This window comes from Carcharhinus amblyrhynchos, chromosome 1, assembly GCF_965287045.1.
Source record: "Carcharhinus amblyrhynchos chromosome 1, sCarAmb.v2.hapA, whole genome shotgun sequence".
NCBI classification, from domain to species: Eukaryota; Metazoa; Chordata; class Chondrichthyes; order Carcharhiniformes; family Carcharhinidae; genus Carcharhinus; species Carcharhinus amblyrhynchos.
The window spans coordinates 153,546,133-153,675,997 of record NC_137324.1 but is presented as its reverse complement, the minus strand read 5'-3'; the positions used below and the strand labels follow the sequence as shown (position 1 = coordinate 153,675,997).

The 129,865-nt window shown below is 41.9% G+C and overlaps 1 protein-coding gene across 1 annotated transcript; it reads left to right on the top strand.

Annotated features, from left to right (window-relative positions):
* Positions 1-32,093: 32,093 nt before the first annotated feature.
* On the top strand, positions 32,094-126,880 carry LOC145341971 (cilia- and flagella-associated protein 337-like). Its single transcript, XM_080187120.1, has 27 exons — positions 32,094-32,189; positions 37,088-37,318; positions 38,050-38,132; positions 43,999-44,091; positions 44,970-45,015; positions 49,802-49,848; positions 51,078-51,195; positions 51,283-51,352; positions 52,571-52,811; positions 62,422-62,530; positions 64,722-64,889; positions 66,492-66,643; positions 68,233-68,329; positions 70,886-70,992; positions 72,751-72,830; positions 72,917-72,974; positions 73,075-73,120; positions 73,378-73,437; positions 77,597-77,759; positions 84,756-84,848; positions 95,133-95,191; positions 100,869-101,010; positions 101,113-101,152; positions 106,572-106,660; positions 115,353-115,489; positions 125,120-125,217; positions 125,325-126,880. The coding sequence occupies exons 1-27, from the start codon at positions 32,094-32,096 to the stop codon at positions 125,482-125,484; spliced, it is 2,883 nt and encodes a 960-aa protein (XP_080043246.1). The 3' UTR covers positions 125,485-126,880.
* The last annotated feature ends 2,985 nt before the right edge of the window (positions 126,881-129,865 follow it).

Sequence of the window (129,865 nt, the reverse complement as noted above, 5' to 3'; positions counted from 1 at the left end):
ATTTCCCTGGCATCAATGGTAAATTTTTTTTGACTAGTTTGATTTTACGCACGGGCGATTAACAGATTAATGTCCTAGATTCACTATCTCATTTCTTTAACTACCTGAAAAGCTTCAGAATCACCTCTCAAACTTCGCCTTTCCAAGCTAAAAATCCTAAATTTCGTCAGTTTTTTTTATTGCGCCACCCTCTGAACGAAGAAGTTTCTCATCATCTCAGTGCTAAATGGTCTTCTCCATATCCTGAGACTATGACTCCTTCTTCTAGACCTCCCCAATCAGAGGAAACATTAGCCCTGCATCCTGTCTGCTCATCCTGCCAGAAATGCATTCTGTTTCTTCTAATACAGACTTAGTTACCCAATCTCTCCTCATACTACAGTTTTGCCAACCCAGGAATCAGTCTGGTGAACTCTGTTGCACACCCTCCGTGGCAAGTAATGAGGTGGTGCTAAATCAATTTTCTCCTTTACACTGAGGAAAGTCTCTGACCCACTCTTGGGCAAAGTTAAAAGTCAAATTGAGAAGATGTAATTATACAGGATTATCTCACCATGCCAAAATAATGTTCAAGAATGGATACAGTCGCCAAATGGCTCTGTAAGAATCTATGTGGACTTGACAACCAAACAAATCAGTGAATCCACCTCAATGGATGAGAGTTTTGCCAAACAAATCATGGGTATTTTATTTAGCAAACCAAAAATAACAGTTAATTTTGACAGTTGCCTCAGGATAAAGAATCAGTTTTGTGGATCACATTTATAATATCAGTCATTATTGTTTCAATGGATTATTACAATTTGGAATAGTGTTCACTCCTGAAATTTTCCAGGAACAATGTCTCAAACCAAAGAAGGAGTAATCTGCCATATGGATAATATACTTATATATAGCCCCATGAAAGAAGAGCATGACTGCTAAATTAGAACAGTCCTAAGAATCTTAGGGGATGCAAACCTAATATTAATGAAAAATGTGATTCACCAAACCTCTGATCAAGATTCTAGGTTACATAGAAAGAACAAGCCACTGGAATCACAGTTGATCTACAAAAAAAACCAGAGAATTTCCTAACGCAGGAACATAACTGAGCTTCAGATTCCTCACTTGGTCAACCAAGTAGACAAATTCCTACATTATTTAGCAAAAGTCAATGAGCTTTTGAGACAGCTATTGTGACAGAGTCAGTAGTGATTCTGGAACATAGACCAGCAAAACAATTTTGAAAAAAAAAAATTTGAATCTCCATTGTAGCAATAGGTGCTTCATCAACAGGGGAAAACAAATCCAGGAGTGGTCTCACCATGGCCCTGTATAGCTGCAATAAAAAATCCTTGCCCCCGAATTCAAAACTTTTCTTGCTATGAAAGCCAACATATCATTTCCCTTCTGAACTGCTTGCCATTGCTGCCTACTTGCTTTCAGACACTGATGAAAAAGGATACACAGGTACTTTTATATGTCAACATTTCCCAATCTATTACTATTTAAATAATACTCTGCCATTCTGTTTTCCTGTCAAAATGGACAACTTCACATTTGTCTACATTACACTGCATCTGCAATGTATTTGTGCACTCATTCAACTTGTTTAAAATCACCTTGAAGCCTCTTTAACATACTCTGCACCATTCACATTCCCACTAAGTTTTGTATCATCAGCAACATGGAAATATTACATTTGATTCCCTCATCCAAATCATTGATATATACTGTGAATAGCTGGGGCCCAGGCACAGTTCCCTGCAGTACCATATTAGCCACAGCTTGCCACTCTGAAAAAGGCCCACTTGTTCCTGTTTTGCTTCCTGTCTGCTAACTAATTTTCCAATCTATGCCAATATATTACCCTAATCCCATTTTTTTAAATTTTGCACACTAACCACTTATGTTAGACCTTACAAAAACTTGCTGAAAATCTAAATACACTACATCTACTGGCTCTCCCTTATATATTCTGCTAGTTATGTCCTCATAAAAATTATGTTACACTTGTTAAACTAGATTTCCCTTTCATAAATCCATATTGACTTTGCCCTGCTCATAGTTTGTAAGTGTCCCATTATCACATCCTTTGTAACAAATTCCAGTATTTTCCTGACTACTGATGTTAGGCTAATCAGTCTGTAATTCCATTTTCTCCCTCCTTCCTTTTTTAAACAGTGGAGTTGTATTTGCTACTCTTCAATCTGCTAAAATGTTCCAGAATCTGCAGAACTTTGGGAGATGACAAACAAATCATCCACTATTTCCAAGGCCTTCTCCTTCAGTACCTTGGGGTGTAAATTATCAGGCCTTGAGTTTTAATCAGCTTTCAGTACCACTACTTTTTCCAGTGATACTAATTTCCTTTAATTCCTACTTCTTATTAAACACTTTGCTCTCTAGCATTTCTGGGAAATTTGCATCAAGTAGCTGTTTAACTGTGCAGCCATTTCGTTGTTCTCTATTATAAATTCTCCCTTTTTGGATTGTGAAAACATTTGTCTTCATTAATCTTTTTTCTTTTACATACTTATAGACATTTTTACAGTCTGTTTTTATATTCCTTACAAGTTTACCCTCAGGCTCTACTATTCCTCTCTTAATCGATGTCTTTGTCCTTCTTTGCTCAATGCAAAACTGCTTCCAATCTCCATGGTTTTTCTACCAACTTTAGATCTAATACTATTTATTTTGTTTTTTTGTTTATTTATTTTGATAGCCATGGTTGGGCTGCTTTTCCAGTTGTGTTTTTGTGCTAGAAAGGAATGGATAAGTGTTGCAATGCGTGCATTCATTCATGCTTCAAGTATTAGCCATTGTCGATCCACCACCATGCCTTTTAATGAAGTCCCCCAACCTATCGTAGCCAATTCATGTCTCATACCTTTGCAGTTTTCTTTACTTAGATTTAAGGCCGTAGTTATGGATTAGACTACTTCACTTTCAATCATGTTATGGTCACTGTTTTCTAAAGGACCCCACACAACAGGATTATTTATCAATCCCTTCTCATTGCACAATACTAAACCTAACATAGTGTGATCTTCCATTGGTTCCTTGGCTTACTGGTCTAAAAAAAGTCTTCTTGTCTATCATTTTAGTAATAGAGTCATCGAGGTTTGCAGCATGGAAACAGGCCCTTCAGCCCAATATGTCCATGCCGCCCTTTTTTTTTATAAAGCCCCAAAGCTAGTCAATTGCCCGCACTTGGCCCATATCCCTTTATGACCAACTTACCCATGTAACTGTCTAAATGCTTTTTAAAAGACAAAACTGTACCCGCCTCTACTGGCAGTTTGTTCCAGACACTCACCACCCTGTGTGAGATAAATTGCCCCTCTGGACACTCTTGTATCTCTCCCCTCTTAAACTTATGCCCTCTAGTTTAAGAGTCCCCTACCTATGGGAAAAGATATTGACTATCTAGCTGATCTATGCCCCTCATTATTTTATAGACCTCGATAAGATCACCCCTCAGCCTTCTACGCTCCAGAGAAAAAATCCTAGTCCATTCAGCCTCTCCTTATAACTCAAACCATCAATCATTATAAATCTTTTCTACACTCTTTCTTGTTTAATAATACCCTTTCTATAATAGTGTGACCAGAACTGTACACAGTATTCCAAGTGTGGCCTTACTAACGTCTTGTACAACTTCAACAAAACATACAACTTGTGTATTCAATGTTCTGACCAATGAAACCAAGCATGTCAAATGCCTTCTTCACCACTCTGTACCCCTGTGACTCCACTTTCATGGAGCTATGAACCCGTAACTCTAGATCTCTTTGCTCTAACTCTCCCCAATGCCTTACCATTAACTGAGTAAGCTCTGCCCTGGTTCAATCTACCAAAATGCATCACCTCAGATTTGACTAATTTAAATTCCATCTGCTATTCATCAGCCCACTGGTCCAATTGATCAAGATCCCGTTGCAATCCAAGATAACTTACTTCACTGTTCACCATGCCACCAATCTTGGTGTCATCTGCAAACTTGTTAATCATGCCCCTATATTCTCATCCAAATCATTGATATAAATGACAAATAACAGAATATCCAGTACTGATCTCTGAAGCACACTGCTGGTCAGAGGCCTCCAGTTTGAAAAACAATTCTCTACAACTACCCTCTGGCTTCTGTCATCAAGCCAATTTTGTATCCATTTAGCTACTTCACTTTGATCCCATGAGATTTAACCTCATGCAACAAGCTACCATGCAGTACCTTGTTAAAGGCCTTGCTAAAGTCCATGTAGGCAACATCAACCGCACTGCCCTCATCTACCTTCTTGGGTACCCCTTCAAAAAATTCAATCAGATTTGAGAGACACGATTGTCCACTCACAGAGCCATGTTGACTGTCCCTAATCAGTCCTTGTGTCTCTAAATGCCTGTAGATCCTGTTTCTCAAAATTCCTTCCAGCAACTTACCCACCAGATGTGAGGCTAATAGACAAAATGCTGGAAAATCACAGCAGGTCTGGCAGCATCTGTAGGGAAGGAGGGCTGATGTTGAGTCTAGATGACCCTTTGTCAAAGCTCTGGACTCGAAACGTCACCATTTTTCTCTCCTTACAGATGCTGCCAGTACTGCTGAGATTTTCTAGCATTTTCTCTTTTGGTTTCAGATTCCAGCATCCGCAGTAATTTGCTTTTATACAGATGAGAGGCTCACTAGCCTGTAATTCCCAGGCTTTTTCCTGCAGTTCTCCTTAAACAAAGGCACAACATTTGTCACTCTCCAATCTTTAGACACCTCACCTCTGACTATTGATGATTCAAATATCTCTGCTAGGGGACAAGCAATTTCTTCCCTAGCCTCCAACAATGTCCTGGGATACACTTCATCAGATTCTGGGGATTTATCTATCTTGATGCACTTTAAGACTTCCAGCACCTCCTTCTCTGTAATATGTACACTGCTCAAGACATCACTGTTTATTTCTCCAAGCTCTCTAACATTCATACTTTTCTCAACAGTAAATACCAAAGAGAAATATTCATTTAGGATCTCATCCATCTCCTGTGGATCCTTACATAGATTACCTTGTTGATCCTTCAGAGGCCCTATTCTCTCCCTAGTTATTCCTTTCGGCCTTTACGTAATTATGGAAGCTTTCTGGATTCTCCTTTGCCTTATCTGCCAAAACATTCTCATGTCCCCGTTTTGCCCTCCTAATTTCTCTCAACTCTACTCCTATACCCCCATACTCTTCAAGGGATTCACTTGATCCCAGCTACCTATGCATGTCATGTGCCTCCTTCTTCTTCTTGACCAGGGCTTCAACATCCCGAGTCATCCAGGGTTCCCAAATTCTACCAGCCTTGCCCTTCACTTTAAGGGGAACGTGCTTACTCTGAACAGTGGTTAACACACTTTTGAAAGCCCTCCCACTTAGCAGATGTTCCTTTGCCTTCCCAGAGACTCCCCCAATTAACTGTTGAAAGTTCCTGCCTGATACCATCAAAATTGGCCTTGCCCCAATTTAGAATTTTAACTTTTGGGCCAGACCTATCATTCTCCATAGCTATCTTAAAACTAGTAGAATTAAGGTCACTGGTCCCAAAGTGATCTCTCACTAACACTTCTGTCACCAGCCCTTCATTATTTTCCACGAGGAGGTCAAGCTTTGCTCTATATTCTCATCCAAATCATTAATATAAATGACAAATAACAGAATACCCAGCACCTGCATATTCTGTTATTTGTCATTTTCTCTAGTCAGGCCATCCACATACTGAATGAGAAATTCCTCCCAAATACAATAAATTTCTCTCCGTCCACCCCTCTAATATTATGGCTGTCCCAGTCAATGTTGGGAAAGTTAAAATCCCCTATGATTACCACCCTATTTTTCTTGGAGCTATCTGTCAGCTCCTTACATAGTTGCTTCTCAATTTCCCGCTGACTATTTGAGGGCCTATAGTACAACCCTATCAAAAAGTGATTTCCCCCTTTTTATTTCTCAGTTCCATTCATATAGACTTAGTGGCCGAACCCTTGGATATATCCCGTCTCAGTGCTGCTGTGATGATTTCCCTAATCAAAAGTGCAATCCCCCCTCCTCTCTTACCTCCTTGTTCTATCTTTCCTATAGCATATGTACGTTGGAACATTGAGCTGCCAATCCTGTCTCTCCCTTAGCTATATTTCAGTAATTGCTATAATATCCCAGTCCCATGTACCCATCCATGCCCTGAGTTCATCTGCCTTGCCCATCAGGTCTCTTGCATTGACATAAATGCAACTTAATCTGGAATTCCCTTGTTGTCTGTCTTGCTTTAGCCTAATCTGTCTAGTACTAGGATTACTAACACTGCCCTTACTACTTACTGTGCTCTCTCTAACTTCTGTGCTATCCTCAACCTTCTGGTCTGTCTCCCTACTGCTTTGGGTCCCACTCACCTACCAAACTAGTTTACACCTTTCCAAGTGGGTCTACCAAATCTTCATAAGAACATAAGAAATAGGAGCAGGAGTAGGCCATCTAGCCCTTCGAGCCTGCCCCGCCATTCAATAAGATCATGGCTGATCTGTCGCTGCTCAGTTCCACTTTCCCGCCCTCTCCCCATAACCCTTAATCCCCTCTCTCATCAAAAACCCATCAATCCGCGTCTTAAAAATATTTAGCGAGGCAGCCTCCACCACTTCAACGGGCAGAGAATTCCAGAGATTCACCACCCTTTGAGTGAAGAAGTTCCTCCTCAACTCCGTTCTAAACCGCCCCCCCTTTATCTTGAGGCTGTGCTCCCTAGTCCTACTGTCTTTTTTGAGCGGGAAGAGTCTCTCCACCTCTATCCTATCCATCCCATTCATCATCTTATATGTCTCAATGAGATCTCCCCTCATTCTTCTAAACTCTAACGAGTACAAGCCTAGTTTATTCAGCCTCTCCTCATAGCTCAACCCCCTCAACTCCGGTATCAGCCTAGTAAACCTCCTCTGCACTCCCTCCAAGGCCAAAATATCTTTGCGCAGGTGCAGCGCCCAAAACTGCACACAGTACTCCAGCTGCGGCCTCACCTATGCCCTATACAGCCGCAGCAAGACATCCCTACTTTTATATTCAATCCCCCTCGCTATGAAGGCCAGCATCCCATTTGCCTTCCAGACCACCTGCTGCACCTGCAAGCTGGGTTTTTGCGACTCATGCACAAGGACCCCGAGGTCCCTCTGCACCGTCGCCTGCTGCAGTTTTTCGCCCCGTAAGTAATAGTCCTTCCTACCATTCTTCCTACCAAAGTGGACCACCTCACACTTGCCAACATTAAATTCCATTTGCCATTTCCTGGCCCATTCGCCCAGTCTATCTAGATCCTTCTGCAGACTCTCCACACCCTCCGCACAATTTGCCGTTCCCCCAATCTTGGTGTCATCAGCAAATTTTGACACCCTACACTCGTTCCCTCCTCCAGATCATCTATATAAAAAGCTGAGGCCCCAGCACCGACCCCTGGGGCACTCCACTAGTCACCATCCGCCAATCCGAATAGCACCCGTTGACCCCCACTCTCTGCCTCCTATTTGACAACCAATCTTCTATCCACGCTAACACCCTACCCCCAACTCCATGTCCCTCGACCTTCTGCAATAACCTCTTGTGAGGTACTTCGTCAAACGCCCTCTGAAAATCTAGAAAGACCACATCCACCGGCTCTCCTCTATCCACCGCCCTAGACACATCCTCATAGAACTCCAGTAAATTTGTCAGACACGACTTCCCTTTAATGAAACCGTGCTGCGTCTGCTCTATCAAGCAGTTCCCTTCAAGATGCCTCGCAATTTCCTCCTTAATGACAGATTCTAACATTTTACCTACCACAGACGTTAAACTAACCGGCCTATAATTCCCCGCCTTTTGCCTGGCACCCTTCTTAAACAACGGCATAACATTAGCCGTTTTCCAATCCTCCGGCACTTCCCCGGAATCCAGCGACGTCTGGAAAATAACCACCAAGGCATCCACTATCACCTCCGCCATTTCTTTCAGAACCCTCGGATGCATTCCATCCGGTCCTGGGGACTTGTGCACAATCAGCCCCTCCAGTCTGTCGAGCACCGCCTCTCTAGTAACAGTAATGTCATTAAGACCCTCCAGTCCTACCACCTTTCCATCGCTAACACCCGGCAAATTATTCACGTCCTCCTCCGTGAAGACAGAAACAAAAAAGTTATTCAATACCTTAGCCATATCCCCATCCCCTACCACTAGGTCCCCTTTCTCATCCTCTAAAGGACCAACATTCACCCTAGCCAGCCTCTTCCTTTTTATATATTTATAAAAACTCTTGCTATCCTTTTTTATATTAAGCGCTAGCCCAGCTTCATAGTTTCTCCTACCCTTCTTTATCAACTTCTTTGTCAATCTTTGTTGACATTTAAACCTCTTCCAATCCTCTTCTCGCCCACTACTCTTAGCTACTCGAAATTCCTCCGCTTTTAATTTAACACTTTCCTTCACCTCCTTCGTTATCCACGGCTTATTACCTCTCCTCCTACTATCCTTTTTGACCATCGGAATAAATTTCTGCTGAGCACCAAGAAAGATCTCCTTAAAGATCCTCCACTGCTCCTCAACAGACCCTCCCTCCAACGCGCTCCCCCAGTCCACATTCGCCAATTCTTCTCTCATCCTACCGTACTCCCCTCTATTCAAACAAAGGACGCATGTCTGGGAACCCACTTTCTCCTCCTCCATCTGCACCAGAAACTCCACCATACAATGATCACTCTCCCCAAGAGGATCCTTCACCACAAGGTCCCTAATTCTACCCGCCTCATTACATAGCACCAGATCCAAGATAGCTCGCTCCCTCGTCGGCTCCAACACACACTGTTCGAGGAAACTATCCCGGCAGCATTCCAAGAACTCTTCCTCGAGCCCCCCGCGTCCAACATAGGTCGACCAATCAATATGCAGATTGAAATCCCCCATAACTACAGCCGTCCCATTCCTGCACGCCGCACTTATTTGCGCGTTAACAGCCCGCCCCACCTCCAGATCATTATTCGGGGGCCTATAGACGACACCCACCAGCGTCTTCCTCCCTTTGCTGTTCCTAATCTCCACCCACAACGATTCCACCCTCTGCTCCTTGGCTCCAATATCATCCCTACCACGATGTTTAGCTCCCCCTCCAGTTCAGATGTAACTCTTCCCTCTTGAACAGATAATTATCTGTCCCTCATAATAGATTTGGTCATTTTTTTCTTCAGACTTGCATTCCTCTCTGTTATTAGTTAAACATTTTAATTGGCTTCTAATTCAGTGATGTCTGCATTGGTTGGGCACTCTGAACATTGGATTCATCAAAATTCCTTGATATTATTCAGCTCCACCTAATTCAATACTCTCAAAGTATGTGTGTCACTTGCGTTTATGTGCATATGTTACATTTGTCCAGATTAAATTTCACCTATTACTCTGTGAATATTTGTTATCCAATTCATTCATTTCCAGTTATTTCTTCCCATTCTTCTGCCCTTCTTAACTTAATCACACTCAATCCTCAAAGATACATATATCTTAGACATATTCTTGTACCTGACCTCCATGCCCCAAACCCAGAGACCCTACTACTCTGACCTCAACAATACTCATCTAACGAAGGATCATCCAGACTTGAAACATTAGCTCTAATCTCCCTCCATAGATGCTGTCAGACCTGCTAAGATTTTCCAGCATTTTCTGTTTTTGCATCTGATACGTATTTGTTTTCAACCCTCCCATCAATTTCTAATTCATTCCTATTTTAAGAGCTTTTGTGTCAAACATTGGAATTTTGAATCTGTACTATAGAACAGAACGTCAAATTAGATTCAAACTATTAATGGAGTCTGACCTCATATCTCATAACAGATGTAACAGTCTCAACGTTGCATTAATTAGGTCAGTGATCTAGAAGGAAACACCAATGATTAAGTAGACCAAATAATCTGAATCGGAAAGCTAGTACACAAAATATTTTCTGTAGCCTGAGTCTACCATCATTTATATATTTTCCTGAGACTTACTATATATCTTTCTTTGAATGAACTTGAAACTTTGAGTAGTAATGGCTCGAGATCAATTCAGTTTTGTCCTTACAACTCAATTTATACAATGTGTTAAACATAAGACAATTAAAATACAGCAAGTCAGCCAACTGTAAACAGGGAAGCAGAAGGAAAAGTATCTTTGAGTTCAGAAGAATAGGCAGTGCCAGAAGAAGTCAGAATGCTGGACTCCAACAGTGGAGATGAAAAGTATGGTCAGAGAGTGGGTTACTTGATGTTACCAAGAGTTGAAAAATTCACTATCCACAGTAGTGAAGCCAGTCGGTGACAGGATAATATGAGAGTACTTACTAAGCCCAAACCTATTATGATCACGCAGGTTTATCTCCAACAACTGAGGCAGATGACTACACAATTTTGGCAGTGTATCAAAGGATCCAAGAGACTATTGATGAATGTCCAAATAGAGTGGGTCTGGTAGTTATGGGAAATGCTACTGCAAAGTTTGGAGCAAATATACAGCATATAGATTGTGGCAAGTATGGAATTGGTACAACCAATGAAGAGTGCCCCTTAATTGGTGCAAAGTTAACAGGTTACTTGCCCTAAATACATATTTCTGTCATAGACATAGATATATGTCGACTTCACCTGGTAAATGATACAGGAATCAAATTGATATTGTAGTCAATAGAAGAGCAGGGCTAGATTCCAGAACCTTTTCTAGTGCTGATAATGGGTTTGAACCATCAACTGGTATGGAGAAAGATCAAAAGAAAGAAATTAACATCTACTATCATCAGGTAAAGAACAGGAAAGGGCCCACGAGAAAACTAGAATTCACACCAAAAAACTCAATGGAATTTGAAAAAAGAGAGGCAGAGCAAAAAAACGTATCCTGAAACAACGAAATGTAAAACAGTCAAGTACAGTCTAAAATGTTTAGATCCGATAGAGAAAAGATATGACGCAAAGACGAATGTTGTACAAAGCAGAAAATACTTTAAAATTGTGTACTGTAAGAAAGTCTGTTAAAAATTTTAAAAACTGGCTGATCAAAAAGCTAAAGAGGCAGAGAAAGCTTTCAGGAATATTAATGCTAAGAAAGCATATTCATTAATCAAGCTCATAGCTGGAAAGTATGTAAACCTAGGAATAAGAGTCAAAGATGAAAACAAATACTTTTTGTATGACAAGGACAAGATCAGACAGAGGGGAAAAATATTGCAGGATGCTATTTGAAGAACCAGAAAAGCAGTAAAGAATTAGAACCTGCAGTACTGCATGAACAAACAGGAAAAGATAAAAAGAATATCAAGAGTGGAAAGGCAGAAGGATAAGATCAGATACCAACAGAAGCACTGAAATCAGAAGGCGAAACCATAGCTGATGAAATGAAAGAGAATATTGATGAGATATGGACAATTGATGAATCTCTACAATGTTGAAAGAGGCTATTTGGCCCATTGATTCTGCACTGACTCTCCAAAAGAGTATTCTACTCAAGGTTCACTCTCCCACCCTATCCCTGCAACCCCATGCATTTACCAGGGCTAATCTACCTAATCTACACATCTTTGGACATTAAGGGGCAATTTAGTATGGCTAATTTACCTAACCTGCACATCTCTGGGAGGAAACCGGAGCACCAGGAGGAAACCTATGCAGACATGGGAATAACATCTAAATGGTACACAGTCACCCAACTTGGAATTGAACCTGGGTCCCTGGCAATGTGATGCAATAGTGCTAACTACTGTGCCACCTGCAAGTGGACCATATAGGAGATGGTCACCACATAGATGGTCACAATACCCACAACAGTAGATACTCTGGGCTGTCCAAAACATCAGATGCAAAGTCTCGTCAGTCATGCATCTAAAGTATTACTTGATATCATTAGGCAAAGTGTCAATCCCTATGGGAACACAAAATGGCAGAGAAACAGTTTGACTTCATTCCTGGAAAGGGCACAACTGACATTATGCACGTGTTCTGAAATCTCATGAAGAAATCTGAAATTAAGCAGGAAGCCCAGTTCTAGCTCATGTGTATAGAGAATGCCAAAGCTCTCCAGCTCTGGAAGTGACTTGTAGACTTTAGTGCACCCAAACAATTTGTGCAGTTACAGAAATACTTTAGGGGACCTCAGAGTTTGTGATGGGCACAAACCAAATCCAGTTTAAGAAGGGAGTCAGTCTTCTGTCACCTTGGGTCTTGAATGTTGTGGGAGGGAAGATAATGAGGATGGTGCAAGATCCAAGATGGCACCAGAGCATGGCAACTTCTTGCAGGCTGTGCCCAGTATGCCCTCTAATTCTATCTTTTGCTCTCGTTCTATGTTCCTAAAACTTTTGATTTGATTTACTATTTTGATTTGATATTTTATTCTAACTCATTTAAACTCTCTAACAATGCTTTCCATCAGACTTTTGAATGGACCTGCCTCGTATTAAGTTGGTCTTTCTCTACACGCTAGCTCTGACTGTAATGCTACATTCTGCACTCTTTCCTTTCTTTCTTTCTTTATGTACAGTATGCTTTGTCTGTGTAGCTCACAAGAAACAATACTTGTCACTGTACACTCATACATGTAATAATAATAATAATAAAATTTAAAAAAAGTTACCAGGGAGAAGTGGCTGCATCATATGGAATCTCAGATGTACAGGTGATACCACACTCAGCCAGAACAAAGGAAGACCTAAGGGTCTACAGCAGGCCTAGTCAAACAACACTGTCTCGTTTGTTTACAGTACAAAAGACTCAAAGACCAATATTATATCTCTAAATGGCAATGGAATATTCAAGTTTGGAAGCACCAACATTGAGCAGATGACAATTACTTGGCTAAATAAGCATAAAAGTTACATTCAAAATGTAAATCCAAGTCAAATTAGCTACATCAAGAGAAGTGACCGGTGACTTAAACAGCATCTCAAAGTCCAAAAGCATCAGCATGAAGCTGAAAAAAATCTTGTCGTCATTAGTGTGGAGTGTTGCACTCACTAAATGCAAGAGGTGAACTCTGACTGAGGGGCAGATAACAGCTATTGAAATGTGGTGTGGCAGAGAATTATCAAAATCAATTGGATGGATAGAAAGACAAATAAGTGGGCTAGATGAAGAGTAGAAGTTCAGAAACAAAAGGGGTCATCAAGTACAGGTAGAGAGAGAAAAAGAGAGCCTAGTATAGACATTGGAAACAAACACTCAAAAGCCTTGTCATAGGAAGAACTGAAAAAGAGAATTTGAGGGTTAAAAACTAAGAAAGGAGAAAAATCAGATAGTGGATAACACTGAAAGTAGACTGTTATAAATTGCGGGAAAACAATGTTTACAAAGATGAGAGGGGAACTAGCAAGAGTGGAATTGATACAGCTATTAAAAAGGATAAATTGTCAAATCAGTGGGAGACAAAGGCAAAATTCTGTGGGCATAGTGTAGACATGTTCCCACAATGAAAAAGGGTGCTACTGGCAAGCCTAAAGTCCCTGGTCATCCAGATGCATACAGCCAAGATAAAGCAGAAAAAGAAAGCTTATGAAAGTAACAAAAGACTTAGGACTGTAGAAAGCCTAGAGGAGTATAGAAAGTACAAGGGTGAAGAAAAAATGAACACTAGGCAAGCAAAGAGAGGATATGAAAAAAAATTGGCAGGTAAAAATCAAAGAAAATCCTAATTTGTTTTACCAATACACTAAGAACAAGCAAATAATTAAGGAAAAGATAGGGCCTATCAGAGATATACACAGTTACTTCTGAACAAGGGGTGGTTTAGAAGATGTGGATAGGGTTTCATCCGTGTTCTTTAAGGAGAGGGGCGATTCAGACATTCTAGTTAAGAGAAGTGTACAATATTAGACACAATAAGTATAGTAAGAGAGAGAGAGAGGAGTGGAGGGGCAGGCATCCTTGTAGGTAGATTAATCACCAGGGCTAGATGGATTGTGTCCCAAGCTGGAGGAAGCTGGGGAAGAAATATTGGATGCTCTGAGGATTATTTTCCAAACCTCACTAGATACAGACAAGGGTCCAGAGATTGGAGTCTGCAAACGTTCTACTATTATTTTAAAATGTTGCAAAGGGTAGGCCAGAAAACTATAGGCCATTCAGTCTGACTTCAGTGAAGAGCAAATTATTGGAAACAATTTTGAGAGACAGGGTAAACTGTCACTGAAAAATACAAATTGATTAGGGACAGTCAATATGGTTTTGTTAGGAGAAGGTCACGTCTTACCAACTTGATAGCATATTTTGAGGAAGTAACATGATGAGGGTAATGCAATGGATATTGTAAACATGGATTTCAGTAAGGCATTTGGCAAGATCCCATATGGTAGAATGGTCAGAAAAGTGAGATCTCAGGGGATATGGGACAGACTGGATTCATAATTGGCTCACTGACAGGAAACAAAGGGTAATGTTTGATGAATGTTTTTACGAATGGAAAATCATTTCCAGTAATGTTTCACTGGGCTCAATCTCATGATCCTTGCTGTTTGTTGCATATTTTAATTATAAATATTTAAATATGTTTGGCATAATTAGTAAATTTGCAAAATATACAAAAATTGGCTATGTGGTTGATAGTGAAGAGGATAGCTGTGGACTCCAGAATATCATCAAAGGTTTGGTTGAGTAGGCAGAGCAGTGGCAAATAGAATTCAATCAAGAAAAGTGAGAGGTAATGCATCTGGAGAGGACAAACAAAGCAAGGGAATGCTGAATAAGTAGAAGATACTGAAAGGGATTCAGAAGTGAGATCTTGGGAGTGCATAGCCACAAGTCCTTGATCAAGGCAGTATGGGTGGACAACGTGGTCAAGAAAGCACATAGGAGGGAAAATCTAAGTGTCAAATTCACACTGGTTTTTCAGTGAGAGTTCAGCGAAGAATCTCCCACACTGCACTGCTGAGTGCACTAGCACAAATTACATTTAAAAAACTGTGGGCAGAGCCTATTCCCACCCAGGAGGCTGGCAGCATAATGCTGAGTGGGCCACTGCGCATGCGCCAATCTGTCAGCATGGAGATCAGTGCATGCACAGTGGCACTGCATTGCTGGCCTCCTGATCATTGGCCAGCCCCGCTTCCCCTGCACTGCCAGTTCTCTCACCCCAACCCCTAGGCAGTGCCAAGGTGCCCCTGAGCATTGGCACTTTGCCCCTTGGCAATGCAAGGGGTCCAGGCTGGCACTGCCAAAGTGTCAATGCCCAGATGGCACTGCCCCCCTCCCTGTCCGAGCTTCTATGGGGCTGGGGGAGGGAGATGGGTGGATAAAGCTAGTGGACCTAGAGATTTCTGTCTCAGGCCCACTATCATATTTAAGTATTAAAATGAATTTTTGCATGCCTATTAAAACTCTGCATCTATTTCCGGTGCAGAGCTGACGAACTGGAAATCCATCATGGGAGACACACTCAAGGCCAGATACCCAGCGTAGATCCAGCTTATCAGCCAGCGAGAGTTTCCCATCTTGCTGCACTAAGGAACCAAATAGGAGAATCACTCCCTTTGGAATGCTTTCCTTTAACGGGCAAGTTATTGAATACAAGAGTAGGGGCGTAATGATAGAATGGCACAAAACGTTGGTTAGGCCACAGCCGGAATTGTGTGCAGATTTCCATCACCGCTATACAAGGAGGACATAATTGCTCTGGAGAGAGTGCAGAGGAGATTTACAAGAATGTGTGAATGTTTGAAGAGTGTAGCCAAGAGGAGGCTAATTGAGATGTACAAAATTATGGGGGGGGGGGTGCTAGATGGGAAAAATGGGTTTTCCCGAGCTGAAGGGTCAATTAACAGGGTGCATAGATTTAAGACAATTGGTAGGAGGATTTGAGGGGACATGAGGAAAAACTTTTTCACCCAGAGGATAGTGGGTGTTTGCAATTCACTGCTTAAGTGGATGGTTGAGGGTGAACTGCTCAACGCATTTAAAAGGTACCTGGATTTGTGCAATTAACTGCAAGGCTATGGACCAAGTGTTAGAAAATGGGACTAAAATGAGTAGCTAGTTTCTTTTTTTACTGTCACAGACACAATGGGCTGAATGCCTCTTTCTGCACCTTAACACTTATATGGACTGAGGGAGGGTTGAAAGGCAGGGAAGTAAGAAAATGCCAGTGGCCCTATTAAGGTTATGGTGAAAACACAAACAAGAGTGGGCCCGGGGACTCCATAAGTTGAGCAATTTGTTGTATTAATGCTTCAGGCTGGCAGACAATGAAAGGTTTAATCACAATATAGTAGTGTATTTGTTTTGATACTGCATCAATAAGCAAGAGGTTCAAGTCACATTGTTAATTAATCAGAGTACGGGAATGAGAGAGAATCTGGTAAACTAGTGCGGCAATAATAATCGCTCCGTCAATGTCGACAAAAAGAAGATTGTCATCGACTTCAGTAAGTGGAATGGAGAACACGCCCCTGTCTACATCAATGGGGACGAGGTAGAAAGGGTCGAGAGCTTCACGTTTTTGGGTGTCCAGATCACCAACCTGTCCTGATCCCTCCATGCCGATACTATAGTTAAGAAAGCCCACCCACGCCTCTACTTTCTCAGAAGACCAAGGAAATTTGGCATGTCAGCTACGACTCTCACCAACTTTTACAGATGCACAAAAGAAGGCATTCCTTCTGGTTGTACCACAGCTTGGTGTGGCTACCGCTCTGCCCAAGATTGCAAGGAACTACAAAACGTCATGAATGTAGCCCAATCCATCATGCAAACCAGCCTCCCATCCATTGACTCTGTCTACACTTCCCGCTGCCTTGGCAAAGCATTCAGCATAATTAAAGATCCCACACACCCTGAACATTCTCTCTTCCACCTTCTTCATTCAGGAAAAAGGTACAAAAGTCTAAGGTCACATGCCAACCGACTCAACAACAGTTTCTTCCCTGCTGCATTTGAATGGACTTACCTTGCATTAAGTTAATCTTTCTCTACAACTTAGCTATGATTATAACACTACATTCTGCACTCTCTTGTTTCCTTCTCTACGAGTGGTATGTTTTGTCTGTATGGCACTCAAGAAACAATACTTTTCACTGATTTATTGTCACATGTATAACATACAAAGTTAAACACAGTGAATAATTTCTGGGCTGGCAGTCAAAGAAAAAAATTCAGAAACTGCTGTCATAAAAAATTAGCGTTCATAAATATCCTTTAAGAATGTATGTCAATGGCCTACACTAACTGGTTGACTACGTCCTTGAATTAAACTCTATAAAAGCATCACAAAGTGCAGTTTGACCAATGTACATAGTTTCATAAAGAACTTTGAACATGCATTGAACTATATGTAACGTTCTTAGACTAAACACAGGATAAATTTTGATCTCAGGGAAACGCAAATAGAATCACACAGTGGCACAGCAGTTGGCACTGCAACCTCACAGCGCCAGGGACCAGGTTCAATTCTCAACTTGGGTCACTATCTGTGCGGAGCCTGCACGTTCTCCCCATATCTGAGAGGATTTCCTCCAGGTGTTATGGTTTCTTCCCACAATCCGAAAGACATACTGATTAGGTGTGCTAGCCATGTTAATTCTGCCTCAGTGGACCCAAATAGGCACTGCAGGGTAGCAACCAGGGGATTTTTCACAGTAACTTCATTACAGTGTTAACGTAAGCCTACTTCCGACATTAATAAATAAACCTTAAAATAATCGCATTTTACTGTTGTAGGGATCAAAAATAATCTAGTTTTTTTTCAGATTATATATGAATAAAGTATAATTTTTGAAATAAAAAAATCGCCTGGAATTGAAGTTACATAAACAAGGCATTCAGATGCGAAAGAAATATCGCATTACGATTTCAAGGGCGACTACGAATGTTGTCAATTCTTCAGACAAGTTCTCTGGAGTTAACTGAGGGAGTGGTTCTCTCCCAGACAGACTGAATGAGCAACTTGTTTGGATTTCTCTTTTGATTTGTTTTGGGGGGGTGGGGGCCTGGCTTCTGGGAGCATCTGTGTTCATAAAAACTGGCCACGTTGGGGTCTTGTCAGAGTCAGTATCACCGGTAGTTTGTTATTGGGACAACGTCGGTAAAAGAAAACACGCGCACACAGATAGACACACAAGCGAGTTCGGGACACCGAAGACAAATGATGAGAGGAATAGGGACGGAAGGCCAACGCGAATTTAACCGCCCCAGATCCGGGCAGATGCTCGTCTGCAACAATCCCAAACAGTTACGACTCCGATCGTTAACCGAAATCTGCAGTGAACAAAGGAGTCTACCTTTATCTTGTCACCGATGCAGACAGCCGCCATACCGTTAAGTCGCCCGCAGGGCGCGGGCTCACTGACCCACCGCGCCCTGCCTCACTCGCTCCGCGCGACTCAACCTCCCCATTTTCAAAAAAAACCGCCGTTTACACCCATAGCGAGGCTCCACTGACGTCATCGAGGGGCGGAGAAGCTAAAAAGGACAACAAACAACACAATAATCATCATTTTTACATTTCTACCATTATAAGCGACGGCAATCACTGTTAGAATGCATTTGTTGAAAAAGGCACGCTTAAACTCAGGGCTTTCAAAAATATTTGCTTGACTGTATATTATCACGTGACGTACTCCACCGACTACGGTGCATGTTAGACGTCTGCTTGCATAGCCGTAGTGGAAGAGGAGGCTATTTGGCTCTTGGAATCTGTATCGGGCTCTCCAAACGAGAGTAGTGGAGCCTTTGTGGTTTAAGTGGCGTTTATGTAACTGGTAATGTTTCGAAACGATATGTGTAGTCTGGCTGTACTCTCGTTGACCTTAGGGTTAATCGTTGTATGAGGAGAGTAAGATAATTTTTGTTTAATATTTAAAAGCTTTGTAAAGCAGAAATGTTTGTAATGAAGGTTCAATTTGTTTTTTTTATTGCTTATAAGTAGCCTGAAACTGAGGTGGAATTGTCTTTACACTTTCGTGGACTAATTCCATCCCCTTGCCGTTAATTGTGTTGAAAAAATGGAAAGACTAATTTCCAGTAAAAGTCTTGATAAATTTTCATTTACGCACTGGGTTCCAACATTAGACATTACCAACTAGAAGCTGGGTTTTAAATTGGTAACCATACATTGTATGGGAGATTTTGTTTGCACCCAGAACTGTAAGCAATTTGAATGTGTTCAGTTGAATCACCTGCCATCTCCTGTGCTGGATGGTGGTTTACCAATAGACTCTGTCCAACGACCTCTTCAAAACCGGCTTGTGGTTGGCAAACTTAGCTGTCAATCTTCTGTCGCCACTGAGGGCGATTTCCTCCCAACTCCCAGGTGAATTGCCCCGTGGCCTAACAATTGACCCAAATGACTCCTAAATTCAGTACCTGCCCTGCTGTTGTCCTATTCACCTGGGCATCAGTACACTTATAATTGAATTTGGCATATCCCACCAGCATGAGATTGAAAGAGCACTGCAGTTGCACCAATTGGTTGGCTCTTCCATGGTCCAATTGGCTGGAGATGGAACTTGTAACCATCAATTCTAGTTCATTCAACTACCTGAATAGAAAAAGGCTACCGTTCAGAAAAGGCTAAACACAGAATATGAATGTCAAGTATGCTTGCACCTGCCACACCTTTTAATCTACGTGGTAAAATAAAAACCTGGACACTCAAAATAAAAATATAATCTGGCTTAGGTACAACCAAATTATCTACAGTGGGATTTTCCCCAGGAGTTCTCTTGGTACCATAAATTAATTAATTTAAATATATCCTACTTTATCATGGGGCAAAAGAAAAATTAAAGATTAATTTGCAACATACTGCTACCATGCCTCATTGTGCTTTAAACTCCAATGCACATCAAGGAAAGGTGTTAGTCAAAAAAAAAATTTGTATGCATATAACCTTTTTATTTGGTCAAAATCTCCTCTGTTTCACAATGATTTATTTCTGATGTACACTAACTGAACTGTAAGCAAAGATGAGGTACAATAAGGGTTAAATAAAGGACAAGTTGCATTCTATTATGATCCATCAATATATTCTACCCGTTGAAGGCACCAATGCTACGTCAGTGTGACATTTTCACTTCCACCAAAGCCATACTTTTGGGTAGTGAGTAAGCTTGTCAATTAACACTAACTTTTGAGAAATTTTATATTATAAAATTGCACCTAGTTAGCTCACCTTTGCTGGCCTCCAACTTGCCTCTTCTGCATGCCAGCTTCTTTTGCAGGCTTGGCTTATCCATGCTGGCTGCCTCCATGGAATTCCTGATTGGCTATTGTCAGAATGCTAATTGACCAGAGTACTGAAAAACAAACCATGTGTACATAAATGTTATGTGATAGGGCATGGTAAAGGGGAGGAGACTTAACAGAGCTGAAAAGTTGAGTATTTGAGAAATTTGGAGAAAAACTTTGACACACCGAGAGGCTTAGTGAAAAAGCCAGACCGTCTTGTCAAAATGAGATACTTGGTCATCCTCATGAGGTCCACAGTTAATATCTTAAGTTTTTTAAAAAATCTTGATTACTGCGACAAAGAATTCAGTTTGGGGGGGGGGAATGAACAGTGGTGTAGGGAGACGTAAAACTGAAATCACTGGGGAACCACGGGTTTAATGTAAAACTGAAATCTCCAGGGAATTGTGGGTTGACGATAAGGAAATTCTGCAGTAACTGGAGTCTCTGACGCAAAAGCAAGATGGCCTCTATAGGAAGAAGCACAGTTATTGCAGCCCAAAACATCACTGCGAGATATTTGCAATGAGTAACTAACCTGATGTATCAAAGTCTCTTAATAGTCAAGATATGAGTCAAAAGTGGCATATAATGTTCTCCATTGGCCCGGATGGATGCAGCTGGAGCAACAAGAAGCTTGACACCTCCAAGACTTGATTGGTATCTCATCCACTAACTTAAACACTCATTTGCTCTACCGACAATAGCTACTGTTTACAGAATGTACTGCAACCACTCACCAAGGTTTATGTTGCAGTATCTCACAAACTGTCAATCTTCACATTTAGAAGGATAAAAGTAGTAGTTGCATGGAAATAACATGACCTTCAATGTCTTGTCTTTATCGTAAACTATTCTTATTCATCATTCTTTGGCCTGGAATTCCCAATGAATGGCATTGTGGGAACATCATCTTACTCGGTTAACTCTGCAAAGTCTTTCTCACTAACGGGGTCTTGTGCTAAAATTGGCAGAGCTGTCTCAAAAAAAACAGTCAAGCAACACCCTGTCATAGTCATATTCACAACGTATAATCATACCTTTCAACTAATGAACTGAACTGAACTCCACCACCACCATTCCTATTTGTGTATTACTGGCAGAACAGATTGTCAAAAGAGTGGCATACCATGGTATACCTTAGGGAGGGAGTGGCCAAGGAAGTACTTAATAGTGACTCTGGATTCCATGAAGTCTTATGGCATCAAATTAAAAATGGGCAAGAAATCTTCTGGTGATTACCACCCACTGTTACCTACAACATTTTGAACACTACTTGGAAGAATTAAGCACTGAAGGAAGCAAGGAAACTGTGCTCTGAATGACACGAAGAAAAGCATGGTAACACCACTAATGATCTAGCTTATGAAATACGTAACTGCCAGATTGGATCTGTGGTAGGTCTATATATACTTGACCTCACCTTTATGCTACCTGTGACAGAATTATCTGTTCATAAAAGTATTGGAATGAGTGACAACCGTACAGTCTTTGTGGAGACAAAATCCTTTCTTCACATAGAATGACATCCATCACATTGTGCGACGTTACGACAATCACAAAGGCCACAGGATCATCAATAGATCTACCCATGGGCTTTGTGTAGTACAAACTGCCTTATTGAGTGAGCGAAGGCTCATCCAATGAGAAGTAGTGGGGTTTTCAAACCTGGAACTTTGTCTATATCGGAGTTGTAGACCCAAAGGTGAAGACTACCTGACTGTAAGCCGAGGGAGCAGCCTTTTCCTTTGTGCACAATAAAGGGTGTTGGTGACAGGAAACTGGCATTTGGCTGAATTAGTACATAGGCAACAATTTCCCTCCACTGTTCCCTCTAGATATCCTCCAAATTTCTCTGGTAAGATAAAGTCATTATGCCTCTTTTCTGGAAACTTGAGCCCTATGATACCAGTGGGGAAGACTGGGCCCAATACACTGAGCGCATGCATAACTGCTTCTGTGCTAATAACATTGGGAGGAGACAAGAAGTAAAAAGTGAGATTGCTATTAGGAATTGAACTGGCTTTTAATGAAATGTTGCATGATAGATTAGTATGTGGCACAAATAACATAACCATCCAAAAGAAGTTGTTGGCAGAACCCAATATTGATTTTAAAAAAGATGTTGAGATAGCCTTGTCACTTTAGAAAGCAGATAAAGGGGCTCAGGACGTACAGTATCAATGCCTTCCAACTAGGGGGAGGGACGTCATGCAACCGGTTCTTAATGGGGAATGTTTGTATCAATCAGATATTAAAGTGATCCATTCAATATGGGGACCTCCTTGTCGCCACCAGACAATCAATTCCAAGAACGTGCCAGATGATGAATTATTGCAAGCACTATCAAAGGACACAGCTATAGCAATATTTCTGGAACAGGCAAAATGTCTGCTATCTAGAAAGAAAATCAAGGCTGGTATCTGAGCATACATTTACGTATCCCCTCTTTCAGAGACTACAATCCCACCCAGGCCCTATCCCTGTCACCCCATGTATTTACTCTGCTAATTTCCTGACACTAGGGCTAATTTTGCATGGCAAATCAACTGAACTGCACATCTTTAAACCGTGGGCACCCAGCGAAAACTCTCACAGACACTGGGAGAATGTGCAAACTCCACACAGATAGTGATCTGAGACCGGAATTGAACCCAGGTTTCTGGCTCTGTGAGGGAGCAGTGCTAATTACTGTGCCACCATACTGCTCATAGGCAAAAGACTTTGAGTGAGTTTGAAGTCAGCAGACTTTACAAACTGGAGTAATTTCCTGGGATTTGTGCTGAATTTCTCTGGTCCAAGGTCCAATTGTCTTTCCTTATCCTGTTGCTGCTTAGTTAGATGATGGCTTTGGTGTTTATTTATCAGAACTCCTGAAGTCTTTTTCCTGTGTCAAATCCTATATTATTATTAAATCCATTGTTTACAAACACTGCGCCGATTCAATATTATTGAATGATTTTGTTTTTGTAAACTAAACTGATGGTTTTACGTAGGTTTGTTGATTTTCTGGCATTTTCTGCCATTCCCAAGAGTGGGACCAAACATGGTGGGAATCTCACTTGAACTCTATTGACTGCATTTCCTATCAGCCTAGCCATAGAGGGTGCACTCACTGAAACAGCCCTCCTCACAACAGAGAAAAAGCATGTTCGTTTTCAGTCAGTCTCATGCAGGATAAGTAGATTGGAAGATCTCCAGGCGATTATGATCCTAGACTTGGACTAATGCCATTACCAATTCCAGGATAAATAGCTGTACAGGCTCCCACTGGTCACAAGGGCTTCAGAACAGGAACGCGTGGCCAATCTAGAAGAAGTTTTGCAGAGATTTTCCAGAGTGAGAGTTCTCTTGAAGAGAAATGCGTTTTCCATGTGGCCAAAGTAACCTATTTAGGCTACCGAGTAGATGGCAAAGGGTTATATATAGTAGAGGATAAAGTAAAGGCCATCAAGGAGGCACCAAGCCCACGGAGTCAATTATTATGGAAAATTTATCCCAGATTTGGCTCCCATGCTGGCCCTCTTGCACACCTTATTACAGAAATACCACAGATGGTCTTGGGAAGCTGCGCAGGCAGTGGTTTTTTTTCTAAGGTTAAAAGTCAATTACTGTTACCTAAACTACTGGCCCATTTTACCTTAAGAAAGAATTATTTTAACCTGTGACGCTTCCCCATATGCAGTGCTGTCACATCACTGGAAAGACAGGATGGAGAAGCCCATCACGTATGCCTCCAAGACCCATTGGATGTAGAGCAAAGGTATTTTCGAATTGAGTAGGAAGGGTTAGCACCTAAATCTGGTATGAAGAAGTTCCATTAATACGTCTCTTTTTTATATAGATAGTCAAACAGAATCTGTAACCTCATGGCCTGGCATACCTCTCTCACTATCATCAAGCCAAGGGACTAACCCTGGTTCAATGAGATGAGTGAAAATGCATGCCAGAGCAGCGTAAGGTAATGTAAAAACATTTTACAAAGCTTATGATACTAAAAGCAAGACCAAATAATGCTAAGCATAGAAACAGCATGTGATAGACAAAGTGTAACGATTTCACAACCAATGGATCAGTTCATAGTAACGTGAAGATAAGGTTCCATAAACGTTTCCATCCTGAGAAATAGGGGAGCCCAACACATTGATTCTAAAGGCTGAACCATTTGTAATTATCTGCCAGAAGGCAGAATGGATGATCCATCTCAGTCTCTTCCTCAGCAGCACAGCCAGCAGTCTCTAGCCAATTTGATTCACTCCAATTGATATCAAAATAGCTGAAAGCACTGGATTGAGCAAAGCCAATGGGGCTGGCCTGACAATATCCTGGCTGTAGCAGTGAAGACTTATACTCCAGAACTGGCTGAACCCCTAATTGAGCTATCCCTGTTCAGCTACAATATTTGACATCTACCTGACAATGTGGAAAATTACTCGGGTATATATTCTGTTTGAAAAAAAAAACAGAATGAATTGAATCCAGCCAGTCACCAATCCATCATTCTCCTTTCAATCAACACCAATAGAAGGTGTCATTGATAAGTGGCACTTACTCATCAATAACCTGCACAGTTTAAGTTACACTGAGGCCGCTCAGCTGCAGACCTCGTTGCAGCCTTAGTCCAAACATGTCCAAACATGCTTAATTATAGATATCAGATGAGTGTGACTGCCCTTGACAAGAGGTCAGCAAATGCGTCATTAAGGAGCCTTAAAAAAGTTGAAGTCAGTGGAAATCAGCTCTTCATGGTTAGAGCTATACCAAATACAAAGGAAGGTTGTTATGGTTGTTGGAGGCCAATCATCTTAGTCCTGGGACGTTGCTACAGAAGTTCCTTAGGGCAGTGTTCTCAGCCCAGCCGTCTTTAGTTAATTCGCCAATGATCTCCCCTCCATCATTAGTACAGAAGTGGAAGTGTTTACTGATGATTTTACAATGTTCATTACCATTTCCAACTCCTCTGAGATGGGAGCAGTTCATGTCCATGTATAGCAAGGCCTGCACAATATTCAGTCTTGGGCAAAATAATGGAAACTAACATTCAAGCACATAAGTCCCAAACAATGACCATCACCAGCAAGAGAGAATCTAACTATCTCCCCTTTAACATTCAGTGACATTACCATTGGTGAGTACCCCACATTCATCATCCTGGGGGTTACCATTTGATCAGAAACTGACCTGAATCAACCATATGAATACTGTGACTACAAGAACTGGTCAAAGGGTAGAATTCTGTGGCAGGTAAGTCACCACCTGTCCCTCCAAAGCTTGAAAACCATTTACAAGGCACAGATCAGGAATGTGATGGAATACTGTAACTTTTCCTGGAGGAGTGCAACTCCAACAACACTAAGGAATTTTAACATTATTCAGGCCAAAGCAACCCATGTGATTGGCAATCGTCAGATTTAAATTCACCTCTTACAGCACCGATGCACAGTGGCAGCAGTATGTGCCATCCAAGAGATGCACTGCAGCAACTTGCTAACATTCTCTTGAAGATGCTATTTCTTCAAAACCCACAACCTCTATTACCTAGAAGAACAAGGGCAGCAGACCACCACCTATTATACCCCTCCAGGTCATACACCATCTTGAACTATATTACAGCTCATTTGCTGTTGCTGGGTCAAATCCTGGAACATCCCCCCCGACATTGCAGTGGGTGTACCCGCATCCCCCGGACTGCTGCAGCTCAAGAAGTCAGTTCACCACCACTTCTCCAAGTGCAGTTAGGGATGGGCAATAAATGCTGGCCTTGTCAGCGACTGTCACACCACATGAATGAGTTTTTTTAAAAAAACCTTTGCCTTTTTTCTTCACAGCTTGAAATTTGAATCCCTCCACAGGTTTTTGCTGCTGCTTACAATATTGAAGTAGTTGTTGGTAGAATCACAAATCATCCTTAGTGACTGTGACCTGCCTTCATCCTTTGGCATGGTTGACCATACCCTCATCCTCTACCATCAGTCATTCAGCTGGTTTGTATGCCTTCACATGGCCCCTATTCCTATTTATGCAGTCCTAGCCAGAGAGTCAACTGCTGTTATTTTTCTCCTGCTCTTGCAACATTCCCTTTGGACATCCCCAAAAATCTTTTCTTGGCTTCATCTTTTACCTCATCCAGAAACGTTTCCTCGGCCAAAAATGTCGGACTCCACATAAGATCAAAAGAACTAGGAGCGTGAGTAGGTAATTCGGTCCCTTGAGCCTTTTCCGCTATTCAGTAAGATCATGGCTGACCTGATCTTTGCTGTACCTCCACTTTCATGCCTTCCCACCATAGTCCTTGATTCATTGTAGATCAAAAATGTAACATCTTTAAATATATTTAATGTCCCAGCCTCCACTGCTCTCTGGGGAAAAAGAATCCAAAACCCCAATTCCTCTGATTTCATTTGCTGATTACTGCCTGTAGCTGATACAGACTGTTTGAAATCTCGACATTCTTTTTGACCCTGAGTTGACCATATATTCTCTTTGTCTCCAAGACCAACTGTCTCAAGGCAAACAACATCAAAGTGGTCTGTAAAAACAATATAAGGATATCGTAAACAGAGCCTCATGAACATTTGCGTTGTGGACTAAGTCATGAGAAAACACTGTAGCTGACTGGTGCACTGGAGGTAGGCATTGACGTTTGGTTTGGTATGCATCAAGGATCATCTACAGTAAACTCACAACATCCAATGCACCTAAAGGAAGGCCAGAAGTACGCAACTACAGAAGCTGTCCCAAGCGCTGACAGCAACAACATGAACTACCAATCCTGTGGACATCCACGTTGATCTCACATTAGAGGACCCACAGAAAAGGATGAAATCACTTGCAGCCGCACACATATATAATGAGGAGTCTACATCCAATTTAGGAGATGTTAAAGAACTGAATCTATTGGTTTAGGGTATAGAAGGGAACTTGTGGAGTTTCTTATAAGCTAAATAATAAAAAGGAGATGGAAGAGTAGTCCACTCTGGAAGAGTCCAAGTTATGGAGGAGCCTTTCAGCAGCCAATCAATTGGTACACAGTGTATAATATTATGTAATATGATGTTCTTGATGTTTTATTTTGTTTAACTTCGTATTTTAGACGACAAATAATTTAGAAATTGAAGAACTAAAGCGGTTATTTGTGATTTGATTGGTCCTTTCTTTTCCTTTATTGGTGGAATTTCCCGATTGGTTCTTCAGGATTGGCATTCTTTTGTGCAAATTTAATAGCTTCTAATTTTCCAGCTGCTTTCTTAGCTTTCAAGTTTCACATTATGTCTTTAATTTCCTGCTATTGTATTTTAAAGCAATAAAATATGTTATAAGTGTGACAATAAAGAGACAATAAAGACGAGTGTACCATATGTAAGATTTCTAATACATTATTGATTATTCATTTTCTTTAAAAATATATGATGATTTGATCACATACCCTTTGTGAATTAATTGGCTGTCCATACTGACTTAATTGCAGTGCGTGCATCAACAAAAATTCAAACATCCGTTGGCACATGAGAGACATTGAAGAAGCTGTAAAAATGTGATGCATTTCAGAGTGGTTCAGTATGAAGCTTACTTTTATACTAAAAAAGTAAATAAGTACACTGTGGAAAAATACTTTTTGCAAATTTAGCTGAGGGAGTTTAAAACTCATAATTGGGTCAAAGAACAAAATAGGATCATATTTCAGAGTAACTCTATATAGGTCTTAGCTTCACATAACAAAGTTGTTATCCACACGTGGTAAAACATGATTTTAGTTTTGTGTTTAACCTGAAAGGGAACTTAAAACTCATGATTGAGCTCAGCAGGATTTTTCTCAGTTCAGTTGTTGCTGAGTTACGTTGCCATAGTTGCATGTAAATTATCAAGAAGGCTTATTATAAGTGATGTTTTAAGTGCCAGCAACTCTGCACTTGAAATGGACGTGTTTCTTTACACTCCTAACCACTAAAATTGGTTAAATCTGCAATGGATGAAATGTCAGATGGAGCTTCTTGCATAAATGAATCATACCAAGATAAACTGGTAAGTACTGGAAATCCTATCTCTCAAATAATTATTACATGTATGTATTTCCTGTGATCGTTTTTTTTATAGATTTCTATTATCATTGACAGTGCTATATAACAATAATATACTACAATAATCTGTTCAGAAAATGCGAGGATATTACAAATATTTGTGAATGCTGTTAGATTTATAATGATGATATCAGAATTGAGAAGTTATTTTTATCAGGGAAGATTGAATAGGTTTGGGCTCTTTGGAAAAGGGAGGGCGAAATGAAAAAATGATAGTGGATTTGAAACTAAGGTAGACGTAGTGAAAATGTTTTCACTTGAAATGAGGAAGGCAAGAGCAGGGACTATAAACATAAAATAATAACTAATAAATCCAATCAAGGATTCATGTGGAATGCCTTTATGCAAAGTGTAGTTAGAATGTGGAACATGCTTCTGCAAGCAATAGTTGCGGTTACTGGGGAAATCTATATAAGCACATTAGGGAGAATGGAATAGAGAATTATGCTGCAAGTGAAGAATGTTGTTAGGAAGCTTGAAGGAGGTGGGTCAATGTCTTATTAATTACATTGTTAAGATTTAATTGCAATTACATTGTTTAAAGGGGGGAGGCGAGGTTGGGGAGGTGGGGGGGTGGGTAGGGTGGTGGGTGTGGGGGGGTGGGGTGGGTAGGGGAGTAGGGGTGGGGTGGGTAGGGGAGTAGGGGTGTGGGGGGTGGGGTGGGTAGGGGAGTAGGGGAGGGGGGGTGGGGGGGAGGCGAGGTTGAGGGGTGGTGGGGGGGAGGTGGGTTGGGGGGGGGGAGGCGAGTTTGGGGGGGTGGGGGGGAGGCGAGTTTGGGGGGGTGGGGGGAGGCGAGTTTGGGGGGGGAGGCGAGTTTGGGGGGTGGGGGAGGCGAGTTTGGGGGGGGAGGCGAGTTTGGGGGGGTGGGGGGAGGCGAGTTTGGGGGGGGAGGCGAGTTTGGGGGGGGAGGCGAGTTTGGGGGGGTGGGGGGAGGCGAGTTTGGGGGGGGAGGCGAGTTTGGGGGGGTGGGGGGAGGCGAGTTTGGGGGGGTGGGGGGAGGCGAGGTTGGGGGGTTGGGGGGAGGCGAGGGTGGGGGGAGGCGAGGTTGGGGGGGTGGGGGGAGGCGAGGTTGGGGGAGGAGGGAGGGCGGAGGCAGGGTGGGGGCGAGGTAAGGGGTGGGGGTGTGGGGGGGCGGGGGAGGTGGGGTGGGGGTGGGGGTGTGGGGGGGCGGGGGGAGGTGGGGTGGGGGTGGGGGAGGTGGGGTGGGGGAGGTGGGGGAGGTGGGGTGGGGGAGGTGGGGGGGGTGGGGGGGGAGGTGGGGGGGGTGGGGGGGGGAGGTGGGGTGGGGGGGGTGGGGGAGGTGGGGTGGGGGGTAGAGGAGTGGGGGGGTGGGGTGGGGGGGGTGGGGGAGGTGGGGTGGGGGGTAGAGGAGTGGGGAGGTGGGGTGGGGGGGGTGGGGGAGGTGGGGTGGGGGGGGTGGGGGAGGTGGGGAGGGCTGGGGTAGGGGAGTGGGGGAGGTTGGGTGGGGTGGGGGGGAGGTGGGGCGGGGTGGGGGCAGGTGGGAGGTGGGGGGGGCGGGGTGGGGGCAGGTGGGAGGTGGGGGGGCGGGGTGGGGGGCAGGTGGGAGGTGGGGGGGTGGGGGGTGGGTGGAGGGGGTAGGGGGTGTGGGAGTGGGGGAGGTAGGGGGTGGGGGGAGGTGGGGGGGTAGGAGGGTGTGGGAGGTAGGGGATGGGGGGGGCGGTGTGGGGGGAGGTTGGGGGGGCGGTGTGGGGGGGCGGGGTGGGGGGAGGTTGGGGGGGCGGTGTGGGGGGAGGTGGGGGTGCGGGAGGTGGGGGTGGGTGGGTAGGGGAGGTAGGGGGTGGGGAGGTAGGGGGAGGTAGGGGGTGGGGGAGTAGGGGGAGGTAGGGGGTGGGGAGTAGGGGGAGGTAGGAGGGGGGGAGTAGGAGGTGGGGGAGTAGGGGGTGGGGAGTAGGGGGTGGGGGGGGTGGGGGAGTAGGGGGTGGGGGGGGTGGGGGAGTAGGGGGTGGGGGGTAAGGGGAGGTAGGGGGTGGGAGGATGGAGGCGTGGAGGGGGCGAGGTGGGGGGGTGGGTGGGTGAGGTGGGGGGGTGAGGTAGGGTGTGGGGGGGCAAGGTGGGGGTAGGTGGTGGGGGTAGGAGTGGGGGCTGGGCGAGGGAATGTGGGGGATAAGGGGCAAGGGGGCTGGGAGGCAGGCGGCTGGTGTTGGGGAAGGCAGGGGGCGGTGGGGTGCGGGAGGTAGTGGGTGGGCAGGGGGCAATGGGGGAGATGGGGCAGGGATGGGGGGAGGCAAGGGGTGGGGGGCAGGGGGATGGGGGAGGCAGTGGGCAGGGGGAATGGGGGGAGGCGGGGTGGGGGAGGCGGGGTGGGGGAGGTTGGGGGGGGTGAGGGGGCAGAGGGAGAGTTTGCAGTTGTGTTGACTGTGAACTAAATTAATAAACTCTCACCAAAGGAAACAGCTGTATCTTCGGTTTAACTTCACCAACTGCTGTAGATCCAATTACAGTGACAGCAGAAGATGATTAGCCTACAGGTGAAGATTGGAAACCAAGTTACTGGCTGGAATTTTCCAGTTTCGTATGGTCCACCACCACTGCCAACAAGAACAGAGAATTTGACGCTTAACCAAAACTCCATTCACTGCAACAGGACCAGAGAATCGCAGCCACAGGCAAGGCTGGAGAATTCCAGCCATCTTTTCAGTCAGAAGAATTTCAGCCATCTTTTCAGTCAGAAGAATTTTTCCATTCCGCTGGCCACGAGAATTGTCGCAAGTGGGGGGTGGAACTTGGAAAGGTCTGTTGACCTCAGATTTTATGGTTTTGGGGCAAGTGCAGCTGGAAAATTCTGCCCAAGACCATAATTGGAAATATTTTGAGGAAGAATGGCTAAAACCAAGTGTAAAATATTGGGGTATGATTTCCCCCCCATTGTCCTGTGAAGCTGAACTTTATTATCAGTGGAAAAATCCAGTGGCTATATCGACACAGGCTATATCCTTACCAAAGAAAGAGCATTTTGCTTAGGCGCTTTTGGTTCCCACCACAAGCAGGATAAGGTGCAAAGTATTTTCAGAGTTAGAGGCTAATCATTTAAACACTGAGGAAGGTTTAGGTAATCTCGTAAAATGTATGGACCAAATTTTTGAGAAGGATGATCTGTTAAATGCATATGAGTCAAGGTCAAGTTTTAATAAACTTTGAAGAATGGATGGTTATTCCATAGAAAGATATCATAGGACTTAATAGGTGGTGTTACAGATTGCAGAGGTTTTGTGGTACAGTTAGTGACATCTCTACCTCTGAGACAGAAGCTCTGGGTTCAGATCCCACCCCAAGATTTGATGGCCAAGGAAGGTTATCATAACATGGACAAATAGGTTGTGTGTCAATCTGCAAATGGTGCTAAGAGCAGGAGAAACTTTCTGGTCATTCATTCTTGATGCAGAGTGGCTTCCCTCACTCTATTAGCCCCTGGTGACAGACTATGAATTACTAGCTATGGAAACAAACAAAAGTCTGCTTTAGTGCACCACTAGGTGTGGGAAGAGAATTGAAATTACAGATTGCAGAAATTGTTTTGGAGATTCCTAATTCAGTGCTGACCTTCAGATTGTTGGATTTTGCTAAAGTATTGAAATTGGATTCTTGGTCTTCATTGAAGTTAAATTCTTAGAAAGAGATGTACTATTGGAACAGATGGTTGAAGCTTTAAAACACTTTTTGGGAAACATTTTCTGCCACTTTCCTGGCAACAGTGGAACATTCTGCAGTAACAAAAGACAGAGAATTCAATGCTGGCAGCATTTCTAGACCTTTTAGAAAAGGGGAGCAAGCATCAATATAAAAGATAAATTACAAACAAAATGGATGAAGATGGAGATCTGTTTGGTGGCTGTAACAGACAGCAGGCATTGGGTAATTATGGCAGGAGAATGAATCCCAGGGATAACAGAGGAATGGTAAACAGGTTCTTTAGATGTGACTCAAAGATGAATTGTCCAAAACAGAAGAACAAGGTTTTTAAAATGACACTTGACAAGGAAGGATCAGAAGTGGCAGATGATGATATTGATCAGTCAGAGGAATGACCAAAAGTTCTCGTCTGATGATCGGTGTCCTGGTGATGGGCTTAATCTAGTGTGCTAGACAGTGTGTGTAAATGCACAGTATATGGATTGGATTAGTTAAAATGCTAACTGGATTCTCTAAATAATAAAGACTGAAGTAAGGTTAAGGAATATGAAAGTTCTATTTATTTCAGATTTGGGAGTGATAACACATTAAAATCACTAAAGAGGACGGTGATTCCATTGCCAGAGTAAACCGTTTATCAGCACAGATGTAGAAACTAGTGAATTACCTTTTCAATGAGTAAACCATCTTTGGAAAAGGCTCAAATTAAATTAGATATTGTTAAGAACATTTTTGATGAGATTTTACAGCCCCTGATGGATTAAGAAGGAGTTAGAGGTTTGGTGGTTTTGGGAAAAAAACACAAAGTAGAAAAAGACTTGGCTGTTGTCTAGCAACAATGGTCATGAGAAAGAGACAGGGGAGAGAGTTCAGTGTGTATCAGAGAGTGAAGACACTTATTTTTAGCTCTCTGGGATATATGTACTACAAGGAGACTCACTGGACCGTATGTTTGTTCTGCAGTTGAAACAATAGTGAGTTCAGAGTATGGTTTAGGATGCCTCAGGAGTGGGGTTTTAGTTTTCACAAGTCGGATGAGAAGTATCAAGTAAACGCTCAAGAGTTTGCCAGAAGAAAACCATTTGCACGTGTGCCAGTCATGAGCAAGGAGCCTTTGTATCATGCTAATGGTAACTCCTGACTGGTTAATATGTCTGTAACAATATTGCTGGGTAAAAGAATATTGGGAAATTGAATCATCTTGCTGCATTTGTACTGAGAACTTCCCAATCTTTTTGTCTGGCGGAATATAATTTTTTTCTTCTTTAATAAATGTTTTATTAGCTGTGTTAGAAGTTTATCATGTGACTTTGAGTCCTGTGATTTTGATCAGTATCTCTCCTCCATGGTTTTCTAAAAACAAGGTTAGGATCTATCAAGCCATTTTTCACTCTAGATCTGACTTAACCAGTAGTAACATCAGCCAGGACTGTAAAATATGACAGTTTTTGTGAAATCTGTAGATTTAGAGTTTATGTAATAAGGATATTATTATATTCCCTTAACAAGACCTAACATTTCAAATTGTGATATTAAAGCAGTGTTGATGACATCAGGGTGGGGTGGGGATAGGAGCTGAAAGGAAAAAAAGGCAAATTGTTTGCAAATTATATCGGCAATTTACCCATCCATCTTGTCATAGGGATTAGGGAGTTAGGAGCTAAATTGAAAAGCAGGACTTCAAACGTAGTGGCCTCAGGATTACTATCAGTGCTACGAGCTAGTCAGAGTAGAAATAGCAAGATATATCAGATGAATATGTGGCTGAAAAGGTGTTGTGAAGGGAAGAGTTTCAGATTCCTGGGACATAAGGACCAATTCTGGGGGAGGTGGGACCAGTACAAACTGGGCAGGTTACACCTGAGTAGGACTGGGACTGATGTCCTAGGGGGAGTATTTGCTAGAGTGGTTGGGGAGGGTTGAAACTAAAATGGCAAGGCAATGGGAACCTATTCAAGGAATCAGAGCAGGGGGAATCGAGGACAAGAGCAAAAGACAGGGGATTAAAAAAATGAAAGTAGAGAAATTAAGGGCAGAAGACTGATTCAGTATCTGCCATTCTGTGTTCCTCACTATTAACTCCCCCAATCCCATCCTTCAAGGGTCCAACATTCACTTTAATTACTCTCATCCCTTTTATATACTTACAGAAGCTTTTGCTATCCTTCTTTATATTTTGTGCTAGTTTTCTTTGATAATGTATCTTTGCTCTTTTTATTACTTTTTTTTTAGTAGTGCTTTAGTGATCTTTTAAACGTTCCCCATCTTCCAGCCTGCTCTTCCAGCCTTAGTGATATGGCATACTTGCATACAATCCCACAGTACAAGAGGGGCCATTGGCCCATTGAGTCTGCACCTTTCCGCCAATAGAGCATTCCACCCGAACCCTAGTCTCTGTCCTACAGTATAGTTACTGTTAGGGGGCCTATAGACTTCTCCCACCTGTGTGGTCTTCCCCTTTATTATACCTTACCTCCACCCATATGGATGCTACATCTTCTGATCCAAGATCATTTCTTGCTATCGTATTTATTCCATCTCATACTATTCTGTACGCCCTGGCCAATATTTATCCCTTATTCAACATCACAAAAATAGATTATTTGGCCATTATTACATTGCTGTTTGTGGGACTTATTGCAGAAGGTAAGGGGGCATGGAGTTGGGGGTAGGGTGTTAGCGTGGATAGAGGATTGGTTGTCAAATAGGAGGCAGAGAGTGGGGGTTAATGGGTACTATTCGGATTGGCGAGTGGTGACTAGTGGAGTGCCCCAGGGGTCGGTGCTGGGGCCTCAGCTATTTACCATTTATATAGATGATCTGGAGGAGGGAACTGAGTGTATGGTGTTGAAATTTGCTGATGACACCAAGATTGGTGGAACGGCAAATTGCGCGGAGGGTGTGGAGAGTCTGCAGAAGGATCTAGATAGGCTGGGCGAATGGGCCAGGAAATGGCAAATGGAATTTAATGTTGGCAAGTGTGAGGTGGTCCACTTTGGTAGGAATAATGGTAGGAAGGACTATTACTTACGTGGCGAAAAACTGCAACAGGCGACGGTGCAGAGGGACCTCGGGGTCCTTGTGCATGAGTCGCAGAAACCCAGCCTGCAGGTGCAGCAGGTGGTCAGGAAGGCAAATGGGATGCTGGCCTTCATAGCGAGGGGGATTGAATATAAAAGTAGGGAGGTCTTGCTGCGGCTGTATAGGGCATTGGTGAAGCCGCAGCTGGAGTACTGTGTGCAGTTTTGGTTGACATACTTACGCAAGGATATTTTGGCCTTGGAGAGAGTGCAGAGGAGGTTTACTAGGCTGATACCAGAGTTGAGGGGGTTGAGCTATGAGGAGAGGCTGAATAAACTAGGCTTGTACTCATTCGAGTTTAGAAGAATGAGGGGAGATCTCATTGAGACGTATAAAATGATGAATGGGATGGATAGGATAGAGGTGGAGAGACTCTTCCCGCTCAGAAAGGACAGTAGGACTAGGGGGCACAGCCTCAAGATAAAGTGGGGGGGCGGTTTAGAACGGAGTTGAAGAGGAACTTCTTCACTCAAAGGGTGGTGAATCTCTGGAATTCTCTGCCCGTTGAGGTGGTGGAGGCTGCCTCACTGAATATTTTTAAGACGCGGGTTGATGGGTTTTTGATAAGCGAGGGGATTAAGGGTTATGGGGAGAGGGCGGGAATATGGAACTGAGCCACGACAGATCAGCCATGATCTTATTGAATGGCGGAGCAGGCTCGAAGGGCTAGATGGCCTACTCCTGCTCCTATTTCTTATGTTCTTATGACCTTGCTGCATGAATTGGCTGCCACAATTCCAGCATTACAACTGTTGCTAAGGGCTGAATTTTGCGAATGACATGGTCCCAGACTCTGACTAAAAAGTTAAGGGGGTGCAGGGAGAGCCCACCCATGATCCCTACAACTGCCTGCAGCAAGTTAATGCTGGGAGTGGTGTTAAATTGCTTAAAGGTGAGATTTCCACCCCAATGCAGGAATAAGTCCTGCCTTAGAGAGAGAGCTGCTTTACTTCACTGTCTGTAAAGTTCTTTGAGGCATCCACGGTTCATGAAAGTTACTGTAAAATGCAAGTTTTTTTGTGGGAATGTCTCATTGACAGCAGATTCTGTGAGATGCTGTGGTTGGGATAATGTTGTTTGATTTCTGAAATTTTTGATAAGATAGCTTAAACAAATGTTGTGGTTAGAATCAAAACATATGGGATAAGGGAGGAAATTTAAACCAGATGATTGAATAAGCAACATGAAAGAGAATAGTTATCATTGGCAGTTTTATTTCGGCAAGTGAGATTAATAGAATCACGAATGGATTGATTCTATGATCATGATTTTTCCAATGGTCTAAATGAATCTATAGTAACTTTGCTGTTGATGTCAAATACTTTGAGAAAACAGCATGTTTTCAGGAGGAGCAGCATGTTCAAAAAGCACAAGAGCACAATAATTGGGAAGATAACTGTACTCCCTTTCTCTGTATATTCTTTCACATTTACAGTTCCCCAGCTTGAGATCTCGACACCGCGTTAATTCTGGCCTCTTACACATTCTCTCTTTTTATTGCTGCACCATTGGTAACTGGGCTTTCAGTTCCTCAAGCTCAAAGCTTTGGAATTCAATCCCTATGTATCTACCTCTCTACCTTTTTTTAAGTCCCTGCTTAAAAGTTCCCATTTTGATCTAGCTTTTGGTCATTTGCTGTATTATTTCTTGATGTGTCTCAATGTCAAATTTTCTTTAAAAATGTTCATGGGATATTTTAATTATGTTAAAGGTACCATACATGCCATTATTGCTTAATATGAATCATTGATAATATTTAATATTGAAATGACCAGGTGATGTGCTATAATGGTTTCTGAAGTACAGGAGTTGTAGTGAGCACTGGAAACAATCTCGCTTGACTTGATATATGCAAAAAAGGAGACATGAGCCAGTAAAATATTGCCGATATTGGCTAATATTTTGATGGACAGACATGAAGCTTGTAGGGAAAAGTATAAGGATAGATGGTCAAATATCATATGGAGTATTGTCTATCATTCCAAGTCTGTTAACAATAGGTGAGATTGAATAATATTGGATACTTACGTTCATTAATCAGTAAAGAATCATTTTTCTTTAAGTTTTTCTATGTTCTGCACAGGGTGATTACGACAATGGCACAAAACTGGAATTTTCAATGGACAGTGAGCCAAACCAGCAATCCAAAGATGTCATTTTCCATCTTCCGGCCATTGTCAAAGAAATCCCTCACAGAGAATCAATCCTCCGCATTTGCCCCACTGCAGACAATAACTTCATGCTCATGGGACAGGATGGTCTGATTTCCTTCTGGTCATCAGACCTGGTGCTTGTGAAAAACAGACCTCTCTTTGTGAGTAATTACAGAAAAACATTTCATGGGAGCAGGGGATGGAGGAGCTTGTTAGAGGTGGATAAATGCAATATAGTTTTGTTATATTGTACTAGCTAATATGTTAACTTTTCTTTGGATAAAATCACATTACTGATGATTTTGTTTCACAGTTGCACAGGATATACAACAAACAAGAAGCACCATGAGTTCCCTTTTAGACAGAACAAACCTATGCATAAAGATTTCAATAATGCATGCTGACCTGCCACCTGGAGATATTACTTGAACAGAAGTAGTACCCTTCTATACTACACATGATTTTCATGCATATTGTTTTCATTTAATATTCTGCTAAGATCGAAAAACTTACCTTTATAAAGCAGCTTTATGTATTGCCTAGCTGCAAAATCACAAATTCACCTTGAACTGAGACATTAGTTTAAATATGCTAGATCATTTTTGAGTTATGAGTTTGAACTTTGGTCAATTTGTTTAGAGACCAGGCAAGTCTCCCTGAAGAAATTAAATAAATTGATTAGAAATGCTGTCAGGGAAAATTAAACACAGTCAGAGAGATAGGGAGAGGAGGAGATTATTGTAGCTTTCTTCCCTGTGTTTCTCTTGTCTTGTCTTACGAGACAGTGAATCCAATGAATTAATAAACAGCCAAATAATACATCTAATGTAATAAATAAATATTGTGAGAAACAAGCAGATTTACTAATGACAAAACTATTATGATATTTCAGGTACAGGAAGAAAACAGAAAGTTCAAATGGATTGCTGATTTCATCCTAATTGATCAGTACAACAAATTCGTGATTGGAACATGGTATAAACATCTGAAACAATTACACATAATATAAATGACATTTCAGAATTATCTTTGTGTTCATATGATATCTCTTGTGACCCTCTCCCAACTTTCCTACACCACAAATCTTTGGTCTTGCTCACTTATTAATGAAGTAAGGGAGTGGTTTCCTCTTTGCTCCTCAATATAGAGGAGGAAAAATAAATAAAAAATGTCTTCAGTGGATTGTTGTTTGTACCTCTGTGTTGTCAATCAGGCGTTCCATTAGGTTTTGCCAGGTGCAAAGCCTCTTAGATGTCTCTATAAGGATGAAAATGAGTTGCAACAAGATAATGTGCCCCCCCCCCCCCCCCCCCCCCCGTTAGTTGGTATATAACCGGTCTTTACCCCAGCCAGAAATAAAAAACAGTTATACAATAACATGGCAACACTAGAATAATGATCATTTTGAGAACTCCCTGAGAAATGCTGTCAGTTTGTTGACATAACTGAAACCTTTGTGTTAAATCATTGAAAATATGCATGGTGAATATATCCAATAGAGATCACTTATTTGCCACTGAACAAAGAACAAAGAACATCCCAGCACGGGAAACAGGCCCTTCGGCCCAACGAGCCCGTGCCGCCGCATCTTCCCACACCTACCCCGTCCTGTGTGTATGTGCATGGAACCCCTAATGTAGCCAGATTCAGGGGAGATTTTGGTACACCAATCAGCCTAAGAGCACATCTTTGGGGTGTGGGAGGAAACCGGAGCGCCCGGAGGAAACCCACGCAACCACAGGGAGAATGCGCAAACTCCCACAGACACAGGCCCAAATCCATGTATCTGCACAGCTAACAGTGATAGTCACTGAGCTGTTGCGGTGCCCATCCGCTGGTCCAGGATTAAGCACACACAACGACACGAAGTACTAGGCCACTCCCAGAACCTCCAAGAGCAGCCCACGCACGACCCACCGTGTGCATGCCCCTCGTTTGACAACAAGGTGGACCGACCCTGTGGAATAAAAAGACAATACATTAACATAAAAAACTACATTTCCGGTGTCGTCCCGAGGCTCTGACCCTATTTAATACCCTCTACTATAACCCTCCATCCTTGCTTCGCTCATGTGTCTGTCTAAGTAAACCTTAAACAAGTCCAACGTGCCTGCCTCCACCACCCTACTCGGTAGCGCGTTCCATACCCCCACGACCCTCTGCGTGAAAAACCTTCCTCTCATATCCAAATTATACTTCTCCCCCCTCACCCTTAGATCGTGACCTCTCGTAATTGTCCCCAATCTAGGGAAAAGCCTACCACTGTTTACTCTATCTACTCCCTTCAGTATTTTATATACCTCTATCATATCACCCCTTAATCTCCGTCTTTCTAAGGAGAAGAGCCCCAGTTTCTCCAACCTTTCCCCGCAACTCAGTCCCTCCATGCCAGGCAACATCCTGGTGCTACCAGCATACATCTTCAGTGGATTGGAGTGCAACCCTTTCTTTAACTGATAATTCCATTATGTGAGGATTTCTGTCAGGAGCAGAATGTAAATGTGTGCTTTATATGTGTACATTCATTGCTGATTGTTATGTATAAATTAATTACCAGTTAGCTTGTGTACTAGCTTGTTTATTAAAAGATTGCTTGAAAATATTGTGCAAAAATAGGAATATTGACCCTGTGATACATTCACAGACTGATGATATACTCAGTTAGAACAAGCCCATGCTAAAAACAAATTGGTCTGGACATTTGGTCACAACTATTTAAGGGTGCACCTGAATGGTAAAACCCACGGTTATCTAGATTTTGGATCTCAAGCCTCACTTGGCATGAAGCATGAAATGCCTGCCAATGAAGAGGTAATTAAAATGTCACGGGCACATCTCCCACATCGTGATTCCTCCATGGCATTGTCACTATGTTCATACTGACCCTCAGCAGCCTCTTGAGGTTGCTGGGTCTCCGGCTCTCATCCTCCTCCATTTCACCTTCTGACAAGGGATAATCTCTTTACATTTCCAGACTGTGAAGGGTGATGATTAGTCAAACAGGAGTGTATTGTAGTGAGTCACCTATAAGGGAACATGTGAAACTGTGAGCAGCATAATACCTTGCTCCTTGGAATGACTCTGGTGACAACGCACTGGTGGGTATTCGGGGATATCACAGGTGGGCATTTCAGTGGGTACCCCTTATCTCTAAGCAGTCATTATGCAGATGTATCCTTTGAAAATTTCAGGCACCTTTTAATGATTCAGGAAGTAGGAGTTATGAAAACTCCCAAAGTATCTTGTACAAATATGCATTATGTGCTTCTAGTGATTACACACCAGTTGTACATTTATGAATGGTAGTCTTTGCGGTTGATACACATTAGGGGCTTTTGTCATGGAGACGATAAAGCTTCATGATGCAATTTATCGTAGCCTGATCTCTTGGGAAGCTTGAGATGGTGACAAAGCCTGAATCTCACTGCCTGGCTATCTTCATGCAGAGAAAATCTAACATTTGAGGGGTGATAGATATAGGACAGATGTCAGCGGTAGGTTCTTTACTCAGAGTAGTAAGGGCATGTAATGCCCTGCCTGTAACAGTAGTGGACTCGCCAACATTAAGGGCATTTAAGTGGTCTTTGGATAAACATATGGATGATGTTGGAATAGTGTAGGTTAGATGGGCTTTAGATTGGTTTCACTGGTCGGCGCAACATCGAGGGCCAAAGGGCCTGTACTTGTGCTGTAAAGTTCTATGTTCTATGTTACTGATCTGCCTTCCTGTACACACCTATGTGTTGTGGACAGCGATGTCACATAGGTCCCCTGTTGATCCCTGAAAAGACACAGAAGCGAAAAAAAACTACAATTATCACCTTCAAAGCTGCTGGCAGGGTCAGCCTCCACTCTACATGGCATCATTTGATTTACCAGAGCTAGGGACAAGCGCAGATGTGTTTGGCTTTGTGTCTTACTTGTTTGTAAATAAGGGTCAAGAGAGTGAAGTTCAGAATGTGAAACTTATGCCAACTCTAAGAAACTTTAGGTTTTCCTGCCCTACCTACATAGTGATTGATGCACCTTGACCCTAAGTTGCTAGCGCGCACATCGTGGTGACCAAGATGGCATCCCAAATATGTAACATCTGGAGTTCTGCGTGAAATGATTAGATGTAAATGAGATGAGAGACCCATCCTAGCTCTATGCTCCCATCTCTGATGTGGTCCAGTAATGATCAATCAGTTATTCATGATCGATGGGTGCTTTTTGGCCAGTTATGAATGCCAATTCTGCTGAACAAGTGACTGATGTTCATTAATGGAATGCCATATATTCTGCAGCTGTGCCTCCTTCCCTATTGACTGCAATCCCACATCCATAATTTCTATGTAATGCTTTTGAGATGTAACAACTGTGATGTTAAGCTGCTGATTTCTGAATATCCCTTTAACAGCACTAATGAAGGCTTGTACATTCAGTGGCTTTCTTCCCAAGAAAGTCTTCTTCCTTTGTCTTTAAGCAGACTCCTCTTCAGTCTTGCAGCACAAACAAGTTAGAGAGTGCCTCCAGAAAGAACGTTCAGCCCGGCAGTGAGCTCCTCCCACACAGTCTCAGCCATCTCCTGATCAGATTTGCTGGTACTTTCAATTTGTTACAGAGCCATTACTGTGGTACAAAAAGATGGTGGTTCTTCAATAATATTTTGATATGGAATTCACCACTCTTTCTATCACTGTCTATGTGCCAGATTTATACCTGGAATTTCATATTGCTCTCCAGCCTCTCCTAAAATTACTGAATCCCAATGTCGTTGTGGTACACATTTCTAGCCTCCCCTGCGCCCATCACATGCTCCACATGGATCTCCAGCCAGCTCACTTAGAAGTGTATGGGAGGTGACAACCCCCACTCCCCCATCCCCAGAGAGTTTCATATTCTTCCACCCCCCTTATTGTGTCTTTCAAATTTATACGCTGCAAATGCCTCCAGTTACTATCACCATCCCATTTATAGCCCATTGCAGAGCCAGTCATGCCCAAGGACTGTGAGACAACCCTGCACACCAAGCTGTTTTTTTTTTCCCGTGGAGCACATAGACATTGCCCTCCCTGCATCTAGAACACACGCTGCTCCCAGTGATTTCTCCTGCTCCTTGCCCGCTGCAACCCTGGACTGTCCCTCAGCTCTGACTTCTGACTAGAAGGGCCACATAGACCCTGAATGCGCCTGTATTCTCTGACTCCTTTCTACATAGACCTTGGACTGCCTCTACTTTCTGACTCGCTTCCACATCTCCAAAGGAGTCTCCATATGCGGTGACTCCTGATTGCAAACCCCAGGCCATTGTTCTGATGACTAATAACCACGGCACCTGTTCGGATACACCGAGGGAGAATGATTTATACCTGACTAATATGACTAATAACAACAGCGTCGTTCCCAAACCACTCCCCTTTTCTGTGCCTCTGTGAGATCCATCCCACTTGTGCCACAGTACAACTCACCTTTCCTATTCCAGAATCTGCATGCATTCCTTTTTATTCAAACGTGTTATTCCTTCGATTCTTTTGTTGTCAGCCTTTCATATATCCTTGTCAGATTCTAGCTTCCCACCCTCTGTCATCAATTGTTCCCCATTCTTCTCCACCTCCTTTTCTTTGCATCATACCTCTTTCCCCCCTCAAAGCCCTTTCATAGCTTTGCTTCCCCATTGTCCTCCTTGTGATTGCCTTTCCCCCTCATAGCTCTTGCATAGCCTTCCTTCTCCATTGTCCATCTTGTGTTCATCATGCACACTCTCCCCCACACCCCCATCTCTGCTTATTTCTGAAAGTGGATTTCTGCCTGAGTACACAGCGGAGTGGTGTCCTTGTGGACAGTCGTGTCAGCCGTAGGAGCAGAAGTCCCCTACACTCTCCAACCCTGGGCACAATGCTGGTCAGTGTATGAATGTTGAGGCCTGCATGGCTACTGCAGCACGATGGTGTACTTCTGGAAAATGTAGGCAAAGATTAGAAGGAGGCCAATCATACAGCCCCAGCAGTGTAATGTTCATTGCAACAAGAGTGATGCATCTCTGTGACAGGTAGGCTATGTATGTTGCACTCTTCTCAAAGTCATAAATGAACTGAAGTCTGACATATGCATGCCATAAGTGTTTCAGGCCGCGTAATTTCATGCCGCATAATGGTAGATTGGAAGGCATTATCAGGTTCTGGCATGCAGCTGTTTTAATGAGTATTCATGAGATGGTAATGACTGCAACTGGCATTCATGTAATGAGACAGCAGGATAATCAACCCACCATTAACCTGTCATCAGCAGAATTATAACCTATTTTTCCGCCGACTTTATTCCGCATGAGTTTTCTCCGGGTGCTCCAGTTTCCTCCACAGTCTGAAAGACGTACTGGCTCGGTGCATCGGCCATGTTAAATTCTCCCTCAGTGTATCAGAACAGGCGCCAGCATATGGCAACTAGGGGATTTTCACATAACCTCAATGCAGTGTTAATGTAAGTCTATTTGTGACTAATAAATAAACTTCACTTTAACTTGGATTCTCCACTCCTATTTGCTAGGAAAGCTGTGGCAAGTGAAATAGGAAATTTCTGTCCACTGACTTAACATGAAGTAACATGAAGAACATAAGAACTATAGCACCAATAAAATACGTATTTGGAAAGTGAAAGTAGATAACAATAAAGTGTCAGATTAATGCTAATCTAGATGAAACAATATCAACTTGTTTTATTTTTTTCTTTGCACTGTACATTAATTAGTAGCCCTAATGTCCTCAGTGCTGTGATTTCAGGAAATATAGTAAAAAAAAATTCAAATTGGGTTATGTCACCACTGCGTAAACGTTGATAAATCATTATCACATTTTATCCCTAGCGATCGAGAAATCCGTATGTATGAACTCTCCAACTTTGAACCCTATTGTCAAATAATTGGCCTTGATTCTGTGCCACTTCGACTAGACTACAGGTAATATTATTTTTTATTACTTATGCAACTGTAGGTAAGGACGAGCTTAGTGAATTCCATTCTTTATAGGCAAAGTGCAACTCCTGTTAAATGTTTGAATGATATGAGTAGTATTCAGATTTCCAGATGAATAATGTCAGAAGACTGGCAAATTCTTACGCCAAAGAATCGAGCACTGGGCTCACTAATATCATGTAAATTGACATTATATTATATTTAAATAATTTATTAAGCCCCTCACTCATTTTTGGCGAGAAGCTGACCTCATCGGAAATTTGGCTCTTGCACTACCTACCCAGCTCATCAATGAGTAAAAATCCAATATATTTGCGAATAGTCTAACTAAGCCTCAGACAGTGATCATGAAGAGGGATGCAGTTATTGGGTAGCTATCTATTTAGTAGTGAACCAAGTTTGTGACAAGAACCAAAGACAAGCGTTTTGGTTTTCCCAGTATTTAATTGGAGGAATTTTCTGCTCATTTAGGGCAGGATATCTGACAAGCAGCATGAGGGATTGAGTGGAATGGTAGTAGGTTGGAGGCACGTGTCATCAGCTTGTGAGCTTGTGTGTTTTTGGATAATGTCAAGAGCAGATCCTTGAGGTATCCAGAGGTAACCATGGAAGAGGGAGAAAATAACTTCAGATGTTTCTGTGGCTGCAACTGGATAGGTGAGAATAGAACCAGGTGAGGCAGTCCTGTTTAGATAGATGTTGGAAGAGTTGAAGGCTACAGACATGTCAAGATGGATGAGGAGAAATAGTTTACCACAGCCACATAAGATGCTAAGAATTAACTTTCAACAAGTTAAATGTAACAACGCTCTGTAATTCACAGATGGATGTCAATATCTTTTTATGCATCTTGTTTTCTTTAGTTCCACAGGAGATGATGAGTGTGTGATCCTCTATGGTGATGATCAGGTATGTCTTTAACATTTTGATCTTCCAAATTTTGCATGTGAAGATCTGAATCTTATTATTTGTGATGACCATTAGTGAGCCCCACCTGATTCCAGGAAATTAGGCTGATGGATCTTTCCTTGACAGCAAGGCATTTTCAGGCACAACTGCCCTGATTTGCAGTATTTTTCAGGCTGTGATTCCAGCCTGGAAATTCTGTTCAGCCCCATTTCCAATGCTGAACTGTCCTGCACACCAATCTCAATTTTGCATTGAGTTCAATAGGGAGGCAGAGCCATGAAAATTCTGTGTAGAAGTTTCCTCCTCTTGACTACACTTCCTCTTCATAATGGGGTCATTGTTTGATTGGATGGATGCACCATGCTCCATCACAAATTGAAAAGCAATGGGATTTGGAATGGGGGGGGCTTGTTCCTTGGGCTTGCCAGAATTGTCCTGTCTCTTATGGCTGTTGTTAATTTGTCATTTAAGCTTTGATGACTGTTTGATTGTAAGGATGTCACCAGGCCATTAAAGACTTCTCAACCTGGAGCCGAGGAAACTAATGGAGCAAAACACTTTTAGCCCCAGTGGTTTTATGCATGTGTATAGTTCAGTTTTATTCAATCATGAAAGTAAAACAAATCCTTCTGCAAATGTTTCATTATTAATACTTTTGAAAGCATACGATTTTACTTCTCCAGTTTCCTGCCCTTATTCCTCCTCTCCTGAAAATGCCAGCTCATGATGATGTGCAGATATATGGTCCAAGCAGGATTCCAGTTCCTCTCCCTTATGGCTATTGTTAATTTGTCATTTAAGCCTTGATGGACTGTTTGATTGTAAGGATGTCACCAGGTCATTAGTATCCTGAAACTAACATTCATTTGGTAGTAATGCCCAGCATTGAAACGTAGTGATGTTAGCATCTGGAATCCCTGTTTTTTGTTTTACTCCAGTTTCCTAGTTCAGGATACTGAGACATCACGAAAGGTCCAGTGGGTAGGAGCTGTATAAAAAAAGTGAATTTTTGATCAGATTTTAATTTTCTTTTGACTTTCAATTTTTGTGTGTGTGTTTAAGTGGAACAATTGGGGTTCTGAACTGCGCATGTGCAGTTTGACAAAAATTGAAACAGCGTGCCCGGGTGCGAAAGACAAAACCAGGGGTGAGGGGGGACGCAGACGGGAATGAGCCGCGATTGGACAGCCCTGGGAGGCAGGCCCCCCTGGCAGACGCCCCCCTAATCAGTCCCCCACCCTGGCAGAACACAACCCCAACCTACCTGGATTGCTGCTGTCCCTCCACCATCCTCTGATCTGCACTCATTGATGTGGAGATGCCGGTGTTCGACTGGGGTCAACACAGTAAGAAGTCTCACAGCGCCAGGTTAAAGTCCTGTTGGAGTTTAACCTGGTGTTGTGAGACTTCTTACTGCACTTGTTGGAGAGCCTGCAGCACCTTCCTGGCTTTCTGCTGGCAGGCTCAGATGGATCTCTGGTTCAGGGTCCGGGGGATCCTGCCTGTGGGAGGGGTGGGGGTGTGTGTCTGCTGGGGGACTGCCTCCCGGGTGGGGGGTTTGATCGCGGTGGGGGGGGGGGGGGGGTGTGAATCATGGGGGGAGTGGGTCTGCCAAGGGGGCCTGCTTCCCAGGAGGTTTGGATTGCGTGGGGGCAGGTCTGCCGCAGTGGTTAGCGGAGGGTCTGTGAAGGGTGTTTGAGGAGGATGGGCTTCGGAGGTTCCCCTGCAGAATAGGAATCCACTTTGGATTTTTATTCTGCAGGTTGGTAACAGCACAGATCCGAACCCGAAGAGTTGGGCGTGCAGTTCATTAAGTCAATTTAAATGCAAGCTAAATGCTAATGCATTTAAATTGTCGGGCTGCCTGATTGGGGCGCAGGCCAGATCCACGCCCAAATTGGGTGTCAGCAAAGGCGCGATCTGCTTGGAATCGGGTGCAGATCGCGTTACAGACCCAACTCCCGAATTTACCGTGATTTCGGGTGCAAATTTTTGGTAAAATGGGGCCCAAGGTCAAGTCGGCTACACCCTTATGTTGATTCTCTCTATTGCAAGTTCAGCCTGACAGCAATATGATTCAGAATTCAGAACTCAAAACTCCGTCAGTATTGTTATGACCAAGCCAATCTTGGTAATAGACATTGAAGTCTCCCATTCAGGATATATGTGTCTTGCTATCTTCAGTACTTCCTCCAAGTCATTGGTCAGAATATTGAATACAGGAGTTGGGATGTCTTGTTAAAGTTGTACAAGACATTGGTAAGGCCACACTTTGAATACTGTGTGCAGTTCTGGTCACCATATTATAGAAAAGACATTATTAAACTAGAAAGAGTGTAGAAAAGATATACTAGGATGCTACAAAGACTTGATGGTTTGAATTATAAGGAAAGGCTGGATATACTGGGACTTTTTTCTCTGGAGCATAGGAAGTTGAAGGGTGACCTTACAGAGGTCTATAAAATATTGAGGGGCAGAGATAAGCTACATAGTCAATATCTTTTCCCAAAGATAGGGGTGTCTAAAACTAGAGTTTTAGATTTAAGGTGAGAGGGTAGAGATTAAGAACATAAGAAGTAAGAGCAGGAGTAGGCCATCTAGCTCTTCGAGCCTGCCCCGCCATTCAATAAGATCATGGCTGATCTGAAGTGGATCAGTTCCACTTTCTCGCTTTCTCCCCATAACCTGTAATTCCCTTGTCTGTCAAAAACCTATCTACCCGTGACTTAAATATATTTAGCGAGGTAGCCTTCACCACTTCAACGGGCAGAGAATTCCAGAGATTCACCACCCTTTGAGTGAAGAAGTTCCTCCTCAACTCTGTCCTAAAATGCCACCCCCCCCTCCCTTATCTTGAGGCTGTGCCCTCTAGTCCTGCTGTCCTTTCTGAGCGGGAAGGATCTCTCTACCTCCACTCTATCCATCCCTTTCATTATAAGTCTCTATAAGATCCCCCCTTATCCTTCTAAACTCCAACGAGTACAGACCCAGTCTATTTAGTCTCTCTTCATGGTCCAACCCCCTCATCTCCGGTATCAGTCTAGTGAACCTCCTCTGCACTCCCTCCAAGGCCAAAATATCCTTGCGCAAGTGTGGCGACCAAAACTGCACACAGTACTCTAGCTGCGGCCTCACCAGTGCCCTGTACAGTTGCAGCAAGACCTCCTTGCTTTTATATTCTATCCCCCTCGCTATAAAGGCCAGCATTCCATTCGCCTTCTTGATCACTTGCTGCACCTGCAGACTGGGTTTTTGCGACTCATGCGCAAGGACCCCCAAGTCCCTCTGCACCGTAGCATGCTGCAGCTTTTTGCCCTTTAAGTAGTAATCCCTCCTACTATTATTTCTGCCAAAGTGGATAACCTCACACTTGTTAACATTGTACTCCATCTGCCAGGTCCTCGCCCACTCGCTCAGCCTATCCAGATCCCTCTGCAGACTTTCCACACCCTCCGCACAATTTGCTTTTCTGCTCATCTTTGTGTCAGCAAATTTCGTTACCCTACACTCAGCCCCCTCCTCCAGATCATCTATATAAATAGTAAATAGCTGAGGCCCCAGCACCGATCCCTGCGGCACTCCACTAGTCACCAACTGCCAATCAGAATAGCACCCATCGATACCAACTCTCTGCCTCCTATTAGACAACCAATCCTCTATACACATTAACACCTTACCCCCAACTCCATGCCCCCTAACCTTCTGAAGCAACCTTTTGTGCAGCACCTTATCAAATGCCTTTTGAAAATCGAGAAACACCACATCCACCGGTTCCCCTCTATCTACCGCACTAGTCACATTCTCACAGAAATCCAATAACTTTGTCAAACACAACTTCCCCTTAACGAATCCATGCTGCGTCTGCTCTATCAAAGCATTCTTTTCTAGGTGCCTCACTATTTCTTCTTTGATGACGGATTCAAGCATTTTTCCAACTACAGACGTTAAACTAACCGGCCTATAATTCCCTGCCTTTTGCCTGCTACCTTTTTTTAAACAGGGGCGTAACATTAGCTTCCGGCACTTCCCCGGAATCCAGCGAAGTTTGGTAAATAATCACTAAGGCATCTACTATCACCTCTGCCATTTCCTTCAGAACCTGGGATGCATTCCATCCGGGGGGACTTGTCCATTATCAGTCCTGTTAGTCTATCAAGCAGTACCTCTCTAGTGACAAAAGTATCCAGAGGGGCAATTTTTTCACATAAAGGTTGGTGAGCGTCTGGAACAAGCTGCCAGAGGTAGTAGTAGAGGCAATTTTGTCTTTTAAAAAGAATTTGGATAGTTACATTGATAAAATGGGTATAGAGAGATATGGGCCAAATTCAGGCAATTAGAATTAGCTTAGGGAGTTTAAAAAAAAGGGTGGCATGGACAAATTGGGCCGAAGGGCCTGTTTCAATGCTGTAAACCTCTATGACTCTAGACTCTAAGTGAGGTTCAACTTGAAGGAGTATATATTCATCAGCTAAGGAAAGGTATTAAGTGGTAATCAACAGGTTTCCTTGCCCATGTCTAACTTGAAGCTGTGCAATTTTCACTGTGTTTGGAGATAAGGTTGAAGGCTGTTTAACACTTGGTGACCGAAAAACAGCTCAGTGCACGCTGTAATTTCTGATTCTGAGCCAAAACTTGTCCAAGAAAATTAATTCTTTGTGTTGACCATTGCAGCTTTTGTGTAAGTTATTGTAAAATAACTGCTCATGTTTGATGATTTAATTAAGTTAGAATGGAAGAAGAGGCTAGCATGTTTCAGTAAATGAAAGTAATGCTCTGTTTTTTGCAGGGATGTGTCCATATCTTCCTCATGTCGATGGTGGGGGAAAGCCTGAGGTAGGGGAAATAATTCTGCTTCAGAAACAACATAACTGGACGCTGCCTGTGGACTCAGTATTTATGCTTATATTGTGTAATATAATGAGTTGCTGCTATTTTGTTTTACATATCCAGCTTCTGCCACTTCAGAATTACAGACTTAGAAATTTAGGAGTGGATGGTACAATTCTTGTGCCTGAATAATGAGGCTCAAGCTGTCCTGGAATTCGAGCCTTGAGTCTCATTTTCATGGTGTCAGTTAACTGTATCGAGTTACTGATCAATCATTCCTGAAGATTGAGTCTACAATGAACACACACATTAGCAACCAAATGATTCAATTGGCAGAGTTTTCCATTGTTTGCTGAGTGCTGACTAAGGTGACAAACCAATGTGCACAGTCAGCTTTCCTTGCCACTTTTGCAGAAATCTGTTCCAAAAAAAATCCCAGCATGACTCACACCATTACATTAGCAGGATAGAACCTAATTAAGAAATACACCTTCCCCACAGATAATGTGCTGCCACACGCATAAGGGCAACCATCCCCCGCTATGGAGATCTGTAGAGAGGCCACCTGGCAATGATCCAGGGGCAGTGCCAGGGTACTGCCTGATTATGTCTCCCCCTGCCCCCATCCCTCGGGGGGGTTACACTCGTGCACCCACAGCACCTGGTTCCCATTTTTGAAAAGCAGTTGTAAACCTTGTTGACGTGTTCGCAAGGGGGAATTCTAAATGCAAGTGGATGAGATGGCAGAGAAGCCCACAAATTACATTAAAATTTATTGAAATGAGGTTCCCAACCTTCCTGGGCAGGAACCTTGTTACATCACCGGTGACTGTAACACTACATTCTGCACTCTTTCGTTTCCTTGTCTATGAACAGTATGCTTTGTTTGTATAGCATGCGAGAAACAATACTTTTCACTGTATGTTAATAAATGTGACAATAATAAACCAAATCAAATCAAATCAAATCAAAAAAAGGAACTCAACCTATCAAAGCAATGGTTTTACAAAGTATTTTGGTCCCAATAAATTATGTAGTCAGAAGAAGGTAGAACAATTTTAAAAATGAGTCAAATTTAACCAGTCAAATTACTCTAGCATTGTTTTGCTTCTGAGCAGTGAGTGCATAGGTGAAAATACATTAATCCAGCTCATACATATATTTCTGAAAAAAATATTATTTTTGCTGCTCCATAAAGTCATTCGTATTCATTCCTGGAATATTTTAATCTGCAGGAACTGGACAAAGGGTCCGACAGTGGATGGAATTCCGAGCATTACTATTGAAAAACTTGCAAATAGTGAGCAAATCACTTACATACGTTGGAAGGTTCATAATGATTGGGTGACAGAGGTAAAGTGTTACAGAATGATTGTGGCTCATTTCTGCAAGAAATTTTAATTAATTTGAAAATTAGATTTAGTTGCTTTTTACTTACAGTTGAAATATATTCGCTCTATCAATAAGATTATATCAAGCTGCAATGAGGAAACCACTGCACTAGTCATAGGTAAGACACATTAATTTTGTTCTAGCAATTATTATTACTTCTTTCATGGTAGCAGAGGCAGGAGCTTCTTACAGCAGCATCTCAACCCAATCGTTTTCGACTGCATCATCAATGATTCTGAGTGCATCATAAAATCAGGAGTGGAGCTGTTTGCTGATTCTTCTGCTGTGTTCTACTTTGCATACAACTTCTCAAATAATGAAGCAACCCATGCCAGCCATGACCTAAATAACATCCAGGCTTGGGCTAACAAATTGTAGGTACCATTTGTACCACTCAATTGTCAGATATTGACCATCTTAAACAAGAGAAAGCCCATCCATCAGCCATGATCTTCAAACAAAACTTGACCAGTAACCCTGCCACTTTTTATAAAGTCCTCATGAAACTTTACGAGTTTAATGTTAATAATTTTGAATGTACACAATACAGAAGCAAACTATAAGTAACGTTTGAAAACATAATTTGTAAAGCTTCTAAACACCAATGTTATTAATGCTGACTTAATGATGCTGGAAATGAAAATACTAACTGTAACAGCATGGTGGCACAGTGGTTAGTGCTGCTGCTTCACAGCACCAGGGACCCGAGTTTGATTTCCAGCTTGGGTCATTGTCTGTGTGGAGTCTGCACCCGGGGGAACCCCACGCAGACACGTCCCCGTGTCTGCATGGGTTTCCTCTGGGTGCTGCATCTTGCCCCCACATTCCAAAAGACGTGTTGGCTAGGTGCATTGGCCATGCTAAATTCTCCCTTAGTGTACCCGAACAGGTGCCTGAGTGTGGCAACCAGAGGATTCTCACAGTAACTTCATTACAGTGCAAATATAAACCTACACTAATAAATAAACTTTAAACTTTTGGTGAACTATTGGAAAAGTGGATTGAACAATGTATGAGGTTAAGTTGTAACCTAAAAATTTGAACTGTATTGTGTTAAAACGTTATGAATTGTGGTTTCACATGCCTCTTGCAGTTTGCTTCTATCATGTGTACATCTAAAGCTATTAAAACTTCAAGAACTGTACAAAAAACATTTGTGGGGATTCAAAGATAGAGTCCATGACTTTCTCAAGAATAGGCAATGAATCCATCCCTGCAACGTTGCTCGTATCCCAAGGATTAAAAAACAAACCAAACATATTGTACAGCAGTTACAAAAATGTAAATCTGTGTTTTTTAGATGCCTTCTTAACATTCTTCCAAATATACATTACAGGTTGTGTCACAGGCACAAAGACCTTTCAGCAGAAGATGAAAGAAATTCAAGATGCAGTTCATAATAGGAATAGACAGTCCCAGCCAGGAGTGATTGCTCAACAGAGGAGATTAAGTTGCGATGAAACAGTTTTTGTAATCACAAAAGGAGCAAAAACTTTTGACTTCTGTAAAGAAAAGAATCTGGTTGTCACAGGGGGTTTAGACAGAACTATCCGATTGTGGAATCCTAACCTTCCACGGTAAGGAAACATATGGGAAATGTAATGCTTCGAGAGTATTATGTCAGGACTGTTGAACTGCATGTTTCCGTTTGTATCAGTGGTAAACTCTACATTTGATCAATTTTAAACTGAGGATGGATAGTTACTGATGTACCCTTCAATAGAGAGAACTTATGAAGTAACCAGGGAAACCTACGTTGCTTATGCTATATTTGATGGTCTAAATAAATGGGCCTTAAAATTCTTCAAGCATTTTTCTGTCCTCTGCTAACTACCTTGGGTTTTGCCAATCTCCCAATAAAGTTGTGATGGGAGATTCAGTGAGTTCTCATGGAATTTCATATTATTGTATTATGGGAAGAAATGGAACTAACTAGATGCATGATTATTCTAATGTCTTGCTTAACTGTTGGGGATCGTAGACTATTTATGGATAACATTTCCTGAGGTGATTAAATGGATGGAAAAGAAAAACCAACTTCCTTGATGTACAGTTTGGTCTATTTTGAATTCCATGCTATTTTTCTGTTAGCTTCCTAACTATTCTAATCCCGTTTTCCAGCACTTGATCCATAGTTTTGTATGCCTTTGCATCACAAGTGTACACCTAAATACTTTTTAAATGTTATGAGTGTCTCTGCCTGTAGCACTCTTTAAGACAGTGAGTTCCAGACTCCCATCAACCTCTGGGTGAAAAAATGTTTTCCTCACATACCTGCTAAATTTCCTGCCCTTTACCTTAAATCTATGCTGCTTGGTCATTGATCCCTACACCAAGGGGAAAAGTTTCTTCCTGTCTACTCTATCAATGCTCTCATAATTTTATATATCTCAATCATATTCCTCCTCCATTTCCTCTGCTCCACAGAAAACAAGCCCAGTCTATTCAATCTTTCTTCATAACTAAAACTCTCCAGCCCAGGCAACATCCTGGTAAATCTGCTCTGCACCTTTTCCTGTGCTATAACATCCTTCATATAATGTGGATTCCAAAATTGCACACAATATTCTAGCTGTGGCCTAACCAATGTTTTATATAGTTCTAGCATAATCTCCTTGCTCTGAAACTCTGTTGGCGTGTCCTTACCTGCCATTCACGCCACACTCCCACTGCAGCGAGGTTGAAGAAATTGGCAGCCAGCCAAATCTCCGTTCACTGCAGGAGGATGGGAAAATTCTGGCCAATGGCTCAGTAATAAAAGCAAGTATGCCATATGCCTTCTTAACCACCCTACCCACCTGCCCTGCTCCCTTAAGGAACCGGTGTACATGCACACGAGGGCCCTCTAATCCTCGGTGCTTCCAAGGGTCCTACCATTCATCAAATATTCCCTTACCTTGTTTAACCTGCCCAAGTGCATCACCTCACACTTATCCGGATTGAATCATTTGCCACTGATCAACCCATCTGACCAGCCTCTTTATATCCTCCACATTGTTTGCTATTCCACCAATTTCTGGATCATCCATGAACTTACTGATCAACCCTCCTACATTCAAATCTAAATCATTCTTATAAACCACAAACAGCAAGGGCCCAACACTGATCCCCATGGGACCCTACTGGACACAGGCTTCTAGTTAGAAAAACATTCCTCGACCATTACCCTCTACTTCCTGCAACTCAGCCAATTCAGGATCCGATTTGCCAAATTTCCTTGGAGCTTATGGGTCCTTACCTTTGCTATGTTGGACTTTCTGAAAAGCCTTGCGGGAGTAAGCTCCAAGGGCATTGCTCTCATTTACACACCTGATCATCTCATGAAAAATTCAGTCAAGTTGGTCAGACATGATATCTTCTTAACACTGTTGTTGATTAATCCCTGCCTCTCCAACTGCATTTTAATTTTGTCTCTCAGAACTGCTTCCAACAGTTTCCCCACCACTGAGGTTAGACTGACTGGCGTACAGTTTCCTGGTTTATCCCTTCCTCCCTTCTTGAATAATGGTAGCATGATGGTTGTCCTCCAGCACCTCTTCTGTGACCAGAGAGGAATTGAAAATTATTGCCAAACATCCCTGGAGATCTATCTACTTTTAAGACTGCCGTACCACACAGAACCTGCTCTCTGTCTATGTTAATGTCTTTTACTGTATCACAGTCCTTCTCTCTGATTTCTATACCCACGTTGTCCCTCTCACTGGTAAATACAAACACAAATTATTCAAAGACAAAGAGACAAAGAACAACCCAGCACGGGAAACAGGCCCTTCGGCCCAACAAGCCCGCGCCGCCGCATCACCCTACACCTATTCTACCCTGCGTATCTACAAATAGAACCCCTGACTTAGCCAGATTCAGGGGAGAATAGTGTCAATTTGGTAAAACCAATCAGCCTAAGAGCACATCTTTGGGGTGTGGGAGGAAACCGGAGCGCCCGGAGGAAACCCACGCATCCACAGGGAGAATGCACAAACTCCCACAGACACAGGCCCAAATCCATGTATCTGCACAGCTAGCAGTGCTAGTCACCGAGCTGTTGCGGCACCCGTCTACCGGTCCAGGATCAAGCACACACACCGACACGAAGTACTAGGCCACTCCCGGAATCTCCAAGAGCAGCCCACGCACGACCCACCGTGTGCATGCCCCTCGTTTGACAACGAGGTGGACCTCCACCTGCGGAATAAAAAGACAAAAATGTTAATCACAAGCCTGCCTTTCCGGTGTCTCCCGAGGTTCTAACCCTTTATAATAACCCCTACCATAACCCTCCATCCTCGTTTCACTCATGTGCCTATCTAACTGAACCTTAAACGAGTCCAACGTTCCCACCTCCACCACCCTACTCGGTAGCGCGTTCCATACCCCCACAACTCTCTGCGTAAAGAACCTTCCTCTCATATCCAAATTATACCTCTCCCCCCTCACCCTTAAATCATGTCCTCTTGTATTTGTAACCAATCTAGGGAGCAGTCTCTCACTATTGACTCTGTCTATTCCCTTCAGTATCTTATATACCTCTATCATGTCCCCCCTCAATCTCCATCTTTCCAAGGAGAACAGTCCCAGTTTCTCCAACCTTTCCTCGTAACCCAGCCCCTCCATGCCAGGCAACATCCTGGTAAACCTCCTCTGCACCCTTTCCAGAGCCTCCACGTCCTTCCGGTAGTAAGGTGACCAGAACTGGACGCAGTACTCCAAATGCAGTCTAACCAACGTTCTATACAACTGAAGCATTAGACGACAGCTTTTAAACTCTATACCCCTTCCTATAAAGGCTAGCATTCCATAAGCCTTCCTGACAACATTCTCCACTTGTGTCGCAACCTTCATGGATTTGTGAACCTGCACTCCCAGGTCCCTCTGTGTTTCTATACTCCTAATTTGTCTACCTTTAATCACATAGCTCCTCTCTACATTATTCCTTCCAAAATGCATCACCTCGCATTTGTCAGGATTAAATTCCATCTGCCACCTATCTGCCCAATGCACCAACCTATCTATATCCTGTTGTATCACCTCACAATCCACTTCGGTACCCGCCAACCCTGCCATCTTGGTGTCATCAGCAAACTTGCTGATCACACCACCTACACTCTCTTCCAAGTCATTTATGTAGACTACAAAGAGGAGAGGTCCCAGTACTGAGCCCTGCGGCACACCACTGGTCACTGGCCTCCAGCTGGACAAAGTCCCCTCCACAACTACCCTCTGTCTCCTATTACCCAGCCAGTTCTCAATCCACTTAGCTACCTGACCTCGTATCCCATGCGCCTTAACCTTTTCTACCAGCCTACCATGAGGGACTTTGTCAAACGCCTTACTGAAATCCATATAGATGACATCAACGGCTCTCCCATCGTCAACCGTTTTTGTCACCTCCTCAAAGAATTCCACCAGATTCGTAAGGCAAGACCTCCCTCTAACAAAGCCATGTTGCGTATCCCCAATCAGACTGCAACGCTCCAAATGCTCATACATCCTACCCCTAAGTACTTTTTCCATTAATTTCCCTACCACCGATGTCAAACTCACCGGCCTATAATTTCCAGGGTTATCCCTACTACCTTTTTTGAACAGCGGTACCACATTTGCTACCCTCCAGTCTTCTGGGACCTCACCTGTGTCCAAAGAAGAGACAAAGATTTGCGCCAGAGGCCCAGCAATTTCATCTTTCACCTCCCTAAGCAGCCTGGGATAAATACCATCAGGCCCCGGAGCTTTATCCGTCCTTACGCTACCTAAAAGCCCTAGCACTTCCTCCCTCATAATAGATATTTCCTGCAGCTGATCCTCAGCTCCCTCTAACAGACCGCACGATTCCGAACCCCTCTCCTTCGTGAATACCGACGCAAAGTATTCATTCAGGAGCTCCCCCATTCCCTCCGACTCAATACATATCTCCCCACTTTTGTCCCTAAGAGGACCAATTTTCCCTCTAACTACTCTCTTGCTCCTAATATAGGAATAAAATGCCTTCGGATTTTCCTTAATCCTTATTCATTTAGAACCTTACGTACATTCTTCACACATAAATAACAGTTGGAGAAAGTTTAAACTACCTTGTGGGATGCTGAGAGAAGATTCAGCAGGGAAGATGCGCAGCCAAAGTGAGAAGGGACAGCAAGAGACAGGAAGACATAGAAGTTGTCGTCCAATTATAAATGACCTAGATGAGGGTGTAGAAGGATGGGTTAGTAAATTTGCTGATGACACCAAAGTCGGAGGAGTTGTAGACAGTGAGGATGGATGTTACAGTTTGTAGAGGGACATAGATAAGCTGCAGAGCTGGGCTGAGACGTGGCAAATGGAATTTAATACGGAAAAGTGTGAGGTGATTCGCTTTGGTAAGAGTAACAGGAGTACAGAATATAGGGCTAATGGAAGGACTTTTAGTAGTGTTGACGAGCAGAGAGATCTCGGTGTACAGGTGCATAGCTCCCTGAAAGTTGGCACCCAGGTTGATAACATTGTTAAGAAGGCGTACGGTGTGTTAGCTTTTATTGGAAGAGGGATTGAATCTCAGAGCCGTGAGGTAATGTTGCAACTGTACAAAACTCTGGTGCGACTGCACTTGGAGTATTGCGTACAGTTCTGGTCGCTGCATTATAAGAAAGATGTGGAGGCATTGGAAAGGGTGCAGAGGAGGTTTACCAGGATGTTGCCTGCTATGGTGGGAAGGTCTTATGAGGAAAGGCTGAGGGACTTGAGGTTATTTTCATTAGAGAGAAGAAGGTTACGAGGTGACCTAATTGAGGCATACAAGATGATCTCAGAGGCTTAGATAGGGTGGGCAGTGAGAGCCTTTTTCCTTGGATGGTGATGGCTAACATGAGGGGACATAGCTTTAAACTAAGGGGTGGTAGTTATAGGACGGATGTCAGAGGTAGGTTTTTTACTCAGAGGGTAGTAAGGGCGTGGAATGCCCTGCCTGCAGCACTTGTGAACTCGCCAACTTTAAGGGCGCTCAAATGATCAGTGGATAAGCATTTGGATAACATTGGAATAGTTTAGGTTAGAGGGTCATTAGATTGGTTCCACTGGTCGGCGCAACATCGAGGGCCGAAGGATGTGTACTGCACTGTAATGTTCTATGTTCTATAATTAAGGCACATGGGAGTTTGGCAAGATTGGATTTTAGTCTTAACTCCAGTTTCCTGCTTACCCCCATAACCGTTGACTCGCTTATCGATCAAAAATTTGTCTAGTTCAATCTTCAATATGTTCAATATATTCAGTGACACATCCTCAATCGGTCTCTGTGGAAGAAAATTCCAAAGACTAATGACACTCTGGTAGGAGAAATTCCCCCTCATCTTACATCGGAGACGCTTTATTTTTAAACTGTGCTCCCCTAATTCTAGATTCTAAATATGTTCAAAACATCATCTCAGTATGTATCCTATGAAGTACCCTCAGAAACTTAAATGTTTCAATAAGATCACCTCTTGTTCTTCTAAGCTCCAATGAGTATGTGCTGTTCATTCTCCTAATCATGTTCTGTTCCAAAGGAATGCCTACTAGTCCACCCTTCTTTGGGAGTAACTAGATTGCACATAAACCTGAAGTTAGTATAAAATTCTTCACTTGCCACACCACCTTATGTAAACCTTTGCAACTTTAATAACTATAGAACATAGAACATTACAGCGCAGTACAGGCCCTTTGGTCCTCGATGTTGCGCCGACCTGTGAAACCAATTTAAAGCCCATCTAACCTACACTATTCCAATATCATCCATATGTTTATCCAATGACCATTTAAATACTCTTAATGTTGGCGATAGAAAGCATCAGATGCATAAAATTAAAGCAGTAGCCAGAAGAAATCAGAAAACCATAAGCAGTTGATGATCTCTTTAAACATGGCTGGTGGAACAGGTAGGAGTTTGACGTCAGTGGTAGGAAAGTTGTTGGAAAAAATTCTTAGGGATAGGATGTATACGCATTTAGAGCATTGCGATCTGATTAGGGATACACAGCATGGCTTTGTTAAGGGGAGGTCTCGCCTTATGAATCTAGTAGAATTTTTTGAGGAGGTGACAAAAACGGTCGACGATGGACGAGTCATTGATATCGCCTGTATGGATTTCAGTAAGGCATTTGACAAAGTCCCTTATGGTAGGTTGGTTGAAAAGGTTAAGGCTCATGGGATACAAGGACAGGTATTGAGATGGATTGAGAACTGGCTAGGTAACAGGAGACAGAGAGTAGTAGTGGAAGGGTCCTTTTCTACCTGGAGGTCTGTCACCAGTGGTGTGCCACAGGGCTCAGTGCTGGGATCTCTTCTATTCGTAATATATATAAATGACTTGGAAGAGGGCGTACGTGGTGTGATCAGCAAGTTTGCAGATGACACAAAGATGGCAGGATTGGCGGACAGTGAGGAGGAGTGTCAGGCAACACAGCAGGATATAGATAGGCTGGTATATTGGGTAGATAAATGGCAGACGGAATTTAATCCTGATAATTGTGAGGTGATGCATTTTGGAAGGAATAATGTAGAGGGGAGTTATATGATAAAGGGTAGACCTATTAAGAGTATAGAAATGCAGAGGGACCTGGGAGTGCAAGTGCACAAGTCTTTGAAGGTGGCAACACAGGTGGAGAAGGTTGCAAAGAAAGCTTATGGTATACTAGCCTTTATAGGAAGGGGTATAGAGTACAAGAGCTGGCGTCTAATGCTGCAGTTGTACAGAACGTTGGTTAGACTGCGTTTGGAGTACTGCGTCCAGTTCTGGTCGCCTTACTACTGGAAGGATGTGGAGACCCTGGAGAGAGTGCAGAGGAGGTTTACCAGGATACTGCCTGGTATGGAAGGACTGGATTATGAGGAAAGATTGGGTAAATTGGGGCTGTTTTCCTTAGAAAGACAGAGATTGAGGGGGGATCTGATAGAGGTGTATAAGATAATGAAGGGTATAGATACAGTAAACAGTGGCAGGCTTTTTCCTAGATTGGAGACAAATATCACAAGGGACCGTGGGCTTACGGCGAGGGGGCGAGGTATAATTTGGATGCTAGAGGGAGGTTTTTCACACAGAGGGTTGTGGGGGGTATGGAATGCACTGCCAAGTAAGGTGGAGGAGGCAGGCACGCTGGACTTGTTTAAGGTGTACTTAGATAGACACATGAGCGAAATAGGGATGGAGGGTTATAGGAGACTGTTTTAAATAAGGATCAGAGCCTCGGGACGTTCCTGGAAATCAACTGTTACATGTGTTGATGTTTTCTCTTTTACTCCACAGGTGCATCGGTCCAACTTGTTGTCTAACGAGGGGCATACACTCGGTGGGTCGTGCGTGGGCTGCTCTTGGATGTTTTGAGAGTAGCCTAGTACTTCGCGTCGTTTGTGTACGCTTAAACTGGACCAGCAGATGGGCACCACGACAGCTCAGTGACTATCACTGTTTGCTGTGCAGATACATGGATTTGGGCCAGTATCTGTGGGAGTTTGCGCATTCTCCCTGTGGTTGCGTGGGTTTCTCCGGGTGCTCCGGTTTCCTCCCACACCCCAAAGATGCGCTCTTAGGCTGATTGGAGTAACAAATTGTCCCTAAATTATTCTCCCCTCAATCTGGTTTCCAATGTGGGTGCCATAAGCATAGACATGGGTCAAGGGTGGAAGAGGAAAAGCACATTGTAAAATGGCGGCGCGGGCTCTTTGGGCTGAAGGGCCTGTTTCCCGTGCTGTGTTGTTCTTTGTTCTTTGAGTTGTGAGGGTCAGGGGAAACCTTTGTGCTGCTGAATATTTTGTGAGAGGTTAAGTAGGGGGAGGTACTTAACTGGAACATTAAACTCCAAAATGATACTGCTGGCATGAAATAAACATTGTATACTGATTGATGTCATGATCTGCCTGATGTTTATACATATGGCAGCTGTTCACTATCTTCACACCAACATTTTCACCAGTATTACATTGGGTGCAATTTGCCCCATAAGTGTGCACACAAGCCGTGGATATCATTTTAAACCCTAAGAGAATTCTAAGAGACCTAAGAGCATTTGCACCACCTGATAAAAGGCACAAATGATCCAAATTTCTCCCCCATGGACTTTGAAGCTCTACTTTTCAGTTCTACAGTTTTCTCAGTAACCAATTGGAAAAAATTCTGGCTGCTCCAAAACTTGATCGTAGGCAGCTTGGCAGCATGAAATTAGTTGTGACGTTGAGGGACTGGTAGAGTTGGATTTTGTCAGCACAGATGTAAAAGGCAACCCTTTGCCTACTGATGACATCACAAAGGGGCAACATTTGAATGAAGAAAAGGAAGAGGATGTGGTTGGAATTTTAGTTTAATTCAGAGATGGCCGTCTGAGAATTAAAGGTGAGGTCAATGCTGGAGGTGCACTGAATGTGTTAGGACAGATATCAATAGAACCATTTGAAGGGATAGTTACTGGAGCTGGAATTAAAACAGGAAATGCCAAAAAAGCTCAGCAGACCTGGCAGGATCTGTGGAAAGAGAAACAGAGTTAACATTTTGAGTTTGTAAATCTATTCTTCACACCTGCATGTCTCTACAAGTCTATAGCCTAAAGGTTGGGAATAGCAGGAGGTTTATTAGATTGGTACTGGTAGGTTGTGAAGTTGCAGTTGGTTAAACTTTGGTATTTGATCCAAGTGAGTTTGCATCCCTGAAGTTTTTGTTCTTGGCAGCTTGTGTTTAAACTCTCTGAGCTTGGGTAAGTGTGGTGCACCTCTTTACACTATACTAGGCAAACAGAAACTCCAATTGCATAGTTTCCTTAGTAGCTTGATTTGATTCTTAAACTTGATGGTGGGTTTCCATGTGTGTCCATTTATTATTATAAAAAATATATTTTGCTATTTTTATCTTTGCTTCTCTCGATTTTTTTGTCATGGGGCCAATTTGCTCAGGCTGTACTCCTGGCACCAGCATATGTCAATGAATTGGCTATATAGCGTTATAGGCTGAGTTGATTCTTCTCTTATCATAGCCAGATCAGGGAATACCACTGGGAGGCAGAGCTAGCCATCAAATGGCTAGCACTTTGACAGAAGGCATTTACAGAGGACAGCTATAATGATACTGACTCACTAAATCAATTGTAAGGGAGTCTTCTGTTTTCTGACAGCTGCTGCAGGTTATGTATAAGGTGAGTCAGAATGTCTCAGTTCTGAGTGATTTGATCTTTTGCTGATGCTCTTTTTATACAGACACCGACCTACTGGTAGACTAAATGGACACAATTCACCTATCATCTTCCTCAGTATTGCTGCAGGAGACAGTCGGATATTTTCGATCTCTGTTGACAAGATAATCAAGGTTTGAAAAGTCACATTTTTGCACTTTTTTAATAAATCTGTAATTTTATTCAACCCTTCTAGGAAACATCCTGCAAGAATAGTAAGTATACAAAGAACATACATGTCAACAGGAGGGACAATAGTTGCATCCTTTTCATTATTATCATGTCATAGACCAGTGAAATGGTGGCCTTTTCATTATGGATTGAAAAGCTTTATTATGGTTTGTTGAAATGTGTATTTGGCAAAAAAGTTTTCTAATTGCACTGGCAATTCAATCTGAGACGTGCCCACACTTAGTTTGAATTATGTTGACTGCTTTCCAACAATAACAGTCTAGGAGCTCTTTTTTTTCTTCTAGCCTTGCTTAGGAATGTAACACATCTATTCCATTGGGTTGATTTCAATTTGCAGGCTGATTCCAGGACTTCAGCAGAAAACAGCTGTTCAGCCTTTAAAATTGTGTGGTCAGGGGCAGCTGTTGGGAGACCAAAGGCAATGGACCCCAGTAGTAAGGAAAGTGAATAGGCGAAGAGAAGGCAGAGGTGGAGAGAACCTTGAAGCAGGCAACACCCTAGATCTCTTTGTGTTGCTTGCTGCTCCTTGCCTGCAAGAAAACTAAAAAAAAATTACTTTCATAGAATCATAGAAACCTTACAGTGCAGAAAGGCCCACTGCACTGACTCTGACAGAATATCTTACCCAGACCCTCTCCCTATGCCCTATTCCTGTAATTCCACACATTTCCCATGGCTAATCTCATCTAACCTGCACATTTTGGAACACTAAGGAACAAACTCCGAGATGACAAGATTTTCAGTTGAAGTAATTAGGAAAAGTATCTGCGACTCACAGATTTCATAACATGCATACGATTCAATATCTGATGAAATATGAAAAACAGAACTCACATTAAGCAAGAGGTTTGTTTTAGTACTTGGAATATTAAGCAGAAATTATTACTCAGAAAATCATATTTTATGACAATTAAGAAGTTATTTATTCATAGAATCCCTACAGTGCAGAAGAAGGCCATTTGGCCCATTGAGCCTGCAACAACAACAATCCAAACCAGGAACTATCCCTGTAACCCCGTGCTAGTCCCCTGACGCAATTTACAAGGCTAATCAACCTAACTCGCACATCTTTGGATTGTGGGAGGCAACCAAAGCACCCACAGGAAACCCATACTGAATCTCTTCTGGTTTTGGCACTTATTTCTTGGTTGTTTGGACTGATACAGAAAACACCTTTCAGGCCTCAGGGTAAAATCACTGATCAGGCCCAAATATGATCGTATTTAAAGAAGACCCTTCTGGTTTCAGGTTCTAAGCCTATATGCTTCAGGTTAAACTGCAGATTATAATTTTTTTTAAACAAGCATTTATACAGAAACAAAATAAATCAATAAAATAGTGATGTAAACACTTATCTCAAGATTACATTTAAGTGCTTCCTGAAAACAAAACAATATAGCAATTTGAAATTTAGGGAATCCCCCCTACCTCCCCTCCCTTTCCAAATCCTTTAACTGGATCTAGAATTAAAATAACATGGGCGCTTCAATTAATAATATTGTGAAAGACTGCAGTTATTGTACCTCACCCAGTCAACTTCTTGTACCTCAGGTTAAAAGTTTATCATAATGAGCAAGTCTCTTTGAGGAAAGTATACCCTTATTGAATATTGCAGTAAGCAGTATTTCTCTTATTCCTGATGGTGAAATGAAGGGACAAGTCTCCTTGCTGTATACTTGTGTTTATTAGATCAAAGGTAAGATAAAATCCATCATAATTTTATATGGGGATAAATTGTTCTCGGGTGGCATGGTGGCACACAGTGGTTAGCACTGCTGCTTCATAGTGCCAGGCACCCGGGTTCGATTCCTGATCACTGTCTGAGTGGAGTTTGCACATTCTCCCTGTGGGGCTCCTTAAGGTTTCCTCTGGGTGCTCTGGTTTCCTTTCACAGTCCAAAGATGTGTGGGTTAGGTGGATTGACCATGCTAAATTGCCCCCTAGTGTCAGGGGGACTAGCTAGGGTAAATTCATGGCATTATGGGAATAGGGCCTGGGTGGGATTGTAGTCAGTGCAGACTCGATGGGTCAAATGGCTGCCTTCTGCACTTTAGGAGTCTACGATTCTATAATCAAGATGGTTGTTGAAACCAGATTGTTAAAATCTTCTCAACAGTTTGGCTGATTTTCTAGGCTAGAATTTTACATACATACTTCGGAGGCACGCCCAACCTGGAAGGGTGTGAAATCATGCCAGAAGACACCGGGCATGCATCCCAGCATTACTGCACCTTGTGCGACATTTCCATCAGTGGGCGAACAATGGAAGCAGATCCCAAGTGCTCTGTCAGCAAACACGAAGTCAGTTTCACTTCGTTAACAGCAATTGACTGGTTATACATTTACCCATCTCCCTTTACAGTTGGTGGGTGGGCCAATTGGCTAGTTGGCCTTTACTATTAACCCACAACCTCGGTCTAGGGTGGGATGAAAGGCCGAGGGGGGATCTTATAGAGATGTATAAGATAATGAAGGGGATAGATAGGATAGAGGTAGAGAGATTCTTCCTGCTTAGAACGGATAGCAGGACTAGAGGGCACAGCCTCAAGATAAGGGGGGGGGTTGCAGTTTAGATCAGAGTTGAGGAGGAACTTCTTCACTCAAAGGGTGGTGAATCTCTGGAATTCTCTGCCCATTGAAGTGGTGGAGGCTACCTCGCTGAATATATTTAAGTCACGGGTAGATAGGTTTCTGTTCGACAGGGGAATTAAGGGTTATGGGGAGAAAGCGGGAAAGTAGAATTGATCCACTTCAGATCAGCCATGATCTTATGGAATGGCGGGGCAGGCTCAAAGGGCTAGATGGCCTACTCCTGCTCTTATTTCTTATGTTCTTATGAAAGGTCAAGGCTCAGATAAAATGAACATATGTGCCTGGGCATTGTGGCTTATGTATGATTGTGCTGCCTAGACACCCATGGCACAGCTTTAACATTGATATTTATTTTTCACAGCTCTGCAGTGGTTATTCCCCCTCAGGGGGCACGTTGGAAATGCCAGCTCACAGTCTCCCTTTTCTCAACACCTGCCCTCTTCCTGCCTTATGCACCCTTCCACAAAGTGTGTTTCTTGCTGGATGACTGTTAATTGACTAACCAGCATGAACTTGTGCTCCAAGGCTAACCACAGCTGGGAACGTATTTCATGCCCACTTCTGGACCCACCAAATTTGCACACCCATGAGATGAAAAAGTTGGCCCAGGTTACTGATTGGTAACTGAAGACATGATTTTAAATATGGATTAAATTTATTTGATTGCAAAAGAGCAAAGAATGGGCAATTAAGTCTACTCAATATTTATGTTCTTCAAATTAGAGCACATTAATTAGACTATTAAAACCCAATTGTCTTATAATTTGAAGGTAACCTCATTAACAAGGCAATCCTATGGTGACAACAAAAAGTTTTACAGTTTAACCACACCTTTTCACTGAAGCAACAAATTCATAAATCATACAGTGTTTACTACAAAATAGGTGATTTTCTTACATCTACAGACTGACCTTTATTATCCATCAGAGCGGATGGAATTCCTTTAAATTAGTATTTCCAAATTCAGATCTGATTTAGTTGTTGTATCCAAAAATGAATATAAATATGGTACATGTGATGAGAAATATGTTTAATCTTCTTCAACTAGACAAGAAAATGAATGGTAAATTAGAAAAGATGTACAATGGGGTTATTTCTTGAGCAAGTTTTAAACCTGCAGAGATTTTGATGGATGATGGGAGTATGGATTACAGAGGTGCTGCTGTCTTTATTATTATATAGATAGGAAAGTACTTTATACTGAAATTGTTCTTCTCATCATTATTCTCTCCTATAAATCATCAAGTAGCATGCCTGTCTTCATAGCAATGATAATTCATCAGTGGTATCACACTGAAGTCTGTTTTTTAGATTTGGGATATCGAAGATCAAACATGTCTAATCACTGTGAAACCTACAGTCAGTCAAATCAATGGAGATCTGGCTGCTTGTTATCATTCTCAGGAACTGAAGGCACTCTACATTGCAGCTGATTCACTGGCACTACTACTGCTCCAGGGCAGGTAAGCAGTGAAAAGCATTTTGCTGAACAAGTGTGGCCATTATTAATGGCATCAATTACAACCACATGAAATCAAACAGATATAAGAAAATGTCACAAAGAAGAAATAAAGCTTCCAGTTAGGCACATTGCATTTCTTGGGATTAAACACTGAGTTCAACAATTTTAGATGTGACCTTTCTCCTCCGTGTTAACCCTTTTTTATCCAAAGTATTTTTGACCCAATGCAAACCTTCGCCACAGGAACATCTGTCACTTGTTCTTTTGCTTTTTTTTCCACGGGGCATTGTCCTTTGTTCTCGCAGTAACACATTCTGCTATCTTAGCTTTATACCACTATCAGCACCTTCCCTAGTCCTTATCACTGCCAACAACACATAACATAATAGTGGTTAGCACTGCTGCCTCACAGCGCCAGGGACCCAGGTTCGATTCCTGGCTTGGGTCACTGACTGTGCAGAGTCTAGACGTTCTCCCTGTGTCTGCGTGGGTTTCTTCCGGGTGCTCTGGTTTCCTCCCACATTCCGAAAGATGTGCTGGTTAGGTGCTCTGGCCAGGCTACAATTCTCCCTCAGTGTACCCGAATAGGCGCCAGAGTGTGGTAACTAGGGAATTTTCACAACAACTTCATTCCAGTGTTAATGTAAGCCTGCTGTGACTCTAATAAATAAATTTAAAACTTAAACTTAAACACTTCCTCTGTCTTATGCCCTACACATCTTTCTTACAATCTCTCCTAGCTCCCACCTATCACTTCTTTGCACCACCTGCCCCACCCCTTCTTAAACAATATGAAGTCCATAATATTTCCCCTCTCTTTAGCTCAGAAGAAGTCATATGGACTTGAAATGTTAACTTTGTTTCTCTCTCCACAGATGCTGCCCAACTTACTGATATATTGCAGTATTTTCTGTTTTCGTTTATGAAAAGAATGATTTTGCTTTTTGAGGGCCCCAATCAGAATAATTTTTGTATGGTCTATTATATAGATTTTGTTTATTTGGGATAATATTTGTTTTATGATTTCAGTCAAAAAGCATAAAAATGTGGATAGCTAGCTGTTTTATATTTGAAGTAAGATTAGCTGTTTGGGAATCCAGGAAAACTTCCATTGGTAGGAGTCATACCTGGCAGAAAGAGGCAGAGTTGTGGTGATTAGAGGTCAATTATCTCAATTCAAGACAGCACTGCAGGAGTTCCTCAATGTAACCATCCTCAGTTGCTTCATCCATGACCTTCCTGCCATCATAAGGTCAGAAGTTTGAATGTTTGCTGATGACTGCACATCATTTAGTATCATTCGCAACTCCCCATATACTGAAGCAGTCCATGTCCAAATGCAGCAAAGCCTGGACAATATCCTGACTTGGGAATCACCATTTCTTCACTTTAGCTTGGTGAAAATCCTGGAGGTGTACCTACACCACACCTCATGACTGAAGCAGTTCAGGAAGGCACCACCACCTTCTCAAAGGCAATTAGCGAAGGGCAATAAATGTTGTTCTAGCCTGTGAAGCCTACATCCCATAAATGAATAAAGAAAGGTAATATTGATTAAAGTTAATGAATCCAATGGTATTTTATTTGCAGAGAGATACTGAATGGAGGCTTGACACACAGGAAGCCTGTTCTGTGCTGTCAATACAATAAGTTAAGGAGACAAGTTGTCACTTGCTGTGAAGAATCTGTAAGTAAGCAAACTGTTCAAAGAAAAATAATTTTGGTGAGAAAGTGATGTTGCTGCAATGCGTGTAATTATAACTAGATTCAAGGGGTTTTTGTTTATTTTAAACATTAATGACTCACACAGCCAGGCATGACTGTAACTGCCTTTTAAATGATCTTCCCCATCAGGAGTATTGGATAATTTAACACTGATAACTTGACACTGCTATTCTTGGTTCTGCTAATAGATGTGCTTTTTTGGTGCATGTAGGCCTGTCTTTCATGATTTTCCTATTCCTTGTTTGCCCTGATGACATGTTTTCACTTGATCCTGCATTTGATGATCTAAGACTGACTGAGAGCAGGATTAAAAATATATCACCCATTCCTTGAAGCACATATTTACTTTGCACTAGATCCCTTGATTTTCCTGAAAGTAACTTCTATGATGCCATTTGACTAAGAATAATGTACTTCTGAGCAGCAATACCATTTTTTAATTTTGAGTGACGTTGGTGGTGTACTACCAGCTCTGCCACAAGCAGATATTCAGGTTTGCCTTTAAGAATTTTCTAACTGTGAATTCCTCTTTTCATTGAGAAGGGGAAGGTGTCAGTGGAAAAAAGAAAGGGTATAGGTTGATATTTTGACCAGAACCTGAAAGATGATAAGCATTCTTAGCTGTTCAGTCAGCACTAATCACACTGTTCCTTAGCCAGGACTTATAGAATCCAAACAGTGGAGAAGGAGGTCATTTGGTCTATAGAATCATAGAATCTACAGTGCAGAAGGAGGCTGTTCAGCCCACTGAGTCTGCCCAACCAGAATCCCACCCAGGCCCTATCCCCATAACCACATACATTTACCCTAGCTAGTCCCCCTGACACTAAGAAGCAATTTAGCATAGCCAATCCACCTAACCAGCACATCTTTGGACTGTGGGAGGAAACCGGAGCACTTGAAGGAAACCCTCAGACACGGGGAGAACATACAAACTCCACACAGATAGTGACCCAAGCCGGGAATCGAACCCGGGTTGCTGGCGCACTGAAGCAGCGCTATAATCACTGTGCCACCCATTGAGCCTGCACTGACAGCAATTCCACCCATGCCCTATCCCTGTAACCTCATGTATTTGCTCTGCTAATCCCCAACACCAAGTATGCCAATCAACCTATCTTGCATAGCTTTGAAGTGTAGGAGAAACCAGAGGACCTGGAGAAAACCCACACTGACATGGGGAAAATGTGCAAACATCACACAGTCACCCAAGGCTGGAATTGAACCTGGGTCCTTGGCGCTCTGAGGCAGCAGTGCTAACCATTGTGCCACCATGCCACCCTCAAATATAGGATACGTACTTCAGATATTTTTCACCTCATCTTATTCCAGACTCGTTCCTGTATTCAAATAGGTAGAATATATTTAGAATCCCTAAAGTGCAGAAGGAGGCCATTCAGCCCATTGAGTCTGCACTGATTCTTTAAAAGAGCATTTTACTCTGGGCCTATCTTTCTTCTCAGATGGATATGAAAGATAGATACCATGCCACTAATTAAAAAAATAGCTGTGAGTTAACCTTGTTGTCTATTTAACATTTATTTCTCATTCAACGTAGAAAAAACAGATTGTATAGTCATTATAACATTGTTGTTGTGGGAGCTTGCAGTATATAAACTTCCTGCTGTTTTTCCTGTATTACAACAATGTCTACACTTTAAAAATACCTCACTGGCTGTAAAACACATGGGCATTCTTTGGTCATGGGAGGTGCTAGATAAATGCAAGACTTTTTTCTTTAGGTGCAGTATTTTCTACCTAGCTGAATCTTTTATCTGCCATCATTCTGCATATATTGGTATTTTATCCTCCGTACTGTACTCCATACTTCCTTCTTTTCCTAGATCGGTATTACCTGAAAAGTTGTCCACTTTGCAGTATGTTTCTGAATTCAAGTCATTTCTGTGAATTAGAAACAGTAGTGATCTTAATGCTGAGCCCTGAGACACCCTCCTCAACAGTGTTTTTTCATTCCCTGCCTCCCTACAACCCTAATAACTTCTCTGATGAGTACTGATGGTTTTTTATTTTTCAGCCAATTTCTTAGCAATTGCGAGTGTTTACCCAGAATCCCTACAGGGTTACGTTTTGGAAATCCAACTACATTCTTGTCCAATTTTCAGTAGTCCATTTAAGTTGTCACTCCCTTAAAGACACTTGGTCATGCAGAATCTTCAGATTCGGGGTCCAGATTTACAGCTGTTTATTAAGTTATCAAGTTTACTTGTGATAATCAATTTTGTTATGCTGCACAGATAGCCTGAAGTTGGTTGTATCTCTTTTGCCACTGTCGATGTGGTGTATATGGACTTAAAAAAGTATTCAATACAGTGCCACACCAAACAAAGCTAGTATTTAATGAAACAAAAACGGAAAATGCGGGAAAATCTCAACAGGTCTTGACAGCATTAGTGGATTGAGAATAGAGTCAACGTTTCAATTCAGGATGACCCTTTGTGAAAACTGAAGTATTTTCCAAATTCCTGTTATCTAAATGTTCCTCTATTTGTTCAATGAGGTTGTGAAAGTGTGGGATCTGGACACTGGCCACCTTGTATCTGAATTCACTAGAGTGCATGGAGATGCTGCTATAACTTGCATGACTTTTGACACCAGTGAAAAAAGGTACAGTATGATGGATCTAAATGTTGCAGTAGTGCTGCTTAGTTATAAGATTTTGGGTATGGTGTAATTACAATTATTAGAAAAATCTCATTATATTGATTCACTTAAAACTGAATTGAGTAATACTTTCACTATGATGAGCATTTACAGATTTATTTTGATAGGAAGAATGAGGGTGGCACCAAAATCATAGTGTACGATTCCAAAGGAGATGCAGGAACAGAGAGAGATGGAAGTGTATATACACATATCCTTGAATGTGGCAGGACACGTTGAGAGAGTGGTTTAAAAGGAATATGGAATTCTGGACTTTATAAGCAGAGACACAGATTACAAAGGCGAGGCATTTTGAATCTTTATAAAACTGATTTGGCCTCAATCAGAGTATCATTTCCAATTCCAAGCACTGCACTTCAGGAACGATGTGAATGCTTTAGAAAGAGTGCAAAACAATTTACAAAAATGGTTCTAAGGATGGGAGGCTTCAGATACTTATACGGATTGGAGAAGCTGGGCTTTCTCTCCTAAGAGGAGATTTGATGGAGATGCTCAAAATCACGAGGGGTCTAGACAGAGTAAATGGAGAGAAACTATTTCCATTGCAATTAAGTTGATAACCAGAGGCCATTGGTTTCAGGTGCTTGGCAAAAGAACCAATGGTGGCACAAGGAAAATATTTTTGCACTGCAATGTATTGCCTGTAAGTGTGATAGAGGCAGATTTAATGGTGGCTTTCAACAGAAAACTAGATAAGCACCTGAAGACAGAAGATTTGAAGAGCTACAAGGACAAGATGGGGAATGCAATGAGCTTAGATGTTAGAACTGGCAGTAATATTATGGGCTGAGTGGCTTTCTCTTGTCCTGTAGCCATTCTATGATTCTTGTGTGAAAGTGTTAAATTTATAAAGTTGTTTCATATAGAAAGGAAAAGATGATTAGTTGAAATTAAGTCATATGGAAAAGAAGAAAAAATGATATGTGAATCCTGCTAAGTGGGTGGGACAGGAAAGGACAGTCCACCCCACTGTTTGCATTCACTTTCCTTCACTTAGGAAGCTGGGATGGAATTTTATAAGCAGAATCCAAGAGCAGGCCTATTCATTACTAACATTTGTACTACCCAGCCTCTCCTGAAAATGGTATTACTTAAAAAGCCATTTAATGAATTCTGGGAGAAAACAGTGTGGTGTTAATGGATCCTGTTCTTCAAAGCTGAACTTCTGGATGGCTGGTTCAGGGTTAGATCTCGCCCTGCCCCTCTCTCATTCCCCGATGAGCTCTTAATAGTGATATTTTTAATACAGTGAATGACTTTCTTTAGCATTCATGGTTTTCAACTCCCATTTAAATGGAATAAATTTCTGGGGAATTATTCAAAAAAATGTATGTTGTTAGAAAATGATAATATCTTAAGAGGATGGCCAGTATCTAAAATAAAATGTACGTTAAATGCAATAAAACATTAGATGCACAGGAAAAGAAGTGGAAATTCCTGGATAATATCAATAGGTCTTGCAGTCATTTTCAAATGATGTAATAAAGCATGCCCTCACTGTTGCCACTTTGATTGATGGCTGGTGCTATATGCAAACACATTCAGCATTTTCAAAATGAGATGTCAACCTAGTTAAATTTTTGTGAGCATATTTTAATGTTTCATACATTGCCCATTGAATTATGATAATAAATCAGTTAGTTGATGTGTTTGAATTGCCATTGACATATTTTAAGAGTCACACAACTGCTTTGTTTCTAGGCTAATAACGGGTGGCAGAGATGGTTATGTGAAGAAATGGAACTATCAGGATAGGCGATGTATACAAACTCTGAGACAAGGTGAAGTGGCTAATGAATGTTGTATTTTTTAATCTAATTTAACGCATCAGGAAGCAATGAACTGATTTAATAATCTGACCTTTCAGCTGGGGACAAAACCGAAGAAGTTAGCGATTGCATTTATGCAGAAATATACAAAAATGGGTACGTGCTTGTTACATGTTCGAGTCTGTTTGGGAAAGTTTGAAAAATCTTCAGTTCCTAACCAGTATACTCCCCTTCTTTATCTCTTTGATTTTTCAAGATATATCATATCTGTTGGCTGGGACAAAAGGATAAATATTTTCCCGGTACGTGAAATCAAGAATCATGGAATCAGTTATGGCACAGAAGGAGACCATTGGACCTACCAAGCCCATGCTGGCAGAGTTGTAATGATGTTTTTTAATGTTTCTATATATTAGTGCAGACATATATAAACAAACGAAAGTGCATGATCAAGTGACAAAGGAGATTTCAGTGGACTTGATATAGGCTATAGCATGCCTTCTGTTTACAAGTTGTTTGAAATGTTTCTTTTCTGACCCAGCTGATACTTTCTTTACAGGACATTCAGGATGACCAGTGTGATACCCTGTATCCATCACTCCACTGGATAGATGATGCAGTAAGAACTGGTTGTTCCATATAATTCTGCATGTTAGAGTGTTAACAGTTTTTATTTATTTTTGTTTTCTGCTAGCACCTGTGAAATATTTTGCAGCATTAAAAGGAATCTTACAAGAAGCTAAAACTATATAACCCAATTAACTTAATTTATCTTGTGAATTGTGATCCCACATTTACAAAAAAATGAACATTTTGAAATATAGCACATCACTGCATGTTGCTAAGAATACCTGATGAGTAATTTTGTTAGAGATTACAACGAATTAGAAACCTCTGATAATCCTCTAGAACAATCACGTTACAAATGTTTCAATGATGCTACAATCATTATATCCTTAAAAACCTGCTACAAGATGCAACAGTTACATTTTAAATTTCTTTCAGGGACATACTTCTATTATTGAGTTATTATGATGTTTGTGGAACGTTTATGCTTTTGTAAAAGAACATTTTAGTTAAAAGAAATGCTTTACGAGAAACCTGCCAGTAGGGTTGCTAAAACAGAGTTCCAGATGTATCCTTTTTAGGGGGAAAATAATAAAAGTGATTTCCAGTTTTTCATGAGAACATAAGAACATAAGAAATAGGAGCAGGAGTAGGCCATCTAGCTCTGCGAGTCTGCCCCGCCATTCAATAAAATCATGGCTGATCTGAAGTGGATCAGTTCCACTTTGCTGCTTCCTCCCCATAACCCTTAATTCCCTTGTCTGTCAAAAACCTACCTACCCGTGACTTAAATATATTTAGCGAGGTAGCCTCCACCACTTCAACGGGCAGAGAATTCCAGAGATTCACCACCCTTTGAGTGAAGAAGTTCCTCCTCAACTCCGATCTAAACTGCTCCCCCCTTATCTTGAGGCTGTGCCCTCTAGTCCTGCTATCCTTTCTAAGCGGGAAGAATCTCTCCACCTCTACCCTATCCATCCCTTTCATTATCTTATACATCTCTATAAGATCCCCCCTCATCCTTCTAAACTCCAACGAGTACAGACCCAGTCTATTTAGTCTGTCTTCATAGTCCAACCCCCTCATCTCTGGTATCAGCCTAGTGAACTTCCTCTGCACTCCCTCCAAGGCCAAAATATCCTTGCGCAAGTGCGGCGACCAAAACTGCACACAGTACTCCAGCTGCGGCCTCACCAGTACCCTGTACAGTTGCAGCAAGACCTCCCTGCTTTTATATTCTATCCCCCTCGCTATAAAGGCCAGCATACCATTCACCTTCTTGATCACCTGCTGCACCTGCAGACTGGGTTTTTGCGACTCATGCACAAGGACCCCCAGGTCCCTCTGCACCGTAGCATGCTGCAGCTTTTCACCCTTTAAATAATAATCCCTCCTACTATTATTTCTGCCAAAGTGGGTAACCTTACACTTTCATGGGAGGCTCAGTTCAGAAGTAGATGCATATGTGTGTGTGTTTGTATTCTTAATTGTTTAGAAGTGATAATGAAGATGAGACTTTTCATTAGTAGTAGCTTTTGATCAAGCTACTATTGACTTTGTAGTTTATGTTAAGCAAAAGGAAGAGTTTTTTGAATGAGAATGAAGAGGGAAAGCAGGCGGAAGTGTTTCCCACAGTCATTGGAATGAAAAATTTTGCTGTATTGAAAAATCCAATTACCCTGACAAGTCAATAGATAAAAGCTTTAAAGAGCTTATGGACATTTGGAAAAAGCATTTTAATCCCAAACCCTTTGCTGTTGCTGAGAGATTCAAGTTTCACCGAAGAGAACAGCATGAGGGTGAGTTAGTTTACCAGTTCCTTGCTGATTTGAGAAAAGTAGTAGGATATTGTGACCTTAAGGATTATCTGGAGTAAGCTTTGCGTGATCATTTCATTTGTGGATTAATTGAAAGAAGAATACAGCATAGATTGTTAGCAGAAAAAGATGCAATCCTCAGAGGTCTGTATCAATACAAATGACAACCATTCAGAATCACAACATCAGAAGCCTTATTCAATGGACAAAATGCTGCAGGGCCCCCCTGGTGTAATCTGTTTCCAAGACAATATGCTCATCACTGGAAAAAGACCTCCCAACTAATTTAGAAAATCTAGGCAGGGTCCTGCATAGGCTGGAAAAATATGGCATCCACTGTAAGAAATCCAAATGTTCATTCCTGAAATCCACAGGGACATGAGAACGATGAAACTGGCCTCTCAACCTCACCCAGAAAAGTGAATGCAGTGGTGAATGCACCACAACCCAAAAATATTAAGGAGCTTCGTTCATTTTTGTGAATTACTGTGACAAGTTGATTTCCAGTTAGGCTACCATGGCAGCACCACTGCTGAAGGAGAATGCAAAATATTGATCACAAGTCTGTCAGGAAAGTTTCAAGGAACCCAAGCCAGAAATCACTTCCATTAAAGTTGTGGCACATTTCAATTAAAAGTTGCCTGTCAGCTTGGCTTGTGATGCTTGTGGATATGACGTTGAGGCTTTCATCTCCTACGCATTTCCTGATGGTTGTAAAAGACTCATTGATTATGCCTCATGCACATTGCCCAAGACAGAACAAAGTTATGTCCAAATTGAGACGGAAGCCCTTGGATTAATCTATGCAATTAAGAAATTCCACCAATATTTATATGAGCATAAATTCACATTAATTACAGACCACAGGCCTTTGACTTGGTTAATTACCTTGACGTGACAAAGCCCGACTCTTGTCACTGCACGCCTACAAAGCTGGGCACTGTTGTTATCTGCTTACCAGTATAAAATTGTATTTCGGGGCTCTGCTGAGAATCATGAAAATGTGAACACACCTTCCAGACTTCTGTTACATCACAGGTCCACAACCCGAAGTGAAGTCATTACTTTGAATGTAAACCAAAGAGACATGTTACCTATTAAAGTGGATCAAAAATGACTTGAAATGCAAAAGGATGCTATACTCTTCAAATTTTACTTGTACACAGATTAAAATTGGAGTGCACCCCAAAATGACTACTGAGCTTAGGCCTTACCACATGCACAGATTTGAGCTGACTCTGCAAGATGGCTTTGTTATGGGGTCCCTCCAAAATTATTACCAAAGTTATTACCCTCCAAAATTCCAAACACTAGTGTTAGAAGAACTTCACCTTAGTCACACAGGAATCATCAAAATGAAATAATTGGCTCTCGACATGTATGGTGGCCACACCAGGATAAAGACAGCAAAGGCGTGGTCAGAGACTGCCTTCTATGACAAGGAATGAAGTCCTCTTCTGCACCTGCCCCATTGCATCCATGGGCTTGGCCTGACTGCCTGTGGTAGAGACTTGACGTGGACTTTGCTGGACCACTTCTTGGACATACGTTCTTGATTATGTTGATTCTTCCTGCATTGAACACCACCCTCTCCCCTGCTCCGACCCCTTCCCCTTCAATCATGTTGAAGTGTTGTGTTTTAGCAAAAAATGAATTTGTACAGATGTAAAAAAATGACAAGGCAGCAGATGTTGAACATATGAAAGCGAAAAGACGGATGGATGGACTAACTTTTTGGACTTCAATAGAGTATCATATACCTGGAATTTGCTTTGTATGTTAGTCTGAATGTTCACATTCTGTCTGAAATGAGGTAGCTCAATAATTTCTATCTGACCTTCTGTGTTTCTGAATCTGCTTTTGAACAGACTATACAGAAAGGCACATCTGAAAAAAAATCCAGTTCAGGTCATTAGGGTGCTCCTCAGATTCTTTGACCACTTTTGGAGGAACTAATTGAGCTATATCTAAGGGAATAACACAGACCAGTAATTGATAACACTGCTAATGGTAACATTTATAAATCTGACATAATATGACACATGCATCAGAGATATCCTAATCATTATATTCAGTCACTTTAAGAGATTTTGATTTACCACATCAAATAAAGTGGCTGCCATTTGTGCAGTCTGTGCCAGCTTTCTATGCTGATGAGCTGTGATGTGTTGTATTTTTATGGTGGGTTAATGTACCACTCATGATAACTTATGCTGTGGTAAGTATGGAAAATGGCTTTTGTTGACAGTTGTTATATCCTGATTACATTTGCCAAAAAGTTCTTTATGTTTGCACATTGCACAATTCAGCATTAATATAATAAATTATATTTTAACTGTCATTTTCCCAATCTATGAGTGTTTTGAATGATTTCAATTTTTAAAATAAATACAGGAAAATGGCCACAAGGATGATATTTTGTCCGTTGCCCTGTGTGCTCCTAATCTGCTTGCCACCTCAAGTTATGATGGTGAAATTATTATCTGGAATTTCACATCAGGTCTCATTTTCTGTCGCCTTCATTCTCCAACCAGTGCAGTGGTTCAGGAATTGTCAGGTAATGTTTGAGTTACTTTATAGTAATTTGATAGCTCACGTTTGAGTTTCTCATTTGTTTTAATTTATGGGAATTGAGCACTTTATTCCTGTTTTGGCAGTCCAAATGCTTTTTGACTGGGGAGCTGGACAGCTTCTTTATGTTTGGGAACACAAGAATATTTTCCTCTCAAATTAATGAGAAATGTAATGATGCAAAACATTTTTTCACAAACTGAATCGGGTAACAAACTTCTGACGTGGGAGGGAAAATACAATGTCATATTATGTGTAAGAATGAAATTGCAGTGTAAATAAAGAAATAGTACTGGAGGAATTAGTGTAATTAAATGGTAATCAATTCTTGAAATTCAAAGACTTGCATCCTAGAATTTTTAAATAGTGGATGCATGGTTTTAATCTTCCAGAATTTCTTAGATTCAAGAACAGTTCCCAAGGATTTGAAAGGTAGAGACAAATTGTGCTATTAAGAAAAGAAGCTGTAAGAAAAGAAGCTGTGAGAAAACAGAAAATTTCAGGCCAGTTAGCTTACAATCAATAATGGGCAAAATGCTAGAATCTATTATTAGGAATAGGTAAAGGGGCACTTAGAAAGTATGATTAAACAAACTTATGACAGGGAAATAATATTTGACCAATCTTTTTTGAAGATGTAATGATGAAGATCAATAAAGGGTAACTAGTGAATGTTGTGTGTTTAGAATGGCAGACTATTGCAGTAATTTGTCAAGCATAACCAAGGACCGAGCCAATGGTTGTGATATTTGCTTTCGGAGAGAATATGCTAGTGAGTAAATAACCAGGATGTAAACCATGTGATGAACAGACATTGTTTAGAGTGTTTTTCACTTTGGCATGGGCTGTGAAGAAGTTACAGCTGTCCTTTCCTCTTAACAGTGGTTGTTGAATATTTATAGTAAATCTGTCTGCTAGTAGTCCTGTACTATATCTTCAAGTAAATTAAGCTTACACTTAGTATTCCCCCTCCTCCTACGGAAGAAATTGGTGACCATGGCCTGTTGTAATTCCATGGTAAACTAAATGTAAGTTTACTTAAAAAATGTAAGTTTAGCTTACCGTGGAATTACAACAGGCTATGGTCACCAATTTCTTCCATAGGAGAAGGAGGAGGAGGAGGAGGAACATTATTAAGTGTGAAGGAAAGATGGTTTGATTCTCTCTTATTGGAAATAATCATTACCTAGCACTTGTATGGTATGAATATTACTTGTCACATATCAGCCTAAGTCTGAATGTGTCCAGGTCTTGCTGCAAATAGACATGGACTGAGGAGTTGCGAATTATGCTAGACATAGCGCAATTATCAGCATACATTCCCACTCCGGCATTATGATGGAGGGAAGGTCATTGATAAAGCAGTTGAAAATGGTTGGGCCTAAGACACTCCTGTAGCGATGTTCCAGGACTGAGAGGTTTGACCTCCAACAACTACAAGCGTCTTCCTTTGTGCTAGGTATGACTCCAATTATTAGAGAGTTTTTCCCCGATCCCCATTGATTCCAGCTTTGCTAGGCGTCCTTGATGCCACACTTGGCCAACTGGTAGCTTGATGTCAACGGCAGTTACTCTCACCTCACTTCTGGAGTTAAGCATCAGTGACCACATTATCACTAAGCAAGTATCACACCGACAGTGATATTGCCCATCACTTTGCAGATAATCAACAGTAAAAAGATTGAACATGTCAGGCCTATCTTCCCTATGGAGTTGAAAAGAATGAGAAGTGATCTTATTGAAACTTGTAAGCCTGAATTTTCCAACACCTCTGCTGGAAATCAGGATGGAGAATTCGGTGCTAGGTGAAATCTCCATTCTCTGCAGTGGGACCAGAGAATCCCACTTGTGTGAATGGCCAGAAAATTCTGTCTATAAAATCTTGATGGAACTGGATAGGATAGATATCACTTGGAAGGAAAACTAGAAGCTGGGGTACATTGCCTTAAAAGGGAAACCTGTTATTCTGAATCTGAGTGTGGAATTTCCTCCCCAGAAGGTAGTGAAGGTTAGATCTTTTAATTTGTTTAAGGTTGAGTTAGATAGATTTTTGTTAGACAATGGAGTCAAGGATTGTGAGATGTAGACAGGAAGCTGGAGATAAGTCCACGACCTGATCCACCATGATTTTCTTGAATGGTGGAGCAGGATAAAGGCCAAATGGCCTATTTCTGCACCTAAGTGCTATGGCCTGTATTCTTATGAAGACTGACAGGGTAGTTGTTGGCTGGGTTAGATTTGTGGACAGGACATACCTGGGCAATTTTCCATTTTGCTAGGTAGATACCATGTTGAATCTGTAATGGAAAAGCTTGGTTTGGGGTGCAGCTAGTTCTGGAGCACAAGCCTTCAATACTATTGCTGGAATGTTCTCAGGACCCATTGCCTTTGCAGCATCCAGTGCTTTCTTGATGCCACATGGAATGAATTATTTGAACAGGGTGAAGATTGGCATTTCTGATGTTGGGGACCTCAGGAGGAGGCTGTGATGAATTCTTCATCTGGCACTTCTGGCTGAAAATGGCTACAAATGCTTTATCCTTGCATTGATGAGTTGGGCTGCTCCATATTTGAAGATAGGAATGTCTACCTCATGCTGTTTGTGCTGTTTGCCATGCAAATTGTTCTATGTTGTAGCTTCACTAGGTGACACCTCATTTTTAGGTAACCTGGTGCTGCTGTTTTAGTGCCCCCTGCACTCTTCATTGAACCAAGATTGATCCTCTGGCTTGGTGGTAACGGTAGAGGGAGGGCTATACCAAGCCGTTACATTACATATTGTGGTTGAATACAATTCTGCTGCTGTTGATAGCCCAAAGTGTTTGAAATTTATCCCATTTGGCACAGTGGTAGTGCCACACAACATGATGGAGGGTATCCTCGATGTGAAGACAGGTCTTTGTTTCCAAAGGACTGTATGTTAGTCACTCCAATCAATACTCTCATGCACAGATGCAGTTACAACAAGTAGACTGGCAAGGCCAAGGTCAAGTAGGATTTTCCTTCTTGTTGGTTGGCTCACCACCTGCTGCAGCCCCATTCTAACAGTTATGTCCTTTAGGATTCAACCAACCTGGTCAGTAGTGGTGCTACTGAGCCACTGTTGGTGATGGACATTGAAACCCCCACCAGGGTATGTTCTGTGTCCTTGCCGCCCTCAGTGATTTTACAAGTGGTGTTAAGCACTGGTGTACTGATTCAGCAAATGAGGATGGGTGGTCGGTGATTTTCAGTAGACTTCCTTGCCCATGACAGAACATACGTAGGATGGTTGTGGTGGTGTGCCTGGGACATTGGTGAAATTTAGAAGGCCCATTCGTTGAAGGAGCAAATCCTGTTCTGGCCACTATACCTTGTGAGAGGGCCATAATGGGATTTGAGCTGATGAGAAATTGGTTTCAGAACTACCCCACCGATGACATGATCAAGTTTATGACCAGAAAGTGAATGAAACTGATTTGCATGAATTTAAATAAATTTAAATATAATTAAACCCCTCCATGCCACAGCACAGCCCCATTGAATGCTCCCCACCCCCCTCGCCAAATCAGTTCTGGTTTTTGAAAACGAAAACCAGTCCTGATAACAATGCCAGATAGAGCGGAGGGGGGTGGGGGTGTGCGAAGTCACTTGGAAGACCAGGGGGTTAGAGGGCTAGGTTGGACATTGTCCCCGGAACATTACCAAGTGGGCACTGATGTGGGCAGTGCCATATGCCCCCCCCCCCCCCCCACCCCCGCCATGGGGAATGGGGGGGGAGCTCGCCTCATGTCCATTCAATCCCAGGGATAGAGTGGTTATTCCATCATTACAGATGTTGGGTAATGAGCTCCCCCTTTCACGAAGCTTTTACTTTCATATACTCCTTGCCCTCATGCTGATCTGCATACACTGGCTGCACCAAAGTAGCAGAGGCAGGAATGAAGAAAGTTGGGGGAAACGTCAGTGATGCGGACAGTTGCAGTAGGCTTGCAAAATACTGCCGCCTGTGTAAAAAGTTCTAAAAGAGCTTGGTGCTTTCAAGGCTGTCCACAGTTTGTGGCCATTTTTAGGGAGTGTTCATTTATACCAGTTACACTGCAAGTTTTTCCTGTATTTTTATCCTCTGCCTCTATTTATAATACTTCTGGTTTTTATAGTTTTATTTATCTTCACTTGCATTTTCAAGGAGTTGTGTATTTGAACCATTTGGTCTCTTGACTAATCCACATTTTTCATTCATTTTCTTTTTACTGTAGTGGATCACCTCATGTGGAATCACATCCATTACTTTTTCATCACTTTTTTTTTCATCACTTTCTAAGTCTTTTGACGTTCTCTGCATTGTTCATCTAACTGCTGACTTTGGCGTAATCAACACATTTTGAAACTGTGCTCCCTATACCTAAACTCCACTTTACTGATCTCCGTGTCCTTTGATCCCCTTAGTGTCCAAAAATCAATTGGTCTCAGCCATCAGCGGGCTGGTTCGAAGGTCCCAGCACCATATTTAAATACCAGTCCAGGCAGGCTCATATCACTCTCTCCAGCCCACCTGTCTTCACCAGGATGTCAGCACCCAGAACAAAAAGGCTAGCATCCTCAAGAAGAAGATCGTTCTTCGATTCACTCACCATCCCCCAAAACATTCGTCTCTGAGGCATCTATGCTCCATGTCATCTGGAGTGTCATGCACCCCTTTCAGTAAATGATGAAACCTTTGACCTTCTTGTTTTGAGATTTTTAAGCAGCCTTGTTGGGTCTGGCTTCTCTGTCCTTGATCTTCTCTTTGCCTTTTATTGTTTATCTTTTTCTTCCATCTCCTTGTACCTCTACTTACTGTTGTGAGCCCCCATCCTTTCCCTCCCTCCTTCCATATTGCCCGACTTGTTTATGTCAGGCCACACACCCCCTCCCCTCTTGCCCCGGCCTCACATTGCACTCCACCCACAGTTGAACTTCAGACCCTTGTTGCAGTTGCTGCATTAGTCTCACAGCACTTTACTGTCCAGATAGATACTGGTGTGTGGCACCAGGGGCAAGAAGATCCCCGTACTTTCCAATCCCATTCACAGTACTGATCTGGAAAGGTTACACAAGAGGGCGCATGGGTCCAGTAGCATAGTGCTGTCCGTCAGGACCAGCTTGGCATGGTGATGGAGAGCAGGAACTGGCAGAGTGATGAACAGTGCATCAGGAGCAGCACAGCACTTTAGCAGAAAGAGTGCAGCACTGATTTCAAAGTCTTTTGTGAACTGTGGACCATCTTGTGCATAGTACTCTTTATCAATTGAGTTTTTGACTCATGTAATTTCATGGTGGCATGATACAAAATTGGAAGGCCTGATGGGACGCAAATGGGCAGTTGTTTTAATGAACATTCATGGGATGCAGAAGAATACAGATGGCATTCATGCCATCAATCAGTGGGAAGACTACCTACCATTGGGAGAATTGGTGTTTTTACGTTGCCAGGTTTCTTACCTTTTGATTCTTGCTAGATTCTCCATTCCTGCCTGCCAATAAATCTACCACAGCTCGGGAAGGAGAATTCCACCCAGTATTCCTGGTGTTAAGGACCTTACTGATGTTAAATGTATGGTTATTTCACCCCATGGACCAAACGTTTAGCATCTAGGTGAAAATTATTCTCTTCTGTCTCCAATTTAAAGTCACTTCTCATATACACCATTGCTTTCTCATAGTCACTTAGGTAAACAATAATTGGCATATCAAAATACCCATTTAGACAGCTATACTTATCTGTTCTGTTTTATCCCATTTCTTTATTTTATCACAATTTCATTTTTTTAGTCTTGATTTTCCTCAATTCTTAACGGTGCAGTGTCATCAAAGCCCATCAACAATTGCAGCAAGACTTCCCCACTCTTGTATTTCAGCTTCTTACAATAAAGGCCTATATATTATCTGCCTACCTAATTGACTACTGAACTTGTGTACAAGGGCAATCAATCCTCTGAACCCCAACACTTAATATATTTTCGCCTTTCAAAAATATTCTGTTTTGCTATTTTTCCTACCAAAGTGAATAATATATAACCTCCTTCTTTTCCACTTACTTAACTGGTCTTTGTGGATTTTTGTAACATCCTTATAGCTTACTTTCCACCTATTGCTGTATTGTTCGAAAGTTAGTTTATATTACATTAATATAGATTGCAAATAGCTGTAGTAAAGCACTAATCTTTGCAAGTATCAGCCTGCCAACCTAAAAATGACCTATTTATTTACACTCCTGTTTTTTTGCCAATCCATGCTAACATATGACCCCGCACCATGTGAGGCCTTATCTTGTTCAGCAACTTTTTGTGTGGCATCTTACTGAATACCTTTTGAAAATCCAGAAATATTAAATCCATTGCTTTCCCTTTATCTACCCTCAAAAAACTGTTTGGCCAAACCACAATTTATCTTTGATAAAACCCTAATGACTCTAGGTATTACAATTTCCTAGGTGGTCTCATACCACTTCTTTAATAATGGATTCCAGCATTTTTCTAATAACTGATGTCAAGCTAACTGATTACTAGCCTGTAGTTTGCTGTCTTCTCTCTCCTTTCTTTCTTGATTTACAATTCCTACCTTCCAAGCTGGTATTAGAACTTCAATCTAGATATTTTTAAATGTTCACAATAAATCCACTATCTCTGCAGCCACCTCATTTATAATTCTAGAATATTGGCCATTATTTGGCATTTGGACCCATTAATTGCTGTAGTACTTTTTCTTTATTAAGATTAATTACTTTAAGTCCCTAACTCTCATTGAATGTTTCTGGTACATTTTTTGTGTTTTCTACTGAGGTACAGGATATTAGTAAATAAATAAAAGCAGAAGATGTTGGCAATGCAGTAGGTCTGTGGAGGGAGAACATGTTTCAGGTTGTTATTCTTTTATTAGAAAAGGATAAAGATGTTGATTTAACATAATATACAATATATTGAAAATAATGTGCATAATCAATTTTCCTTTACTCTGGCAGATGAGGAATTGAGTATCAATAAAGTACTATGTATCAGTTCTCGAATTTCTTATGCAAAAACATCAGCAACGGTGGTTGCTAGTGGGCCTAGAGGTATGGTATATAATTCTACAAATCTGCAATAGTGACTTATTCATATTTCCTGCAATTAATTATTTCACACGCTGAAATCCTTTTATTCTATTCTATGTTCAATATTATTATATGGTTCAAGTTCTTAATGAAGCTGTTAAATAATGAAATTCATAAATACTTAAGTGCTTCTAATGTAGGAATTGTGTTGGTTTGCAATTTTAACATGTTTAATTCAAGATGACCCTTCTTTCAATATCCTACCCACCATTTCCATTATCCATTGAACTTGTTTTGTCTGTCCTTGTTACTACATGATCATTATATGTTTGTACATGTTTAACCTGATTATTTAGTTTATATATAAATTTTTCAATGTATGTTTCAATGTAAGTCACACTTCATTTCAATCTTTGGGCTCCAAATGTGCTCCTTGAACAAAATAACATTTGTTCAATGTTTGTTTATGCAATCATGATATATAATCCTTGAAAGGTCTGATTGGCACCCCCACCTGCACATCCACAGAAAAAAAAATGATAGAATGCACCTCCCCTGCCACAGCGCTCCAGGGCTGGATAATGCCTCCCCCTAGCTCCCACAGATTTTAGTGACTCCCTTATGCCCCCAAACCCCCACCACCCAGACTGATCACAGGCTCCTCCTCCCTTTCCCATCCCTGATCACAGGCAGAATGGCAGCGGACCCCCCCCCCCCCCCAATGTCTGTTTCGCACTGAATCTGGATGGGCTAACGCACTCGTATAGCGGGAAGTGCCGGTAAGATTGGGTGTGCAGCCCATTAAGGAGGCGGGCAAGGAAAGTGAGTGCAACTTGATGGTAAAATTGGGCCCAATTTGTTTGGATTTCCATAAAGAATTTGATAAGGTACTGCACAAAAGGCTACATAATAAGATAAGAACCTATGGTAATTGGGGTTAAGTATTAGTATGGGTAGAAAATTGGCCAACTGATAGAAGACAGAAAGTTAGGATAAGAGGGGCATTTTCAGCATGGCAATCTGTAACTAGTGGAGTGCCACAGGGATCAGTGATGGGGCCATAATTATTTACAATATATATTAATGACTTGGATGAGGGAACTGAATGTACTATTGCCAGGCTTGCAGATGACATAAAAATAGGTGGGAAGGCAAGTGGTGAATATAATACAAAGAGCTTACAGAAAGATATAGAAGGTTAAGTGAGTGGACAAAAACTTGGCAGATGGAATGTAATGTAGGAAAACATGTATTTTGATAGGAATAATAAGGGAGCTGAATCTTTCTTAAATAGAGAAAGAGGGATTTGGGGGCCCTTGTATATATAAATCACAAAAAGCTATCAAGGAAGTTCAGCCAGAATAGGGAAGGCAAATGCAATGTTGGTATTTCGAATGAAGTATAAAAATAAAGTTGTGAATAAGAACATAAGAACATAAGAAATAGGAGCAGGAGTAGGCCATCTAGCCCTTCGAGCCTGCCCCGCCATTCAATAAGATCATGGCTGATCTGTCGTGGCTCAGTTCCACTTTCCTGCCCTCTCCCCATAACCCTTAATCCCCTTGCCTATCAAAAATCTATCAACCCGCGTCTTAAATATATTTAGCGAGGCAGCCTCCACCACTTCAACGGGCAGAGAATTCCAGAGATTCACCACCCTTTGAGTGAAGAAGTTCCTCCTCAACTCCGTTCTAAACCGCCCCCCTTTATCTTGAGGCTGTGCCCTCTAGTCCTACTGTCCTTTCTGAGCGGGAAGAGCCTCTCCACCTCTATCCTATCCATCCCATTCATCATCTTATATGTCTCAATGAGATCTCCCCTCATTCTTCTAAACTCTTACGAGTACAAGCCTAGTTTATTCAGCCTCTCCTCATAGCTCAACCCCCTCAACTCCGGTATCAGCCTAGTAAACCTCCTCTGCACTCTCTCCAAGGCCAAAATATCCTTGCGTAAGTGCGGCGACCAAAACTGCACACAGTACTCCAGCTGCGGCCTCACCAGTGCCCTGTACAGTTGCAGCAAGACCTCCCTACTTTTATATTCAATCCCCCTCGCTATGAAGGCCAGCATCCCATTTGCCTTCCTGACCACGTGCTGCACCTGCAGGCTGGGTTTTTGCGACTCATGCACAAGGACCCCGAGGTCCCTCTGCACCGTTGCATGCTGCAGTTTTTCGCCATGTAAGTAATAGTCTTTCCTACCATTATTCCTACCAAAGTGGACAACTTCACACTTGCTAATGTTAAATTCCATTTGCCAGTTCCTGGCCTATTCGCCCAGCCTATCTAGATCCTTCTGCAGACTTTCCACACCCTCCGCACAATTTGCCGTTCCACCAATCTTGGTGTCATCAGCAAATTTCGACACCATACACTCGGTTCCCTCCTCCAGATCATCTATATAAATGGTAAATAGCTGAGGCCCCAGCACCGATCCCTGGGGCACTCCACTAGTCACCACTCGCCAATCCGAATAGCACCCATTGACCCCCACTCTCTGCCTCCTATTTGACAGCCAATCCCCTATCCACGCTAATGCCCTACCCCCAACTCCATGCCCCCTAACCTTCCATGGAATGAAGCCCAGTGCATCATGTAAACTGACCTTGGAAAAGCAGCCAGCATAAACAAGGACTCAACACACCTGGATGTACTCTCTTCCACCTTCCATTGGAAAAAAATACAAAAGCCTGAGGACACATACCGACTGACTCAAGAACAGCTTCTTCCTTGTTGCCATCAGACTTTTGAACAGACCTACTTGTATTAAGCTGATCTTTCTCTACACCCTAGCCATGACTGTAACACTACATTCTATACTCTCTCCTTTCCTTCTCTATGTGTAATATGCTTTGTCTATATAGCATGCAAGAAATAATAATTTTCACTGTAGACTAATACAGGTGACAATAACAAACCAAATCAAAAGTAGGGAGCTCTTGCTAAAACTATACAGGACCACACTACAATACTGCTGTCTCTCAGTTCCTGGGATCTGGGTTCGATTTCGGCCTTGAATGACTGTCTCTGTAGAATTTGCATGTTCTTCCCGTGTCTGCATGGGTTTCCTCTGGATGATCCGGTTTCCTCCCACAGTCCAAAGATGTGCAGGTTAGGTGGACTGGCCATGCTGAATGCTTGGGGATACAGGACTAGGACAGAGTTGTGGCTGGATAAGATGCTCTTTCAGAGAGTTGGTGCAGACTCGATAAGCCGAATGGCCGCTTTCCTTGCTGTAGAGATTCCGTAAGTTCCAATTAAGCCATTAGTTAAACAACCCCCCACCAAGAATACAATGAACAGTTTCAGTTCCCATGTCTAAGGAAAGATATACTGGCATTAGAGGCTGTCCAGAGAAGGTTCACTAGTTTCATCTTGCGTATGGAGTGATTTTCTTATGAAGATAGGTTGAGTAGGTTGTGCTTGTACTCAATGGTGTTTAGGAGATTGAGAGGTGACCTTTTTGATGCATATAGGATTCTCAGGGAACTAAACAGGATAGATGCTGAGAGGTTATTTTCTCTTGTGGGAGAGTCTAGGACCGAAGGGCATAACATTAGAGAAAGGTGTCGCCCATTTAAGATAAAAATGAGGGGAAATTCCTTCCTTCAGAGGGTAGTGAATCTGCAGACTTCTTCACCGCAGAAGGCTATGTAGTATGCTCAAGGCTGAAATGGAACAATTTTTAATCAGGAAGGGACTCAAGGGTTATGGGGATGATGCATATCAGTATTGAGAAACCAAAGGGGCTGCAGAAGGACTTGGACAGGTTAGGAGAGTGGGCAAAGAAGTGGCAGATGGAATACAATGTGGAAATGTGTGAGGTTATGTACTTTGGCAGGACGAATGGAGGCATAGACTATTTTCTAAATGGGAAAATGCTTAGGAAATCAGAAACACAAAGGGATTTGGGAGTCATTGCTCAAGATTTTCTTGAGGTTAACATGTAAGTTCAGTCAACAGTTAGGAAGGCAAATGCAATGTTAGCATTCATGTCGAGAGAACTAGAATACAAGAGGAGGGATGTATTCCTGAGACTGTATAAGGCTCTGGTCAGACCCCGTTTGGAGTATTGTGAGTAATTTTGAGCCCCATAATTGTAGTGGCCATTACAGAGACATGGTTAGAACAGGGACAGGAATGGTTATTGGCCATTCCGGGGTATAGATGTTTCAGTAAGAGTAGGGAAGATGTTAAAAGAAGTAGAGAAGTAGCATTGTTAATCAAGGATAGTTTAACGGCTGCTGAAAGGCATTTCAAGGGAGATCTGCTTACTGAGGTAATATGGGCTGAAGTTAGAAATAAGGAAGGAGCGGTCACGTTGTTGAAAGTTTCCGATAGGTCCCCAAATAGTAATAGAGGTGTGGAGGAGGAAATGACAAAGCAGATTATGGATAGGCGTGGAGGTCACGGGGTAGTTATCATGGGTGACTTTAACTTTCCAAATATTGATTGGAACCTTTACAGGTCGAATAGTTCGGATGGGGCACTTTTTGTGCGCAGAAGGGTTTCCTGACGCAATATGTGGATAAGCCGACAAGAGGTGGGGCCACATTGGACCTGATACTGGTAATGAACTGGCCCAAGTGTTAGCTTTGTTTGTGGGAGAGCACTTTGGAGATAGTGACCACAATTTGGTGTCTTTCATTATTGCAATGGAGAGGGATAAGGTCACATGGCAGGGCAAGGTTTATAATTGGGGTAGGGGTAATTATGATGTGATTAGGCAAGAATTAGGGAGCATAAGCTGGGAACAGAAACTGTCAGGTAAAGGCACAAATGAAAAGTGGAGCTTGTTCAAAGAACAAATGCTGCATGTCCTCGATAGGTATGCCCCTGTCAGTCAGAGAGGAAATGGTCGAGTGAGGGAACCATGGTTCACAAAGGAAGTTGAGTATCTTGTCAAGAGGAAAAAGGAAACATATGTAAGGATGAGAAAACAAGGTTCAGTTGGGTTGCTGAGGGTTACAAGGTAGCAAGGAATGAGTTAAAAAAAGGGCTTAGGAGAGCTAGGAGGAGGCATGAGAAGTCCTTGGCAGGTTGGATCGAGGTAAGCCCCAAGGCTTTTTACTCTTATGTGAGAAATAAAAGAATGACCAAGGTGAGGTTAGGGCCAGTCAAGGATAGTAATGGGAATTTGTGCATGGAGTCAGAAGAGATAAGTGAGGCGTTGAATGAATATTTTTCTTCAGTGTTCAGTAAGGAGAGGCACCATGTTTTTGAGGATGCAAGTGTGAAACAGACTGACAGGATGGAGGAGGTTCTGAGGGAAGATGTATTAGCAATTTTGAAAAACCTGAGGGTCGATAAGTCTCCTGGGCCAGATGGAATACATCCTAGGATACTTTGGAAGGCAAGGGATGAGATTGCGGAGCCTTTAGCTTTGATCTTTGGGTCCTCACTGTCCACAGCGATTGTGCCAGAGGACTCGAGAATGGTGAATTTTTTCTCTCTTCAAGAAAGGAAATAGGAATGACCCTGGTAATTATAGGCCAGTTAGTCTTACTTCAGTGGTCATAAGTTAATGGAAAAGGTCCTGAGGGATAGGATTTATGACCATTTGGAAAGATGCAGCTTAATCCGGGATAGTCAGCACGGATTTGTGAGAGGTAAATCTTGCCTCACAAATTTGATTGAATTCTTTGAGGAGGTAACTAAGTGTGTAGATGAAGGTAGAGCCGTTGATGTCATATACATGGATTTTAGTAAGGCGTTTGATAAGGTTCCCCATGGTAGGCTCATGAAGAAAGTAAGGAGGTGTGGGATAGAAGGAAATTGGCCGATTGGATAAGTAACTGACTATCTTATGGGAGACAGAGGGTGGTGGCGGAGGGAAAATTTTCAGACTGGAAGCCAGTTACCAGCAGTGTATCACAGGGATCGGTGCTGGATCCTCTGCTATTTGTGATTTTTATCAATGACTTCAAAAAGGGGGCTGAAGGGTGGGTTAGTAAATTTGCTGATGACACCAAGATTGGTGAAGTAGTGGATGAGGTGGAGGACTCTTGAAGGCTGCAAAGAGACATTGATAGGATGCAGAGCTGGGCTGAAAAGTGGCAGATGGAATTTAACCCTGATAAGTGCAAGGTGATTCATTTTGGTAGGACAAACTTGAACATGGATTACAGAGTCAAAGGCAGGGTTTTGAGGAATGTGGAGGAACAGAGAGATCTTGGGGATTATATCCACAGATATCTAAGGTTGCCACTTGAATGGATAGAGCTGTGAAGAAGGCTTACAGTGTGTTAGTGTTTATTAACAGGGGGTTTGAGTTTAAGAGCCATGGGGTTATACTGCACCTATACAGGACCTTGGTGAGACCACATTTGGAATATTGTGTGCAGTTCTGGTCACCTCACTATGAGAAGATGTGGATGCATTGGAGAGAGTGCAGAGGAGATTTATCAGGATGCTGCCTGGTTTGGAGGGTAGGTCTTATGAGGAAAGGTTGCGGGAGCTGGGGCTTTTCTCTTTAGAGCGGAGGAGGATGAGAGGCGACTTAATAAAAGTTTAAAGGATGATGAGGGGGACAGATAGAGTGGACGTTCAGAGACTGTTTCCTTGGGTGGATGTAGCTGTTACTAGGGGGCATAACTATAAGGTTCATGGTGGGAGATATAGGAGAGATGTCCGAGGTAGGTTCTTTACTCAGAGAGTGGTTGGGGTGTGGAATGCACTGCCTGCTGTGATAGTGGAGTTGGACACTTTAGGAACTTTCAAGTGGATGTTGGATAGGCACATGGAGCACCCCAGAATGATAGGGAGTGGGATAGCTTGATCTTGGGTTTGGACATAGCTCGGCACAACATCGAGGGCTGAAGGGCCTGTAATGTGCTGTACTGTTCTGTCCTATGTTCTATATCTAAGGAAGAATGTGCTGGCCTTGGAAAGGGTCCAGAGAAGTTCACAAGAATGATCCCAGGAATGAGAGCTTGTTGTATGAGGAACGGTTGAGGATTCTGGGTCTGTACATGTTGGAGTTTAAAAGGGTGAGAGAGGAACTTATTGAAACTTACAGGATACTGTGAGGCTTGGATAGAGTGGATGTGGAGAGAATGTTTCCACTAGCAGGAAAAACTAGAACCAGAGGGCATAACCGCAGGCTAAAGGGACGATCCTTTAAAACAGAGATGAGGAGGAATTTCTTCAGCCAGAGAGTGGTGAATCTGTGGAACACTTCACTGCAGAAAGCTGTGGAGGCCAGGTCATTGAGTGCCTTTAAGACAGAGTTAGATAGGTTCTTGATTAATAAGGATGATTAGAGGTTATGGGGATGAGAAAAATATGAGCCATGATTGAATGGCAGAGCAGACTCGATAGGCTGAGTGGCCTAATTCTGCTCCTATGTCTTATAATGTGGGAAAGTGGAGTTGAGGATAATCATTTCAGATCAGTCATGATCTCAATGGCAGAACAGACTTGACAGGGCAAATGGCTTACTTCTATTCCTGTATCTTATGATCTTATTAAGACATTAAATGATTTCAAACAACTTGATCAGCTCTTCTGTTGAGTCTTTTTTACTCGAATGAAATGATTGCCAGCTTCTTTCGATTTCTGTCATAACTGAAGACACATATTCCTGAAATCTTTTCTGCACCATTTTCAGAAATACTAAGCTGCTCAAAGCTTGTCACAATATTGTACTGCAGCTAACCGACAAGTTGTATTGTGTTAGTAATACCTCTATTTTTGCACTATATGCCCTTATAAAATCTAGCAGATCTGAGTAATTGTTTGCAGCATTGTTAACTTGTTCTTCAATGTTATTGCTTTGTCCTTTTACCCTTAATGATCTGTATGTCTGAATGTCTAAGCTTCTAGGCTCTTCCATACCTTTAAAATATTATCATTTTATTACCATATTCTTCCTCCAAGTCTGCATCACCTCACATTATTCTGCATTAAATTATAAGTAAAATATTTTGAGATGTTGGAAATCTGAAATAGAAAACAGAACATGTTGGAAATGCAAAGTTAATTGCCAGAACTCTACTGTCTTGCCTACCACCGAATTGGAATAGGCCAGGGACCGACAGCGGAAATGATCATTGACTTTCAGCGGGAATTTCTGGTCTCGCTTGGGCGAGGCCGTAAAATCCCACCCATTATTTCAGCTTGATAACATTTTGTCAAATTAGCTAATCTGTCTACATTCTCTTGAAGTCACACACTATCCCATTCAATTTATATTCTGAAATTTTGTACTTTCTACAAACTTTAGTATTTTGCCCCCAGATCTGCACCATAATGAAGTTTAATAGGGTTGGGATGGAAAGACTTGAAGGTGGGTTTCACAGATTTGATGAACTGGGAGAGGCTAAGGGAAGATGGGTGACAAGTTGGAGGGATTCATGTTTATCACTGCTCATTCCCTTTTTCTGTCATTGAAATGTAATTTGTTCCTGCCAAGTACCCTTATCCTTTACTTTCTCCTCTTCACTTTGGGCATTGTAATCTAAATATGTTATAGTCTTTGTTTCCTAGTTGTCCCCTCCTCTTGCATTTCAGATTTCATTATTTCATATTTTTAGAACTACTTTCAGCATTTTTATTTCCTCTATTTAGCTATCTATCATGTATTTCATTTCAAGTAATAGTTCTTTTATTAGTCCTTAATGCCAACTTAATAGTTTCAGCTTAGGCAGTATTTGAATGCACAGATAAACAGTAGAAACGGTGCAGTTTTTCAGAATATATTTGAGGATGGGGGGGGTGGCACAATGGTTAGCCCTGCTGCCACAGAGCGCCAGGGTTCCAGGTTCAATTCTGGCCTCAGGTGACTGTCTGTGTGCAGTTTGCACATTCTTCTTGTGCCTGCATGAGTTTCCTTCCAGTGCTCCAGTTTCCTTTCACAGTGCAAAGATGGACAGGTTAGGTGGATTGAGCACGCTAAATTGATTCTTAGTGTCAGAGAGATTAACAAAGTAAATGTGTGGGGCTACAGGGAAAGCATCTGGGTAGGATTATTGTCAGTGCAAGCTTGACGGACCAAATGGCCTCTTTCTGCATTGTAGGGATTCTATTTCTTGAAAAAAATATGTATTTGTTCATGAAGGTTTGCCATTTACACTTTTGAATTAAGACTGTCAGGTACCTCATAATAATGCAGAACTGTCATCTGTCAATGACAGTACAAAAGAGTTCTAACTCAAGTCCAACGTAGTTCTAGGAAATTTGTACTTTTAATAAGAATATAAGAACTAGAAGCAGGAATAGGCAATTCAGGCCCTCAAGCCTGCTCTGCCATTCAGTACTATCATCACTGATCCTGCCTCGGCCTCAATTCTACTTGTCTGTTCTCCATAACTCTTCAACCTATTACTAATTAAAAATCTGTCTATCTCCTTAAATTTATTCAATGTCCTGGCATCCACTGTACTCTGAGGTAGTGAATTCCACAGGTTCATGACCCTTTGAGACAAGTTATTTATTATCTCTGTTGTACACCTTACGCTAAAACTACGACCTTTTGTTCTTGATTGCCCCACAAAACCCACTGTCAAGTGTGCATTATTTTATTGCTACATGCTGGAGAGCATGTTCTTACTTCGTTTACTCATTGGAGCAGAATTTTATGTAGTTTTTTTTTCAAAACTAAGTGAATAATGCCATCAAATACCTAAGCTTAAGTCATTTTAAGTATAATAAACTAATCTTACTGGACATGACGCATGAGAAACGTATGCAGTGCACATTTATTTAATGCGGCTATTGTTCGTGCTTAAGTCTTGCCTATTTAATTTGCTACAGCTACTGCCAATCATGTGATAAATAGACACGCAACTGCATGATTAGTTATAATGGGCAGAATTTTATGGCCCCATGATGGTGGGCTGGGGCTGTAAATGAGGAAACTGTTCAAAAGCCCATTGACAGCAGATCCCGCAAGCAGGAGAGGCCTCAAAATTTCACCCCCTATCTCTGAACTTATCACTTAAATATACAGGGTTAGATTTCCCAATGTAAACTTGGAATATCACTGGGAGCTCTGAACAAATGATCTAAATAGTCATTTACATTATTTTTCAAAAATTTCTGCTGATCTGCCACTGAAATTATGACAAGTGATCAGGTGGAACCACTGAGGAAATAAACTTTCCCTTTGAGGTAAGGGAAGGGAGAATTGAAGCAACCATATGTCATTTTCATTGACCTGACCCCGTGTGCAAATGATGCATTGCCGTATCTGTTTCAAAGGAATGAGGAAATTGCATTGTTATGTTTCCCGATAATTTTTCATTTAATGCTACTGGACCATTTGCCAATAAAGCAGTTTCTAATTACTATGCTTTGTCTATCTTAGGTTACATTCACTTTTGGAACATATTTCACGGTGGAAAATTACTAGCTCACTTTCTTTGTGTAAGTTTCAAGTTTAAATTTATGTTTATATTATCCGATTGTGCTCTTCTCTTCTGCCATGATTTTCCACTTGGACGAGAAAAAACTGTGGGATGAATACTGGAAATTTGTGCAAACGTTTACCACGCTAACATTTCAGTCGAAGAGGCTTGGCTTCAGACTACATTATCTCAGCATGGGCTGCAGTGGTCTGAGCTGGCTGGTCGACAAAGAGCAAAGGCATCTGCAGAGTGGTAGGAAGGGTACACGATTGCTGTCATCCTGAGAGAGACAATAGAATTCCCATTGGGTGGCATCTCAGCAATCCTAATACTTCGGTAGAAAACAGATTGCTGGACCGCTGTGACACATTGCACATCTGTTTGAATGTTGGTATCTATAGCCATGACTAAGCTGGCCTTGCATGATTTCAGTCTGAATTTCCATTTCAGCACTGACTGTAGAAGCTGCTTATATTGCAATGGGATACTTGGGATATTAGCTGTCAGATGGTACATCATGTTAGGCCACCAGTTCCATACTGGCCAGGATAGCTCCAAGCTCTGCACAAAACCTTCTGACAAGTTTGAGCAAGACTCTTGAGTTTAAGCTTTCCTGCAGGATTCTCAATGCATTTAGTATTTTGGAATCCATTAGCCTCCTTCAGTAGTTTGGTCCATCTGAGTCCTCCAATATAATTTGTGTATGATTTTACCCTCTGACAAACTGGCACATGCAATATCCTTGCCTCTGCCTTTGCTGCAGAGCAATCAAGTGTCTGACCTTGTGTAGATCTTGCCTTTAAGCTATCCTGTAAGACAGGGGTTGCCAAAGGGTCACAAGATGAGCAGTTTGGATCTTAAGTTCTTCCACCTCTAAGGCAGCTGGGACCCCATGCTTGATTCCTAGGCCCTATGTGTCCTCTTTGCATATGTTTTACTTTGATGTTACTACTGGACAGTTAGGTCCCAGAATGGAACCCTGGCTCAATAGTTGTAACTAGTGGCTTTTCCTTTATAAGTGTGGATGAACAGAGTAACAGGACTGTCATTTAGCTTTATATAAAAGTTTAAATCCTTTATTAAGCAGGAAAAGATTGACTATAATACAATACTCCTTCAACCCTTCTGTATTTTAACAGATTTTAAAAGATAACACAAGTTACAAAGTGTATCTTATACTATTATGTTCTCAGCAAGTACATAGTCCCTGTAAATCAACAGGCCAATTGTGGTTAGATGCACTCAACTCTGAAACCAAGTGCCACTTTTGTGGATTTCCCATAAAATCCTCCCAGATGATTATCACACTGTGAGCCAGCTGGTCTCACTGGAACGCTAGCTTCCACATTAATGTTTTCAAATTCCACGCATTAGAATCTTCTTCCAAACACTGCTTTCTCTCAGATGCCTTCACCATGGATCCACTTCCAGGATTTCAATCTCTCCTTTCAATATTTCTCTGCCTTGAATTGGCCCATGCATGCATTCAAGCTTCTACACAATTTCTCAAGAAATCAGCCACACCAATAGAACACCATCGCTTCACAGGTCATAATAAGATTACCCATCCTAGGATTACTTCAGATGTCTGGCTTGTTACTTGTCAACTTCACCACGTCTACCAGGGAGCCTTTCTCTGCCCTTCTCTTTAACTTCAGTGAACAGTAAGCACCTTATTAAATTTACAGTTGCTTTTGTCCTTTTGATTTTCTTTCTGGATCTTTTCCTTTAATAAGCATAAGCCCCTGTTGTTGTGCAAACAAATCCGCTCTCAGACCCCATTCCTACTCAGGCCCCACTCCCTTGAATTTCCCCAACACACTTTTTGTTTCTAACCGGGCACTGCCAAGGTGCCAGGCTGGCACTGCCCAATGGGCACTGCCGGACCATGCCTTTGACCGCCCAGGGGCTTCAGTTGGCTTCTGATCCCTCTTGGCATGGTCATGGTATCTGGTCCCTGTGACTCCTGAGCAGTAATGATTTTTACTGCTGTGACAGCTTGCTGGCGAAGGGGGAAGAATCCAGGAGAGGGGAAGCAGTCTTGCTGAACTCGCTAATTTCATGTTAATATAGTTAATTCTATGCAAATAGCAGGGCACAAATCTGATTTTTGGCCTCGCATGCTAAGATCGTGCCTGTGAACACTGAGGTTGCATCTTCCAGCAGAAGCTTGCAAGATAGTTGGGGGATAAAACAATCACCAGCTGTCATCTAGCACTTTCTCTGCTTTGACGGCTTCTCTCCCACTAACTCCTTCCCCACCCAGCCCATCTGCGATAACTACCCCCACGTTCTCCAATTCTGATATCTCTGTTACCTCTCCACCTCTGTTCTGGCAGCTCACGTCACCTTCCCCCACTATTTACTTTTTTGGCTATGCCTATTTTCAAGCATCAAAATGGGAGCACATTTTGGAAAAATCTTTGAAATGCACTGTTGTAAGATGTGTGCAGATTCAGTTAATGAGTTGGTGGCTGCAACTGTGAATCATGTAACTATGCATCTTTATCACCACTGCCTAGCTAAGTTGCAGTTCTTGGATCTATGAAAAAAATTGGCAAAGTGTAATATTGTGGTAAGGGAGGGAAATGCGTGTCTTTTAGAGAGTGGAATTTGAAAACATTCATGTGGAAGCTAGAGTTCCACTGAGACCAGCTGGCTCACAGTGTGATAATCATCTGGGAGGATTTGATGAGAAATCCACAAAAGTGGCACTTGGTTTCAGAGTTGAGTGCATCTCACCACAATTGGTCTGTTGGTTTACAGGGACTGTGTACTTGTTGAGAACATAATAGTATAAGATACACTTTGTAATTTGCGTATTCCTTTAAAATAGTCAGACCCCACTTGGAGTACTGTGCGCAGTTCTGGTCGCCTCATTACAAGAAAGATGTGGAAGCTATTGAAAGGGTGCAGCGGAGATTTACAAGGATGTTGCTTGGATTGGGTGGCATGCCTTATGAGCTTAGGTTGAGGGACTCGGTCTTTTCTCCCTGGAGAGACGAAGGATGAGAGGTGACCTGACAGAGGTTTATATGATGTTGAGAGGTATGGATTGGTTGGATTCTCAGAGGCTATTTCCCAGGGCTGAAATGGTTGCTATGAGAAGACACAGGTTTAAGGTGCTGGGGAGTAGGTACAGGGGAGATGTTAGGGGCAAGTTTTTCACTCAGAGGGTGGTGGGTGAGTGGAATCGGCTGCCGTCGGTGGTGGTGGAGGTGAACTTGTTGGGGTCTTTTAAGAGACTTCTGGATGAGTACATGGGATTTAATGGGATTGAGGGCTATAGATAGGCCTAGTAGGTAGGGATATGATCAGTGCGACTTGTGGGCCGAAGGACCTGTTTGTGCTGTAGTTTTCTATGTTCTAAAATCTGTTGAGATAAGGGTGGGGTGAAGGAGTATTGTATTATAGTCAATCTTTTCCTGCTTAATAAAAGGATTGTATGCTTTTGCAGATTTTAAGTCAGAAGAGATTGTGAATGCAGGGAAAATAGGATGTGAGAAGGAGAACTAAGTGTGAAGATACTGCTACCACAATGCCAGCACTCATTTTTGAGACTTGTCCAATTTAGCCCTAAGATAAAAGCAAAATATTGCGTTTGCTGGAATCTGAAACAAAAACAGAAAATGCTGGAAAATGTCAACGGGTCTGACAGCATTTGTGGAGAGAGAATAGAGCCAACATTTTGAGTCTGGAGGACCCTTCATCAGAACAATTTAGTCCTCTTTTGGGTTTAGGTTCTTTCAAAGAACAAAGCTTTCTTAGTCTCGTACACATTCCCAAAGCTCTGTAGCATTCATTAGTATTTGAGCATATTGCTCACTATGCCTTACATTTGAGCTCACCTCTTTCTGATACTAAGTCAGTAAAAATGTGTCAGGGGTAAACACAAAAGTATGTTCTGGGATGCCCCTGCTGGCAGGATAGCTGATATCTGGAAACATCTCATGCATTGTATGAAGGTCATTCAGAATAATTAATTCCTCAGAAATAGCAATCTTGTAACCCTTCCTATATTCATTTAGTAAGGGTCTTAGTTGCATCTATAATAAATTGGATACTGAATAGATGGTCAAACTTTGTCACTACACTAATTCTACAGTTTACTGTATAGGTGGAACCTTACAGTGCATTTATGCTGTAGAAAGAGAACAACAGGAAATTGCTTCAGAGTTTATTTTTGGTTTATGCTGGCTCTTTCAATTCCTGGGGTGGAATTTTCTGACTGATTCTGCTGATGGGGTCTTCCAGCCCCGTCAAAGTTAATGGAGGTTATCTGTTAAGTTAAAACCTGCTGCGGAATGGCCAGAAAACCCTGGCCCTGATCTTGCTTCCTGGGATTTATGATCTGTGTGCTAATGACATTTATTGTTTCAGGCTATGTATCTGATTATGTAGTAATACCTGTTTGTAGGACAATTGTGAACAAATAGAGTTTTCTGTGTTATTCCTAAGAGAAAGACTATGAATTCTCCATAACTTTTTCACTAAATTTCTAATATTTCTCTTGCCATTTTGGCAAGTTCCAGCTGTGCCTGAGCCCAACTCTCCACTTTTGAATCTAAACTGTAAAATAACCTGTTTGTACTGCAGTTAGTGTGAACAGTTTATGTGCTGGGAGTTTCAATTGTGGATGTGATGCTTCATGCAAACTCTGATATTGCTACTGTTAGACTCTGTTCATACATCTTCATCTGATGGGATCACCTCAGTATAACATTAAAGTTGGTCAATAGCTTTTCTTCTAACAGATGTTACATTTAATAATATTGCTGGTTGCTCAGTGGCTAAATGCATAAATTGGTGCAACCATACAAATCCATACAAATCCAACCATACAAATGAAGTACCTTTGCCCTATCACTGTTTTTTGCAGTGTTTATTAGCCTTAACCAGGTATTGGTAAAGATATCAGCATCCCTGGATTCAGAGTTTGTGTGAGCCAGGATCACTCAACTATCCTTGCACGATCCATTTAAAGTTTAAAGTTAATTTATTTGTGTCACAAGTAGGCTTACATTAACATTGCAAATAAGTTACTGCGAAAGTCCCTTAGTCGCCACACTCCGGCACCTGTTTGGGTACATCAAGGGACTAAGGAGCAAGTCTTTCACACTGTGGGAGGAAACTGGAGCATCTGGAGGAAACCCACACATGGGAAGAAAGTGCAAACTCTGCACAGACAGTGAGTCAAGCCAGGAATTGAACCCGGGTCTCTCGCGCTGTGAGGCAGCAATGCTAAAACTGTGCCATCATGCTGCCGGTGAAGCTAGATTAATGCTGAGAAAGACGGATATGTTGCTGGGGTTAGTTGAACTAGAGTGGGAGGAGGTTTATATGAAGCAGAAACACCAGAACACATCTTGGACTGAAAGGTCTTTAACTAAACGGTATTCTGTGTAAAACTATGCAGCTACCATATTGGCTAGATATTAGTATGTATGAGGACAGGGTCAAGGTCAAAAGCAATGGCCTCTGGGATATCCCACCAATATTTATTGCTTAGATTCACACACAGAGAATTGGAGTGAAATGTTGGTGGATTCATATCAATGCTATTCAGTGAAAGGAAGATGTAATGGTAATAAGAAAGAAAACAAAATTGCAATTGCTGGAATTTGACATTTAGTTCATAATTTCAACTGAATGCAAAGTGTGATAGAACATTTTAACAGATTGTATATTTTGATCAGTCTACCTATAAAGCTACAGTAACCAGCATGGCAATTAGTGAAGACAGCTCACTGCTTTGTGCTGCTGATCACCATGGGCACATCTATATCTTCCACATTCTTCAGTATGCACTTCATGGACCTGAAACACAAACTCCAGAAAGTAAGGATGGAATTTAATCAAATATTTAATGCATTTTGAACAAATTGCTGAAATTGAATGTATTGTAACTAATCTTTTGAATATATTTCTTTTCTTGCAAAGCATTGACATGTTGGAGGGCTCATGAGTGCAGTGTTACAAGGTAAGCTGGATGCTTTAGAAATTGATGTGATAGTGAAGATATTGAAAATAAAGCATGCTATGAATTCCCTAAAAGGGAATTTTTGTTTACTTCATACTCTTCCAAAGTATTTGGATGCATTACTGGAATCCTAACACATGATAACATTTCTAGTTTTGAACACTTGGGACCAAGTTTTCTGGATTATAGAATAATGTTAAAATGCCTAACCACAAGTGTGTGAGCAGAAAAAACACCAAAGAGATGTGGAACAAAAAGCAGTAAAACTCAAATATTACAAAGCAGTAAATAAGATTATTTTACTTAACCAAAATCTGTATCTTCCATGTTTTTACTCCCTATACTAAAATTATGCTGATGATGTTGGGGAACATCTGCTTCCATACATGAGAGAGGGAGGTATGGAGTATCAGAATGTAACCAGTGACAATTTTGTATTGGATGTGATGTGACCAGTGGTAACAAGCTATAAGGATCAGCTGACCCAGTAAACCATGGGAACAATTACAGAATGATGTGATGGTCAGCTGACTCACTTTAAATAACAATCTGTTGGGAATTGTGGGGGAATTTGGATTGGCCTGGGAGCAAGGCCCCAAGTTTGGAGTAATGAAGTTTCTTTATTAAACCTTTTCTTTGATTTACAAGTTGGAGTGAGTTTTGTTATATTTTTATTACCTGCATTTGAAGAATTCCTTCTGAGGAAGAAGGGAGAAAGAGAGAGAGAGAGAACAATGGAGAGAGACGAAAAAAGAGAATGTGAGAGAGAGAGAGACAAGAAACAGCGATAGAGAAAGATTGAGAGGAAGACTGACAGACAGAGACAAGGAGAAAAAAATTGAGTGGTGTGGTAACCCTCCAATTTATTGTACTACATGGTCACTGCATTCGCCACCCCCCCTCACCCAGCATTTCCCAGGATCAGTTAGCCCTTGCTTCTTGATCTCTTGCAGTATCCAACCAGTCGAGTGGTAAGTCAGAGTTGCTTGGATCTGCTCAAAGGACTTCTGGACAATTGGCATTTCTGAATGGCAGAGATTATAGTGTATAAATACTCACATTTGAACCACAGAATTGTTACAGTGCAAAAGGAGGTTGTTCAACCCATTGTGTCTGCATCAGTTCGCCAAATGAGCAATTCATCTTGTGCCATTCCTTTGCCTTCTCCCCATAACCCTGCACATCCTTCATTTTCAGATAACAGCCAAATTCTCTAGTGAATGCCTTGACTGAACAGCTTCTATTACACTCTCGGGTAGTGGATTCCAGACCTTAACCAGTCGCTGCTTGAAAACATTTTCCTTGTGTTGCTTTTGCTTCTTTTGCCAATTATTTTAAATCCGTACCCTCTCTCATTCTTGATCCTTTCATGAGCAGAAACAATTTCTCCCAATCTACTATGTCCAGATTTTTCACTTTAAACATCTCTATCAAATCTCCTCTCAGCCTTTCTTTCATCAAGAAAAGCAGTCCTATCTTCTTTAATCTATCTTCATAACTAAAGTTCCTCACCTCTCGAATAATTTTTATGAATCTTTTCTTCCACTGCCTTCACATTTTTCCAAAAGAGTGGCGCCTGGAACTAGATAAAATATCAAAGCTGAGGCTGCACCACTGTCTTATACAAATGTAATATAACCTTTTTGCTCTTCTCCTCTATGCCCTAATAATAAAGCTTAGAATACTGTATCCTTTATTAACTGCTCCCTCAGCCTTCAGTAACTTGTGCTCATATACACCCTCTGCTTCTGCAGCCCCTTTAGAGTTGAACCCTTAGCTTTATATTGACTCTCTTCAAATTCCTTCTACCAAAAATAATCACTTCGCATTTCTTTTTATTGAAGTTCATCTGGCACTGGTCCACCCATTCCACCAACTTGTCTAATTCCTTTTGAAGTTCCAGACTAACCTCCTCACATCAAAATGCTTCTGAGTTTTGCAAATTTTGAAACTGTGCACCAAGGTCCAGGTCATTACTATATATCAGGAAGAGCAAAGATCCCAGTACTGGCCCCAGGGGGGGCTCCATTACAAATGTACCCCCAGCCCAAAAAAGTTTCATTAACCAGTACTCTCTTTCCCATCATTCAGACAGTTTTGAATCCAAATTGCTACTGCCCTTTTATTCCATAAATTTTACTCACAGAATGTTAGATGGCATTATATTCAGATACCTTTTGGAAGCCCATGTAAACCACATCAAGAGTATTGCCCTCATCAACCTCTCCGTTATTTCTTCAAAAAACGCCAGCAAATTAATTAAACATGATTTTTTCCTTAACAAATTCATGCTTGCTTTTCTTAATTTTGTCTATATGACTATTAGTTTTGTTTTAAGTTATTGTTTCTTGAAGTTTCCCCACCACAAAGCTAAACTGGTTGGCATTTATTTATTAGGTTTTTTTGAACAGGGTGAAACATCTGCAATTCTCTAGTCCTCTGACATAACCCTTGTGTCTAAGGAATACTGGAAAATTACGACCAGTGCTGCTGCAATTTCCACTCTTAGTTCTCTCAGTTTCCTTGGATGCATCTCATTCAGTCCTGGTGCGTTACCCCTTAATAGAGGTCCCGATTTAATACCTCCTTCATATCCATTTTAAATCCTTCTAGTATATTAATTACATCCTCTTTCAATGTGCCCTGGATAGTATCTTCCTTGGTAGAAGTAGAAGTGAAATATATTTATTTAATATCTTAGCTATTCTGCCTGCCTCCATGGTCCCTAATCAGCCCTACTTTTACCTCCCTTTTGCTATTTTTATGTGACTTTCAGATTATGGTCCTTATTTGGCCCTAGCTGCTACTATTTTTTCATACTCCCTCTTTGTTTCTCTTATTTTGTTTATCATTTTTCCTCTGAGCTTTCTGTATTCAGCCTGGTCCTTCATTGTATTATCCACCTGACACTTGTCATAAGAACATTTATTTTTCTTCATCCCTGTTGAATGCTTCAATTGAACCTGCCTTTATCACACTCTCAGGCATTGCATTCCAGATCTTAACCACTCGCTTTCAATCTGTGCCCTCTGATTCTTAATTCTCACATGAGAAAGTACAGTTTCTCCCTATATACTCTGTCAGACCTCTCATGATTTTGAATACATCTGCTGAATTTCTTCTCAGCCTTCTCTTCACCTCTATCTCTTTTGTCAACCAAGATGCTCTGGGTTGTTTGCTCCACCATTTCCTCTTTGGAGGAATATACCTTCACTGTGCCAGAGCTACCCCTTCTTTGAAAGTAGCTCATTGTACCATTTTTCCTGCCAACTTTTGATTTCAATCTATTTGACTCAGATCCATTCTTAGCCCATTGAAATTGGCTTTCCCCAATTATTTTTACACTAGATCGTTCTTTGTTCTTTACAATAGCTAACTTAAATTTTGTGATACGATTATTGTTGTCCCCTAAATGTTCTCCCATTCCAATTTGACTCACCTGGCCCATTCTGAAGAATTAAGTCAAACAGGGCCTCCCCTCTCTTTAAATTGGAAACATACTGCTGTAAAAAATGTTCCTAAACACAGTCTAGACACTCTTACCCCTTTCTTCCTTTATACCACTGCTATCACAGTCTATATTCAGACAACTAAGGTCCGTCATTGTCATTAATCTCTAATTTCATCGCCTCTCTGTAATTTCCTTGCATATTTGTTTCTCTACATCCTTCCATTAGTTGGTGGTTTATAGACTATACCAAGCAATGTGATTGCATCTTTTTGTTCATTAGTCCTAACCAAATAGATTCTATCTTTTTCTCCGTTCAGCACTGCAATGCTCTCCGGGAATCGATACTGTCACTCTGGAACAGTTCTTACAGATTGGAGGATAACTAATATAACCCCTACTATTTAAAAATGGAGATAGAGAGAAAACAGGAAATTATAGACCAGTCAGCCTGAGGTCAGTAATGAGAAATATTCTAGAGGCTATTATCAAAGATTTTATAGCAGGGCACTTGGTAAACAGTGGTAGAATCAGACAGAGTCAGCGTGGATTTACAAAAGGGAAATCATGCTTGACAAATCTGCTGGAATTCTTCGAGGATGTGACTGAGGATGTAAGCCACTTCCCTGCTTCCTTTTGACATCACATCTCGATCTTTCTTTCTAAACGTGGGTTCCAAACCTAAAGGCTGGTAGTAGCTAGCCCCACTCAACTCTTGCTACTTCCCGAAGTAGTCTTGCTGCCTCTGCCACTTTTAAGGTGATGCTCAGCTCTTGCTCCTTCCTAAAGTGAATTGTAGTAATCATTTTGCAACTATTTTATCTGAAGCAAAAAAAACATTTGTTGCAGAGGGACCTCGGGGTCCTTGTGCATGAGTCGCAAAAACCCAGCTTGCAGGTGCAGCAGGTGGTCAGGAAGGCGAATGGGATGCTGGCCTTCATAGCGAGGGGGATTGAATATAAAAGTAGGGAGGTCTTGCTGCAGCTGTATAGGGCATTGGTGAGGCCGCAGCTGGAGTACTGTGTGCAGTTTTGGGCGCCGCACCTGCGCAAGGATATTTTGGCCCTGGAGGGAGTGCAGAGGAGGATACCGGAGTTGAGGGGGTTGAGCTATGAGGAGAGGCTGAATAAACTAGGCTTGTACTCGCTAGAGTTTAGAAGAATGAGGGGAGATCTCATTGAGACGTATAAGATGATGAATGGGATGGATAGGATAGAGGTGGAGAGACTCTTCCCGCTCAAAAAAGACAGTAGGACTAGGGGGCACAGCCTCAAGATAAAGGGGAGGCGGTTTAGAACGGAGTTGAGGAGGAACTTCTTCACTCAAAGGGTGGTGAATCTCTGGAATTCTCTGCCCGTTGAAGTGGTGGAGGCTGCCTCGCTAAATATTTTTAAGAAGCGGGTTGATGGGTTTTTGATAAGAGAGGGGATTAAGGGTTATGGGGAGAGGGCGGGAAAGTGGAACTGAGCCACAACAGATCAGCCATGATCTTATTGAATGGCGGGGCAGGCTCGAAGGGCTAGATGGCCTACTCCTGCTCCTATTTCTTATGTTCTTATGTTCTTATGTACTTGAATTCTCTCCTGAGGGCATGAAAATAATTTTACATTTGATTAGAAGGTGATGGTGCCATCTTATGTTCCATATAAACAAGCACCTAAAATAACTTAAATATCTCAATTGATATTTTTATGTTTTATGACTTTAAAAGACTTTGATGAAACACTAGATGTTGAAAACGTCTGTATGGAAATTATTTCTGCAGTATTCATTGAAGGAATGTTTTTCAGACTCGGTCATTTGTGGAATTTTGTTGATTTATTCAAGAACAAATTCTGATAAGATATTTATTGAAAGTAGTCATGTAACTGCTAATGCCTGTTTCCTTGCACCAAGAGGTGATGCATCTAAGCAGAGGCTAAATATATTTAAGCAATCATACTCAGTTCTTCCCTATTATTATGTTTACAGCATTACCCTGGTGGAAGAGAATCAGTTGCTGCTCTCATCCTCTGTGGATTGTAGTGTTAAGCTTTGGAATGTCAAAGGAGAGTTTATAGGTAGGTACTTGAAGTTCTTAAGAACTAGATCTGTTTTGTTGCACTTATGTAGCCTTGCTTTTCTGTTATTGCATGGATGACACCTGCAATTTTTCATGAGTGGGTGTTTTTTTTTGGGTGGGGGAGGTGCCTGGTGGCAGAGGAGGTAGTTTTAATTTATAATATCCAAAGCTTAAATATTTGACTTATTAACTGCATTTCCCACCAATATTTGTGTGTAACAGATGTTCTATTCGTAAGATGTATTTTGTTAAGACAGAATTACTTCATTTTAGAAAACTTAATAATTGTAACATTCGTTTAAGAGTTTGTGCTCACTTCAATTGCCTTGCCTCAGAATATATTGACCCATTTCAACATTCATTGGTGAAACTCATAGCCATGTCTTGGATTTCTAAACCCAAAAGAGTTGGGTGTCTTTGAACTTATTTTCTGATTTCAAATGAGGAAATTTATCTGCAGGATTCTACTCAACTGGAAGATGAACTCTTACTTTATAATTAAAGTGATGAATGACTTGAAGCTGGCATCTTGATAGTTTCTTAATGGTTGTGAAATGTAATTTCAGAGGATTTCTGCTTACAAATTATCTTACAGTGGGTTAGATTTATTGACTTGCCTTTTCCATAGTTTTTCACTAATTGCAAAAGAAATTTTTGACATTTCGTCGTCTGTTTGGATTTCATAGAAAAGATATTGGTATATTGTTCTGTGACTGCGTCTTCAATGACATTCCACACCTGGCATTTTAGGGATGGGCAGTAAACGCTGACCTTGCCAGAAATGCAAACCTTCCTGCCCCCACCATACTGGAAAAGGAAACTATGAAGTCAGCTCCCAATCCGTCTGTCAATGCAGGTGCACTTTCTTCAGCGCTTTACACCATTATGATGTGTCCGTTGCCTACCATTGCCTTTCCAAAACCTTTGTTGCCCCCACTGCCTCTTCCTCCTGCTTCCCACTGCTTCTCATCACATTCTGCCATGGTTCCTCACTGCTGGTTCACCACACCCCAGTACCTGTTTGGGGACATTAAGGGAGAATTTAGCATGGCCTAACCGGCATGTCTTTCGGAGTGAAGGAAGAAACCGGAGCACCTGGAAGAAACCCACACAGACAAGGGGAGAATGTGCAGACTCTGCATAGGCAGTGACCCAAGCCAGGAATCGAACCTAGGACCCTGGTGCTGTGAGACAGCATTGCTATGCACTAAGTTGGTTGAAACATTAAATCGTGTATTTGGAAGCAGGTAGCTATAAAGGAATACGCAGATAAAATGTGTAGATAAGACTAACAAATGGAATTCAATGTGCGAGTCTAATTTACATCTAAGAATGGCATTGAAAATTTTTCTAAATAGCAAGAGATTAGAAACTGCAGATGATTAAGGAATTTAGCTACTCAGGTACATAAATCACTAAAGGTTAGTGCACAGGCATAAAAAATAATTACCAAAAAAAATTACCTGGCCATTATCACATTGCTGTTTGTGGAATTTGTCTTTGTTTCCTACATTACAACAGTGACTGTATAGTCTGTATAGCCTTGGATGTTGGATCTGAAACACCATTATTTGCCTGTGCACACAGAGAGTTAAAGGCTAGGGTGACACATTGTGTTCAGTAAGTTTATCACCAATATCAGGGGTTTATTATTTACTTTGGATACCCATGTCCCAGATTATTTTGTGTAGAGGGTGTTACATCCGTTCATAGAAAGTGTTGGCTAGTCAATGGAAGGAATTATTTGAGCTTGGTATGAGGGCAAAGGTGGGGTGCTTGATTGACACTCCAACCATTTTCTTAAATATTCATGCCTTTCACATTAGCATTGATGCTAATTTTCAAATCCTTTGAATTTAATTTGATTTGATTTATTATTGTCACATGTATTAGTTACAGTGAAAAGTATTGTTTCCCATGTGCTACACAAACAAAGAATGCTGTTCAGAGAGAAGGAAAGGAGAGGGTGTAGCATGTAGTGTTACAGTCATAGCTAGTTTGTAGCAAAAAATCAACTTAATACAAGGTAGATCCATTCCAAAGTCTGATGGCAGTTGGAGAGGCATTTGACCACATAGTCATAGGTGTATAAGGAGTATATAGTGAGGACAGGATACAGCCTTGCGGGCACCAGTTCTGAGGATGATCGTAGAGGACGTTTCGTTGCCTATCCTTACACATTGTGGTCTGTGGGTTAGGAAGTCTAGGATCCAGTCGCAGAGGGAGGAGCCGAGCCCCAGTCCACAGAATTTGGAGATGAATTTTGTAGGAACAATGGTATCGAAGGCTCAACTGCAGGCCATAAATAGGAGTCTGACTTAAGTGTCTTTGTTATCTAGGTGTTTCAGGGAGTGTAGGGCCAGGGAGATGGTGTCTCTGTGGATCTGTTGTGACGATAGGCGAACTGTAATGGATCCAGGCAATCTGGGAAGCTGGAATTGATTTATGCCATAACTAACCTTTTGAAGAACTTCATAATGATGGATGTCAGGTGATAGTCGTTAAGGCATGTTGCCTAGCTTTTCTTTGGTACAGGGATGATGGGTGTCTTCTTGAAGCAGACAGGACCTCAGACTGGTGTAAGGCGAGGTTAAAGATGTCTGTGAATACCTCCACCAGCTGGTCCGCACAGGATCTGAGTGTTCAACTGGGTACCCTGTCCTGGCCAGTCGCTTTTGAGAAGGCTGATCTGATGTCTGTGATGGTGACCTCAGATACTGGTTCAGCTGAGGCTTCAGGGACGGAAGGTGTGCTCTCACTGACCCCTTGTCAAAACAGGCATAGAATGCATTGAGCTCATCGGAGGGGAGAGGTTGCATTGCTGTTGGCGATTCTACATGCCTTCATCTTGTAGCCTGTTATGTCTTGTGAACATTGCCATAGTTGGTGAGAGTCCGTGTGGCTAGCCTGGGACTCTAGTTTGGTCTGGTGCTGTCTCTTTGATGGTTCTCTATAGATCAAATCTGGATTTCTTGTACAGGTCACGGTCACCGCCGAAATGGACTTCAGCAATCAGTGGGTATCTCTGTTCATCCTTAGTTTCTGGGGGAAACACACAGATTTGCTTTTTTGGCACACAATTTTCTACACACTAATGAAATTTGTTAATGTAGTGGCATACTTGTTCAGATTGGTCACTGAGTTCTTAAATATTGATGAGTCCACTGACTCTTAGGAGAGGTGCCAGAAAACTGGAGGACAGCTATTGTATCGTTATTCAAGAAGTAGAGAAAAACCAAATAATTACAGGCCAGTGAGTCTAACATCAGTGGTAGGGAAATTACTGGAAAAAATTCTGAGTTTCCACTTAAGAGTAGCAAGGATTAATCAGGGATAGTCTAATGGTTTTGTCAGAGGAAGATCACATCTAACAAATTTGATTCCATTTTTGTGGAAATGACTAAGTGTGTAGATGAGGGCAGTGTAGCTGATAAGTGCATATGGACTTCAGTAAAGCTTTTGAGAAGGTTCTGCGTGGGAGACTGATCAAGAAGGTAAGTGCCCTTGGGATCCAGGGCAATTTGGAAAATTGGGTTAGCGGCAGGAGGCAGTAGGTGATGGTCAAAGGTTGTTTTTGAAACTGGAAGCCTGCGTCCAGTACCACAGGGGTTGGTGCTGGGTCCCTTGCTGTTTCCACTGTATGTTAATGATCTGAATGGGAATCTGAGTTGTGGGGGGGGGTGGTATGATCAATAAGTTTGCAGATCACACAAAAATTGGTGATGTGGTAAATAGCAAGGAGGAAAGCCTTCGGGCGGCACGGTAGCACAGTAGTTAGCACTGCTGTTTCACAGCTCCAGGGACCTGGGGTTTGATTCCCAGCTTGAGTCACTGTCTGTGTGGAGTCTGCACGTTCTACTCGCATCTGTGTGGGTTTTCTCCGGGTGCTCTGGTTTCCTCCCACAGTCCAAAGATGTGCAGCTTAGGTTGATTGGCCATGCTAAAAATTGCCCTTAATGTCCTGAGATGTGTAGGTGACAGGGATTAGTGGGTAAATATGTAGGGACATGGGGGTAGGGCATGGGTGGGATTGTGGTTGGTGCAGACTCGATGGGCCAAATGGCCTCTTTCTGTACTATAGGGTTTCTATGATTCTACAATATAGATGGTCTGGTCAGATGGGCCTTCACGACACACGACAGCGCAAAGTAGCTGAGCAGAGACTGATAGCCAAGTTCCGTACACATGAGGACGGCCTCAACCGGGATCTTGGGTTCATGTCACAGTATCTGTAACCCCCATGACTTGCCTGAACTTGCAACATCTCACTTACTGTCCTGTCTGGAGACAATGCACATCTCTTTAACCTATGCTTAATGCTATCTCCACTCACATTATCTGCATCTTTAAGACTTGAATAGCAGATTAGCTGTAAAGACTTGCATTCTAATCAGTATTCTGTAAACTGTGTGTGCCTTTATATGCCCTGTTTCTGATCAGAACCTTCCACTTACTTGACAAAGGAACAGTGTACCAAAAGCTTGTGGGTTTACTAGCAAATAAACAGTGGACTTTAACCTGGTGTTGTGAGACTTCGTACATTATTTTCCTTAGAACAGAGAAGACTGAGGGGGACCTGATTGAGGTGTACAAAATTATGAGTAGATAAGAAGAAACTTTTCCTTTTGGGAGATGGGTCAATAAACAGGGGACATAGTTAAGGGAAGGAACAGGAGATTTAGAGGGGATTTGAGGTAACACCTTCTCACCCAGAGGGTGGTGGGAACTCACTGCCTGAAAGGGTGGTAGGGGTGGGAACTCGCACGTTTAAGAAGCATTTAGATGAGCACTTGAAATACCATAGCATACAAAGCTACAGACCGAGTAGGATTGGAATACGTAGGTACTTGATGGCTGGTGCAGGCATGATGGGCTAAAGGGCTTCTTTCTATGCTGCAAAATTCTATGACTCTGCGTACCATTGCCACAATGTATACCACCTACTAGATGTACTACAGCAACTCTCTTAAGGCTTCTTTGATAGTATCTCCCAAGTTTGATTTCTACCACCTAGAAGAACAAGAGCAGCAAGTGCATGGAAACACCAGCTGCTCCAAGTTCCTTCAAGTCACACACCATCCCAACTTTGCAAATTATCACCATTCCTTCTTTGTTGATGAGCCCTGGAACTCACTAGCTAATAGCATTGTGAGAGCACATTCCAATGGATATGAAGGATCCCTGGGGCTGGCAAATTTTGAAAATGCAGCAAAGTAGGTTTGGTGTTCATTTTGGCTAGCAAGGAGGAATAATGGGAGTGCGTCTCAGGAGCCATATAAGATGTATTCAAGGATTAAAGAAATAGAGGATGAAATTCTAGAAATGCCAACACAAACCTTTTGAAATCATTGAATACTGTAGGAATACTGGTGTGATCCCACTGAGGACATTCCAGGCTGATGACAATCTTTGTATCACAAACCTCTGTGTTCAACAATAACTTTTAATATCGATTGTAAGATATTTTCACTGATATCCGCATTATTTTCAGCCTTTCCAGAGATAAAGTATTAAATACCTTAATGAAATTTAATTATACCACATTGTCTTACCCCTATTGAACTCTTCTGTCACACACTCAAAGATGTCACTTTTTGTTTCAGAAAGGTAGCAGAAGTGATCCAGTTAACTACAGAGCAGTGAGTTTTCATCTATAGTGATTAAAGATATAGAAACCTTAACTAAAGTTGGAGCATCTAGATAAAAATTATAAATTATATCCAATATGTGTTCATGAAGGGGGAAATTTTGATGTAATTTACTGATTTTCTTTGAGTGTTTGACAAAGGAGCTTGATAGGGGTAAGACAATATGGTGCAATTTGATTTCAAGAAGTTATTGTAATACTTTGCCTGTGGAAAGGCTGAAATAATAGTGGGAGTCAGTGGAAACATCTTATAATCGATGAATTGCTATAGAACCCAGAGATTAATGATACAAAGATTGACATCAGCCTGAAAGAATATTTGTAGTGGGATCTCACTGGTGTCTATTTTTGGACCTCTCTTGTTTAATACTTTTATAAATAACCTGAAGCTAGGAGCTAAAAGCACGATAGCTACATTTGCAGGTGATAAAGATAGCGAAGGAGGAACAAAATCACCTCTAATTTGTTTTCATGTTGGGATCTGCCTCAGATTGAACCCTTATGAAATTCTCTTTCTTAGATTAAGGTCCCCATTTGATCTGAGTTCAAAGATAAAAATAAGGAACTGAATTATCTACTGTTTAAATCCATATCCATGCTCTTGTTACCCCAGCACTCAATTATTCCGTTGCAGTAATGGCTGGTCTCCCCTCTGATATCCTCCATCTGGGCGGCACAGTAGCACAGTGGTTAGCACTGCTGCTTCACAGCTCCAGGGACGTGGGTTCGATTTCCGGCTTGGGTCACTGTCTGTGTGGAGTTTGCACATTCTCCCTGTGTCTGCGTGGGTTTCCTCCGGGTGCTCCGGTTTCCTCCCACAGTCCAAAGATGTGCAGGTTTGGTTAATTGACCATGCTCAATTGCCCCTTAGTGTCCTGGGTTGTGTAGGTTAGAGGGATTAGTTGGTAATATATGGGTATAGGGCCTGGTGGGTTTGTGGTCGGTGCAGACTTGATGGGCCGAATGGCCTCTCTCAGCACTGTAGGGTTTCTGTGATTCTATGAATATGAACTCTCCAAAACTCTGATACCTATATCTTAACTTGGACCCCACGCCATTCACTTATTGCCCCTGTACTTACTGATCTACTTTACCTTCCAGTGTGGCATTGCCTACATTTAAAAGAAATCTCCCTGTGCCCTCATCCCTCCCTATTTCTATAAGCTTTACAACCTTCTAAAATCTCTGAATTTCTCCAATTTGGCTTCCTCTTCATGTAGTTTTCTTTGCCCTGTCATTGCGTTCAGTTACTTAGACTACTCCCTTTCTGAATTACTCCATCTCTCTCACCTCCTTTAAGAATGTCTTTAAAACTTACCTATTTAAACAATCTTTCGTCATTTCCTTTAATATCTCCTGATGTGAGCTGGTGCCAAATTCTATCTACTGATGCTTCTGGGAAGAGCCATAGGATGTTTTACCACATGAACTGCATTGCATAAATGTAAGTTGTTATGGAGCTAAGACAAAATTGTCCAAAACAACATTACCTTAAATGTCACTTAAAAGGGCCCTTAAGTAACATGGGAAATACAAAAAAAACACTGTCTTCAAAGTTAACTTCATTCACCTAAAAGGAGAAATTACAGTATTTCTGAGATTGGCACACTTCCATCATCTATTCCAGACATACATCACCAGTACATATAGTCCATTGCTATGACATTATTCCTAGCACTAATAATTCTTATCAAGGTTTCACCAAAATATGTAATGAGTTGAATGAGAATTTGGGTTTGATAATACAACATATGCCAAGACTGTGCTTACACTGGTCTACATTTTGTTGTATTAGGCTATTTGTCAGTAACCTCTGGTCCCATACTGTTCTGCATTCATCCACAGCCTCGCGTTTGAGTATTTCAAACTGCCAACTCATTTGCAGTGAGCACAAACAAAAATTTACATTTATGTTTTGACTCCACACAACAAACCTAAGTGAAATGGTAATTGGGACATTGGTAAAATTGTTATAGTTTCAGAGTAGGAAACCAGTAAATATTGATGAACAAAAACAGAAAATACTGGAAATACTCAGCAGGTCCGGCAGCATTGGTGAAGAAGCAAAGTTAAACATTGAAACGTTGGGTGGAATTTTCTGATTTTTTTCTGATCATGGTCCTACAAAACCATTTTGGGAGGGCCAGCTACTTAGGTTTTAAAAGATCGGGGCACCTATTCAGAAAATAAGAATAGGCATCACAATTATCCCCTCATTGAGCTCCCTTCCACCAAACATTCCTCTCCCCACCAAGGAACACCCCCATGACAATGCCAGGGCATTGCAAGATACTGCCCTTGTATGATCTGCCTCTTACCCCATGTGGCTCTGGCAGGTTCTACTCACATATAGGAGACCTGTCGTCATGCCAATGTGAATGGACAACCTAATGCTGATAATTTTATTTAAATTTATTCCAATGGGAATACTGATTTTCAACTTCGGGATACCCGTTACGCCATTGGTCAGGACAAGGATCATGAAATCCCACCTGCATAAAATGTGTTTTGGAACTCTTGTGGGATTTCCCATCCCACTAAAAATGGGATCCATCCATTAATTTTGTTTTTCTCCACGGATTCTGCCGGATCTGCTGAGCATTTATAGCATATGTTACTTTTTGTTCATTTTCCAGCATCTGAAGTATTTTGCTTTCGTTATAAGAAGAGCAGACTGGCTGACTGACTGAATTTATTCTTGGTGATGGCTGCTTGAGGGAGTTTTGGTCAGACTGTTGGTACTTTGTTATTCATAATAATGCCATGAAATCATAAATATTTACCTAATTTGAACCTCAATTTAATTTAAACCAAGTAATAATAATGTTTACCTACATTATTTGTTCACATTATGAATCGACTTAGAGTACTACCAATTAAACTAAGTTGACATTTCCAATTACTTGATTATTAATCAGATGGTGCATCACACATTTCCATGGAGAAAGATTAATTTTCTACTACTCCTCCTGTTGGACAGTAACACCCAGTTACTGTAGTTTGGATTATTATACTCTAGAAAATAAGTGTATTTTTCCTGTAGGTATTTTTGGCCAAAATGAACCATGGGATATTCATGGCACAATACCAGAAAAAAGTCTGGAAAAGTCAGGAAAACAGTCTCCAGTTGTAGCGATCAGTGGGGAGTCCAGGCAAAGTGACACTGGAACAAATGAAAAGGTAAGTGTGAATGTCTTAAACATAATTTACAGTATTAAACCTGGCCTGAAAACTCATGCTCATATGCTCATTATTTAAATGATGGTACTAGCCAGGTAGGCTGGAGAGCAAAATATTTTGTTCCATGAAGGTGGAGAGAAAGTAAGAAGTCTCACAACACCAGGTTAAAGTCCAACAGATTTTTTTGATAGTAAACGCCACAAGCTTTCGGAACACACTATTCCTTTGTCAGGTGAGTGGAGAGATCTGTTCAGAAGCAGGGCATATAATTTCAATTGATTTATTATTGTTTATCACATGTATTGGGTACAGTGAAAAGTATTGTTTCTTGTGCTACACAGACAAAACATACCGTTCATAGAGTATATAGTAAGGATAGGCAACATCAGCTTCTCAACACCGGTGCCCCACAAGGTTGTGTTCTCAGTCCCTTAATATACTCTTTACGCACCTTTGACTGTGTGGCCAAATTCCCCCCAACACGATTTTCAAGTTTGCTGATGACGTCACCATTGTGGGTTGAATCTCAAACAATGACGGGAAAGAGATAGAGAATCTGGTGAACTGGTGCAACGACAATAATCTCTTCCTCAATGTCAACAAAATGAAAGAGATAGTAATCAACTTCAGGAAACATAGTGAAGAACATGCCTCTGTCTACATCAATGGGAACAAAGTAGAAATAGTTGAGAGCTTCAAGTTTTAAGATGTCCAGATCAACCTGTCCTGGTCCCTCTGTGACGACGTTATTGTTAAGAAAGCCCAGCAATGCTTCTACTTTCTCAGGACACTAAGGAAATATGGCATGTCCACTATGACTCTCACAAACTTTTATAGATGCACCATAGAAAGCATTCTTTCTGGTTGTATCACAATTTGATATGGCTCCTGCTCTGTCCAAGACTGCAATACACTTCAAACGGTCATGAATGAAGCCCAATCCATCACTCAAACCAGCCTCCCATCCATTGACACTGTCTACACTTCCCACTGATGTGGATTCAGGGTGAGGTAGCCAAATGGATACAAAATTGGTTTGATAACAGAAGATAGAGGGTGGTTGTAGAGGATTGTTTTTCAAATGTGAGGCCTGTGACCAATGGTGTGCCTCAGGGATCGGTGCTGGGTCCACTGTTATTTGCCATTTATATTAATGATTTGGATGAGAATTTAGTAGGCATGGTTAGTAAGTTTGTAGATGACTCCAAGATTGGTGGCATAATGGACAGTGAAGAAAGTTATCTAGGGTTGCAATGGGATCTTGATCAATTGGGCCAGTGGGCTGACAAAAAGCAGATGGAGTTTAATTTAGCTAAATGCGAGGTGATGCTTTTTGGTAGATCGAACCAGGGTGGGACCAGTTAATGGTAAGGCACTGGGGAGAGTTATCAAACAAAGAGATCTAAGAGTACAGGTTCATAGCTCCTTGAAAGTGGAGTTACAGGTGGACAGAATGGTGAAGAAGGCATTTGGCATGCTTGGTTTCATTGGCCAGAAATTGAATACAGGAATTGGAATGTCATGTTGAAGTTGTGCAATACATTGGTAAGGCCACATTTGGAATACTGTGTACAGTTCTGGTCACCCTGTTATAGAAAGGATATGATTAAACAAGAAAGAGTGCAGAAAAGACTTACTAGGATGCTACCGGGACTTGATGGATTGAGTTATAAGCAGAGACTAGATAGACTGGGACTTCTTTCTCTGGAGCTTAGGAGCCTTAAGGGTGACCTTATAGAGATCTATAAAATAATGAGGGGCACAATCAGTTAGATAGTCAAGGTAGGGGAATCTAAAACTAGAGGACATAGATTTAAGGTGAGAGGAGAGAAATACAAAAGGGTCCAAAGGGGCAATTTTTTCACTCACAGGCCTGAGTGTCTGGAACAAGCTGCCAGAGATAGTAGTAGAGGCAGGTGCAATTTTATCTTTTAAAAAGCATTTAGATACTTACATGGGTAAGATGGGTATAGAAGGACATGGGCCAAATATGGGAAATTGGGACTAGCTTAGGGGTTAAAAAAGGAGCGGTATGGACAAGTTGGGCCGAAGCGCTTGTTTCCATGCCTTAAACCTCTATGACTCTGATTCTAAAAGCAGCCAGCATAATCAAGAATCCCATGCACTCCGGACATACTCTCTTTCACCTTCCTTCAAGAAAAAGATACGAAAGTCTGAGAACACGTACCAACCGACTCAAAAACAACTTCTTCCCTGCTGTCAACAGACTTTTGAATGAATCTACCTTGCGTTAAGTTGATCTTTCTCTGCTGCCTAGTTATGACTGTGACATTACATTCTGCACTCTCCTTTTCTTCTCTATGAATGGTATGCTTTGTATAGCGTGCAAGAAACAATACTTTTCACGGTATACCAATACATGTGTCAATAATAAATCAAAATAAAAAAATGGAGGAGAGAGTGCAGAATATAGTGTTACAGTCACAACTAGGGTGTAGAGAAAGATCAGCTTAATATAAGGTAGGTCTCAAAAGTGATCTCAGATCTTTGTATATTTTCCTTGATAGAATAAGGTGGAAGGGAGTGTGGTTAGGGTGCTTGGGGTCCTTGATTACGCTCGCTCTTTTCTAAGGCTGCAGGAAGTGTAGAAATTTGTATTTGTATTGTATATGGCCATTACAGAGACGTGGCTGCAGGGTGACAGGGACTGGGAGCTGAATGTACAGGGCTATCAAGTGTTTAGGAAGGATAGGCAGGAGGGAAAAGGGGGGGGCGTAGCTCTGCTGATTAAGGATAGCATCACGGTGGTAGCAAGGGATGATATTGGAGCCAAGGAGCAGAGGGTGGAATCGTTGTGGGTGGAGATTAGGAACAGCAAAGGGAGGAAGACGCTGGTGGGTGTCATCTATAGGCCCCCGAATAATGATCTGGAGATGGGGCGGGCTGTTAACGCGCAAATACTCTCCTCTATCCACCGCCCTAGACACATCCTCATAGAACTCCAGTAAATTTGTCAGACACGACTTCCCTTTAATGAAACCGTGCTGCGTCTGCTCTATCAAGCAATTCCCTTCAAGATGCCTCGCAATTTCCTCCTTAATGACAGATTCTAACATTTTACCTACCACAGATGTTAAACTAACCGGCCTATAATTCCCCACCTTTTGCCTGGCACCCTTCTTAAACAACGGCGTAACATTAGCCGTTTTCCAATCATCCGGCACTTCCCCGGAATCCAGCGACTTTTTACAAATTCAAATCCAGAAACCGTGCTGGGACCAGAGTGCTGGCGAATCGAGTAAAGAGGACTGTAGACAGGGCTTTAAACTAATTAGGGGGGGGGAGGGTGCGAGGGTAGGTGACCTTATGAGGTCTAAAGTTAAGGAGAGTGTACATGTAAGGGAAGAGGCCGAGGATGTCCCAATAATAGAGGAAGTAGGGGGCGTGAGTATAGTTGGTGGTGTTGCGGCAAATAGGGTCCAGGTGAAGGCTGGGATGAAAGCACTTTATCTGAATGCACGAAGCATTCGGAATAAAGTGGATGAGCTGATGGCGCAGATCAACACAAATGGATACGATCTGGTGGCCATTACAGAGACGTGGCTGCAGGGTGACAGGGACTGGGAGCTGAATGTACAGGGCTATCAAGTGTTTAGGAAGGATAGGCAGGAGGGAAAAGGGGGGGGCGTAGCTCTGCTGATTAAGGATAGCATCACGGTGGTAGCAAGGGATGATATTGGAGCCAAGGAGCAGAGGGTGGAATCGTTGTGGGTGGAGATTAGGAACAGCAAAGGGAGGAAGACGCTGGTGGGTGTCGTCTATAGGCCCCAGAATAATGATCTGGAGATGGGGCGGGCTGTTAACGCGCAAATAAGTGCGGCGTGCAAGAATGGGACGGCCGTAGTTATGGGGGATTTCAATCTGCATATTGATTGGTCGACCCATGTTGGACGTGGGGGGCTCGAGGAAGAGTTCTTGGAATGCTGCCGGGATAGTTTCCTCGAACAGTGTGTGTTGGAACCGACGAGGGAGCGAGCTATCTTGGATCTGGTGCTATGTAATGAGGCGGGTAGAATTAGGGACCTTGTGGTGAAGGATCCTCTTGGGGAGAGTGATCATTGTATGGTGGAGTTTCTGGTGCAGATGGAGGAGGAGAAAGTGGGTTCCCGGACACGCGTCCTTTGTTTGAATAGAAGGAAATACGGTAGGATGAGAGAAGAATTGGCGAATGTGGACTGGGAGAGCGCGTTGGAGGGAGGGTCTGTTAAGGAGCAATGGAGGATCTTTAAGGAGATCTTTCTTGGTGCTCAACGGAAATTTATTCCGATGGTCAAAAAGGATAGGAGGAGGAGAGGTAATAAGCCGTGGATAACAAAGGAGGTGAAGGAAAGTGTTAAACTAAAAGCGGAGGAATTTAGAGTAGCTAAGAGTAGTGGGCGAGAAGAGGATTGGGAAAGGTTTAAATGTCAACAAAGATTGACAAAGAAGTTGATAAGGAAGGGTAGGAGAAACTATGAAGCTGGGCTAGCGCTTAATATAAAAAAGGATAGCAAGAGTTTTTATAAATATATAAAAAGGAAGAGGCTGGCTAGGGTGAATGTTGGTCCTTTAGAGGATGAGAAAGGGGACCTAGTGGTAGGGGATGGGGATATGGCTAAGGTATTGAATAACTTTTTTGTTTCTGTCTTCACGGAGGAGGACGTGAATAATTTGCCGGGTGTTAGCGATAGAAAGGTGGTAGGACTGGAGGGTCTTAATGACATTACTGTTACTAGAAAGGCGGTGCTCGACAGACTGGAGGGGCTGATTGTGGACAAGTCCCCAGGACCGGATGGAATGCATCCGAGGGTTCTGAAAGAAATGGCGGAGGTGATAGTGGATGCCTTGGTGGTTATTTTCCAAACGTCGCTGGATTCCGGGGAAGTGCCGGATGATTGGAAAACGGCTAATGTTACGCCGTTGTTTAAGAAGGGTGCCAGGCAAAAGGCGGGGAATTATAGGCCGGTTAGTTTAACATCTGTGGTAGGTAAAATGTTAGAATCTGTCATTAAGGAGGAAATTGCGAGGCATCTTGAAGGGAATTGCTTGATAGAGCAGACGCAGCACGGTTTCATTAAAGGGAAGTCGTGTCTGACAAATTTACTGGAGTTCTATGAGGATGTGTCTAGGGCGGTGGATAGAGGAGAGCCGGTGGATGTGATCTTTCTAGATTTTCAGAAAGCGTTTGACAAAGTGCCTCACAAGAGGTTATTGCAGAAGGTCGAGGGACATGGAGTTGGGGGTAGGGTGTTAGCATGGATAGAAGATTGGTTGTCAAATAGGAGGCAGAGAGTGGGGGTCAACGGGTGCTATTCGGATTGGCGGATTGTGACTAGTGGAGTGCCCCAGGGGTCGGTGCTGGGGCCTCAGCTTTTTACCATTTATATAGATGATCTGGAGGAGGGAACCGAGTGTAGAGTGTCGAAATTTGCTGATGACACCAAGATTGGTGGAACGGTAAATTGTGCGGAGGGTGTGGAGAGTCTGCAGAAGGATCTAGATAGGCTGGGCGAATGGGCCAGGAAATGGCAAATGGAATTTAATGTTGGCAAGTGTGAGGTGGTCCACTTTGGTAGGAAAAATGGTAGGAAGGACTATTACTTACGAGGCGAAAAACTGCAGCAGGCGACGGTGCAGAGGGACCTCGGGGTCCTTGTGCATGAGTCGCAAAAACCCAGCTTGCAGGTGCAGCAGGTGGTCTGGAAGGCGAATGGGATGCTGGCCTTCATAGCGAAGGGGATTGAATATAAAAGTAGGGAGGTCTTGCTGCAGCTGTATAGGGCATTGGTGAGGCCGCAACTGGAGTACTGTGTGCATTTTTGGGCGCCACACCTGCGCAAAGATATTTTGGCCTTGGAGGGAGTGCAGAGGAGGTTTACTAGGCTGATACCGGAGTTGAGGGGGTTGAGCTATGAGGAGAGGCTGAATAAACTGGGCTTGTACTTGTTAGAGTTTAGAAGAATGAGAGGAGATCTCATTGAGACGTATAAGATGATGAATGGGATGGATAGGATAGAGGTGGAAAGACTCTTCCCGCTCAAAAAAGACAATAGGACTAGGGGGCACAGCCTCAAGATAAAAGGGGGGCGGTTTAGAATGGAGTTGAGGAGGAACTTCTTCACTCAAAGGGTGGTGAATCTCTGGAATTCTCTGCCTGTTGAAGTGGTGGAGGCTGCCTCGCTAAATATTTTTAAGACGCGGGTTGATGGGTTTTTGATAGGAGAGGGGATTAAAGGTTATGGGGAGAGGGCGAGAAAGTGGAACTGAGCAGTGACAGATCAGCCATGATCTTATTGAATGGCGGGGCAGGCTCGAAGGGCTGGATGGCCTACTCCTGCTCCTATTTCTTATGTTCTTATGTTCTTAAGTGTAGACAGAGTCCATGGATGGGAAGTTGGTTTGTGTGATGGACTGGGTTGTAATCACCACAAAGTAATCATAGAAGTTTGTTCCGGATCCCCAGGGAGCTGTCATGACTCCTTCATTTTTGTCAATCACTCCTGCTGCAAGGTGTTCTGTTAACTAAATAGCCTCAGTGGCTAGCTTCTGGGGACAAGGGCTACTCACTGAAGACCAGGCAATGACACCTGCTCATAGCCTTCTTTCCATCATAGATGCTCAATGATAGAGATGGAAATTTGAGGAGGCGATTGCAAAGAAAAAGATATGGAACTGCAACATGTGACAGAGAACTCTAGGGAAGTGAGAGAGTAATGGCTGGTATGATTATGTTGCTCGATCTAATTAGGTAATTAATTCTTTTTTGATACTGTAGACAAGCCATGTAGCTCAGCTACTGACAGCCTCAACAATCCAGCCATGCCTGCTTTTTCCATTATCCACAGGGATAAGGATTTCTCACCTAAACCTCATTGCTTTCGGCATCATCTCCAGAGACGTGCCTAAGAACTAGGCAGAGTTTCTTTTGATGTGTAGTTCCCAGTCTGCATTGGGGAGGAAGCTGTTTCAAAACTTTTTTTCTGTTTTTGTCACACCTGTGTGTGTCACACCTGATCTCTTTAACCTATGCTTAATGTTCTCTCCACTCACATTGTCTGTATCTTTGATTACCTGTAAAGACTCACATTCCAACCATTATTTTGTAAATTGAATTTGTGTCTTTATATGCCCTGTTTGTGAATAGAACTCCTACTTACCTGATGAAGGAGCAGCGCTCCAAAAGCTAGTGGCTTTTGCTACCAAATAAACCTGTTGGACTTCAACCTAGTGTTGTGAGACTCCTTACCTTGTCACACCTGCCAGGGCCCCATTAAATAAAAGTCCTTAAATGATAGACACAACTTGTCATCCCACCCATCCTCCCTAACTGGCCAGGGAACAGGATGCTAATGTTGTGACTCAATTAAAGTGCCACATGTCAACGGAGTGAAAATATGTGAAAGGTTCCACTGTTTTGGCAGGAACAAATGCTGAAAAATCAGCCCATGTTCCTGATTCTGCCCTGGATACCATTACATCTATTTTTTTCTTGAATAATTAATTAAATGTATCTTTAATGTAAAATCTTTGTATCCTCAGTGGCTACAGGGGAGGTCCCAGAGGATTGGAGAATAGCCAATGTTGTTTCTTTGTTTAAGAAGGGTAACAAGAATAATCCAGGTAATTACAGGCCGGTGAGCTTTACATCAGTGGTAGTGAAATTATTGGAGAGGATTCTTCAAGACGGGATTTATTCCCACTTGGAAATAAGTGGACATATTAGTGAGAGGCAACATGGTTTTATGAAGGGAAGGTTGTGTCTCACAAACTTGATTCAGTTTTTTGAGAAAGTGACGAAGATGATTGATGAGGCTAGGGCAGTGGATGTTGTCTACATGATTTTCAGTAAGGCCTTTGACAAGGTCCCTCATGGCAGACTGATGCAGAAGTTGAAGTCGCATGGGATCAGATGCGAGCTGGCAAAATGGATACAAAACTGGCTCGGTCAAAGAAGACAGAGGGTAGCAGTGGAAGGATGCGTTTCTGAATGGAGGGCTGTGACAAGTGGCGTTCCTCAGGGATCAGTGCTGGGACCTTTGCTGTTTGTAATATATATAAATGATTTGGAGGAGAATGTTTGATTAGTAAGTTTGCGGACGATACAAAGCTTGGTGAATTTGTGGGTAGCGATGAGGACCATCAGAGCATACAGCAGCATATAGATCAGTTGGAGACTTAGGTGGAGAGATGGCAGATGGAGTTTAATCCGGACAAATGTGAGGTGATGCATTTTGGAAGGTCTAATATAGATAGGGAAATATATAGTAAATGGCAGAACCCTTAAGAATATTGATAGGCAAAGGGATCTAGGTGTACATGTACACAAGTCACTGAAAGTTGCAATGCAGAAGGAAAAGGTAGTCAAGAAGACATACAGCATACTTGCCTTCATCGGCTGGGGAATTGAGTTTAAAAATTGGCAAGTCATATTGCAGCTTTATAGAACCTTAGTATAGAACACTTGGAATATAGTGTTCAATTCTGATTGCCACACTACCAGCAGGATATGGAGGCTTTGGAGAGAGTAGAGAAAAAATTTACCAGGATGTTGTCTGGTATGGAGGCATTAGCTATTAGGAGAGGTTGAAGAAAGTTGGTTTGTTCTCACCGCAACAATGGAGGCTGAGGGGCGACCTGATAGAAGTCTACAAAATTATGAGAGACATGGACAGAGTGGATAGTCAGAAGCTTTTTCCCAGGGTGGAAGAGTCAATTACTAGGGGGCACAGGTTTAAGGTGTGAGGGGCAAGGTTTAAAAGAGATGCACGAGGCAGATTTTTTTACACAGAGAGTAGTAAATGCCTGGAACCCATTGCCAGGGGAGGTCGTGGAAGCAGATACTGTAGTGACTTTTAAGGAACGTCTTGACAAATACATGAATAGGATGGGAATAGAGGGATATAGTCCCGGGAAGGGTACAGGGTTTTAATTCAGTCAGACAGTATGGTTGGTGCAGGCTTGGAGGGCTGAAGTGGACAATGTACCACTTCATTCAATTTTATACCAAATTGTAAAAAGCTTGATGAAATACATTAAATTCTATAATAGAGTAAAACTAGCAACACACAAAAGGTGCACCTAAAGCAACTTAAATCTTGATCTCAGTCACTCAAACGGCTACATAATACTTGATCTCTTTTGGAAATGTAATTACCAATATCTTCCAACAATGGCGGCACAGTGGCTAGCATTGCTGCCTCACAGCGCCAGAGACCCAGGTTTGATTTCTGGCTTGGTCAGTGTGTGGAGCTTGCACGTTTTCCCCTTGTCTGCGTGGGTTTCCTCCAGGTGCTCCAGTTTCCCCTCTCAGTCCGAAGATGTGCGGGTTAGGTGAATTGGCCATGCTAAATTGTCCCTCACTGTCAGGGGACTAGCTAGGGTAAATGCATCGGGTTATGGGTATAGGATCTGGATGGGATTGTGGTCGGTGCAAACTTGATGTGCTGAATGGTCTCCTTTTGCACTGTAGGATTCTAAGATTCTATGAATGCGGCTAAGAATAGTAACCTTAGAGAGGAAATTTGCACATCACATTTTAATAATTGTATATCTCTGTTAGATATGTATGAAGCTACACTGCTAATTGCACACTAATTCCTGTGATTTAAACTATCTTTTTACCTGATCTAGTTTAAAAGTAAAGCTGATGATGCACTGTTTCTGCTGAAAATGAAATATCAGGAAATTACAAGGGAATTAGAACAACTAGATTCAATTGTGAAAATAAGGTAATTGTACACAAACGTCATTCTCTTCTAATTTCAATACGGCCATTTCAGATCTCCCCCATTATTTTAAAAAGTAGCAAGTGTAATGTTAACTGATTTTCTTTTAGGTTACACGAACAAAAACTAAAACACATCGAAAACCAACAAATTTATGGAAAACTGACTGCTTACCAATCACTGCATTGTCATGAATTGGCTGACACTTCCTTGAATGTCTGCAAGCCTGATCCAGCAGCCGAGCTCAATGACCCATTTGACTTCATTTAGGAGTTCAGAAACACCAGAACAAAAATGGGAAATGCTGCTCTCCAAAGCTGCATTTGTAAACTGCAAGTCCTCAATAGTTTTAATTGTGGTTTCTCAGATTTACTGCTTGAATAATTTAGAGTTACAGATGAAGGCAGTTAATTTTCATAATTTTAAATATTTTATAACATCCAGGATTGTGACCATATGCAAGAAATTCTTATCACTTCAATGCTCATTGAATGCAACTGGTCCAACTTTTGTCCTGTTAGTGATTTATCATTCTCAGATATTTTCATCTTCCCTTAATTTCGTAGTTTGCTCATCCTGAAAGATGACTTTTATGAATGTTATGTCTGCGCTAGATATTCTCTCATCTCTAGTCATTCCTGGTTCTTTTAAGCATATCTTCACACCAACACTGTTTTTCTCCCTTTGTGGAACAGGGGATTAAGTGGTGGAAGGATTCCCAATCTGAGTATCAGCCTGTTGAAAGTTATGAATGCTTCTTCCATGGCCAGCAAGTCCTGGCGTTGGACTTGAACCCAGAGCTTCTGGTCCCGAGGTAGGGGTGCTACCACGGTGCACATGACTGTCAGGGAGTCATTTCTGTAAGCACACTTCACATTTAGTACCTAGCACAACCGAGGTATTGTATTAAATCCATCTTTATGTACACTGGATACTATAATTATGCATGTACCACCCTGTGTGTCACGAGTTTTTGAAAAGACCCAGTGAAAGCACTTTAGTTTATAGATACATAGAATATATGGTATAAAACAGGCCATTCAACACAACTTCTTGTGTTTATACTTTACTTAATTTTTACTTCATCTCAGCCTTTAAGTATATTCTCTTTTCTCTAGGGCATATTTAGTTTCCTTACGGAAGAATGTAAACTACTTGCTGCAACAGAAAGTTGGAGGCAAGATCCTCATTCTAACCATTGAATAAAACAACACTAATTTCTCTATTGGATTTTTAGTATTTATGGGCCTCTATTTTTAGATTCTTCCTTAAAATACATACATCATCATAAAAGAAGATAATTTGACCAAGCGGTCCATGTTGGTTGGTGTTGATCCATATGAACATTCTCCTGCCTTTCTTCCCTTAACTCAATCAACATATCATTCTATTTCTTACATCCTCCTGTTTGCCTAGCTGTCCCTTATGTTAGATCAGCTGAAGGGATTCTATTTCATTTTACCTCCCTTGCCCAGGAAAGCTGATGTGTCACTTGTAGAACATTTATCACTACTTGACTGAAACAAACATGCATCACACAACTGTGATTGTGGACACATTCTTTCTGTGTATACCCTATCCAATCCATTCATGATTTTAAAGATTTCTATCAGGGTGTTACTGAGTATTCTAAAGAAAAAAGCCTCAATGTTCAAAATTTCCTGCAAGCTGGACTCTACTTGTAAATCTTTTTACACGTCACCAGTGCTTTTACACCCTTTATATATGGAGATCAGAACTATACACCACACTTGAAATGAGACCTATCTAGATCCTGTGCAAGTTTAAATTAACCCCAGTTCGTTTAAATTTTGTACCCCTAGAAATAAAGATGTTTTAATGGTTTGTCCACCTATACGCCTAGGTGATGGGCTAAAAGCTCTGGGTTCAATTCCCACCCCAGAACTTGATGGCTAAGGAAGGTATGTTCATAATATATTAAATAGATCCAACATCAACCTTCAAGTCCATCCAACACAAAACAGTAGCAAGTGATAAGCACAGGAGAGATTCCTAGTCGGTCATATAATGGAAGTAAACTAACATAGGAGCCTATCCATAACACCAGATTGCCACATGAATGATGTGAAATTGCATGTTACCACACTAAGATTCCAAGTGAACTGTAATGCATCATTTCTGTTGGCTCTTCTACTCCATACAACTTATTTTCTAAGGTATAAGTAATGTTTTCCTATAATGCAGCATTTCACATTTATCTACTCTAATGTTCGTTTGCCATTTTCACTGACCAGCCCACAAGTTTTCTTCTATCTTCTTGTATTATGTTACATTACTCTTCCTCAATGTTGACTGTACTCCCAAATTTGGAATTATCTGTATATTGTGCTCCTTGTTCTTAAGTCCATAATCACTTGGGTGAATTATGAATAACAGCAGTCCAATCTCTGATCCTTGTGGAACTTTGTTTTCTACCATCCATAACCAGAATAATTACCCTTTCCCTGTTCTTCAACTAAAAGTGATACCCCTTCAGCCATTTGCCCTGACCTTTGTCATGAGCCTACTTTGTGGCACCTCACCGAATACCTTATAAAAATCCAAATATGACACTTCCTGCATTAACCTTGTCTACTTTTCCATTACCTTTTCAAAGAAAATACTGTAAATACTTCATCGGTCAAGCAACTCCTATGGAGAAAAAAAGAGTTAATGTTTCATGTTGACAATCTTTCAGAATTGGGAAAAGTTAGAAATGTCATTGGGTTTAAGCATGTGAAAAGGGAAAGGGTAAAAAAGAACAAAAAAATGTGATAGTGTGGAAAACAGGACAGTAAATGACAGGAGTTATCTAACATAGAGATCAGAAGATCAGGGCTATACAATATGGAGATCAAAATTTAGTCCATTTTTTGAAAAACTATTTATTTTGTCTCGAGTTGCTCGTCTGTTGCATCATTTGGTGTTAATTCATGTACTGTCCTTCACTGATGTTCTCTGCCACCATCAATACTTTATTGGACCTTGTATGTTATTAAAAATGAACTAATCCTTCTTCTGTCTCCTCCTTCGTCCCATTGGATATGCACATCATTCGGACCTGGAATTTTAGCCTTAGTTTTGTTAGTCAATTATTTTTCCCATTCTATTCCCCTGTATTAATATTCATTTCATATCTATCTTTCTCTAGTAAAATGTCCATTTCACTATATTTAGTGAAAACTGAGTAAAATTACTCAGTACATTTCTCATGAGTTTATCTTTATCTTCCTTTACCAGCTATACATTTAATTTCCATTTCTTATGTTGTTATTAGGACATTTTTAATAACCTTTGCTTTCATATTTTTTCTTTGCTTCCTGTTTACTTTAAATGCTTTTCCAAGTCTGCTTTGGTATTCAGGCACTTGCCAGTTTTAGATTCAAAATTTCCCTTTTATCATCTGTGCTGCTCTATTAGTTTGCTTGTTTCCTTTTAGCTTTGTGTGAACTTTAAAATGATAATCAACAAAAATGTTCCATTTTGTTTTCAAACTTTTCTCTCAGTTTAGCTTTAGTCCATTCTCTTTTAAATCTACAGCCTTAATCCTCATATTGTAACATACTATACTAAGATCTTCTATTTACTAATTTTGGTTCCTGACTCACTACCCATTACATGAGCCAGCAGTGTTTATTGTTGGACTTTCAAAGAAAGGAGTTGTGCGTGCACTAAACTCAGTTCCCTTCTCTCTTGTCAGTTTACTTAGAAGCAGCTGAACTCTCCCATGATTATCACATCTAGTGATGATTGGAAAATGATCCTCAGAGCGTCTGCTATTTGCTCCCTTGTTTCCTTCAACAGCTTGAGATACAACTGAGCTGGTTCTGGTGATATATCCTCTTCTCACTATACGTATTGTATCTAATATTTTTCTGAATGTTTACATCATCCCTTCCCTTAGTGAAAACAGAGACAAAGAATTAATTGAAAACCCTGCCCCCAACTATTGAATCAACCAAGTTACCATGTACACCTCTTTTCCTTATTATTCTTTTGGCCTCAATGCATTGGTAGGACATTTTAGGATTTTTTAGTTAACATTTTTTGTATTCTCTTTTGCTTTCCTAATTTCCATTCTTACTGCATGCCAGTCCTTTCCTTACTTCTGGGCTTTCAAAGTATCGTTTTGTAACTGTCAAGTTTTCTTATCCTGCTTTAGCTTACTGTATACTTGTAGAATTTCACTTTTGAATTCCTCCCATTGATTTGGCACTCTTTTTCCTTTTAACTGTACCTGTCCCCTCCTGCCAGCTCATCTCTTAGCTTTGTAAAATTTGCCACCTAATTTAATTTTTCCTCCTGTTCTTTGTCCTTTTCCATAATACTAGATCTGACTATATTATGCTCAATAGTTCCAAAATGCTAGGTGGCTAGTTAACACTGCTGCCTCAGTGCCAGGGGCCTAGGTTTGATTTCAGCCTTGGGTGACTGTGTGGAGTTTGCATGGCTTTCCCCTGGCTGCTCTGCTTTCTTCCCACCATCCAAAGACTCTCCCTTAAGAGGAGCAATACCATCCAGTGAACAAAGGGGATTCTGTTTATTTGGCCTTGTGCTATTGATCACAACTTCAAAAAGGTTCTGCATGTCATATTTTGTTGACTCGTTTAAACGCTTTCCACATCCCTTGCACTTTAGCTGCTAGAATACA

Bases quoted from the DNA above. Each gene is read 5' to 3' on its own strand.
- LOC145341971 (XM_080187120.1), top strand. From the start codon at position 32,094: ATGGATGAAGATGGAGATCTGTTTGGTGGCTGTAACAGACAGCAGGCA. The intron at 37,319-38,049 runs GTGAGTAATTAC...ATGATATTTCAG, and splicing joins TGAAAAACAGACCTCTCTTT to GTACAGGAAGAAAACAGAAA. The intron at 38,133-43,998 runs GTATAAACATCT...TTTTATCCCTAG, and splicing joins AAATTCGTGATTGGAACATG to CGATCGAGAAATCCGTATGT.